Source organism: Halichoerus grypus, chromosome 1 (genome assembly GCF_964656455.1).
Source record: "Halichoerus grypus chromosome 1, mHalGry1.hap1.1, whole genome shotgun sequence".
Lineage (NCBI taxonomy): Eukaryota > Metazoa > Chordata > Mammalia > Carnivora > Phocidae > Halichoerus > Halichoerus grypus.
Genome location: NC_135712.1, coordinates 28,592,173 through 28,708,240, shown reverse-complemented (window position 1 = coordinate 28,708,240; position 116,068 = coordinate 28,592,173). Strand labels below are relative to the sequence as shown.

The following is a 116,068-nucleotide window of genomic DNA, read 5'->3' as shown; positions in this document are numbered from 1 at the left end:
GCTAGAAACTGATAATCAGTAATAAAGTATTGTTTTTCCAGGAGAAGGTCCTTGACCTTTTGATGCCAATGGCTAGCCACGTTTTCAAGTAAGAGTCTCACTGATGGATAGTTTCTTGATGACACACGCAATCGGACTAAAGTTAATTATTAACATACTGACACATTTAACATACTGAAACATTTCAAAATAATATGTAATAGGACTAATGTTAACAAGATGACCCAACCCTTGTTTACTCACAAAAACACTGATTTAACAATGATATATGGACCAATATATCTCTGTGAGAATTCTGAATTCAATTAAGAAGTCTCAAGTCCCAGGTGAGAATAAAGCTGAGGACAGCTGCTTTGAAACAGGTAAGAAGAGTAATTTCACTTTACCTGCATCAGCCTGTCTCCCAAGCCAATACTAGGAGAGAACACCTCAGCCTGTCTGTTCTGGCTTTTTGGAGAGCTGCCTGAGGAACTGGTTTCTGTCTCACCTCACTTGAAGAACTGACAAAACCAGTATACTTTGCATGCCTGGGGACTTCTGAAAACAAAGAAAAGTAGTGGGTGGCTTGTTGCAGCCAGCATAGGTCAGCACCATTGGCAGAAGCAGCATAAGCTGAAAATTCTCCCTTAGAAGGGAGGGAGAGGAATGGAACGTGTGTCTGGCATTCCAGTTCATTAAAAGACTGCCCAAAGGAGTGGTTTCTGTCTTACTTCATTTGGAGCACTGACAGAACCAACATAGTTTGTATGTCTGAGGATTGCTCAGAAGATAGGAAAAAGATAGGAGGCTTGCTATAGTTAGTACAATTCAGCATGATCAAGAGAAGGTACACAACTTGATGCTACTCCCTCAAGAGGGCAGGAAGAGAGTAGAGTGTCCAGAACTCTGGCTTTTCAGTGGGCTCCCTGGGGGACTGGTATCTAACACAGGTACTAACAGGGAGCTGGTATACTCTGGATGCCTAGTCATCAATGAGAACAAGGGAGAGCTGGGCAGCTTGCTTCTGTAGAACTAGAGAACTTCAGTTCCACAGACAGATATTAAAGGCAGCAAAAGATTACAGGCTCCTGAAATAGAAACCAGCAATTGAGAAACTACACATATAGGCCCAGAGAAGTTGTACTGTCTGCCAAAAAGGTTTCAGAGGCCTTTAGAATTTCTAGCAGGGCTGATTGGTGAAGGTCTTACATAGTACAAAGCCAGCCTTTAAAGACAGAGAGGTGGCTGCTTTTTCAAACACAAAAATCCCAATAAAAAGTTAAAAAACACATGAAGAAAGAAGGAAACATGGTCCAGTCAAAAGAACAAAAGCAATCTCCAGAAAACAAACCTATAGAAACAGAGTTAAATGAATTAACTGAATAGGAATTCAAAATAAGCATCATAAAGATGCTTGATGAGCTCAAGAAAACAATGAGTGAATGAATAAGAGTATCAACAAAGATAGAAAGTATTTTGAAAGAACCAAACAAAAATCTTAGAGCTGAAAAACTGAGTTACTGCACTGAAAAATTTACTAGAGGAGTTCAACATCAGATTTCATCAATCAGATGAAAGTATAAACAAACTTGAAGATTGGTCATTTGAAATTATCCAACCAAAGGAACAAAGGAAAAAAAGAATGAAAAATAAGAAGATCTATGAGATATATATAATGCTATCAAAGAGACCAATTATGCCCATTTTGGGAGTCCCAGAATAAGACAGAAATGGCAGAAAGCTATTTAAACAAATAATGGTTGAAAGCACTCTAAATCTAGAAGGGAAAAGGACATCAAGATCCAAAAAGCCCAAGAGATCCCAACTAGAAGGAATACAAAGAAATCCAACCAAAGGCGTATTTTTAATCAAACTGTCAATAGTCAAAGACTAAGAAAGAATTCTGAAAGCAGAAAAGAAAAAAAGAGACTCATCATGTACAAGAGAACCCCCACAAGACTTGTGATATTGTAATTAATAAGAAATATATATTTAGTCTTTGTCTCCATTTCTGGTGTAGCGCTCATAAAATTCTTGAAATTTCCTAACTGATGAAAATCCTAGAGGCATCTTTTGTTATGTTAATGATGTGAATTTGGATCCCTAAAGATGGGTTGGTTGCCAGTGGAGTCAATCATGTGATTAGAGGGCTGGATCTTTCAGTTCTACTCCCCAACTTCCAGGGAGAGGAGAGGAACTAGAGGTTGAGTCTATCAACAATGGCCAATGAGTTAATCAATCATGCTTTATAATGAAGCCTCCACAAAAAAATCCCAAAAATGGGGTTCAGAGAGCTTCCAGATTGTTGAACATATGGAGATTTGAGGAAAGTGGTACACCTAAAGAGGGTATGGAAACTCCATGCCCTTTCCCCATACTTTGTCTTATGTATCTCTTCCATCTGACTGATCCTGAGTTATATCCTTTTATAATAAACCAGTGATCTAACAAGTAAAATGTTTCTCTAAGTTCTGTGAGCTGCTCTAGCAAACTAATTGAACCTGAGGAAGAGGTTGGGGAACCTCTGGTTTATAGCCAGTCAGTCAGAAATACAAGTAACAATCTGGATTGCAACTGGTGTCTGAAACCCAAGAAGGGGTTCATTGGAACCTCCAAATCTATAGTTGGTTGGTCAAAAGCACAAGTAATAACCTGGGCTTGTGACTGGCATCTGAAGTTGGTGGGAGGGGAGGGTATAGTAGGACTGAACTTTTTTTTAAAGATTTTATTTATTTATTTGACAGAGAGAGACACAGTGAGAGAGGGAACACAAGCAGGGGGAGTGGGAGAGGGAGAAGCAGGCTTCCCGCGGAGCAGGGAGCCTGATGCGGGGCTCGATCCCAGGACCTTGGGATCATGACCTGAGCTGAACGCAGACACTTAATGACTGAGCCACCCAGGCGCCCCAAGGACTGAACTTTAACCTGTAGTACTGATGCCCTCTCCAGGTAGATAGTGTCAAAACTGAGTTGAATTCTTGGACACCTTGCTGGTGTCTGGAGAATTACTTGGTGTTGTGTATGCCACTGATTTCTATATGTTGATTTACATACGCACAATAGAATTGCAACCAGAACCAAAAGAAGACTATAAGTGAATTTCCCAGCAGAAACTTTGTAAGCTAGGGAGAAAATGGTATGAAATATACAAAGAGCTCAAAGAAAAAACAACCCATCAAGAATATTAAACCTGGCAAAGCTATCCTTTAGAAGCAAAGGAGAGATAAAGACATTCTCAGACAAACAAAATCTATGGAAGTTTATCACCACTACACTTGCCTTACAAGAAATGCTAAAGGGAGTCTTTCAAATTGAAACAAAAGGGCATTAAACAGCAATACAAAAGTAGAAAAACTGCTGGCAAGTGTAAATATATGGACAAATAGAGAATATTGTAATACTACAATGGTGGTGTGTACATCACTTTTAATTCTGACATACAGGTTAAATGACAAACTATTAAAAAAAAAAAACTATACCTGAAAAATTGAATATAGAAGGAACATACCTCAACATAATAAAGGCCATATACAACAAACCCAAAGCAAATATCATAAACAATGGTGAAAGATGGAAAGCTTTGCCTCTAAGATGAGGAACAAGGCAAGGGTGTCCACTCTCACCATATGGTACTAGAAGTCCTAGCTACAGAAATTAGGCAAGACAATAAAATAAAAGGCATCCAAATAAGAAATGAAGGAGTAAAATGGTTATTATTTATAGACATCATCTTATATAGAGAAAATTCTAAAGACTCAAGCAAAAAAACTGTTGGAACTAATCAAGAAATTCATTAAAATTGCAGGATAAAATCAACATATAGAAATCAGTGGCATTTCTCTACACCAACAATAAAACATCTGAAAAGAAATAAAGAAAACTATCCCATTCATAATAGCATCAAAAACAGTAAATACTTAGGAATAAATTTAACCAAGGAAATGAAAGGTCTCTACAATGAAAACTACAAGACTTTGTTTAAAGACACAAACAAATGGAAAGATACCCCATGTTCATGGATTGAAAGACTTAATGTTAGAATGCCCATACTATCCAAAATCCTCTATAGATTCAATGCAATCCTTATCAAAATTCCAATGGCATTTTCCACAGAAATAGAAAAAGAAATTCTAAAAATTTATGGAACTACAAAGACCTTGAATAGCTAAAGCAATCCTGAGGAAGAAGAAGAAAGCTGGAGGCATCACCCTTTTGATTTTAAACTATACTACAAAGCAATAGTAATTAAAATAGTATGCTACCAGCAAAAAATAGACAGACCAATGGAACTTTTACCTTACACTACACAAAAATCAACTCCAAATGTATTGAAGACTTAAACATAAACCTATATTGAAACAATATAACTCCTTAAAAAAATGTGAAGATTTTTCATGACATTGATCTTAGCAATGATTTTATGAATATGACACCCAAAGCACAGACAATAAAAACAAAAATAAATGGGACTACATCAAGCTAAAAAGCTTCTGCACAGCAAAGGAAACAATCAAGAGAGTGAAAAAGACAACCTTTAGAATGGAAGAATATATTTTCAGACCATATGTCTGATAAGGAGTTACTATCCAAAGCACATAAGGAATCCCTACAATTCAACAGAAAGCAATCAATCAATAAAATAATTTGAGCAGAGAACTTGAATAGACATTTCTCCAAAGGAGATACACACACACACACACACACACACACACACACACACACACTAACCAGTGTTGGTGAGGATATGGAGAAATTTGGACCCTTATGCATTATTTGTGGGAATATGTAAAATGGTAAGCTGCTATGGAAAACAGTATGGAGGTTCCTCAAAAAATTAAGAATAGAACTACCATATGATTCAATAATCCCACCTCTGGATATTTATCCAAAATAAGGAATCTGAAAAGATATTTGCACTCCTGTGTTTATTGCAACAGTATTCATAATAGCCAAGCAGTAAACACAACCTAAATATACATTGACAGATTAGTTTTTAAAACGTGGTACACATATAAAATGGAATATTATTGAGCCACAAGAACAGAAAGAAATCCTGTCATACGCAACAACGCGAATGAATCTTAAGGACATTATGCTAAGTGAAATAAGCCAGTCGCAGAAGGGCAAATAATACATGATTCCATGTATATGTAGTGGAGTCACTTATATATGACTATCTAAAATAGTCAAATTCACAGAAACAGAAAGTAGAATGGTGGCTGCCAGGTGTTGATGGCAAGGGAAAATGCTGTTCAATGGGTTTAGAGTTTTAGTCATGCCGGATGGAAAAGTTCTAGAGACCCACCATACCACATTGTGCTTATCACTAACAATACAATATGAACAGCACTGTATTGTACTTAAAACTCTGTAAAGAGGGTAGATCTCATGTTACGTGTTTTTTAACCACACTACTATTTAAAAATAGTAACTTGTAGCATTCATCAAAAATGGATTTCCTTACTTTATTTATAGATATAAAAGAATCTTTTAATCTATGTGTTTTTTATTTATATACACAGTTCAATGAGAAAAAGTAATCATTGTAAAATTAAATTATATTGGTAAGCATGGCTGTTTATAGTAGGAAATATTGATCATCACATACTAACTGTAAAATAAAGATTTCCTAATCTCAACTCATAACTCTCTAATAAAAATATAAAATTACAGATTCAAACTTTCAACTCTCATCTGAAGCATAAATTTCCAGAGCCATTCCATATTTGGGGGGTGGAAGTATGTGCTGAAAGATAAGATTAATATTGTATCTCCCTGCAGGACCTTTTGTCCTCAAAGAAAGAACCCACCACAATATAAATCATAATACAATGATAGTCAAAGGGATTTCCACAGATAATGACACTGTCTTAAACTCTGAATTGCCCCAGCCTAATGGGCAGCAGCCCAGAAGTGTATATGCACTGCAGATCATTGTACTTAAATAGTCAATTATGTTTCCTTCATATTTTAAAATGTTACTACTGGCCCACCAAACATAGGTTCCATTGTCCACTTCTCTCACAGTCTTTCACGCAACATGAAGCCTTTAATCTTGACATTAGTAGAATATCCCAACCAAATAAAATTGGGACTTGCTCACATCCCTGCTTCTCACATATGATCATGGCAAATGAGATATGAGTAAGTAACTGGTGAGCCCAATTCAACATGGACTCAATAAAATTGTGAAGAGGTAGGAGTCTGTGGTTCATGGGGAAAATTTGAGAAGAGCTCATGGTGAAGCTAATGAAAATATTCATATATTCATCTCCATGAGTTCAGGAAAACCATGTCAATCTGGTCTTCACTATGTCCCCAATGCTCTGTAAGTGTTTACTAAAAATTCCTTGAATGAATGAGTGAAGGAATGTCCAAGGTTATACAGATCCAGAATCTATAAGTGTAATTAATCAAAAGTATATGCCTTGATAGTATATTAAAATACTAACAGCTCTTTATTGCCATAGAAGTCTTCATGATGTTCAATATTATGAAATCTACATATTCAGAGCCAGTCTCAGTCTATAAAATTTAAGTATGCACATAGAATTGATTCATTTATGTTTTCTTCATAAAAGGCATTATTTAAGACTTGTTTGCTCAATCAGAGAATTAAGGATAATTTATTTTTTCTATAATTTTACCCAAATGATAAAGTGATCATTGCACAATGCTACAGCTACTAATATGATATTAAGACAGAACCTAAAAGTTCATAAAGACCACCATAGTGTCTGAGATTGTGTAATACACAACTTTGCTCTGGATGATCTGCAAACAAATTTATTTTCAGGTTTTAAGCTTAAAATCAAATCATATCAAGGATTAAATGTATCTAGTTGTCCAGTGGTTTATAGTCTATAAACATGTCCTTAAACAATCTCAAATGGATGGATTAATTCTCACAATTTGTGTGTTGTTAGGATTGTCCAGTATTTTCAACTCAAGTAAATAACCATATTTATTCATGCCAGTAGCTGTTACAAACCTCTACCATTCTACTTTAAATCACTCAACTGGACTCACCCACTCATGTTTTAACAGATGGCATAGCCTCCTACCTCACAGAGAAAATAGCAATCATCAGTCACAAACTCCACCTCCTATATTATCTGCATGTTCCCCAGACTTCCCTCCTTCCCTTCTGTCCCAGAGGATGCCTTGTCTTTCTTCCAAAGATAACACCTTTATTTGTATTCTTGATTTCATCTTCTCCTCCCTTCCCTTCTTCTTCTCTTCATGCATTCCTTCAATAAATGTTTTTTTGACAGCCTTCTAGTGCCAGGATAGTCTACGCCTGGGGATACAGTGTTAAACAAGACAAACAAAGCCCCTCTCCTCATGGATTTACTATTCTATTGTGTCCTCCAAGCCCTTTTGAACATCCACCTCCTTTTTTATCTTCAGTAAATCCCCTCTTGCTGGCCCTTCCTTTTCAGCTTACAAACCCGTTTAACTCATCCTCATATTTAAAATGCATCTGCTCAAGAAAGAAAAATTGAGAAAACAATCCCATTTACAATTAGACCAAAAATAATAAAATACCAAAGAATAAACATAACCAAAGTGGTAAAAGGCCTATATTCTGAAAACTATAAAATGTTGATAAACGAAATTGAAGAAAATACAAATAAATGGAAAGATATTTCATGCTCATGGATTGGAAGAACCAATATCGTTAAAATGCCCATACAACACAAAGCAATCTACAAATTTAATGCGATTCCTATCAAAATACCAACAGCATTTTTCACAGAACTGGAACAAACATTCCTAAAATTTGGATGGAACCACAAAAGACCCGAAATAGCTAAAGCAATCTTGAAAAAGAAGAACAAAGCCGAGGTATGACAATTCCAGATTTCAAGTTATATTACAAAACTGTAGTAATCAAAACAATATGGTGCTAACACAAAAATAGACACATATCAATAGAACAGAACAGAAAACCCAGAAACAAGCCCAAGATTATATGGTCAATCAATCTACAACAAAAGAGGCAAGAATATGCAAAGGGAAAAAAGATGGTCTCTTCAACAAATGGTGTTGAGTAAATTGGACAGCTACATGCCAAAAAATGACACTGGACCACTTTCTTACACCACACACAAAAATAAACTCAAAATGGAATAAGGACCTAAATGTGAGATATGAAACCATAAAATCCTAGAAGAGAGCACAAGCAGTAACTTCTCTGACATTGGCCATAGCAACATTTTTTCTAGATATGTCTCCTGAGACAAGGGAAACAAAACAAAAATAAACTATTGGGACTACATTGAAATAAAAGGCTTCTGTACAGCAAAGGAAATAATAAAACTAAAAGACAACCTACTGAATGGGAGAAGATATTTGGAAGTGATATATCCGATAAAGGATTAGTATCCAAAATATATGAAGAACTATTCAACTCAACACCCAAAACCCAAATAATCAGTTAAGAAATGGCCAAAAGGCATGAACAGATATTTCTCCAAAGAAGACATACAGATGGCCAATAGACACATGAAAAGATGCTCAACATCACTCATCATCAGGGAAATGTAAATCAAAACCACAATGAGATGTCACCTCACACCTGTCAGAATGGCTAAAATCAAAAACACAAGAAACAACAAGTGTTGGTGAGGACATGGAGAAAAGGGAATCCTTGTGCACTGTTGGTGGGAATGCAAACTGGTGCAGCCACTGTGGAAACAGTACGGAGGTTCCCCAAAAAATTAAAAATAGAACTACCATATGTTCCAGTAATTGCACTATTGATAATTTACCCAAAGAATACAAAAACACTAATTCGAAAAGTATATACTCCCCTATGTTTATTGCAGCATTACTTATAGTAGCAAAAATATGGAAGCCCATTTCCATCAATTGATGAATGGATAAAGAATATGTGGATAAAGAATAGACATAGCTAAAGATACACAATGGAATATTACTCAGCCATAAAAAGAATGAAATCTTGCCATTTGCAACATGGATGGAGCTAAGAGTATAATGCTAAGTGAAATAAGTCAGTCACAGAAAGACAAATGCCATATGATTTCACTCAAATGTAGAATTTAAGAAACAAGCAACGGAAAAAAAGAGAAGAGAGAGGGAGAGACAAACCAAGAAACAGACTCAACTATAGAGAATAAACTGATGGCTACCAGAGGAAAGGTGGGTGGGTGGGGGATGGATGAAATAGATGAAGGGGATTAAGAGTACTCTTACCATAACAAGCACTGAGTAATGTATAGAATTGCTGAATCACTGTATCGTACACCTGAAACTAATATAACACTATGTTAACTATACTGAAATTAAGATTTTAAAAATAAAAATTAAGAATATGTAATAATATATATTAAAAAAAGAATGAACTCATTTTGCTGACCTTAAAAGCATGTGTCTCCATCCCTTACTGCTACAATTCTAGAATCAGCTGCAATTTCTGTTTCTACTTTCACTACACTTTTTCACTCCTTACTGCACAGCAATTTTACTTTTGCTCTCTGTATTCTACTGAAATGTTGTTTATACTCAGCTTTTAACATAGTCTTCCTTCCTTTGAATTCTCATAAATTCTAGGAAAGAATATAGTTTACCACACTTCCTGCTGCCACTTTTCTCTGCCTATACCCTTACTGCTTTTCTCCTCAAGATTCATACCCTGGCCTTCCTTTCTCATTCTGCCCTTTCCCCTGAAATATCCTACCCCCGCCCATGATTTCAACTCCTACCTATGTGCTAATGACTGCAAAATTCTGTATATTCAGACCATCCTGAGTTTTTCATCTGCATTTTTGAAGTACCTCAAAGACATTCTCATTTAAACAGCTACCAGCATCAAGTACTAAAGGGATAGTACTTATTGCTACAGAGCAGCATAGAGAAAAGTATTACTAATTATGTGACAGAAAAGCTCCAAAATTTCAGTGGTTTAATGAAGAAATATTTTTCTTCTTCTCACATGGTTCAGTTGGCGGTGGTGGCGGCCGTGTGGTATGGGGGGAAAGGTGGTTCTAGGACCTAAATTCATGGAGACTCTACCTTTTTTATTATGTGGCTTCCAAGGTCATCTGGCAGGGTTTCATCCAACTAGCAGATGAGAAAAGAGTTTGCTGGATGGCGTGGAAGGGTTTTAGGCACCATTCTGGAAGTAGTATACTTCACTTTTACCCATATTCCATTGAACAGAATTCAGTCATACTGTCCCATGTAAATGCAAAGGAGTTGGGAAGGATAGCCCATGGTTGAGCAGCTACTTCACAGCAAACTTCTACACTATGAAAGGGCAATGCGGATTTTTAGTAGACAGCTAGCCTTCTCTGCAATAGAAGTCATGGGTGACCTTTGCAGAGACGAACTTGTTTCTAGTTAGGTGAATAGGATTGAGAAAGTATGAAAGTGGAAACTATCAGGGTGCTTCTCTTTCTGTAAGCACACTGGTGACATATAGGTGCTAATTTAATGTTCCCAGAACCAAAATTTGGCTGTTAAGGGAAAGTAAGAGCTTAGGAAGCAACTGGCCTCTCTGCCTCCTATCTCTTTTTCCTTTAATCCAAATTTTACAAAATTACCAAAACGTCATCTGTTTTTCTCTTTCATTCCTTATTTTTTCTCTTTAAATTTATAAATTTAGTTTTCTGATAATAGAAGTAACAGATTATTTTTTCTAAAATTCAGTTAATCATTTAATTCCCTGTTAAGACATTCACCAATTTCCCCCAATGATTCTAACATAAAGTACAAGCACATATTACATCATGCAAGTCTTATAGTAAGACTCCTGCCAACCTTACCTGTCTCTCACTGAACTTGCTTCTCTCCCATTAATTCATCATCACTCTATCCTCACTAAGGTCTGAAGAAGCTAAGAACAAAGATGATGCTGAGAATATCCTTCTCCTATGTGGTTCTGAGTTAGAATCTATTATTGATAGGTATCACACAAGAATTAGAAGGTAAAGAGAAAAAGAGAGCATTATTTCTGATATTGCAAGCAGATGCTGAGGTGATCATGAGATTTGAAGTGCCTTCTGAGTGGGCTCTTCAGAATCATTCCATACTAGGATAGTCTTTATCTCCCCAAGGCCTTCCAATGAGTTTAAGCGTCTAAGTCCCTGAATTAAACATTTGAAACCAGCAATATAAAGACTGTTGAGGTTTTCTTGAACAAACCTCGGCAGATAAACCCACTCAAGTGGACACACACACACACACACACACACACACCCTATGCTCCAGCCAAACCAAAATTCTTGCCATTACCAAATCTAATTCATTGTTTTTGATACATGCTGTCCTCTCTGAACAGCATGCCCTTTTCCTGACATTTCTGACTGAGAAAATTCTTGCTCATCTTTCAAATTCAAATGTCACCTAACTGAGGCCTTCCCCAATTCCCCCAGTTATTGACACACTTTCTTTGGGGAGACCATACCATCCCTGTTCCTATCTCTTACATAGTATTTATAACATCATTCACATGACCTTGCCTTGTCAAGAGGAATCATGCTCTATGATGATTTGTGGCCTCAGTTCCTAGTACACAGATTCTCATATGTTAGGCATTCGATAACATATGCTAAATACTCCATTCTGAAATAAAATGTCATTAATATAAATGAACATTATTTTTCACAGCACTCTTAAAATTTGAGAGTAAACCTGTATGTTAGAAGTGCATCTAAGGCTCACCGAAGCATCCCAAGAGCCCCTCTCTCCAGAACTATGTGAACATGCAGAGACAAATAAGTAAGGAATGGGAAGGAGCATATGTCTTCCAGCCTCGCCCTTGCCTTTCTCCTCTTAATCTTCTTATCACTCATAAATTTAGTGGCTCCATATACTGACATCGTAGGAAGCAGGTTTTATCCCAAACTCCTGACTCTCAGATCCTCACACGTTCCTCCTCCCAAAGACCTGCTGTAGAGGAAAAGGCTCCTACACATTTTCATAATAATGGTACCATGTGGCTGACCTTCCCGCAGGAGATGCCCTGGTTGCCCAAACAAGTGGCACCACCTGCTGTCGCAGCGGCAGCCTGGGTGCAGCGGAACGTGCTCCCACTACACTTGCAGGGCAGCGGCAGCACAACCAGGAGAGGAGCCCCAGCTGCGATGTCAGTTTTCCCTCATTAACACTGGGTCAAAATGACTCTGCTATTTAAAATGGCTCCTCTTTAATTAAATTGATGCTAGCTTCTCTGGGTTGCCCTATCCCAGGAATTTTCTGCCTGCTACTTAAGGTAAAGACAGAGGGGAAAAATTAATCTGATTAGCCCTTTGCTTGGGTTTTAATGCCCATGAGAAGCTTTATTCAGATCAAACGCTATTAAACAAAAATTAGTTACCACCATTCAGCTGATTCATTCAGCATGTACAACATTTGTTGCGCACTGACTTGGTCAGGATTGTCTGGGGTCTGGAGTGCCCTGACAAAATAAGATAAGCATGTTCTTTGCCCTCTTGAAGCTTATAGTCTGGGGTTTGTGGGGGTGGACAGAGGAGGAAAAAAATGTGTAACACAGTGTAAAAGTACGTGCTATGAAGAAAAACAGAGCCGAGTGAAAGGATACAGAGGCCAGTGGGGGCGGATATAACACACTCTTTTAGCTGGTGTGGTCAAAGAACTCCACTATGATAAGAAACCCTTTGTGTTTAGATCTGAATAAAATGAGGGAATAAGCCATGAAAGTATCTATGGGAAGAGCATGACAGGTAAAGAGAATAGGGAGGTCCTGGGGCAGTGGAGCCTGGAGTGTTCAAAGCAAGTGGGCCAGTGTGGCTCCATCTGAGAGGGAGGAGATGAACTGGAGAGGTGGGCAGGGCCCAGATCAGTTAGAGACTTACAACTGGAGTGGAGACTAAGTGTAGGTCTAAATTGCTGTGACACTTGTGACAGGACTTTCATTAGGACCATGCTCAATGCTCCTTACACCCCTGGGAAGTGAAAATAAATAAGCCGATCTAGGATGAGTAAAACCAAGAAAGTTATTACTCCTGCCAATTTTTCTGTTATTTGTTATGCTATTTTCTAAGAGAAAAAAAATAATAATACCTTGTTAATATGTCTCATTTATTTAGACCCAAAGGACTTTACATAAACTGAAGTTACATGAATGAGTGCTTTTACAAAGTTAGGGGAAATTACTTCTAGGCCTGAAAATGGTGGAGGAAATTTTGCCAATGCCCTTGTGAAATCCTTTTAATTTCCTGGGAATGCAATCATGTTTTTAGACCTTTCTGAACAAGCCTTAGAGATGATCTATTGTTTTACATTTGAGAACACTATGGCTCTTGCAAAAATCATCCAGGTCATTGGTCACTATTCCAATCAGATTTCAGCAGCACCTCAGTATGTAGAGTGTGTTTTGAAGCCAGATACACCCATATTTGCAATCCATTCACAATCCTTCTGCCACTCTGAGCTTCAGGTTCCCCAAACTGCTTGATATTAGAATCAAATGTAAACATCTAGCCTAGTACCTAGCACATCTTATGCACTTTAAATGTCTCCATTTACAGATTCAAGTTTTAACATTTACTCTTATATGGTAGTATACATTAAGAGAACCACTTTTATGGTAACCACTTCATCAATATTATCTTCATCAGAATTAGTGATAATTACCATTCATTGGAATTTTGTAATGTGAAAAAATAGCTGTCATCTGCAAAAAGTGGTATCCTAATTTGCTGTAGATTCTCCACCTTCACCATGAAACATCTTATGGTAATCCCTCCCCCATAAAACCTTTTTAGAATAAATATGACCCTACCCAAGGTGAACAACTATATCACTGACAAAAGAACTTTACTTTTGAGAGAATGTTTAACAAATATTTCCTTTGAGTATTTGGTTCAGTAGATGAGGAATGAAATTTAAATCAAGATTCAAAAAAATTTTCCTGGACACACTTCCTGTGGAAACATTTTTTTTTTTTTTTTTTGAAGATTTTATTTATTTGACAGACAGAGTGAGAGAGCACAAGCAGGGGGAGGAGCAGAGGGAGAAACAGGCTCCCTGCCAGGGAGCCCGATGCAAGGCTTGATCCCAGGACCCTGGGATCATGACCTGCGCCAAAGGCTGACGCTCAACCATCTGAGCCACCCAGGCACCCCTCCCATGGAAACATTTGAATGCTAACAATTCACTTTCTTCCTTAACTGTCCCTTGGTATCAGACCCTCTAACTGTTCTATGCTTGATATTTATAGGGCCATATTTAGATAAAGCAAGAAAATAAATAATGGATTAAAAACAAACTCATCATCACAGGACATATATAAAGAAAATGTCATTAAATATCATTAATGATCAGGTTCCCTTCTTTCCACGTTACATTTTTTTTCCTCAGGTCTCTACTGTATACACAGTATTTGATGGGGTAAGTATAAAATAATTACAGTAACATGTAAATTACAGGTATCCCCAAAGACATGAAGCACCAAATTTGTGATTTTCATAAGTAGGATAAATAGAAATAAAGCAAGCTAAAGAAGTGGTTCCAAAGTGTGGCCCCTAGACTGGTAGTAATAACATCATGAGGAATTTGTTAAAAATGGCTCCATCTTATAGATACTGAATCACAAACTCAGGAATGCAGCCCAGCAATCCATGCTTTAACAAGTTCTCCAGTTGATTCTGATATATCCTAAAGTTTGAGAACCACTGACATAAGGGTTTTTCTAATTAGGATTATTGTATTATCTTTACCTGTGTTCGTATCTGAAATTCTTTAAAGAGTGGTATTTCATGACCAAGCCCAAATTAATAGACTTGTTATGCAACTAGCCCAGAGATAACCATGAAGTTGTCTATCAGTATAAAAAAACTGAATTGGATCTGGATTTGTAAGATAGAGAAAAAAGTGAAGATTTTATTGTAAAAAATAAAAATGCAAAGACAAGTGCATCCCTGGAAGTCAAATGTCATTATTTAAATGTTGCCTATGTGTTTATAACTACTCCAAAATGAAATAAAAATTCACTTAGGTAAACTAAGAGGGTATCACTTAAGGATGTGTGATAGACAGAATTTTGGCCTCTGTAATAACTTGTTCATTATTCCCAGTAATACATTAGATTATACACATAATAGAGCACATATATTTTTGAAGACGTAATTAAGGTTACTAATCAGCTGACTTTAAAATGGGGAGATTATCCAGGTGGACTTAATTTAATCAGATGAGCTCTTAAAATCAGAGATCTTTTTTTCAGCTGGTCAACAGGATTTGAACCACTGTTGTTGGCTTAAAAATGAAGAAGGCCGTGTCAAGGAAACAGGGACCTCAGTCCTACACCTACAAGAACCTGGATTCTGAACACAACAGACAGCTTGAAAGAAGATTCTTTCCAGAGCCTTCAGGGAGGAACCCAGGCCAGCTGATACCTTGCCTTGATTTCAGTCTTTGTAAGATGCTGAGCTGAGACAACTTCACTGAGCCATGCTATGCCCAGATTCTACTTCGCAGACTAAGAGATAATGAATGAGCAGTGTTTTAAGCTGCAAAATTTGTGGTAATTTTTCATGGAAGCAACAGCAAACAAGTAGTGGGTGCTAACTTAAAATGCTGTTACAATCAACCCACATTTTGCAATGGACCTGCTGTTTTTGACAGCAGAAGAACCAGTTGGCAATTTTAACATTCAGCAGAAGAACCAGTTGGCAATTTTAACATTCAGAACATGAGGTCTTCACTAGTATATTTTGGCAAGGCACACTCACTTTCCTTGCTGGCTAGACAGCAGCATCTAATATTCATATATCAGTCTCTGAAAACCAGAAAGAAGGGTCTCTGTCTTTGCTTTGTTCTTCAGAGGGATCTTCCTAAGTAAACTTAGTTCACAAGGTTCAGAGAAGAGCCACAAAGTAGCTCCATTGCCATATCCTGATGGACTTTAATCTGACATATTGTCAGACCTCTGCACTTAAAGGAAACTTTAGAGCTTATTTTTATTTAAGGGAAGGACGAAGAGGATTTCTCATAAGTTTGTGACACTACCCACATAGAGTCCCCAAGCCCTTGAAGAATCACGCCAACAAGGAGACTTGGAGCAAACAGGTGATATATTCGTTTGCTAGGGCTAGTTTTACAAAGTACCACAGCTGGGTGGTTCAAACAACAGAAAATTATTTCCTCACAATTCTGGAGGCTAGAAGTCCAAGATCAGTAGGGCTGGTATCTTTTGAAGGCCTTACTCCTTGGCCTATAAATAGCTATCTTTTTTCAGTGTCTTCACAAGGTCTTCCCTCTGTGTGTGTCTGTGTCCTAATCTTCATTTCTTATGAGGATTTATCAGTCATATTGGATTAGAGCCCATCCCAATGAACTCGTTTAACCTTAATTACTTCTTTAAAGACCTTATCTCTAAATACAGTCATATTCTGTGGTACTGGAGGTGCGGTGGGACTTTAGTATATGAATTCTGGGGAGGCACAATTCAGTCCATAACAGGTGGCATCCAGTTACTCCTGGAATGTAGCCTCATCTATTCATGGCTACCAGTGGTCCCTCCAGACAAGGCATCAGAAACTTTGTCACTTTTGTTAAAAGGTTTTAGAAGAGGTTTATCTACCACGTATGGCCAAAGAGGATAATAGGCTTATGTGCAAAAATTAGGTAACAGGAAGTGATAGAGCCATAATAAAGCAAAGCTACTGATACAAAGCCCAGTGGCCTTTCTATTGCATTGTACCATTAGTACTGGTTTATAGAGGAAAGGTTCTCAAAAACCATATGCATTCTGGTTATATTAGAGTTACCAGGATGTTCCATTAAATTAGAAAACCATTAGCATTTGTCCATTTAACTGTTTATCTCTCTTGCATTCTCTCCATGCTTCCTGAAATACACATACAATGGATATAATTCAATGTTATTTAATTTCATGTATTTCCTTCACTGAACATTAAAGCTAATTAAAATAATGCTTGACATTTATTACCTTAATGTGGCATACACTGTATTCAGTGGTTTACATGTGTTATCTCACTAAACTCACAATAACCCTATGAGCTAACTACTATGGTTATCTCAATGTCAGAAAACGGAGCTGAGGTTTAAGAAATTCAATATCTTGCCAAAAGTCATACAACCAGTATGTGGCAGAGCTGGGTCTATCAGGGTCTGTCCAACTGTCTCTCTGATGGTGATTTGCTTCAAAATATAAGAGGCAAAACTTCTATCACAGAATGAAGGAAAGTGGCATCGTCACTCACGAGTCCCCATATGTAATGAAAAAATATATTGACAAGAGATAACTCACCAACTGTACTGCTATATAACATAAGCTCTGGCCATCAACCTGTCATTATAAAGTTTGGGTGGTTCTGCATGTGGAACATTTCATGGGCTTTTATGGGTGGGAAACTCCTTTCTCTTTCATAACAAATTATGAGATTCTCTGTAAACAAAGCATTATATCTAAAATGAAATTAACAATAGAATATAATCTTCAGACAAGTGACAAACTACTCTGGTACTCAGGTCAAAATCATTAATATAATGGCTATGACTACCTACTTCTGAGACAACATTAAAAGGAAATGGACATTTCCAAGAGGAAAAACCTGAACATCAAGCACTGCTTTGGAGAGGACAGAAAGACCTACATGAAAAGCAAACAAAGACCAGCTCTCCTCCAGGAATGAAAATTAGGCTATGACTCACACTAGTAAACTTCTTTCTAGAAAAAAAAATTCAATATTTGAATGATACTACAAATTCCTGCCGACCTATTTTAAGTAAACTATTACCACTTCCTAGTAATATTTTTATTTATCTAGTAGACTGTGGAGAACAGCTGTACTCTTTTCTTGTCAAGCCTTGAACTGAAACAATTCTCAGCTGATTTAGTGCCAAGATCAGGACTTCAGCTTCATTGAGAGCTTGGAGGTCCACTAAAGTGCCCCAGCGTCTATTCTCATCCCAAACTGCAGAGAGGCACAGTGCTCTCTGCTGGCTAAAACCCTGGGGCCACAGCATAAAAACCTTCCAAAGGTAAAATAAGATTCCAGATAAGCATGTGCTCTAAAAAATTTTCCAGGGCAGAAGGAAGGTTAAAGAAAACCTTTGGGAACAGGAAAATAATACCAGATGCAGACTTGAATCTACACAAAGGAAGGAACAGCACCAAAAATGGTAAGTATGAGTAAATATATAAGAAAAATGTCCTCATTTTTAAGTTATTTAAAAGATAATTTGTTCTTTGCTTCCCCCTATTCCACAAACAGTCATATGTTGTTGTGCAGTGTCAGTCACATCCCTAAGACATGATGGCTAAGGTCAGAGTAGACAAATTTGTCCATATTAAGGGCCTGGATGCCAGGGCTTCTTTTAACTTCAACAAATGGGAAATTATCATCATCAATGTCTCCTTTAGTACATAAACTACATGGTCTAACATGTCCCAGTATGATTTCACACATGGCAACTTCAGTGGCACAATGACTAGCATGGCTTTCTGTGTTCTCACCCCTAAGTCTGCTGGTTATGGATCAGACATACTCTCTGGAGAAAACTCCCAGGTATGAGGTCATCAAAAAAAAAAAAAAAAATGGTGAAGCAGGAGTTAGAGGGCCCCTTAAGAACCAGGGTGTCTCCTGTTACTTTAACAATGACATCTACTTGTTTACCTTTGATGCTGGGGCTCGCACTCCCCTCATGATCACTTTTTCAAACTCTTTTCCTGATATAATAATGAATTTGGCTACAGAAACAAGGTGGTATATCTTAGGATATACCTTCCAAGGAGAAAGACTCTCCTGGACCACCAGTCCCAGTAATAGCAAAACAGGAAGAGAGAGGTCTCCAACTGCTAGGGAGTCCCTGCCTCAACTCAGTGTAACACAGTAAGAATTTCTCTTCAACAATTTCCATCATAGATTCCCTAAAGAGAGTGGCTTTGAGAGCCCTATGTTGTCACATACCATCAATATAGTATACTGTACTCTATAATAAAGATAACTGTTTAAAGCAAAAAAATAAAAACAATATGATGGAATTTATAAATGTGTAATAGTTTATAATTATGTATGACACAAATAGTACAAAGAACAGGAGGAAGGAAAAGCAGTATATTGTCATAAAGTGGAGAAGAGATGTAAATAATAACTTATATAATAATATGACTTAAATATGCATGAATAAACCTTAAACACAAGGAAATCACTAAAAAATACAGAGGTGCAGGTAATAGGTTGAGTGGAGATAAAGTGATACCAAAAATAGCCCAAAAAATAAAAGGAAAAGAAGAAAACAACAACCAAAACAAACAAACAAAACCCCAAAACAAAAAAACCCTGAAACAAATAGAAAACATAAAGCAAGATCATAGATTAGCCGAATCACATTAATAGTTACAATAAAGGTAAGTGGGCAGATGGGGCTAAAGAAAACACACCAAAAAAGACCCAATAAGAATACACTTTAAATGTAAAAGCATAGATAGTTTCAAATAAAAGGATGGGGAGAACGATATGCAATCACTAAGTATAAGACAGTTGGAATAGCTATATTAATATCAGACATGGTAAACTTCAGAACAAGAAATATCAATAGGGGAAAAAAGGGACCCTTCATGATGAAACGGGGTCAATCATGAATAAGACATAACCCCAAATGGACATGCACCCATGCACAGAACTAAAAACAAAAACACAAACAAAAAAAAACACTAAGCAAAAATTAATAGAGTTGAAAGGAGAAACAGAAAAATCTGCAATTATAGTTGATTTCATTCCTCTCTCAGTAATTCATGCATAAAATCACTAAGGATACAGAAGATATGAACAACATGTTGTCCATAAACTGGATCTAATTAGTAGTTATCCAACACTCTAGCCAGCAACAGCAGCATATACACTGACATTAGAGAAGTTATCACAGACCAAGTGGACCTGAGATACAGAGCAAATCTCAACAATTTTCTTAATACACAATTTCAAAAACTATTATACTTAGTAATTACAGCTAACGTTTTTTATTGTAGTAAATATACATTACATAAAATTTACCATTTTAAACCATTTTCAAGTGTGCAACTCAGTGTACATTGTTCAAATTTTAGAATATTAAAATAAATCAAAATATGTTCTCTGACTACAATGGATTTAAATAAGACACCAATAACAAAAAGATATCTAGAAAGTCCCCCAAGATGAGAAAAGTAAATAAAACACTTCTAAATATGCCAAAGGTCAAAGAAAAGATCACAAGGGAATTTAGAAGATATCTGAACTAAAAAAAAAAAAAAAAAAAAAGAATTAAAGTATAAACTTAGTTGCAGCTAAGGCAGTGCTTAGAGGGAAATCTATAGCTACAAATGCTTAGACAAGAAAAGAAGAAAGCTCTAATATCCCTGATCAGAGCTTCTGTCTTAAGAAGCTAGTAAAGGAAAGTAAAGCCAAGGAGATAGAAAGAGGAAAGAATTAAAGAGTAAAGATCAGTAACACAGAAAATGAACCAACAATTGAGAAAATCAATAAAAGCAAATGCTGGATCTTGAAAAGATCAATTAAATTGATCCAGCTAGGCCAATTATCAAGAAAAATAGAGAAAAAATATAAATTACCAATTTTGTTAAAATCAAATGAATATCACTGCAGAAGCTACTGATGTTAAAAGGGAATTATGAGGGAATGTTATGAACAGTCTTATCCCAATAAATTTGACAACATAAATGAGAAAATTATTTGAAAGACACAAATTACCAAAACTGACTCAAAAAGAAGTAATAAATTGAGTATACTTATGTCATTTATAGAAACAGAGTTTATAACTTAAAATCTTCCCACAAAGAGAATTCCAGTCCCAAAGAAATCCTGGAGAAAATATAAGAAAATCAAATCAAGCAAATAAGAATAACCAAGGATAATTCATCCAAAAATGTAAGGTTGATTAAAACGAGAAAAAAACATTCAATCATCTGAACAGATGCAGAAAAAAGTATTTGACAAAATCCAATACACCTACATGATTTAAAAAAAAAAAAGCCTCTGAAAACTAGGAACAGCAAGGAATTTATTGAACCCAATAAATGGAATCTTTGAAAAACCTATAACAAACATCATACTTAATGGAAAAAACTAAATGCTTTCCCCATGAGACTAAAACAAGGCAAGAGTAAGAATGTCCCCTCTCACTATTTCAATTTGATGTTGTAGTTCTAGACGTCTATAGTTCTAGAAGGAACAATAACATAGGACATATAGGGGTCTATTTGCACATGACATAATCTCTATGCGGAAAGTTCTGAGGAATCACCTAAAAAGGTAATAAATGAATTTAATAAGAATTCAGGATACAAGGCGAACTTGCAATATTATATATATACTGCATTTCTGCAATGAACAGTTGGAAAATAAAAAAATATATATACCAGTATATCATCCAAAAATATAAAGTACTTAGGAAAAAAAATCTACCAAAAGATACATAAGACCTGTACACTGAAAACTATAAAACAGTTTTAAGGAAACCTAAATAAAGAGAGAATACAGGGAGATATAAGCTATGTTAGTTGAACAGAATGCTCAAGATTGTTAAATTGTCACTTCTGCCCAAACTGATCTATAAATTCAATAAATCCCAGTCAAAATCCCAGAAGGCTAATTTGTAGATATTGACAAGATAACCTGAAAATTGTTATGGAAATGGAAAGAAATTAGAATGGCCAAATAATTTTGGAAAACAAAGATGGAAGTTAGAAGATTAAATCTATAGTAATCAAGAAAGGGTAGTACGAGAGTAAAAAGAAATATACAGATCAATGGAATAGAACATAAAACTCAGATACAGACTCATATGTACATAGTCTTGATTTTCAATATAAATGACAAGTTAATAAATGCGGGAAAGAAACTCTTCAACAAATGGTGCTGAAAACAACTAAATATCCATATGGAAACAACTGAAACTCAACCATCACCTGATACCATACACAAATAATAATTCAAAATAGCTTATCAGGCTAACTGTGAAATTTCTGGGGAAAAAACAGGCAGAAATCTTTGAAACTTGGAAAAGGCAAAGATTTCATGACAAGACACAAGCATGAGCTACAATAAAATGTTGACATATGTGGATATATTGACTTCATAAAAATAAAAACTGCTCTTCAATAAAAGCTGTTAAGAAATTAAAGGACAAGTTATAGATTAGGTGATACATACATCTGACAAAGACCTTATATGTAGAACAAAGAGCTCTTAAACTAAAAATAAGAACACATACATACACCCACAATTTTAAATGCCCAAAAGGTTTGAACAGACACTTTACCAAAAAAAAAAAAAAGAGGTCAATAAGCACATGAAAAGATGCTCAATATTAAGTCAGGCTACACAGACTAACTAGAATAACTAAATTAAAAAGACAATACCAAGTAACGAAGAGGCTGTGCAGCAACTGGAATTCTTCCACATTGCTAGTAGGAACATAGTATGTACAACTTCTTTGGAAAATGGTTTGAGAGTTTCTTTAAAAAGTTAAAGATAGGGCGCCTGGGTGGCTCAGTCGGTTGGGCGGCTGCCTTCGGCTCAGGTCATGGTCCCAGGGTCCTGGGATCGAGCCCCGCATCGGGCTCCCTGCTCCGCAGGAAGCCTGCTTCTCCCTCTCCCACTCCACTTGCTTGTGTTCCCTCTCTCGCTGTGTCTCTCTCTGTCAAATAAATAAAATCTTTAAAAAAAAAAAAAGTTAAAGATATTCCTATCATGTGACCCAGAAATTCCACTCTTAGGTATTTATTTAACAGAACTGAAAACATATATCCTCTAAGACTTGTTCCTGAATGTTGATAGGCAGCTTTATTCTCACAGTTTCCCAAAACTGGAAACAACCAAAATGTCTAATTAGAGGTAAACAGACAGACTACGGTGTATCAATACAATGGACTATAAGCCTGAAGCAAAATAAAAAAACACACACAAAAAAACTATTGATGCAGCAACAACAGATGAATCTTAAAAATATGGTGAGCAAAAGACAAACACAAACGATTGCATGTATTATAATCTCATTTACATCAAAGTCTAAAAGAGGCAAAGCTATTTTACTGTGAATTATAAGTCAATTGGTTGCCTGGAGCCACAGGTAGGAGAAATTGACTGGAAGGGATATATGGTTACGTTGGGGGTGGTGGTGGTAATGGAAGTGTTCTAAGTCTTGATTTTGGTGGTATATAGGAGTTATACATTTCCTAAAACTCATCGTACTTTTATACTTAAAATGGATACATCTTACTATATGTAAATTATACTTTAATAAAATTTGAAGGGGGGAAAAACCACAGAGGCCTTTCTCCAACCTATGTGATAATCTAAGCCCCTCTTCTCAGTTCAGTTCCCAGAAAACTCCTACTTTTCCACACATGTCCTTGATATTTGTCCTTAGAACTTATTCTCTTGAGAAGCCATTACCTGCCTCCAACCTGGGATCTTCTTACTACCACCATTCCCACTGACCCCAGATCCTTTTGGAAAGTAGCATATAGACTTTTCAATTTTGCCCTCACTAACTCTTAAACAGACTCAGAGATACTTTTTGTTTTCCCATATTTGCTTTGTTTTCCCATTTTTACTAGACTTAACTACAGGAAAAGAAAAGTAAATAATGATAACCAAGAATGAAAGTTAGCAAATTCTTCCAGAAGACTAGAATATATTATCCATTCTAAGTTTTATCTTAAATGATTTAAGTAAGAAAGATGCTAAATTTTGCCTTTGGAATCAGTCTACAAAACTTAGAGTGCCCTAGATGTTAGAACAAATTACTAAGATCTTGGTCTTTCTATAATATATGGTATGTCCTGCTATGTCTGTTAAATTCCTGTTCCCTCCAATACCAGGAAATAGTAAAAGTTTTAAATTACTTTAGAGAGATACATACCTGAGGTTAAACATCAGTTCTATCACTTAGGTGTATGACCCATAGCAATTAGCTTCAAATGTAAAATGGCTGGGCTGCCTTAAAGGAAAGCAAAATTATCTTTCATGGCTACTAGAAGTTCAGATTATCCATTATGTCCTTCCTGTCATCACCTACTCTTAATTCACTGCAGGATTTCATGTCTTCATGCTGCAAGTCCAACCACAAATCTTGACATCATATTATAGAGAGGATTGCAACTAGGTGGTAGATTTAGAATTGATAAATAGGAAGTAAGGAATGTTTCTACACAGATAGGTAAATAATGATAGCAAAACTCAGATTACTTTGCCAGGGATCAGAAGTCTCCAAGAAGCATTCCATTCGATAAGGCTCCCAAGTAACAATTTTCATATTATGTTTTTTAGAAAAGGGGAAAGATAGAGGAAAAATGGATAGAAGGAGTCAAATATACTACTTATTACTGTTATATATATATATATATATATGCGAAATAACAATAGTCATTAAACCCCCTACTCGAGAATCTTTGTTGCTTCCCCATTTCCTAGAAATCAAAACCTGAATTCAAGTATTTGACATTCAAGACTTTTCATACTCTCATCTGGGCCTATTTTCTTCCATGTGCTTTATGCTGCATTAAAATTAAAATGCTAATTATTTCTCATAAACATCCCATATTTTTTCAACTCTGACATTATGCTCATAGATCTGATCTTAAATATCTTTTCCTCCAACAAACTTCATAATTGAAATCAGTCCTTTCATCCTTGCTTCCTCCCTTCCTCCCTTCAAGGTCCAATTAAAATGTCACTTCCTCCATGACTCTGACTTCCCACCACCTCCTAAAGCCAGAAATCTGTGTTCTTTCCTCAGAATTCCCACAATCCTTTGTACATTTCCTGCTCTAAAATCCATGAATCTGCCTCTTTCTGTTAATATCTTAGCTCTCATGGGAATAATAATTGATGGATGAAAAAATAAAGATCCCATAGTTCTTCTAAATAGGTACTTTGCTGAGAATTTTATAATGTCAAACCCTTATAGTAGATTAACATATACCACACTTCTCTTTTTGAACTTAAGCTGCTTACCACCAACTAGTCTGTTGAATCCTCTTTTATATAGAGATAGAAAACATGTACATTTATAAGTATTCTTCACAGTTAAAAATGCTGTTTTTTATTACTTTCAAATGTGTGAAATGATGGATGGTGCCAGCAGTCCTTTCTTTCTAGGAGACAGGCTGCTCTATGGTTGGCAGCCATGACATATCCACGTGGTCCATTACAGTACATGATCATTTCACAGTATATATGATGCATTAATCAGCTTTGGTTATGGGAAAAAACAACCCTAAAGTCTAAAAATAGTTTGCAACAATAAACATGCATTTCTCACTCACAGGTCTGAGAGTTGCTGCAACTCTGTTCAGTTCTGCTCCAGATTTTTCTCATTCTGGAATTCAGGCTGATGATGGAGGGCTATTTCTGCTATTACACAAATAAAGTCACATGGCCAAACTTAACAATGACATGGAAAGTATATTCTGCCTATCGGAAGGTACTAGCGGTCACATGGCAAAAGGAATGGATGTATACCTCTTGGAGAGGGAGCACATAGTTAGGAACAATAACAAAATCCACCACATGGGGTTAAATAAGCTGAAAGAGTAGCCCCATTCTTTAGAGGCAAGCTATGCTCTCTCCTGCCACTCTTCTCAAGCCATCTATAGCTTAAAGCAATAGAAAAAGCAATCATCATTCTCTTGATATATTTGCAAAGCACTTAAAATTCAACTCCAAAATGCAGGCTAAATACATATGGAAAGAAATAATAAGGCAGTTTCTTGAAAGAGACACTGGGGTTGTGGCTTGCTTGCCATTCATCAGATGCCCAGAATCAATTACACAGTAAGCACTGGAGCCTGGACAACAACAACAAAAAATCTGGTTGAATCAGGAGGAAAGCCTAAATACTCTTTCGTTCATCTGTTCTGAGTGAAAAATATACACAATTTAAATGAAACAAAATTCCTCCAGCCAGCAAAGTGTAATCACTTTGATAAGCCACTGATTGATATGTTAAACTTCTTATTTTCACCAAGTCTTCAAATCTTATTATACATGTCAACTGGTCATAGAGATAACCCAACTGTGACCTTCCTTAAACAGTCTATTGGAAATGATCCCAGTTTTAACCAATTCCTTTTTTGTTCACAAAAGAGAGCTAAAGGGCCCTAAATTGCGAAAGAACTGTTTTAAAGTCCAGCCTTGGATGCAGATGAATAGCTCTGTAAAGATGCACTCTAGAGGTGAAATGGCATAAAAGGAATTCTAATACCTTATATAAATATCCTCAATAAGGCCTCTTTCCAATTTGCTTTACAAAGAGATTCAGAACCTTGAAGGACTGGCCAAACAGATTAAATGCTCTATGGAAAAAACCATCAGAAAAAATAAGCAAATGTCTGCTCAGACCAGCACCTTCTGTCTTGTATACTAAGTAATCAGTAAGATAAGAATTTTAATGAGTTTACAGGCCAGTGTCACAGAAATCACCATCCAAAGCAGAGAATAGAGCCCCAAGAGCCTCAGAAATAAGGTAGGGTAGCAACTCTTTCTTTGTTAGTAAGTAAGAAGACCACTTTCCCTCTGTGGTAGCTAGTCTTTGAAATGGCTACCAATGATTTCTGGCTCCTGCTACTTACACCCCTGTGAAGTCCTTTCCCACTTCATACCAGAGTTGGTATGTATAACTAATAGGATACACTAGAAGTGATTTCCAAGATTAGGTTATAAAACCCTGTGGCTTCTGCCTAGGGCCCTGTGTCTCTCAGGTCACTCACCCTAGGGAAAGTCAGCTTCTATGTTGTGAGCTGCCCTATAGAGAGACAAGGAACTGAGAAAGGTCTCTGGCCAACAGCCACAAAGGAAATGAGGCCCTTAATGCAACATTCTATGAAGAACTGAGGCCTGCCAACAACCATGTGAATGAGATCAGAAGCAGACTTTTCCCCTAATCAAGCCTTCAGATTACACTGCAGCCCTAAACAACTGCTTGATGGCAACTACTAGAGACCTTAAAGCAGAACCACCCAGCTAAGCTACTCCCAGATTCTAACACAAAATCTGTAAAATAATAAATGTTCAGTGTTTTAAGCTGCTAAGTTGTAGAGGAATTTGTTATGTAGCTATAGATATTTAATATACCATCACTGTTCAAAGTTTTATCTATTAGATCTTATTCTTCAAAGGACAATACTTTGTTCCTTACTCATTTCTAATTTTTCATTAGTGTTAAATTAATGTCAATATCTTATAATATATACTTTATAATTTCTAAAAGCATTAGAAATCTTATATACATACACATATATATATAGGGTTTGTGTGCGTGTGTGTGTGTGTGTGTGTGTGTGTATATCAGGTCAGTATCAGGGTCAGTATCTATTAACGTAAATTTTTCCCTTTGTACAGTGATAGGTTAAAATTCTATTTCTGGTAATATATAATTTACGTTGCTGGCAAGGAGTAATATAATATAAAATGATAAAACTGAGTTCCCATTGCTTCTGTTAGACTAACACAATAGGCACCACACATTTCCAATTTTTTAACAATTATAACACAGAAAAAACTAATGTAATATTTATACCATTACCATATGTTACTTATTGACATTATTTCAATACCAGTCACATTGGTAACTTTTTAAAGCAAAAAGTTCTTATTAAAACATTTAATTTAGAGATTTTTTATATAAAAGAAAAAGTTAAAAGTAAAATGGAAAAGAAATGTCAAAATGAATATTTTTAGTTGTTACTAAGAAATCCTAGTATTTCAGTTACAGCCTTGGCAAAATCTAGCCTTGATGTTACTAAAATTTGAGAATTAAGCTTTATATATACAGTACAAGTTAGTTTAAATACATTTTTCTGGGGCACCTGGGTGGCTCAGTCATTAAGCATCTGCCTTCGGCTCAGGTCAGGATCCCAGGGTCCTGAGATCTAGCTCCACGTCAGGCTCCCTGCTCAGCGGGAAGCCTGCTTCTCCCTCTCCCACTCCCCCTGCATGTGTTCCCTCTCTCACTGTCTCTCTCTCTCTGTCAAATAAATAAGTAAAATCTTTAAAAAATATATATATTTTTCCTCTGGCTATACTGACTTCATTAGCCAATTGCTGATTTTGTCAAATTGTTTGGTTAGTAATAAAAGTTAACATATATTGCATATTGATAATACACCAAGTTCGTGCACTTGACACATTTAAGCATAGGTTTTATTATTATAAACTGGAGGAAGCTGAAGCTTTTAAAATTATAACTAAATTGTACATGGTTCTACTGTTAGTAAGTGACAGAGGATTTACACGCAAGTTGTCTTGCTCTAGAAGCCCTAGGTTTACCACTGCATTGTACTCTGTGGTCTTCCACAGTGTGGCTGAGAATCTGCTTATCCATTTCCTATTAATTATGCTTTTGTCTAAATTCCTACAGCATTAAATACAGTCTGTGCCAGATAGCACAGAACTTAAAATATTGCTGATAATAGCCTCAGATATTGAGTCCTTAACATGTTCTTACTATTTGCTTTGCAAATATTTATTCAGTTAATCCTCACAATAATTATGATAAAATGTTTAAGGCATGCTAATAATGCCATTTCACAGAAGGAGAAAATGAGACACAACCATATTTTATTGTGTAGAAAAAAAGAAAAGATTTAAAAACCTGTGATTGCACCCCCAATTCTACCATAAAATCCCATCATATCTATGAATTGCTAAAATAACATAAAATTTCCTTATTTATAAAGATGGTTGAACAAGATAATTTTTTCATTTTATTAGCTCATACAAATACATCTTCTCTAATTATAAGCATCCTGAAATCTAGAGTTGTATTTAATCTGTTTTCTCATTACCTACAAAAGTAGAAGCAGCTCAACAAATACTACAGAATGTATGAACTCTACCTTAAAAGGGAACAAAAAAATGTTAGCCTCCATATTAGAAGCTTTTATCAATCATAAGTCCCCTTTCCTGATGTTCTTGAACACGTGGATGTCTCCTATATCTCAATTCCTATGAACAATATTTCTTTCACCACAGTAATGCATCTTCTTCACTGACTTATTGCTATTATTATATAATATTAAGGTCCAAGAAATCTTTGTAATTTTCTATTAAAAGTCTATATGTTATTTAAATGCGATTTGGTTCCTAGGTACTTAATGATTTTCATATTTATTTCTCTAATTTTGTGTCAAATATGTTTTTTTAAAAAGCTGTCAAAGCCAAATTCTGGCTTCCCAAACAATCTATTTGACAGTTTATTAGCTAAATGATTAAGTGCTTTCCTGAACACCAAATAAACAATGTCATAAAATAAACTGCCAGTGTCAATCTGCAATATAATCTTATCATAACAGCTAAGGTTAATTAGGAAGAAGCCCATCCTTCTAAATCCAAATAGGTTTAACATAATAAAGAACAGATCAATTACTAGATATAGGACCAGAACATGAATCTATATAATAGTGATTGAATATTTGGCAATGATGTCAAAAAGTCAAGGTCACCAAACATGACAGATCAATTCTAAGTTTCAAATGTAAATCATAAATAACTGGAAAAGTATAAAATTATTTTTGTATGACTGTTCAAACATTATTGATCTAAGCCTTTCAAAGTCAATTTCAAAGCAGGTTTCTCTGTCTACTGCTATGACATGTATTACTGAGTAACAACCAGAATTGAAGAATGAAGATAAAAATGTCTATCTTTCTAGAGGGTCCACAAGAAATAATGATTAACCTGAAAAATATGACAACAAAAAATTAATAATTTTAAAAGTGAATATAACAATGGTTTTAAATATCTCTTTAAAAAGGTGAGATAGTCATTTTTTAAATGAATATATACAAGCTTATCATTTCCAGTTTAAAAAATATCAAATATTTCCTCCCAAATATGTGCAAAATAAACAATATTTTAGTATATACCATATGCCAAATATTTGGCATTTTACATGCATTATTTCACTTTACATGTACAGTAACCATATTAAGTACTATTATGTCCCCACCTAACACTTTTGACAACTTTCACATGCCGATTTTTACCAGTTTTCTAAAATTGTTCATATGTGTTAGCTATGCCTGAAATGTCTTTCCTCCATCAAAGCTCATAATGTAAATCCTTCCTTCCTTCAAGATCCAATTAAAATGACACTTCCTTCATGAATCTGACTTCCTAGCACCTCCTGAAACCAGAAGCCTGTACCCCCTCCTCAGACTTCCTATAACCCTTTGTACATTTCCTTCTCTAAAATCCATGAATCTGCCTCTTCTTGCTAATATCTTCCTAGTCCTCCTGAGAGTAATAATTGATAGAGGAATGACTGAATGAAGACCTCATGGCTCTTCTAAATAGGTACTTTGCTGAGAACTTTCTAATGTCAAACCCTTATAATAGGTTAACATACACCATATTTCTCTTTTTGAACTTGTTAGGTATTCATTAGAATTAAGAGAAACCATATGTGGAAAGTAGCTAATATAGTCCTGCAAAAAGAATTCCACTATAGAATTTTCCTAATAAAGCTTAAAATCAAGTCTCAAAATGATTAACCACATGCTCTAGAAAATTTACTGTCTATTTGAACACAACATTCTATTAACAGACCATAAAATCCAGACTCAACAATGTGAGCTCAATAATGTCCATCATCCAATAAGAAATTACTAGATATGTAAAAAAGAAAATACAAGAAAAATCAGTAAATAGGCATAGTTCCCAAAATAAAATAAAAACACAGATGGAATTACCAGACTGTAAAGCAGAGATTAAAAACAATAAAAATAAATTAAAAAAAAAATATATATATATATAGAAAGATTTAAAGTAAAACATACACACAATGAGGAAACAAATAGGAAATCTCAAGGAAGAAATGAAAACTATTCTATAGGATAGGTTTAGCAGATTAGACACTGATAGAGAAAATATCAGTAAACTTAAAAGTAGGGCACTAGAAACTAACCAAACAGAAGCACTGTAATTGCTGGTACTAACAGACAGGGAATTTTTTTTAAAACTATGATTAATATGTCAGAAGATCTAGTGCAAAAGGTGAAAAGCAGATTGGGAATTTTAGCAGAAAAATGGAAATTATATGAGAGCTGCAAGAAATGCTAGAAATAAAAGCCAGTGGTAATATGACTTTGAGAGACTCATTAGATTTGACATAATCAAGAAAAAAACCAATGAATCTGAAGATAGGTCAACTGAAACTACCCCAGCTAAAACACAAAGATAAGAAAGAGTGAAATAGAAAAAGAAAACATAAGAAAGCATTGAAAAGCAGTGAGAATATATCAACTAATCTAACATAAGCAAAACTGGACTCCCAGGAGAACAAAGAGAAAAGGAGCCAGGGGGAAAGAAAAAAACCTGCCCCTACGGCACATCATATTCAAATGGCTTAACATTAATGACAAAGAAAAAATACTGAACATGGTTGGGGGGGGAATCCAAATTATATACAAAGAAATAAAAGTAAGAATTAGAGCAGAAATTTTGACAAAAACAATGCAAGCAAGACTATGCAGGGACAGATAAAAAATAACTGTTAAGCCAGAAAAATATGTTCATCAAAAATAACTAAAAAATAAAGGATATTTTTTCAGGTTAAAAAAAACTGAGAGAATTCATTTCCAACAGAACTGAACTACAATATTAAAGAGAAGTTCTTCAGCAAGAAGGAATATGACACAAACAAAAACTTGGATCTCCTGGAAAAAAATGAAGATTGCTGAATATGGTTAAAATAAAGGTAGGGGCGCCTGGGTGGCTCAGTCATTAAGCGCCTGCCTTTGGCTCAGGTCATGATCCCAGGGTCCTGGGATCGAGCCCCACATCGGGCTCCCTGCTCGGCAGGAAGCCTGCTTCTCCCTCTCCCACTTCCCCTGCTTGTGTTCCCTCTCTCGTTGTGTCTCTCTCTGTCCTATAAATAAATAAATAAAATCTTTAAAAAAATAAAAAATAAAAAAATAAAGGTAAATATAAAAGATATTCTTTTCTTAATCACACTAAAAAGGATAACTGTCTAAAGCGGGAGTTGTCAAACTTTTTCTTTAGTCAGGTAGTAAATATCTTCAGCTTTGTGGGCCATAAGGTCTCTGTTGCAATTACTCAACTATGCCTTTGTAGCATGAGAAGTAGCCATAAATTATACATTATAAATAAATATGACTAGCTTTGTCCTAAGGGTTGCATTTTTCTAAGGCCTGAAAAATTTGTGGCAACAACATCAAAAAATTGAGAGGGATGAATTGGAAGTATACTATTGTAAGTTTCTGACATTATACATGAAGTGTTACAATGTTACTTAAAGGTAAACTGTGATTAATCAAAGGTGCATATTGTAAACCCAAGGGAAACCCTAAAAATAGTAAGAGGTATAAGTAATAAGCCAGTAAGTTAAAGTGGAATCATAGTAAATAATTTAAAAGTAGGCAGAAAAAAAAGTGGAAGAGAAAAACAAGTGAAAACACATAGAAAACAACTAGCAAGTTGGGCATCTTTCAATTAAACTATGTAAAATAGTTACATTAAAGGTAAATGATCAAAACATACTAATGAAAATACAGAGATGGTCAAATTGATAAAGCAGAATCCAAATACATGCTGTTTACAAGAAACCCACTTTACATATAAATAAAGATAGAAATAGGTTAAAAGAAAAAGGATGGGGAAAACACACTATGCAAACACAAATCAAAATAAAGCTGAAGTGGCTATATTAATATCAAAGTAGACTTCAGAAGAAGGAATATTATCTGGCATAAAGGGGAAAATTACATAATGATAAAGAATTAGATTCACCAAGAAGACATAAAATTCCTAAACATGTATACACTAACAACAGAGCTGAAGTACAAATTGATAGAACTAAAAGGAAAAATATAAAAATCTGTAATTATAGATGGAGATTCCAACACAACTCACTCAGTAATTGATAGAACAACAGAAAGAAAATCTCTAAGGATCTAGAAGACCTCAATATCAACTGATTCAACCTAACAACAGCAGGTTCAACATGTTTTTCAAGTGGACATGGAAAATTCAGCAAGATGGACCTTAATCTGTGCCACAAAACAAACCACAACCAAATGAAAGTAACTGATACCATGCCAAGTATCTTCTCCATTCATAACAAAATTAGTTATCAGTAACAGAAAGAGATCTATAAAACTCCCAAATATTTGGAGATTAAACAACATACTTCTAAATAGCCTATGTGTCACTGAGCAAGTTGAAAGGAAAATGAGAACATGTTTTGAACTTAATGAAAATAAAAACACAATGTATTAAAAGGTATGGGAAGGTGCTAAAGCAATGCTTGGAGGAAAATGTATAATGGAAAATGCTTGTATTAGGAAAAAACGAACAGTTTTAAATGATTATCTGAGAACAAATGCATATCTGAGAATAAGAATCCTAACACCTGTGCTCTCTTCCTTTCCATTGGAGTGAATTCTCTTAAGAAAGATACATATGCCCAACAGATAGATTTTCCAAACATATGCACGTGCATTTTGAAGCCAGACATTATAATTAATTAAGATGCATTCCTAAAACATCTGGTCACCAGCCAGGTATCTAATCTAGGAAGTATCACTTTAAACATTAAATGCAACTGCTTTCAATAACATTTTGCTGCCTTCTTCCTTTGAAAGCAAAAATGTCTGCTTCAAAAACTACAGTATTGTAATTCAAAGAAAAGTTGACTTTATTGTATACTATTTATTATTCTTACAGATGAAGATGAAAACAGAAAAAAACACAGTAGGAAAATATAATTAATATGTACAACATAAAATGATAAGGATATGGTCATAAATAATGTGTCTTCAACTTACAGTGACCAATCGTCATCAACTTCCCAAGACTAAAGGAATTCCAGAAACATGGGACTTCAGTGCTGAAACTGAGAAAGTCCTGAGGAAACCAAGACAAGTTGGTGATTCTGATTGAACTATACTCAAGGAATGTTTAAGACATCTAAAAGAATAAGTGAATTAGGCATACATCTTGAATGAACCAGGAATCTATTTTAACAATTTTAAAAGTAAAATGATCATATCCCTAAAAACAAAGTATTTCAATGTTTGTCTTAAGACGTGTTAAACTGATTTTCTATTTATTTTCATGGTACCTAGCTATGTGTGTGTTGATTAAATCCACAGGTTATGCTTCATGGCCTCAGTCCTGGGCCCATGGATTCTTCCTAGACCATATCTGTGCATCTCTGCCATCTTTCTGGCTTTTTTTCTCATTTTGTTTGTTTGTGTTTCATAGCTACCACCACTTTCTCTGCTTATTGGCATTACTATCCAAAATTGTTAGCTCAAATATACTTGAAATTCCCAGTTCTGCTTGCCTCCATGTTCCCAAATGTGTTTCAAAATAACCAAGGATAAGCCAGCTCCGGACTAGCCTTTCGTTTTTCCTCCTTTTTAGATGATGTAGTCAGTGCAGTAGTTCTTAACTGACATGTAAGTGCCTGCATAGTTGTGTGTAAAACTGTATGGGGGTGGGCTTTGAGGGGTACCAACACCAAAAGGGCTTCTACAAATGATACAGACTCCCATCCCCAAAGACTAGTTTGAATCCTGAAGAACTGGAATGCAAAGCAGCAGAGAATAATTTGAAAACAACTCACAGTTGTTTCTGATATATCTAACCCTAACTCCTCAAGCTCTGCCAACATACAAACGTACATGCACATGCATGCACACACACATACACACCTCTCCCTGGAATCCTAATATAAACCAATTAACTATTTCATTCCTGTTAGTAGGTTCTTCAAACTTCCTTCCTTCCCATCTTGCCTCTTTCCCACCAACAGCCCCCACCACCCCCACCCCATACCCATATTATGAAAGTGTTTCTCTTTGGGCAGAAAACAATAGTGAAATAGCAGGCAATTCAAATGATGTTTGGTTCATCTTAGCAGAACTCTACCATCCAAGTGCCCCCCTTGCAGTCTGACATAGCTCTGAAGAGAGATCATGCTATGCTAAGCCTATTATTAACTCACAATAATCCTAAGAGGTAATTACTGTTATCAGCATCACTTTATAGAGGGGAAAAGTGAGATACAAAGACAGAAAGTAGAATAGTGTTTGCCAAGGGCTGAGAAAAGGGGATAGAGGGAAGGTATTATTTAATGGGTACAGAGCTTCATTTTGGGATGAAGAAAAAGTTCTGCAGAAGGACAGTGCTGATAACTGCACCAACAGTATGAATGTATTAATGCTACTGAACCATATATTTAAAATAGTTAATATGGTAAAAATAATAATAGTAGTACTGAACGCAAACAATCATTTCAAATCTTAGTTTGGCTATTATATTTTTTAAAGCAGAACATATGCACTCTTAAGAAAGAGCCTCTAATTTAAAATCATTCTACAGTTCAATTTCATCCACCACAAACATTCGTTCCCAGGTAATCTGAAAAAGGTAATCTATATAATCGTCACCAGGACTGACTCAGTCAGACTACATGGACTGAATCCTCACAGTACCACCTCCCAGCTGTGAGGCTGGACAAACTGCCTGATTACTCAGTACCTCATTTTTCTATAAAGTGATGCTGGTCACAGTAATTACATCTTAGGATTACTGTGAGTTAATTATGTGTTAATACATATAAAGTGCTTTGAACAGTTCCTGGCACATAGAAAATATTCAATAAACATTGGACAATACGTTTGTAATGGTGTAACAAAAAAGTTAAGCTTTGTTACTATGTAAAACATTTATAAGCTGGTAAAGAATGGATATTTTTTAAGATAACATACAAGAAAAAATGTTGATAACCAACAAAGAGAATACGCTAAAGAATTTGCAAAAAAAATTTTTTTAAATAAAACTATTCCAGTTGTGTATGTTTCAAATTTTATAGATAATTTATTCTTTGATTGTACAATGATTTTACAACTCAGGAATAATGTTTATGTATGTGTGTCCTCTCAGCAGCAGACCATGTAGGATAACAAACAGCCTTTGCCATTTTTCACTTGTAGACTATTAATGGGCAACAACATTAATTGTTATTTATGTTTAAAATTTAATAAGGATGTGAATAATTTTAAATTTTTGCTATGTATATAAAAAAGGAATATTAAACTTGCAATGCTATCTAGCCATTCATTTTCTAGAAGTATATCAAATGGAATTTATCACAGAAAATTTTTATTAAAAATGTGAATGGACATGAATAATGAATATTAGGAGTAGCCATTACCTATTAAAACCACCACTTATCACAAAGAAGAAAATACTATACTGGAGTCACTATTTCTCCTTTCATAAACCTTATGCAGGGATCCAGCATTTCTATGAACTGACACTAATTGTTTACTGTCTACACCAAAATTTTCTCCAACTGTTGACAAACCAATCACAAGGGTACCCAGCAGGGGCTGGGACCATTTCTTCTACTAATCTTTTAGGCAATTCCTCCTACATATCTTGGCAGGAAGCCTGTAACAGTTTGAACAGAGTTGGGCACAATATGTGCAGTGCAGCCCAAACTCATTAAGTGCCTTTGTCTCATGCATCTTGTAAAACACAATATTGCACCCCTGATGAGCAATGCCTCCAAATGTTATGTTAACATTAAGATCACCAGAAACCATTAATTTACTAGTCAAATTACATCTCTCAGCAGCATTTAGACAATGTTCTAGGGAATGATCTGCCTATCACCAAATATAAATGAAATTTTAATGACTGTTTTCCAGGTCTTCAGACACCAGTTAAGAAAGTGTTCTAGAATATACTTAATGACTAATTTGTTACAGGATGAGACTTTAATTTAAACTTTAATTTAAATGTAACACATTCTGTACATTTTTTCCAGGTGTGAACAGGGTCTTCATAGCATTCTGGCTTCATTAAAACACCACTTCCTTCCGAAGAATTAAGGGAAGTCTTCAATTTTGAGTTCCACCTTCTATTTACTTATGTCTATTGCCAGGCCCACATTTTACCTTGCCTCCAGGTCTATCATTCCACATCTGTATCCTCCCATGTTAAAGTCCATTCCTAGAATGTCTTTATTATCCCAAATAAAGCCTACTAACAGCCATTTCCCTCTGTTTTCAACTCCTCTTGAAAATATACCCCATCGATGAATTATCTCTGACTAGCAATAAGGCAAAGTGACCTTCTCTAAACCCCTCTCAATCAATCTTTGATACCAAAAAATGCATTTATCTCTTTCCTGTTCCACATAGAAACATGTCCATTATTTAAATATCCATTATATTTAAAAATTATGCTTGTTTTTTCTGTCCTAGATTATAAACCAAAAGCTATCACGTTCTTTGCCTGATTTGGTATACAATCTAAATCATCAACGTATACGAAAAGGCATTTAATAAGTAATGTGCAACTCATTCATTATCTACAAAATTTGATAAACATCAGGAGCCAATCTGGTTAAACAAAATACTAAAAAATTATATTCCTCAACATCAGTGATTTCTTCAACTCAATGATCTGACTTCCTTATTGTCTATCTTTACCTGAGACATATCCCTGATTGATAGGTGGGTAAGTCTTTATCTTTCAATGACAAAAACAAATAAACTACATGACAACCTGAGCAATAAGGCAAAAATTGATCCTTAAAGCTGACAAGAAAAGACCAAATCAACAAAGAATAGATCAATTTAGTCATTAACTGTGGACAAGGCCATCACACGCAGGTCAAAATTCAACTGCATTTGATCTAACAATCAAGAGGTCATTTTTTTCTTTTCACCACTTTCTAAATTCTATCCATCCAGGTTCCCTTAACTCGGTTGTTTAAAATACTGTAAGGTGATGACAATGATAACATGGCATTTACTGATCTGGAAAATAATTCTGATTTAGAAAAAGTTATAACATGGCATGTTTTTATTGGCTTTGTTTATAATAGATAGTGGGCTAAGATATAAAAGCACATTTTACAAGTGTAAAATCCTCATATTTTGAGCAACACCACAAAAGGAAATACTGCCTCCTGATTTGCTGATAGACAGTATTAAAGGAGAAGGAAAAGAAAACGATTTGTACAAGCAGCTGAGCTCATCATTCAATAGGATCCGTAAGAATGATAGGTCACGTGCCACAATGGTTATTTTTGGAGAGCTGAACATGGCAATATTATAAGATCAGCCTTATTCATTTTGTGAATGATGATTCAGAAAAAGTTGACCCAGAAACAAATGAAGGCTTGGAACAACTCAAAAGTCAGGTGCTCTGGGAATTTTGTGGTAACTATAACTTTTTATTAATAAAAAAATATTTCCAAAGCCCCAATAAAGGATTAAAAAATAGGGAAGTTCAAATGAATGTTGGCCCACCCACAGTTATACAAAATAAAAAACATGGAGATAAGACATCATAACATGAAGCTAAAACATAAGGACTGAGGGTTGATTCTGAAGCCTGACTGCCTGGGGTCAAATTCTAGCTCTAGCACCTTCTACCTGGGTGATTAGGGGAAGTCTCATAACCAATCTTGCCTCCTTGTTCTCCTTGCCTCCTTTATCCCAAAAAAGAATAATAATAGCACCTACCTCAAAGGCTTCTTTTTAGGTTAATATGGGTAGGCTCTTAGAACAGTGCTGAGCACATAGGAAGTACTACATGTGATGCTGCTGCTGCTGCTGAGGGTGATGACAATGACAACGACCCATAAGCATTCATGTCATTAGTGCATTTGCTGAAAGTATCACCAGATTAGTTTGTGTTTCTTTCTTTCATTTAGGTTCTTTTGGCTTAAGCCAAAAGAGATAAGTGGCTGCTTGTTTTCCCATGTTCCTAATGGGATGAAACTGTTCCAGTGAAGCATTCATTTTAGGGGAGTAGTTGGAAATCCCCAACGTGATGAGTCCTCCAGGGGTGAATAATGATACTCACCTGAAAAGTGAAGTTAAAAAAATTTTCAAAATGTTAAAAGTGGTGGCGCCTGGGTGGCTCAGTCGTTAAGCGTCTACCTTCAGCTCAGGTCATGATCCCAGGGTCCTGGGATCGAGCCCTGCATCGGGCTCCCTGCTCCGCGGGAGGCCTGCTTCTCCCTCTGCTGCTCCCCTTGCTTGTGTTCCGTCTCTCCCTGCCTCTCTCTCTGTCAAATAAATAAATAAAATCTTTAAAAAAAAATACTAAAAGTACTAGGATGGTAACTTTGAAAATTAAAAATTAAAATAATTGCAAAAGATGAGGATGGCAATTTCTAATATGGCAATTACTATCTGATATGAACACCAATTCAAGGTCACAGGAACCTCACAAAGACTGTAAGTATTCTATTATACATTACTGCTTTGAGTAAATAGGGATTGCAGTATTTGTATGAGTATCGAGCAAAGAGAACATATTGCAAATACATTTCCATAGCTATCATACCCATTTTACTGCTGCATGTCTAATGAACAGGGGAGCTCCTGTCTTTATCACTAGACTGCAGAACTGGCATTTGCTTTACAAAGGAACTGTCAATAAAGCGAAGGGGAGATCCCAGCAGTCATCCACGCTACTAATCAACTCATTCACCACTGACACGTGGATTTAAAAGTTGCCCAACATGGAATGAGAAGCCTGTAATACGGTGTTTTAAACACTCTTAGGCATGGGATATAAAATGATCAACAAGTAGTGACCTGGCAACAAATGCATTTTGAACAAGAAAACATTTCAAAACCATTTTTGCTGTGTCCTAATGTTTCAAGCACTTTGCCCAAATACTCATACCCAATACCATGCAAGTACTCTCCCACCGGGGTGGACAGGTGGAGGATATTTTTAAAATAATCCTATCATTTTAAGGAATACATTCCTGTTGGTCCCTAATCTTACAAGCTTTGTTTTCAAAGATCTTTGACAACAGGTATTAATAGGGTAGTTATTATTACAATTGGCTACACTTTATGTATACTTAACAATAAATATTAGAGAATATACTGATGATATATAGAACATACTATTATCATTTTTAATTTTCAATTCTTTTCTGGAGGGTCTATTGCCATTAGGGAATATGAGTTGGCAAAAATCACAATTCTAGCACTACTTCTGCCATACCTTTCTAGAAATACCAAATGCTGCAAGCCTCCTGTGGATGAAAACTGTTTTGCAAACATGGAGGAGTACTTCATTTGGTAACTTTTCATTTAACAGTCCTCAAAAGAACCATTTATGGACTGATTATTTCTGGTATATTCTATTTTGAAGTGATTTCTCTAACCAAAATTTATATTGAAAAAAATCACAAAGACAAGGAAAGTGTTACCTGTTCTCATAATACACTATTTAATAGCATTTTGTCCAAGGGACAGGCCAATTATTTTTCCCTTGGAACTGTTTTTCCTACGGAACATTCTTCTTATGAAAAACTATTTTAGATATGTAGAGGTATTGTTTTACAAATGAATTATGACAGGATTTCTGTGAGGATGCTAAGTTACCCAAATGAGGAGCACTGTTTCAGATTTTGTAGGGATTCTGGAATCCGACTTTGAAGAGAAATTCAACAGAAGAGGACATTATGGCCAGGATCATTCTAGCTAAATGGAAAACTGAAGCAATTATCTCCTACAGATAGCCTTTAAATGAAACCACTTTTGTCAATTCTCCAGATAACTTATATAAAAATGATGTTTGGAGCCTGATTCAACCAGAAAACCCTCACCTTTCCTTCAGATATTTGATTATATACAGTCGATCTCAGATAACACAGAGGAAATACAGACTTCAGAGAAATGAAACCAAATTAACACAAGAATATCTAGTGTTTCCAATTGTAATGATTTCTTGGGTAACTAGATTTTACTTCACTTTCTCTGTTGATTAGAAAAATAATTATTAGTGATATATTAATAAAGTAACATTAAAATAATGTATCTGACAGTTTAAGGTAAAGTTTATGCTATGTAAGTTCAAATTTTACTGCCTTTTTAATAATTTGTAAATCATGTTGACACTTTTAAGAAAAATGTCCATATTATCTAAGTCCAAATTTTACTGCTTTCTTATTTCTATTATGTATTTTGGAAATGGAAATCTTTTGACCTTAAAATAACCAAGTAATAAAATAAAGTAGTAAAAGAAATTGAAAAGCTATGCATCTAACTCTTTATTTCAAACCATTAATGAAAGTCAGAAAAAAAAAATTGATGACTTCCACTCATAACCAACAGAAAAAGGAAGAAAATCCCTCTCTATCCTGAAAGCAAGATCAGTATGAATAAAAATGGATAAATTCTGTTGGTCAATATAACGGGTAGTTACTGTGGTACTCATAGAGCTTAGTAGTTTACACTTTATAGATATAGACTCTGTAAATACAGTTTAATAGCTTAATCTGATGGCACTACCTTTCTTTGTTGGTTTTATGTGAGAAATTAGTTGGCTACTTACTAAATTTATTTCCCAAAAGTTGCTTATTATTTTGGGAACACTACCTTACAAATACTGTAGCATAAAGAAAAATAGGAAAAGATAATGGCCTCCACCTCTGAAATCTCAGTAACATTTTAATGTTAACAATGATCTGCTTTCTCCTATGACTGGTAACACAAATACTGGAAAAATCCTGTTTGACAGAAATCAAACAAGAAGCTGAAGAAACATGCCAGAAATGTCTCAAAAACACTATTGGAAAGAAAACTACAGTAAAGAATGTGGAACCCTTTACACAATAAATTCCTAGGATTTTAAGAGAAGGCTTTGTTACTGACACTCCCACAATATTTCAACAATTATCATGCTGTCTGCTAATCATTACTTACTAACTAAAACTGCTAAGGACAAAAATGATGTCCATTCCTATAAATACATTCGGTTAAGGAGTTTAAAAATATAAGACCTTTATTCTTAATATTAGTTACTACATATTAAATCAAAAGAAATAGAATACTAATCCTAAGAAGTGACTACTTAAAATGTAAAAATACCACATCCAATACAATACCAAATCTGTTTCTGCTCTGTGCTTTTATTCCTCCAACATGGCTCCCTGTACAAGTCCAATCTATGTTCAAACTTATTTAAACATATCAAACTTTTCAGAGTTTAAATATGAAATAGTACTCTGACACTTATCCTGTTACTCAAGCTTTTCCTACCAACAAACCTGGTTTCAAGGAGACCCAAAGACAAGCCCTGTCAGAGGGGAATTCTCTAGGCCTCTTCTTTTTTTTTTTTACACATCAAAAATAGCATTGTATTAGTTTATTTTATTTTATTATGTTATGTTAATCACCCTACATTACATCATTAGTTTTTGATGTAGTGTTCCATGATTCATTGTTTGTGTATAACACCCAGTGCTCCATTCAGTACATGCCCTCTTTAATACCCATCACCAGGCTAACCCATCCCCCCACCCCCCTCCCCTCTAGAACCCTCAGTTTCTCAGAGTCCATAGTCTCTCATGGTTCGTCTCCCCCTCCAATTTCCCCCCCTTCATTTTTCCCTTCCTACTATCTTCTTTTTTTTTTTTAACATATAATGTATTATTTGTTTCAGAGGTACAGGTCTGTGATTCATCAGTCTTACACAATTCACAGTGCTCCCCATAGCACATACCCTCCCCAATGTCTATCACCCAGCCACCCCATCCCTCCCACCCCCACCACTCCAGCAACCCTGTTTGTTTCCTGAGATTAAGAATTCCTCATACCAGTGGGATCATATGATACATGTCTTTCTCTGATTGACTTATTTTGCTTAGAATAATACCCTCTAGTTCCATCCACGTCATTGCAAATGGCAAGATTTCATTTTTTGATGGCTGCATAATATTCCATTGTATATATATACCACATCTTCTTTATCCATTCATCTGTTGATGGACATCTTGGCTCTTTCCATAGTTTGGCTATTGTGGACATTGCTGCTATAAACATTGGGGTGCACGTACACCTTCAGATCACTACATTTGTATCTTTGGGGTAAATACCCAGTAGTGCAATTGCTGGGTCATATGGTAGCTCTATTTTCAACTTTTTGAGGAACCTCCATACTGTTTTCCAGAGTGGCTACACCAGCTTGCATTCTCACCAACAGTGTAGGAGGGTTCCCCTTTCTCCACATCCTCGCCAACATCTGTCGTTTCCTGACTTGTTAATTTTAGCCATTCTGACTGGTGTGAGGTGGTATCTCATTGAGGTTTTGATTTGGATTTCCCTGATTAGGGCTCTTCTCTTCTAAATCCATCTCACTGGAATGAATAAGCCCCCAGAAAAGGGCCCGCATCCCTGAAATATTGCTTAGCCCTTGTGTTGGACAATAGGTCATCATTAATATCTACTCAGAGTTCCAGTCCAGATATCCCCTGTATTGGCTTCTATTATTACACCTATTGCCTGCTGTTCTTTTGCAACATATGTTTATAAGGAAAAATCTGAAGCCCTCACCCATTCAGCAGACCAAACTCAAGCTCAATATATTTCTATCTTCTATGCATTTATGGTCAAAAACTGACCTTCAATTAAAGAGTAAAAGAATCAAATGAGGCCAAGTATCAAAAAATATATTACAGTTCAATTTAGGCTTTAGTTTAGAAGTCCAATGAGATTGTCACTTAAGAGAGAACTTCTGCCTCCCAACAGATCAAAGTGTGTTTTCTCTGACTTGTTCCTTAACTGAAATAAAGAAAGAATTTGGATTACTTCTTGAATATACCAAAGCGACTAGTAAATTGAGTCAATCAGCCATAAGGGGTCAAACAAACATTAAGGTAACTGTTATTAATCATATCCACTGCAACTATGTAAATGGGGCTTGGAATGATATGTGATATTTTTGTACGGTGCTGGTACTTTCAGAGAACATATGAATTTCTAAACTCACAGGCACGAAGAATGCCTGAGAGGTGTTGGCACGGCCATCCCCTAGATTCCTAGCTGACTTAGGTATTACAAAATAAAAGCCATTCTTGCCGCATCTCACAAATAAACCTGTGGTTGACTCCATCCTAGTCCTCTGGTTAAGCACAATTAGATGAACAAGCATAATTCATTCCTTATATTCCATGAACAGCTGATGAACTGAGGTTTTCTTCATGTGCATATAGGGGCACAGGAGGAAAGGAAGTACTGAACTGTCCTTCAGGATGAGTGGCCCTGGAATCTATTTTTGTAGATGAGCCCTTTGAGATGCCTTCTGGATAAGGACTCAAACTACTAAACCAAAATGCAATAGTTTATGGCCAATAGTTTGTGTGAATGAGACAAAACAAAAACCTCTGGGGATTAAGGGAATGCTTTAAAACTGGATAAGAAAATTGCATACCTGTCACATATTATAAAAATATAACTTCAGGGACATCCATCTCTGTTTTTGATTTTGCAATTTTAAGTTTTAGTCAAAAAGTATAGCTCAGGCATATCTTTCTCTTCCTATTGCAGAGATACAGCTCATATAACAAGATGAAGGCTGTTAAGGCAGCTGCTCAAAATAAAAGGTCTCTAACAAGCAATAGCTTCAGCTGTATCAAGTCTTCCCTGGGGAGCCATATTCGGACACATGAGCCAAACTCATATCGTGTATCTTCATCTTGTACAAATGAAAAGCAAAAATGCTGGAGGCAAAAAGACAGTAAAATCAACAACAGGCCTGTCAAGGTAACGTGATTACTTCAGCACGAATTACTGAATTTTATGCAATAGATTCGCCCCAGATTATGTATTCCTATAAAGTGATCAGCTTTGGTAACAAATATTGTTATTTAACTCATGGATTTTTCTTCCATTTAGGATCTATGGTTACTTAAAGTCACATGTTTTAGACAATAAATGGACTCCTCCACATAAATACAAAGCATCAAAAATAGAACCTGCTTGCTCTTATAATCAGAGGCAGCTCCACCATGAGGCGATCTAGGTAGCTACCAAAGACCATAAATGAAGATTCAAAAGATAGTCAATTTTATTCTCACCTTATAGAATTAAGAATAAAATTAGTTTTTCCAATGTCTGATAAAACCAGTATTTTGCTTCTTTCTATTAAGACTTTAAATCACAAGATAAACAAGTATATCACCCAAGCAGGAATATTATAAGGTCAAAAAGTGACTTTTGCTGGGAGTCCTACTCTGGAACCACCTTTATTTCAAAACAATAATATCTGAGAAAAATAATTAACCTCAAACCAAATGATGTAGTAAATCTAGGCATATTCACCAAGGTTATGAATTTCAGTTCAAAATTCTGTCATTTTATTTCACCCGCCAAATTATTTTTTCTGAATCCATTCCCTAATATCATATAAATGATGATAAATGGCTTAGAAAAACCAAAAGGCCCAAACCACTCATATTCTTTGACCCAATGATGCAGTTCCTGAGAATTTATCCTATAAAAATAGCATAACAACACCAAAAAACCATATGCACAAATGTACTCAATGCACAGCTATTTTAGAGGAAAAATGCTTTTACATGTTTGCTAAATTATTCTGCGGTCACTATATGGCATATTATGTAGCTATTAAAGTTATGGTAAGGTGTACTATACTACATGTAACAACCAAAAGACAATATTTGAAGTTGCTTACCTCTCACTGCTACCTGGTGTTCTCCCTCACTTTTTTTTTTTTGAGATTTTATTTATTTATTTGAGAGAGCACAAGAGGGGGGAGGGATAGAGAGAGAGGGACAGGGACAAGCAGACTCCCCCACTGAGCTAGGAGCTTGACTCGGGGCTCGATCCCAGGACCCTGAGATCATGACCTGAGCCAAAGTCAGATGCTTAACCAACTGAGCCACCTAGGTGCCCCTAATTCTGAGCCACTATCAAGCTGTTATTTTGGCTTACTTCAACAGGAAGCAAAATGAACATCACCTTCCCTGTCATCACCTTGCATTCCTCTACTCCCTACCACACATACTTTGCTCACATATCACATATACTTTGCTCCTCTTCTTGTATTCTCTAGTCAGAAATTTGGGGGTCTTCCCTTTCCTTGCAATATTATTTCCTAATAACTGTAGAAGTCCCCAGTTCCTCTCTCTCTCCTGTACCACGCTGCCTCAGTTCAGACCCTCATGATTTCTCCCTTAAACCACAGCAATTGCCTTCCTACTCCTTTTTCTGCTTCCAGTTCCTCCCCCAACCTAATTCATTCTCCACCTTCCCACCACGTGTTTTTTTTCAGAAACCTATTTCTCATCATGTTACTTTCTCTTCAAAATCACTGATTCCGGGGCGCCTGGGTGGCTCAGGCGTTGGGCGTCTGCCTTCGGCTCGGGTCATGATCCAGGGGTCCTGGGATCGAGCCCCGCATCGGGCTCCCTGCTCCACGGGAAGCCTGCTTCTCCCTCTCCCGCTCCCCCGCTTGTGTTCCTGTTCTCGCTGTCTCTCTCTCTCTGTCGAATAAATAAATAAAATCTTAAAAAAAAAAAATCATTGATTCCTTCAAAGTAAGATAAGCTCAAATAGCATGTACAGCATGCAAGAACTTTCTTCTATCCTTTTTCCAATAGCCTCATTTCTCACCGTTAGGGGCAATACCCTGTGCTCCCACTTACACTGAACTACTTGTAACTTTCCTGGATTCTGCACATACTGGAATCCCTGCCCACAATGTCTTTTCTCACCTCATTTGCCCCACTCACTCGCCTGTGTCCCTTTTTACAATTCTAGCACATTCTTCACGTACTTCTAGTTTTACTGCTTGCATGTGCCTCTCTTCCACTATATTATGACCTCCTCTGGCCAGGCATTGTGTCACATTCATTTTTGTATCCACAGCTATATTATAGCCCTTGGTATTTAGTAGAATCTTGAATATTTCTTGAATGAATGAACAAATAAATGAATAAACGAAGGACCTGCAACTATGTAAAATATGCATATATGTGGGCAAAGACTAGAAGTAAATGTGGAAATATGAAAACAGTTCAGATCTGATAACTGGATTAAAAGCCTTTTTTTTTTTCCTATTTTTAGCTAGTTTTACGAAAAAAATAAAATAAAAAGATCTTTAAAATCGATACTAAATGCCTACTATAGAAATTTCTATTAATGAGTAAATGCGGATTAGCAGTGCTGTCATTGCTTATAGTACTGGTACCTTCTGAATATAGAAATGCAAAATTACAATGAGTTTTTTTAAGAAAATTTTTAGGCCAAATATATTTCTTGTACAGACATAATTCAGAGATATTGTGGGTGGGGTTCCAGACCGCTGCAAGAAAGCCAAGATTGCAATAAAGCAAGTCAAATGAATTCTTTGGTTGCCCAGTGCATATAAAAGTTAGTTTACCCTATACTGTAGTCTCTTACATATACAACAGCATTATGTCTAAAAAAAAAGTACATATTTTAATTAAAAATACTTTATTGCTAAAAATGCTAACCATCATCTGAGCTTTCAGCTAGTTGTAATCACTGCCACAGATCATAACAAATATAATAATGAAAAAGTTTAAAATATTGTGAGAATTTCCAAATTTGACACAGAGACACAAAGTGAGCAAATGCTATTGGAAAAACGGTGCTGATAGACTTGCTCAGTGCAGGCTTGCCACAAACCTTCAATCTGTAAAAAACACAGTATCTATGAAGAGCAATTAGGTATGCCTGTCTAAAGAATGATTGGCCCAAAGTCACAATATTCAAAATCATTCAAGGTATGTAAGAATCTTGGGATTTTTTTCTTATTTAAAATGGACAGGCAATTTCCAAAAGGTTAGCTTAAGGTTTCCATCCTAAGTAGCAACCTCTGCAAGTTCATACACACAGTTCTGCCCATATGCAGAATATGAAATTGCAAATGGGAATGAAACGCTCATCAATCAAACATCAAATACTAACAGAATCCGGGAAACATTTTACATTTCCAATTATGCTATATCGCTTTACATATCCCAAGCTCTCTAGCAGATAAAACGACTTCTTGGGAGAATAAAATACCACACTTTCTTAAATTTTATATATACGTATAGATGGTATGTATATGTATATACGTGTATATATACAGACAAAGTAGAGAACAGCAAGAATGTGCTGAGATACCCTACTTTCAATCCCCCATGATTAATTATGTACCTCAACTGATACTCCTTTCCATAAGAATATCCTTTGCCCTTTATCATTAGCTAAAGTTATAGTCAAAAAAACCCACAAACTACTATCCTATTAAAAACATAAAATCATATAGGAGCAGGACCTAAAGACTTAAAATACTTTTTACTGCTTAGTAGAAAAACTATATGATAATTCCCTCTATGCTGGCTGAAATTCTCCCACGGTAGCCTGAGAAGCTCGGAACTATAACAGACTATAGAGGTTATCTGGTTCAGTGCTTCTAACCTTTTGCAAATCCTGTTCTGTAGAAAATGGTAGAATTTAGGCAGGATATCATGGGAGGTAGTTACTGCATGGTGAACAACTATAGGTCATCACTCTTAAAAATCTTAGGCATCAAAATCTCGAGGAGCTTACAAAAGAAGCCATACAAATTCAGTTAAGATAATTTCACAACTGTTGTAAAATTCTAAATGGTTGCAGGAAATAAAAAGGGCGGGGGGGGGGGACGTTCAAAATTTGAGGAAATTCTGTCCCAGTTACTTTATTTACAGGAATTATCAAATGAATAACAGCTTCCAGGCCATGCTATTTTAAATATCACATTTCATTTAAAAATATGAGGAACTGAGCGGGCCACAGCCTTGGTCTGTGGGATTGGAGAATGTTTGTGGCTGTGCCTCCTATCGCCTAAAATGCCTCTGAGCTTCGATCTCTGTCCCCATCTGGGCTCTCTTCCCCCTTTCCTCCTCCAGCCTTTGAGAACAGGCTGGGCTCACAACCTGGATTCTCCTTCCTCAGCCCGACTCCGCACACTGCTGCAAGCTGCCTCCGGCCTCAGAGCATCTGGGCTGGGGCTTCTGATTTGCGATAGACCCTAACTTCACCTGGGACGTTCTTCTCCATTTTAACAGGGCCTCCGGCTTCTGGCTGGCAGGAACGATGACTGTTCAGTCTGTCCCACTTCTGGCTGGCAGGAACGATGACTGTTCAGTCTGTCCCACTTCTGGCTGGCAGGAACGATGACTGTTCAGTCTGTCCCACTTCATCTTTAACTCACACAGCGGTCTTCTTTCTGGTTTTATTTCTCTTCTGTTTTCCTAATTTGTGCTGTTCGGAGAGTGTTTCGTCACTAGAGATTCCAGATGGACTCGATGAGGGGGTCTGAGCCCCAGAGCCCTTCTCCCAGAGCTCTCTGGTCGTGTCACCCACACCCTCTGAAGCCTGAGGGGGGCTGTTAATGGGATACGCGGTGGCCTCGAGGCCATTAAAATTGTCAACGGCCAATATTGTACTCTGCTGGTCTTCATAGCAGATAAAACTCAACTTTTAAACTTACCTTCCGGTCCCACGTGAGATTAATGTTAACAATCTCGCCGTACCGGGAGAACACAGAGAGGATATCTCCTTTGGTCAGTTAGTGAGGAAGCACTCCCAGGAAAATCCAGGCGCTGTCCTTGTACACGGAGTGCGAGGACGCCTTAAATGCCAGGGCACTGTCGGCCTCCCACTCATTCAGCTCTCTTACCTTGGTTAACAGGTACATCTCGCCGAGCTGCCGCGCCACTCAATGGCGCCCCCCGGGCTGCACAATGCCCACTTCCGGTGGACGCAGGAGGGCGCTGCTTCCGGTGGGCGCCTTCAGAGCAGATGCCCTATCCCTGACCCAACTTCTCCACTTGCTCTCAGCTGCCCTTAAAGTTTCAACTTTTCATGGCACCCCATCAGCAATGCAAAAGTGTGCTACAGCTCACTAGTTTGAAAGCTCTAATCTAGTTCAGTTTGAAAGGGATGACTAGGTTGAAGCAAAAGCTTCTGCTCTGAAATGATGTCTGATCATGGGAGTCGTAACTACTATTCCTTTTTTTTTTCCTTATATTAGATCCTTTTGATAGCCTACCATGTGCTAGTTTCACTTTGGTCAAGTTATAAAGAGTAAATATTTGGTAGGTTACAAGGCAGGAATTTAGACTGAGCTTTCCTTAATATGTACTCATTATATTAGGGGTCTCCAGAGAAACTGAACCAATAGGAGATAGATAGATAGATAGATAGATAGATAGGCAGATAGATAGATAGATAGATAGATAGATAAACAGACATGTATCTTATCTATGTATAGAGAAATTTATTATATAGAATTAGCTCATGTGATTACAGAAGTTGAGAAGTCCCAAGATCTGCAGTTGGCAAGCTGAAGACCTAGGACAGCTGATGGTATAGTTGATGCTTCAGTTCCAGCATGAAACCTGGCAGGCTCAAGACCCAAGAAGAGCCAATATTTTAGTTGAAGCTGAAAGCCAAAAAAAGACTGATGTCCCAGCACAAAACAGTCAGGTGGGTGGGAGGGTTAGCCTTTTTTTTCCAATTCAGGCTTTCAACTGATTGGATGAAGTCCCTCCACATTAAGGAGGGCAATCTACTCTACTCAGTCTATCGATTCAAATGTTACTCGCATTCAAAAGCACCCTCACAGACACGCCCAAAATAATATTTGAACAAATATCTGGGCAGCCTGTGGCCCAGTCAAGTTAACATATAAAATTAACCATCATAATTCATCATGTTTCCAGATTGAATAAGCCCCCAAGCCAATGATAATTCTGCTCCAACTTTTTATACTTATTTTATTATTGTAGAGGATGATCCTTTGTTCTCAAGGTGAATGCAATGTACTTCCGTGCATTCAGCCTAAAATGGCAGTGATTAAACAATACCTATTAACGTATACAATGGCTCCAGTGTATAGCTTTAGTGGCACTTTGCAGAACCTTACTTTGACTTGATTTCTCAAAATAAGCCACCCAATTTCTGTGACACTATTGTTACTTCTGTAACCCACAACTCTATAAGAGCTTGACTGTTTTCCTGGGTATTTCAAGATGTGCTTCCCTGGGTATTTCAAGTCACATGATGGTAGTCCCACTTGAAAAAGTCACTTAGGTGTAATGCTTATACTCAACCAAGTCATATGCCCAACCTATTAGATTTGAAACTCAGAAAATAATTGCCCACTTATCATCCTGTCTTTGTTATTTCATTTCTATCTTTATCGCTAGCGCAGATGAAAGAACTCGAAAGTGACACATAATAGTTAGAGAAGTTGAATAAGTTTTTTTTTGAAGTCCCTTCATGCCTCTAGCACAGAAAATACACCTCTACAGTTGTTCAATTTGACCCATAATTAAATGTCATCTTAAAGGCAAGATATATGTATTTCCTAGTGAATAAGTGGACTTCTTGATTTATTTTACTTATGAAAGATGGACTAATGGCATATGCTTCAGTGAATTGTTATCATGGATACAGCTAATAAAATATAACACTCTGTATTGGAGGAGGGATTTGAAAATACTCAGCTGTGTCCAAGAGCTTAAATAATTTACCCCAAGTCTTTCCCATTCATAAGCATCAAGATTGTTTTTCACCCTTGAGACCATATGGGAATCAGGAGTTGGAAGTTAAAAACTTTCGGTTATAAATCTGAAAAGCATTTACATAGAGGAACATACAAGGAAAATATCCTCTCCGGCATTAATATTGGTTGTATCATCATCAACAACACAAGTTAAAACTGTCTTGTTGAAAAAGTGATGAGAAAGGCTTTTAGGAAGCTAAAATAAGAATGTATAGCTATCCATACAGATTCTCTCTTTCTCTAAGAAGTCCACTTCATCAAAAAAGCAATATTAGGCACAGTAGGCCTAGTGTTTAGGGTGCACAACACTTCTTTTTTTTTGCATTTTTTTTATTATGTTATGTTAATCACCATACATTACATCATTAGTTTTTGATGTAGTGTTCCATGATTCATTGTTTGCGAATAACACCCAGTGCTCCATTCAGTATGTGCCCTCTTTAATACCCATCACCAGGCTAACCCATCCCCCCACTGCCCTTCCCCTCTAGAACCCTCAGTTTGTTTCTCAGAGTCCATAGTCTCTCACGGTTCGTCTCCCCCTCCAATTTCTCCCCCTTCATTTTTCCCTTCCTACTATCTTCTTTTTTTTTAATGTATTTTTATTTAATGTATAATGTATTATTTGTTTCAGAGGTACAGGTCTGTGATTCATCAGTCTTACACAATTCACAGCTTTCACCATAGTACATACCCTCCCCAATGTCTATCACCCAGCCACCCCATCCCTCCCACCCCCACCACTCCAGCAACCCTCAGTTTGTTTCCTGAGATTAAGAATGCCTCATATCAGTGAGATCATATGATACATGCCTTTCTCTGATTGACTTATTTCACTTAGCATAATGCCCTCTAGTTCCGTCCATGTCGTTGCAAATGGCAAGATCTCATTCCTTTTGATGGCTGCATAATATTCCATTGTATGTATATACACATCTTCTTTATCCATTCATCTGTCGATGGATATCTTGGCTCTTTCCATACTTTGGCTATTGTGGACATTGCTGCTATAAACATAGGGATGCACATACCCCTTTGGATCCCTACATTGGTATCTTTGGGGTAAATACCCAGTAGTGCAATTGCTGGGTCGTATGGTAGCTCTATTTTCAACTTTTTGAGGAACCTCCATACTGTTTTCCAGAGTGGCTGCACCAGCTTGATTTCCCACCAAAAGTGTAGGAGGGTTCCCCTTTTTCCACATCCCCGCCAACATCTGTCATTTTCTGACTTGTTAATTTTAGCCATTCTGACTGGTGTGACGTGGTATCTCATTGATTTGGATCTCCCTGATGCCGAGTGATGTTGAGCACTTTTTCATGTGTCTGTTGGCCATTTGGATGTTTTCTTTGGAAAAATGTCTGTTCATGTCTTCTGTAGGGCCCACAACACTTTTAGGGGACCATGAAAATGTCTTTATTCTTTAAAATCAAAAAGAAAAAAATTAGTTTCATGTCAAGGAAAATGTTTTAATAGATAATAATCTTTACATCAATATGATCATAAAACATAATTTTTAACAATTTTTTTTAGGGATGATAGGGCCCACGAAGACAAAAGTGACTAGACCCCAAAAGAATCATAATGTGGCACTGCTCCCAAAAGCCATGTTTACCCTACACAGCCCTGCCACCCTGGCTGTAGCAGATTGAAATAGTGATAGACACTTTACTCATGTCAGGCCTATCGGATTCTGTCTCCTCTGAGTTCAGAATTAAGATTTCAAATTATTAATAAGTTTTTGTTAATTTGTGGGGACCTACAGGTAGGTCCCCTTGTAGGCTTTGGTGCAGTCATGTGTGTGGAAAAGTGAAAAAAGAGAAAAATTAGAGATGATGTAGCCTGTGAGGCAGAGGGAATGAGATTCAGAGATACTGCCTGAGCTCCGGTACCCTACAGTCTCTGCACACCAAGGCTGGTTGTCAGACTTTCTTGGAGTCCACGAGATGTCCTAGTATCCTTCCTGAAAGTCTGTCTTTTGGCTAAGCTGTTCGAAAGGATTTTCTGCTACTTTGGATCTAAGAGTACTTCACCAGTTTGCTAGGGCTGCTATAACAAAGTACCACTGGGGGGGTGGCTTAAACAATGGAGATTTGTTGTCTCACAGTTCTGGGGAGTAGGAGTCTGAAACAACATAATCAGCAAGGTTGCTTCCTGCTGAGGGCTTTGTGGGAAAGCTGTGTTCCACATTTCTTTCTTTCTACTGTAAATAGCTATCTTCTCTCTAGATCTCTTTTTATCATCTTCCCTCAGTGTGTGTCTGTGTCCAAATTCCTTTTCTTAAAAGTACAGCAGTCATACTGGATTACGACCCACCCTACAGAGCTCACCTTAACTTGATTATCTCCGTAAAGACCTTATCTGCAAATAAGGTCACATTCTGAGGTCTTCATGGTCAGGCTTTCAACACACAAATTTGTGGTAGACACAATTTAACCTGTAACAAGTACTAAAACAAGGGTAAATGTAGATTAAATTGTAGAGTGCCCATATATTATTGTCATTGATTTTTAAAATATATTTCTTCCTTTTTTCTTAAATTTAAATTTAAATTTACTTATTTATTTTTAAAGATTTTATTTATTTATTTGAGAGAGAGCACACAAGCCAGAGGGAGGGCGGTGCATAGGGAGAGGAAGAAGCAGACTTGCCGCTGAGCAGGGAGCCTGATGTGGGGCCGATCGTGCAGCTCAATCGTGGGCCTCGATTGTGGGGCTTGATGGTGGGGCTTGATCTCAAGACCCTGAGATCATGACCTGAGCCGAAGGCAGATGCTTAACTCACTGAGCCACCCAGGTGCCCCTTAAATTTTAATTTTTAAAAGGCACTCCATGTTTCCTCCTGTTTCTTCCAAATTTGGCTCCCAACAAATTGAATTTCACCCGTTATTTACTGAAGGTCTTAAATGTCCAAGACATGATACAACATCCCATTACAGCAAAGAATATAGACTGTAGAATCAGACTGTCTGATTTCAAAGCCTGCCATGGCACTACAGTCCAGTGATAGGCAAGCTCCTCATTCTTTTTGTGTCTTACTTTCCACAACTATAAAGTAAAAATTAAAAGAATTCCTTACTTTTTTGAGGGGGGTGTTTGAAGATTAAACTGATATATGTAGAGTGCTTGGCATGGAGCGAGTGCCATCCAAGGTCTTACTATGCTTTTTGTAGAGCCTGGGCCCTCATTGCACACTGGCCTTCCTTCATGAGGTCTGCCCACTAAGATGGCCATAAGGCAAACCTCCGCTGCTGACTGCCTTCTCTGGGTAGGTCTTAGGAGCACAGACTCACCTTGAGGCCAGGTTGGTGTGGTTCTGATCTGCCACTTACTTCCTGGGACCACAGAGAATATTATTTCCTTTTCCTCACCTTTGAGATGAGATAACAATGGCACCTTACTTTAAGGAGTCTGTTGTCAAAATTGAATGAGTTACTTATATAAAGCATTCAGTACATACCAAGTGTATACTTATGTTAGCTGTCATCATTATCATGAGATGACTTAACCCACTGGCAATCCCTGACATAGCACTGACCCTGATGAAGCTCATGGCCAGACTACTGCTGGACCCTAAAGAGCCTTGTGACTCTTCAACTACGTTTTACTCTCTTGGAATTCATAGTCAAGGTAAAAGCCCTAATCTGAGTAGCTTTGGCCTGTGTTTAAACACCATTTACGTGGCGCCTGGGTGGCTCAGTCGTTAAGCATCTGCCTTCAGCTCAGGTCATGATCCCAGGGTCCTGGGATTGAGCCCTCGCGTCGGGCTCTCTGCTCAGCGGGAAGCCTGCTTCTCCCTCTCCCACTCCCCCTGCTTGTGTTCCCTCTCTTGCTGTCTCTCTCTCTCTGTGTCAAATAAATAAATAAAAAATCTTAAAAAAAAACAAAACACCATTTACTTTTCTATCTGGGTTTGATTCAAGATTAATTTTTAAAAAATATTACAAGAGCAATACTTGAGAAACATGAATCTTGAATTTGTCATTTTAATTGTAAGCTGAAGGACAGATATAACCTTCCATGGAGAATATCTATAACCACATGCCATGCATTAAATATTTCTGGACCACCGTTCCCAAAGAATGGGGGGAGATGATGTACAAAACATTTACTGATATTTACGCAATATATAAAAGTACTTGAGGGGCGCCTGGGTGGCTCAGTTGGTTAAGCGACTGCCTTCGGCTCGGGTCATGATCCTGGAGTCCCAGGATCGAGTCCCGCATCGGGCTCCCTGCTCGGCAGGGAGTCTGCTTCTCCCTCTGACCCTCCTCCCTCTCATGCTCTCTGTCTCTCATTCCCTCTCTCTCAAATAAATAAATAAAATCTTTAAAAAAAAAAAAAAAAAAAAAGTACTTGAAATTTGTTGGCCTCCCCTTGGGGAAAGGAATCTAATTTTCTTATTAGTTATAAGAAAACTAATTTCCCTAAAGTAGAGAAATCAATATAATTTATAGGTATTTGATAGCAATTTCATGACCACTTTCTTCAAAGTCTCTATATATATGACATAAAGAAAACAGCAATTAGATGGAAAATATGCAAAACGAGCTTCTATTTTATTTGCATTTCAGAGCACACAAATTGACAATCCAATATCACTTTGCTGATATTACAGTGCAAGCAAGAAATTTAGTCACACCTCTGATAAAAGACATCATTTTGGAATTCTATATTTGTATAATTGGGGAAGTCCAATACATAGAAGTAACAACATTTCCCATAATGGTGCTAATTACTGCACAGTATCCACAACCTTTTGAGCATTGAGCTTGATTCAAACAAAAATAACAGATGGTGTTTCAGGAAAACAAGCCTTTATATTGCTTTTTTTTTTTTTTTTCTTTTCATGTGCAACTGTTAGAGAAAGCCATGTTGGAAGTTTATTGAGGCTTAATTATATTTTGTTTTCTATACTGCATATTTCATTCCAGTAACAATATAGCTAAATTAATTTGAGCTTTAAAAAGGAAAGAATATTATATTAATTAAATATCATACTGGAAAACATTCTGTTTACGTTGGCAAAAGTTCTACTCATTTGATAAGATAGAAGAATAAGCTTTTCAAATATATATTGTATTTTAGATCCTGATTCATTATTTCATACTCTATGTTTGCTTTTGGAATTTGAGCACTCTGGGAGAATTCAAACTAGAGCAAATGGAAATAACTGGCTTAAGCTTGAAACAAGTGACATCTTCCTAAATCAATGTGTACCATTTAATGTAAACAAACAAAGTCTGGGTAAATCTACAATAATAATTGAGAGACTTACTGGCAGATATACATATAGAGGAGCTCTCAAGAGGGGGACATTGTGATTTATAACAATGTTGTTAGAATATTGAGTATAACAACTTTACCTACTGAGTTTTGAAAAACCAGCTGAGTCAACTTTGTGGCTTTTAGTCCTTTCCCACAGATGACAGAGTAGACAATTTTTCAACAGAAGACCATTTGAGTGGCTGTTGTCATCTGGGACAGTACTAAGCAGTCCCAATCCTGATTTAAATCTCAGCTCAACAACAACCAACATTATGCAGTCCTGTGCATCTATCTTTACATCTACTCTCTGGCTTCCATTTTTTCTTCTCTACTTCTATGAATATTTACTTACTCCAGCCAGAAGAATTGGAAATCGGTTTATTAGCGACTGAATTAAATAGCCAATCCTTAATTTTTGGAAAAATACTGAAGTCAAATTTTCCAGCATAATACATGACACCCAATATATAGCAGACCAGAGTAGGATGGCCTACACTCTGGAACTATTTGTATTAGCTACTACTACCACCTAATTTACCAACCAGAGAGATTTCCCATCCTCCCAAGAAAATAGCTAGATTCATTTTTAATCATCAATACCCTCAGGTACAAACTATGTGAACTAGTTGCCCTAATTTTGCTATTATATATCCAGTATTAGAGGATATATCCTAATTTAATTTACTACAACATGATCAATTAAAAAAAATTGATCAATGATAGTGCTTCTTTAAAACCCAATCCCCAAACTGGGCAAAATCTCTCCGAATTGATTCAGATTTGGTCTTGCTTGAAAATGACCTGCTTAACTGATAGTTTTCCAGATGAAGAACCACATAATGACTATCTTCTCTGGCAAAAGGTAAAGATATATACAGACAGTTTTAAAGAAGAACCCTGATTATAAGAGTGAAAAATAAAAAGGAAATTTGGGAAAAAAAAGAAATGACCTGTCTACATTCTCCCCTGACTTGCTATTCTACAAATCTCTGCTGAAAATAATGCATGATCATATATCCTATGGTCTGACCATCAGGACTGCATTATAAGTGAGTTGATATCTTTCTTAGTCATTTGGAAAAAGTGTAAAACAGTCTTGTATTAAGTGGGTTTTGTGCTATTAATGTCCTATTACACAAAAGTTCCAGTGGATAGCATAAGGCCTCATACAAATATACCAAGATCTCACCTTAGCTGTGACCACCCCTCCTTGATATTATTCCTAGAATCTCACAAATAAGCTCAGGAATTAGGTCATTCCTCATATCAGAATAAATGGGGCCAGAATTTGGCTCGTGTGATTAGACTGAAGATGAAATTTTCACTAAACCATGAACTCTACTTGGCAGTGGAAATGACATTTTTTCAAAATGAATCACATCATGAAAGCCATTGGTCCACTCACTCCACATCAGCATAAATCCTTGCTGAGTCTAGAGATTTATGTTTTCAGTTTGGCCTTCTTTTTCATTACTGGAGAGCTTTAATTTCTTTTCATTACTTGGGATTCTCTCATTTTCTTTCCTTACTTTCAATGCTCTGCATATATTATACACTTGTATTTGTCTTTGATAATGGAAAAAAAGACTCATCATTTTCAATGCTCACTCGACATACCTTCATTATCTTGGGACTATCTTCACCAAAATATATTAAAATGTCACTAGAGAAAAATGAATGCATATAGAATTATGAATATTGCTGGGCTAGATCTGTATCTCCTTCTCATTAGTCAGCATGCAGGCTCCTGGCTGGATGCCTACATTTCAAGTCCAGCAAAAAACAAACAACAAATAGATTTGAGAACATCAGGCACAAATAGAAAGGGCCTTTTTGCTGTGTTAATATTCTATCACTTACTTATCAATTGGTGTCTTTGCCTTAGTCATTTTTTTTGCATCAGAAGCAAATTCCATTTGTTCCTTCATTCCACAAATATTTATTGTGCACCTTCTATGTGCCAGGAGTCAACTGTAGGCACTAAGAACAAAGAATGAACAAAACCAGTGAAGTCCCTGCTCTCATAAAGGTTACAGTTTAGTGGAAGTTGAGAGGCAATAAACAAATACACAGAACGACAAATATGTGATAAGAGTTAAGGAGAAACAAATGTAATAAGACAGGGTGGGAGCTAGAATGTGCCCTGGAGACAGCAGGGATGCCAGTTTATCTAAGTGATATTTGTGTGAAGACTTAAAGGAAAATAAAGAATCAAGTCACGTGAGTATCTGGGAAAAGAACAATCCTGGCAGAAGATAGAATGTATAATAAAATCCTTCATAATATGAACTGATCAAGACTGGGTTGGAGGAGACATCTATCCCAAGTAATGAACAGGTCAGAATGATAAATCCTTTAAAATACTGTATACTATTTCATATTCTTAGAAATTTTGCAGAAGTCCTCCGAACATAGTGTGCGCTTAACCCTTACTTATACTTTCTAAACTCTTACAAGTTTGTATTACAAAATCAATGACTGTAAACTAAACTTCCGCTCCTCAAGATGGTTTTACATTTTTAAATCAATGGACAGTAAGTCAGCGAGCTTTTATTATACTGCGTAGTTGTTTGGTTACTTGCTAAGAAAAATTTCTTCATTTCCAGGCTTGTGGGAGTTCAGGAAGCAGGAGTATGGCCAGATATCCTTGTTCTTATTTAAAAGCTTAGATTTCAAGTGACACTTGTATATTTTTAGTATAGACTACTTCTTTTCATAACAGTATGAATGTTTTCTATAACAAGATGCTGTGATCTTTGAAACGGATTGCAAATCCCTATCCCCACAGGCAGTCTCCAAAGGCACTGATAAATGCATTTAGATGTTTGATCATAAACAGTGAAAGTAAGAAGAAAAGAGTACATACACCAAATGTAGTCGAATACCAAATGAATGGAGTGCAAGCTATTTATTTTATTCTTTCAGAGGATTGAAATGCCTCCTTTTTATTCTTTTTCTTTAGTATCAGTACCCATTAAATGATTCAATTAATGTTTGGCATTTAGACAATAAACATTGTACCCCTTTCCTCTTCGACCATAAGAACAGCTGGAAGATGAGGGAAAAAGCGAAGATTCTAGAGATTCACAGATACCTGAATTCAAACTGATAGAGAATGCGAATCAGACAGAGCACTTTTTTTTTTAAGATTTTATTTATTTATTTGATGGAAAGAGAGAAAGCACAAGCAGCAGGAGTGGCAGGCAAAGGGAGAGGGAGAAGCAGGCTCCCCACAGAGCAGGGAGCCTGATGCGGGGCTCGATCCCAGGACCCTGGGATCATGACCTGAGCCAAAGGCAGATGCTTAACGACTGAGCCACCCAGGCACTGGAGATACAGCACTTTCATTACTGGATTTAAACTGCCTTTTGGCCTGATAAAGTCTCAACTTCAAAATTGATTTTTTGCTAAAAATAAATAACTAATGTGAAGGAATAGCAGATGAATTTACACACTATAGAAATAATTTAGGATGCTGATTCCCTAAGGTTTGTTTCAAGACTAAGAAATATTGACCAAGAACAATAAAAAAATTTCCACCCAAAATAATGTGAGCAGTTTGAAATTTTATTTTTGTATTTTGCCTTTATTCTAAGCACCTCCTATAAAGAGCTTAGTAGTCATCCTTTGTTATTTATCTTCTCAATGTTTACCTGTATAAAATAGCTAAGGGAAAAACAATGATTTTTTAGTAACTGAACACAGAGGGTTTAGATAAAATTTTAAGGAGCTGAGTGGATTATTGAACCAATTAAACAGATAATTCCTGCAAAAATTCACAGATATGGTTGAGGTAAACATTGTTTTGTTAGACTTTATGCCTATACATTTCAGACAATCACCTTGATTCGCTCTTTACTCTTCATGGAAAGACACAGGCTAAGTAATTTGTGTAACATATATTATCTATATGCTGCTTTCAGTACCATTGTCTGTTTAATCAGCATTTATGCTTAGTTGACTTTTCTTAATTAAAAAAGGGAGATTAACTTAGTCATTAATTTATGATCTAAAAGTATAATCTTCCACCTTGCCAAACAAATAACTAGCACTTGCAAATGACTGTGTGATTCCACTTGACTGAGTTTTAGTGACAACATAGCATAATGACCTTAAAAGGGATAACGTGGTACTAATGCAGTGTAAACATATATCAAATAACGTTAAGTGAAAAAATTAGAATACACTATTATATCTCTGCTATAATTAAAACTATGTTAAAAGTAAACCAAGGCATGAATGGAAACAAAGACAAAACATAATGGATTATTTTGTTGCCATGAGGAGAAATTGTGTTCCACTAGATCTAGATTCAACTGAAATTGTATTGAATGCCTACTACCTATCAAGCACTGTGCCAAGTTCTTTCATCCTTCTTTATCTCATTATCTTTTATCAATCCTGTAAGAATGGTATTATTATCCTCACTTTACATAAGAAAAGAAAAAAACACATTTCAAGGAAGAAACTCCAGACTGAACAACTTTGTGAGAAATTGGAAAGTCAGGGTTTCTGATGTCTTTTATGTATTTCCTGCAGCACATAATGCTTTAAAAATAAATATATATAACTGAAAAATCTAGTTAGGTCAACTATCCAGTGGTTTAAAATATACACAGTACATGCTATATTTAATGCACTAGTCCTCACTGTCATTAGGTATGAGACTTTAGGGAATTATGTCTTGCATTATAGAATAGGGCAATCATGGGAGTCAAGGTGGGCAGTAGCTGTAATGGGATTGTGGTAGAAATCCAGAATATAGCACTGTGAAGAACCTTGTTCTGAACTCCTCTTATCTGCTTAACGGCAGAGCCTCCGGAAAGAATTTAACTATCATAAATCCTTTCTCCAGGGGAACTTTATGGCCATGAAGATGATGGGAAAAGACCACTTGCACCTGAATGAACAAACATTATTACAAGCTTTCTTACTTCCTGTTTGTTCTTCTAAGAACCATTTGTTTTTCCTAAGGAAACTCACCTGTTCATCCCAGAATCCTTTTCTCTCCTCTCCCTTTCACCTTTTAATTTAGATTATAAACCACCAACTTTAGCCATTTAGTGAGCCACTTTTTGTGTGTGCTCCCATGTCAATACAAATAAACTTTTTTTTTTTCTCTTGCCAATCTGTCTTTTGTCAGGTTAATTTGCAGGCACACAGTCCCTTAATCTAAGCAGGTAGCAGAGAAGTTTTTGCTCTCTGACAGTTTGGTGACGAGGATCAGATGATTGGAATTTATCAATCACTCTGGAAGCTGCAGCTGAGACCTTGGAATCTCTAAGTCTGAAAAGGTAAATTTCCTTAATAGTCAGACTCCTGGAACTCTCTGCTAAAGGTCCAGTTGGGCTAGGGCAATAAGAGCCTCTCCTTCTCTTTTCTTTCGAAGATTTAGATTAGCAAGAGAAAACACCTGAAGGAACTAGTACTTTGGGTATTTGGACTTTTAGTTTGATCTTTTCCTCCCAGATGTAGCTATTGTGTTCTCTGTATCTTATTTTGTGTCCCGATAGCTTGGCTTGGATCCATGAGAACATTCTCTCTGTGAGTTTCTGCATGCTGGGTCTACGCTCAAAGAGATTGGGAAGCCCTAAGAATTTAGAGTTGGCTGGACAGAAATGTGGGTAGCCTGGGCATTCCATTTGCAGTTGGTGCCCTAAAGAACATTACCAGCTCTCAAGTTCATCTAAGTCTCTTTCCTGTTCTTTGGTTATCTTTGGGGGTGACTTTGGATCATGGGGATTGCATCTCCTGCATCCTTTTGGGGGATGTGTTTTGTGTCCATGGTTAAGTATAAGTCTTATTGGTTTGAGTTACATTTTGGAAAGTTATACCTTTGGAGACCCTAAGTCATCAATACCCTTTAATTGGGAAAAACTTTTTTTCTAAAGATTTTATTTATTTATTTGGGGGCGCACAAGTAGGGGGAGCAGCAGAGGGAGAGGGAGAAGCAGACTTCCCACTGAGTAGGGAGCCCAATGTGGGGGCTCAATCTCAGGACCCTGAGATCATGACCTGAGCCGAAGGCAGCTGCCTCACCGACTGAAACACCCAGGTGCCCCAAAACTTTTATATTTAAAAGGATTTTTAAAGGGCAGAGAGTTCTCATCCTATACCAATGTCCTACTGGTACCTATGAGAAGATCAAATTGAAAGAAGGACAAAAGTACCATGGCTGGCCTAAAATACTCCCTTGACAAAATTAAAGAGCAGAAATCAGATTTAGAACAAAAATTTAAATCCAAACCCACCATAAACCCTCCCACCCACAGTTTTACTGTAGTTATGCAATAAGCCAGACAAAAACTCTCCTCACCTAGGTAACAAATAGACTCTCTTCCAGACCCTTCTGTAAATCAGTAGTTGACCTAGTTATAGGCAATATTCAGGGCTTGATAGGAACTATTTTACAAGTCTTCCCTCCAAATGTTAACTGGAGGAAAGTGGAACTATGTACTCAAAAGGAGAAAATATATTCTGAAGCCTTTCTTGAATGACATATACAAACATTCCAAATGCACACACCTCTAAATCCAGAAGCCCCAGAACACAGAAATCTTTAGATTTCTGTATTAGTTGGAAATCTTCCTGATATAAAAAAATATATAGTAATAATCAAAATAATGGTCAGCCCCTTTGTGTTATTGTTGAGAGTGCCAACCAATTCTTTGAAAATTGCTTGCAAGATAGCAATAAAAATGAGAAATTAAAATCAATAATCTTTACCATATAAATCAAGTCTTTGCAGAAACAGAAATATAACTCTAGGAGTAACAAAGCCCACTCATTTTTCTTACCAACAAGAAAGCCTTCCCCATTCATCTCAAGACACCTGTGGATAGTGTAAAAAGCTAGGACCTTGAAAAAAAACTACGTTGTACTTAAGAGAAAGGAAAATTTGAATAGTAAGTGCTAGGCCTCAGCCTTTCAATCAGACTACTCTGAGTCTTCTCAGCTAAGTCTCAGTCTTGGCCTATAAAAACTGCAGACTCCCAACACAAAAGATTTCTTCTCCCACTCCTTCCATGCCTACTTTAGAAAAAAAAAAGTGCTTATAAATTAAATATTCCTAAAACTCTCAAAAATATGGAAATTAACCCAAATGTTTATCAAGGTCACCTGACTTGGAAAAATTTTAAATAAGACTAGTTTGGTAATATTGACTTAATAAAAATTGCTTCCTTCAGAACTGTCAGCGTTACATATATGCAGAAATACAACTCTTATTCTACCTGGGCTTACCAGTCAAGTAAGCTTATGTTATATCTATTAGATGTTTAAGATTACAAAAGTTACAGATTTGATTTTAATCAAACTGAGTCAGTGTTCTCTCAGACTTTATTTCAACAATAATTGTGTTTTATAATATAGCTGCTTAGAAGTAGTTTCCAAAATCTTTTTGGTAAATTGGAAACTTAAAGTTATACTAAGTTAAGTTAAACTATTGATATTTATTGAATATCTACATTTCTTTTTTAAAAAAAAGATTTTATTTATTTGAGAAAGGAGAGAGAGAGCGAGCCAGAGCATGAGCTGGTGAAGGGACAAAGGGAGAGGGAGAAGCAGACTCCCTGCTGAGCAGGGAGCCTGATGCAGGGCTTGATCCTAGGACCTTGGGACCATGACCTGAGGGGAAGGCAGATGATTAGCCAACTGAGCCACCTGGGCACCCCAAATATCTACATTTCTAAATAAGATAAAATACTGAAACATTAATTATTAGATATAAGTTTAAATTTATCTACTTTGGGCTTCTTATTTTTACAGAGAGAATAGAGATATTTGGGTCTGTTAATAAACATGTTCTTTTTGCTACATTAAAAAATTTTTACTATAAAGAAATTCTGAAATGATGTATTCATAAATTTTCCAATCTACTGCAGACGGCTGATTTATGACAGATAGTTCATATTGTCTACTTCCTCTTTTTTTCCTACAAATTAAAGTTACTAAGGGATAAGAATTTTAATCAATATATGTAAATGAAACTACTAGGAATAATAAGATTGAAGGGAAAAAAAAACTATGCCAAGTATTCAAAGAAAGTAGAATGCTTTTATTAAAGAAAAAAGGAGGGTACTCTTGTCCTAAAGTCATTGTTTAGAGGTTTTTAAAAGGTTGTTCCAGAATGAAAAAGAGGAAAATGAAGGACAAAAACTTGAATGGATATAGAAAGTGATAAAGGGTTGGCAGAAAAGAAATAGGAGAGAAAAGAAAGCATGAGAGACTATCTCATGTTGTCAAACTGGCTAAGATTGAATGGATTTATTATAAGGTTTTAAAATGAGCTTTAATATTAATAGTGTGCCAATGCAAAACTAGAGTTTGGTTTCTTTTTTCTGTTAAAGGGACAAAGTTTTCTTGGGTTATTGGTCTGCTCTTAAGAAGAGATTGCAAAAGGTTTTTCTTTACCTTTTGAGTAATCTACCTAGGAAACAAAGGTTCTGTGTTTTGTTTAATAATTTCCTGGGCTTTATGTCATCTTTATCATCTTGTCCTCAACCAGATCTTTTTGACCTCTCTCAATGTTAAAAGAGCTATTTTTTTTTTTTTAATTATGTTATCTCCTATATTTACTTTTAAAATCTCTTATTATCACTTGGTTAAATAGATATCTAAGTATCATTTCATAGTGATCTGTGATCCTGTTTAGTCAAGTATTCAAACCTTTTGACATTTTGACAACTTCCTCAAATCAAATTTTAAATGAAGTCTTCTTGACCTTGAAATGAATTTGAGATTTCTCAGAGGGACCCTAAAAAAATCTCAAAGGATTTGTTCCCTTACCTTGTAAAAAGAAAGATGTCAAACTAATTGGGTTTAAATTTGATATGCTAAATTGCATAAGAAGCATTGTCAAATAAGTAGAGATTCTTAACCTTCTTAGGTTATATTTGTATGTGTACATCTCATTAATATAGGTATTTCAGAAATTATATATAAAGTTCCTAGAAGTTTGACAATGCCTTTGTTATCCATCATATGTCTTGGTATAATTTTATCAGTCATGATAAAATTCTTTAAATGTTGTATGTGACAGACAACAAAATTTCCTTTTCAATTGCATTATAATGAACTCTCATTAGATCTTAGATCCACAGCCATTTTAAGTCTTTTGTCATTACACATAGTTATTATTTTATTCTGATGCTTTTCTGAAAGCTCTTACAATCAGCTGCCAGTCAAAGTACTTCATCTTCGACAAAAAATACTGCCTCAGAGACTTATGGAAAGGACTATGACAGGACTATGATAGTTATTTGCCTAAGTTCAAAATAAGCTGGATGACTTAATACAAAGGATTTATCACCATAACAGTGTGGATCACCCAGAAACTTCATTGGAACACCTACATCTCCCATACTTTGCTCTAGGAAATATCCATGACTATGACACTGCCATGACCATCCTCACTTCAAATGGACTGAAAAACAAACAAACAAACAAAAACAGAAACAAAACAACCAACAACCTAAATAAGTAAAATCTTAAAAAAAAAGAACAACCCAAAACCTTGTTTGATAGTGTATGCTAACCTTTAATCTTCATTTTTCTTTTGTTTCCATAGAAGTATCACTCATGCCTAATTGTTTGCCCCTTATAGAGGCCTAACTTTGGTGGGTGCCCCATCACCACCTGCACCACTGCCTCTAGAAATGAAACATAACCATTTACCTAGAGTGGGCTATACCCAGGACTGGGAGACTAGGTTCAATGGGATATGGGGCAATCAAACAACACAGCTTCTTATTTGTGGAACTTATGGGATAGTTTCAGACAGTAGAAATTAAGGGATCCAGAATATGACAATGTGAAGAATCTTTTCCTGAATTCCCCTTATCTGCTTAAAGGCAGAGCCTCCCAAAATAATTAAGCTGTCATAAATCCCTTCTCTAGGGGAGTTTCATGGCCATGAAGAAGACAGAAAAAGATCACTCACACCTGTATAAACAAACATTATCACAACAAACTTTTTTATCTCCCATTTGTTTCTCTAAGAATCCATTTGTTTCCTAAAGAAACTCATTTGTTCTTCTCATAGAAGTATTTTCTCCCTCTCCCTTTCCCCTTTTAAGTTAGGTAGATGAGTCCTTAACTTTAGTCATTTACCTGAGTGAAGAGAGGGAGACTTCCTCCCCCCTCCCCCCCACCTCAGTGGCTAAACCTTTAGTTCAGGGCCAACAGATCCAAAGGTAGCAAATAAATGAGGATGCCTGCTGAAAGAGACAGAGGGACAAAGGAAGAAAGGAGAAATGAAGAAAAGGCAAAAGATCAATAGAAACAGAGCACTCTGGTTGATATTAAAACAAGATTATAGATTAACCATTATATAAATAAATATGGCAGGATAAGGCTCAGTAAACTAAAATAAATTATTTATCTTACACAGACCATTGGAATGAGTATTTATGTTAGCCCAAACACTATTAAGGAAATAGAATTCTCATCTGCTAAGTACATCATTTAATTAATTTGTATTTAATTCCTTTCAAAAGAGTAGAATGAGAAAGTTCAGAAGCGTTTGTTATTGTTCTTACATGATCAGAATAAAATTCCCCCATACAAATTAAAACCTTCTGATTTCATGTTCAAACTACATCTCATATGAAGATGACTATGACCTTTTGGGAAGAATTATCAACCTGGAGTAAGAAACCTTGGTCCTTATCTTTACAGTACAAGCATCATTCATCTTAGATGTCTGTTTTCTTTCTTTTTTTTTTTTTAAAGATTTTATTCATTTATTTGACAGAGAGAGACACAGCGAGAGAGGGAATACAAGCAGGGGGAGTGGGAGAGGGAGAAGCAGGCTTCCCGCAGAGCAGGGAGCCCAATGTGGGCTCCATCTCAGGACCCTGGGATCATGACCTGAGCCGAGGGCAGACGCTTAACTACTGAGCCACCCAGGCGCCCCTTAGATGTCTGTTTTCTAATGCACTTTGCCAGCATGGATGGCTTTCTAGAACCAACCTGAAAAGGCCAACACATTAGGCTTCCAAAGTTGATAAGTATAAATCCCTAAAGTAAAGGCAATTATTGTGACCTGAAGGCCCCAAAACACGAACATTCCACACAGTCCTCCACTGATACCACATCACGTGTACAAATAACACCGCGTGTGTTATTTCCTAAGGTCAGAAGCCAGGCCAGTCTACACACAGGCCAAGAAGCAACTTGAGATGGTTCATTTTGAAGAAATGCTAAGAACTTTTCCTCCAAAAGGTAATCCCCATATTTGCTTTCCAAACTCTCTATTAAACTTCTCTTTTGGATCAAAGATCTATCTTCAGAGTAAATGATGGTATAAATGTGAAAACCTCTATCCCAGTGCTGGTCACATAGAACATCCTCAGGAAATGTTTACTAAAAAAATGAGCCATACCTCCAAGTAAATGACCCAAACATTTGGAGGTATGGCTCATTTTTTGAAAAAATATTTCAGAGTCACCATTTTACGACCACCTCATAACCAATGTTGACTGTATAATCTCTTCCCCACACCCTTAGGCATATGGAGAAGTCCAGCATGTTGTCACTCCACTTATCCTGCTCCATTGCCTCATAAAATTTAATCCATCAATAATCCTATATTTATCTTGTATTTTCAATCAGTTGTTTTATACTGGCTTTTTCTCTCAGGCCATAAATTATGGTCAAGTCTCTCACATACTAAACTGGCCCACATTTGGCCCTATCTCATCTTATAATAACTATCCTATCTTCATCCTCCAGATCAGGGTATTCTTCAAAGAGGAGTTTGTATACAGAATCCTTCTCTGAAAAGACTCTATTCAAACATTTTAATTTGGCTTCACCTTTACAACTACAAAAAGAGAAAATGTGGTAACAAAGGCCATAGACAACTTCTTAATTGTTAATTTTGGAGGATGCTGTTCAAAATATTATGTTCTTTCTTTTTTATTTTTGTTTAATGACATCCACCTTCCTGAAACTCACTTAGCTTCAGTTACACAAAATCCTACAAGTTTTCTTCTCTTTCTGCTATTTTGTTTTCAGTCTTCTCTTCTAGCTCTGTTTTCTCCTTTCACCACCTATGTGTTGCTGTTCCTTGTGGTTCTTTGCTTGACTACTTTCCTTGATGATCTCAGCCATCTTTATAGTTTGATCTCATCTATGTTCCCCAATGTTTCTCTCCAGTACTAGCCATTCTCTTGACTACCTACTATTAAAATATTTACAACTGCTTCTTGACAGGAGCTCCATAGAAACTACAAACACATGTTTCATATGGAATATTAATCCAAATAATCTCCTCTGCCAGGAATTTGCATTATGTCCATTACCAAACAACTCCCAAGATTTGTCATTCTAAGTTATAAATATGTCTTCAATATGTCTCTTCCCTTCAATTTCCACCATTCTCCCATAACTCTCTTCTTGAACAATTATGATGCCCTAAAATTCATTCTTTCCCTCCTCAATTTATCTTCCTCCCAGACATGACTTTCTGTTACTCATAGGAAGAAATCTAAAATTCTTAGTTTAGCAAACTCACTCAGGCATCTTCTAGTCTCCTGCCATTGCCCACTATTAATTTATTCATTCACTCAAGTAATATTTGTTATAATTACTTAATATTTATTTTTAAAAATATAATGTTGAATAAAGTATAGTCAATGAACTTGTGAAATTTACAATCTAGTAGACAGGAAAGACAAATAAACAAACAGAAGTTTTAAAAAGTGGTAGGGACTATGTATTTGGGGTATCTATTCAGTACAGTGGGAGTGTGAGAGAAAGAGTAGGTGATTTTTCTGAGCCACATATATTAGGGAAAGATTCATAGACAGGTGATGCTACACCTGAACCTTGAAAGAGCAAGATGGTGAAGGAGGGAGTTTTGGAAAGTCCTATGCTCTAGACAAACCAAATTACTTGAGGTTTCTTGTATGTTCCCTGTTCTTTCATATTTGCTGTAACTACACATATTGCTCCTATGTCTATTCTCTCAGATGCCTAATTCATTTCTCCTAACCACCTCAAATGTAACCTACCATGTGAACCCTTTTATGAACTTCCCAAAGACTAAATTACTCTCTTTTCTCTGATACATAGCTTGCTCATACCCCTATTCTGCACTGTGGTTAATTGCTCCTTCTGTAGTTATTTGGAGGTAGGGGTTCTGGGGTTTTCATCTTTGCATCCCAATTTCTGGCAGATTATAACTACTGTTTCAACGACCTATTATCACCTGTTGAATGCCTATAATTTACCAAGTATTGATGCATATTATCTCTACTTTTCACGATAATCCTTAAGTGTAGACATTATTATCATAATTATAAATGGCAAAACTGAGGGTCAGAGGGGCCATATTTGCCCAAGTTGATATAATTGGTAAGTAGTGAAGCTGAAATAAAAACTTAAGTGTCAATCTGTCTCCAAAGCCTATATTCTTATAAATAAACTACAGTATCACCCTAGTGGATACTGAAGGAATGTTGAAAGGATAAATGGATGAATTAATTAATAAATTAATGATTGAATTAATAATCTTCTGGAGTTGAAGGGCACCTGGGTGGCTCATTTGGTTAAGCATCTGACTCTTGGTTTCGGCTCAGGTCATGATCTCAAGGTCATGGGATCAAGCCTCACATCAGGCTCTGCACTCAGCACGGAGTCTGCTTGAGATTCTCTCTCTCTCTCCCACTCCCTCTGCCCCTCCCCCCACTCATGCTCTCTCTCTCTTTCTCTCAAATAAATAAATAAATCTTCAAAAAATATAATAATAGTCTTCTGGAGCTGAAAAGATAAAAATTGAGGCAAGCTCCATACCCATTAGCTTCCTCTCTTACATGAGATAAGGTCTGAACCCATAAAATTTCAATTGCACTCTTGCTGCATGTACCCTAATCATATGTCTTGATCTGTCTGTGTCTTGAACATAACTACCCACACATGCAAAAAAAAAATAATAATAATAATGAGCCCTTCCATATCATAAGATTCTACCTAATAGAACATGAAATAATAATACAGCTGAAAGTAATTATACAGTGGGGAGCAAAGCATAAGATATCATGTGCAGAGTAAAAAGTCTTTTTGTCCAGATAGGAGAACAACCTAATAAACAAAATGTGGTGATTGCAATCATGAAATAGACTTTAGAACCATATTTTCATTATCATTTCAGATCATTTACATAATATCCTAAGTTATGTTATAATTCCTTCAGATATAGTTATATAATAAATAATGTGTAATATTAAAAACACAAATAGGAATAAAGTTTGTTTTTCTTTTATTTGGTGTTTATCTTTTCTGGCAACTCTAGAAGCCAGAAACCTAAAAGTGATACATAATTATCAGTGTTGTGCATTTTGTACCTATCTTTTATAAGCCAGTTCTGTAATTTGCAACCTCATAAATATAAAGAAAAATTGAGAGTAGTTGAATCCACTAAATAGCTAATTTAAGCATACTCATACTACAGTTAATACACAATAAAGTTCTGTTATTAAATTCTAGTGGCTTCTGTATTACTCAGCATACACTAAGCTATGCTGCAGTAACACATAAATCCCTTAATTCAAAGATATGGTAGGCTAAATGTCTCCAGTTATGTCCATATCCTAATCCCCAGAACCCATGCATATGTTGCTTTACATACAAACGGGACTTTGCAGATTAAGTTAAGGATTTTGAGATAGGAAAATTACACAGGATTATCTGGATGCACCAATGTAATCACAAGAATTTCTTATAATATGAAGGCATGGAGGGTCAGAGTCAAACAAGGAAATGTGAAGATGCAAGCAGAGAACAAAGGGAGAGAAAAAGAGAAAAGAAGAGACAGAGACCAGAGATTTGAAGATGCTATGCTGATAGCTTTGAAAATGGAGGAAGGGACCACAAGGTGAGGAGTGTAAGTGCCCTCTAGAACATGGAAAAGGCAAGCATATGGATTCTTGCCCAAATCAGCTGGTAAGAACACACCCTAACAAAACATTGATTTTAAGACTTCTGACCTCTAGAAGTATATGATAAAAAATTGCATTGCTTTAAGCCTCTTAGTTTGAGTAATCTGCTACAGCAACAATAGAACATTATAAGAAAAAAAGTTATCACTTTAGACATAGCACATGTCCATCACTGGACTGTGCAGGGGCTTTCCTTTACATGGTCAGTCAAGGACTTGCATTGACAGACACTCCACCATTTGAAAATCACTGGTTGCTGCAGCAGAAGGAAGAAAGTACATGAAGCTTTCAGACCCACTTTTCTATACTTTGGCTTAGAAAATGACACATATCACTTCAGATTTATGATCCTTCAGTCAGAAAGTCACATGATCCTGCGTAACAGAAAAACTTCTATAAATTCTAATTTTCCATGAGCTTGGAGGGAAAGAACTGGATATTGATGAGGATTAGTAATGTCTGCCTCCACATTATACTAGGGAGTTGATAAAAAAACCGTGATCAAATAAGGTGAAGAGAAATACTTCTGGCCTGGCCTGGTGTAGATTCTATTCTTTCATAATGTAGAGTCTGCTCTGCTCTTCCATGACGGTTTGTGTTGGGATGACCAGTTCCTTATTTTATCAGAACCTATACAGTTAACTACAGAGAATTCTCAATATCTGAAACTGTTCACATCTAAATGTCATATAAAAAAAAAATCTTTATTAACTCTTTCTATAGTTCTAGCTGTTGTGAAGCTATGTACAACTAAGAATTTAAGAAATTTGTTTCTCCGGGCGCCTGGGTGGCTCAGTTGGTTAAGCGACTGCCTTCGGCTCAGGTCATGATCCTGGAGTCCCTGGATCGAGTCCCGCATCGGGCTCCCTGCTCAGCAGGGAGCCTGCTTCTCCCTCTGACCCTCTCCCCTCTCATGTGCTCTCTCTCTCTCATTCTCTCTGTCTCAAATAAATAAATAAAATCTTTAAAAAAAAAAAAAAAAGAATTTTGTTTCTCCTATATTGTGTGAAATAGCAGCTACAAGTGCAAATCATGCTGGTCTTTAGCAGCTCTCTATTTTTCAGTATTGTTTTCTGTATTTTATTGGACCCACATTGGAGCAGAACAAAAAGATATAACCCACTCTTTCTTTTTATAGAAATGAACAGCTCACAGGTAAAATGAAACCTGAAATCAGTGCCCCAACACACTATTGAACACCCCACATTTTCACTAATGCTGCTAGAGTACTCTAGAACTGAATGCTTAAGCACTTCATGCAAATTTTATATAATTTTATGGTGTATATTACAATGATCTCATTTGTCTGTGATGTTACAGTATATGTAATCAAATGTAGGTAAGAAAAATTAAGTTTAAAGATGTATATATGAAAGGGAGACAACTTTAAGACAATTGGACTGTTATGTTAGGCAGACTTCTAAGAAGTTCCCCAATGATCCCTACCACCTATACAATCTCATGCTCTTGTGTGAACTCCTTGAATGTGGGCTGGACCTAGTGACCTGCTCTCATGAATAGTATAACAAAGGTGATGAGATGTCGCTTAAGTGATTCGGTTGCAGATTCTCTTCTCTCTTGCTGGCTTTGACAAAGTAAGCTCCCATGTTGAAGAGGTCTATGTGTCAAGGAACTGAGGCTGACCTCTGGCCAACAGTCAGTGAGGAAATGAAACCCTCTGCCCGAGAGCTTGCAAACAATAATTCTGCTAGCAACCACATGACTAAGCTTGAAAGTTGATCCTTCTGCAGTTGAGCCTCAAGATTAAACCACAGCCCCGGATGAACCATAATAGTAGCTTGTGGGATATGCTGGGCAGAAGACCCAGATAAGTTGCTCCTGATTATTGACCCACAGAAACTGAGATACTAAATTTGTATTGTTTAAAGCCATTAAGTTTTAGGTAATTTATTTTACATTTTGTACAAATTGTAATTTATTGTATTTATTAGATAACGAATACTCTAGGATTTGGGGTTTTTTTCCTATCTTTTATGTTAGAAGCACTCAATAACTTACTAAGAAGAATGTAATAATTATAGTGATATTAATATGGCCTCTTCTGAATTTTGGTGACAGAAAGCATTGGTCTTTAAACTTTTAGGCACATTTCTTCTTCATTGAACTTTTTTTTTTTTTTTTACATATTTTCCCTTTAAATTCTTTAAATATTATCACACACATAAAAAACTAACCTAAGCTAGCAGAGAGAAAGAGTAGAGAAAGCAACTTAATTTATATATTTAATATAAAGCATAAATACAGATTTGTTGTGTTACATTAATGACACTGCAATATTGGCACAAAGGCACGCACTCAATAAATAAATGAAAATCAGAGTGAATCAACTCCAGTGCTAAAAGTTTTAAAAACCTAGTCCTTAAAGGCATGGCAGTTATCAGAAGAAAGAAAAATTCATGAAAGGAGTTTTAATCATCTCCTACCTCCCAAACCAAAAAGAAGAAAAATTACATAATTAATAATACACTAGATCAAAATATTAAGAATTTTTAAGAAAATAAGGAATACATTTAATAAAAGGAAATCACATTCAAAAACATCAAACTATCAGAAGAGAAAACAATTCTGAATCTATACTTCTCAATCCAAATATATTGCAATAAGAGAAGTATACAGTAGAATGCTTCATAGTTTAGATCTGAAAGCTTGAGTTATAATTGAAAAGAACCATCCTAACTCATGTGCTATTACCTTTACAAATATTTCGGAGTAACATTTGTTCAGTACCAAAGTTTAGGAATTTAGTTCCAGTAGTTTTTGAGTCAAGAGTTAAAACAACGTAGTTGTTATATATGAAAGACAGCAATTTGAATTGCAACTTGAAATCAATTAGAAACCAGTCCAGTCTCTAGATGACAGCTGTAATGTTCTTCACAGGGTTAACCCCTTAAGCATCAAATGCAACTACAAATTCAGCACACTAACAAGCTTTTCCATTGCACAGAGAGTAACTCCACAGAAATCACAATTTCTGCAATGCAATACATTGCTTAGTTTTGACAAAATCTTTAACCTTACATATAATACTGACCAAAACAATTCTAGGCAACATCATTTACTATGTTATTAACTGGAATTATCTGGTAAGGATTGAATAGTTTATCAATAATTAGGTATTTGGGCTTTTACATAATGTGGGAATAGAGTTCACACCATCAACTCTAACACATGGGAGGTTTAATAGCTCTATAAAGCTGGAGAAAATGTAAACCCCAGCCTCAGTTTTCTCACCTCTACAATGGAAGTCTGAAACAAAACATCCTGTATGAATCAGCCAATGCTGCATACGAACTGCTCCAAACTTAATGGCTGAAGACAAAATCCACTTATTCCTTCTTTCAACTAATGGGTTGGCTGTTCTCAGCTAGGCCCACTAATGCAACTTTATCAGCTGACCAGTCAGTGTGGTTAGCCAATCTTGATGGCATCACTGGGAAAACTTGGCTCTCCTTCATTGGACTCCTCTTACATCTCTCCTGCAGGATAGCCAGGGCATATTCTCATGGCAGGGACAGGGGTCCACAATAGGAAGCAGAAATGCAGAAGTGTGTTTCATGCCCTGCTTGCATCAAGTAGGCTATAAGTCCATCGGTCAAAATAAGTCACCCAGCCAAGTTAGGATCAGAGTGGCAGGTTGCTTCCAAAAGGCATGAAATAATTTTCCACAAAAAATTGGAGTCACTAATACAATCTATTTATCATTAATCTCTAAGGCTCTTTTTCAGCATATAATTGATTGAGTATAGAGTTGTTTGTTTTTTAGGAGGCTTCCAGGACAAACTACTAACAAATATACCAAGGATGAAGAGGGAATATGGAAGGAAGAAAACCAGCTACCTCTTCGTTGACAATAAGGCTTTGTGTAACTGGATATGAATAGCCTACACCTGAAAAAAAGATTAGCCGTATTTTAATTAAAAGTTAGTGCCATGCAACTAACTGATCTTTCATTCATTTTCCTCTTATTATTTTCTGTCAAAGTTTTCCAAAACAATATAGTAACAAGGCAAGAAAAATTTGAGAGATAGCCATGTTCAATGAATGCATGATTACATACATTAACTTACACTCTTTATTCCCATTCACAGAAGAAAAAGAAATAAAAAGAGCAAAGAAAAAAAATAAAAAGAAGGGGAGAGTGATACAGCATTTTTTTAAAAGAAAGGGGATTTATTTTTGCATATTTCCTTCAATGCTCATCAGATGCTCCTTATAATATCAAAGGGCATCTTTTCCTTAGGATAGTTGTACTGATGGCTACTGAGGAGTAATTTGGATCAAATAAGTTGTATTGTGATATCATTCCCAGGAATTATTTTATAAACCATAACTAGATAACAGAATTCTTTTCTTATTTTAGGACCAGAGAAGGAAACTATTACATTTTAGGCTCAATTATGCCCATAGATAGTCTTAAAATTCAAGGTTATAAGTCATAATCTTGGACACTGGTTAAATCATCCAGTAATAAAAATACATCTCTTCCCTGTTTTGAAGGATAACCTGAGAAGTAAGGTCTGGTGGAAGACAAAGCTATGCAAGCACATATAAATCACAGTTATGTTCTCATTGTAGTTGTGATATCTCTGCTTCCAACCCCTCCCTCTTTTCCTCTCAGGTAGATCCCAAGACTGAACAAACACACTTATGGTGGTGTTCATACCTTCATCCACACAAACAGTTTAAGGCAATATTCAACTCTATAATCCTAATTTTATAAGAATTCCTCGATTGTGTTAAAAGCTGGGAGCAATTGTACTGATGCATGAAAAGATAACTGACATCAATCAACCACTATGCCAAGATGAGAAATCTGGTAGTTTGGCTTCCAAAGCATTTATCTAATTCATGTATCTAGGGTAGGGGTTGGGAGTGGGGGTTCAATCTATAGCAGGCCTTTGCATGTTCAAAATTTCTTGAGTTATTTTATCTTAGATAAATCATTTGCATTTTATACTCTCTTTCATAACATAGCCCTATTAAGGTAGCATGAAAGTATTTGAAAATTTTTTGCCAGCTAAATCACTCATCTTCTTTTATTCCAAATCCCCATGTAAATTGGCACAATGGGAAGCTGCAGGCTCTTCCTAAGGTTTCAGTAACCCCTGTCCCACTGCTATGTATCTTTTTGGGAAACATGACTCTAAATCAGTCTGTTGTGTGTTATCCTTACAGTCAAATTTCATTTTCTTTGACTTAAAACAAAACCCTAACATAATTTCATGTATTGGGTGTTGAACCAGGAATTACTGACTTCAAAGTTACTATAACTATCTTACTTACCTCCTCTGTTAGAACCCAATTCTTATTTGAAACATTACATGGGGTCAGTTTCAGTTTCTCTTGAGATTTCACTTGGATAACACATACGACACAATTTTACCTTCCAATTCACTACCTGGTGAATTGTTCTGTACTACTGTTAAATTCACTGAGCCTACATTTAGGAAATGGGCCCAAAGGAGGTAAAAAGGAGGTAAGGCTTCACACAAATCAAAAATGGGGAAGATGATTTGAAGCTATATTCCAAAACAGATCAGAATTTGCCTATTAGTTCTGGAGGCCTTTCACACACTCTCAAATTCCTGGGAAAACACAACACTATTAAAATCTCATATTACATGGCCATTCATTACCTTTTATACTACTATTGAAGCCCATCGTTTCTCAGAAAGTCCTTCCCAAATGGTTCAGGGTGATACCAGGTTTCTGTCACTACCATTTAAATCATCAGACCAGAATATGATCCTTTGCTCTTAATTTAATTTTAATTTATGTCTGGTGGGAAACCCATCATCCAAATCCTCCCTTGAGCAGTTTTCAAAGATAGAATTTTAATTGGTGGGGTCAGAGGCATCAGTGGCCAGGCATCTGGGATCACATGTTACAGGTCTTGGTGGTGGGGAAGGAAGGAGAAGAGAGGAGTAAACTAAAGAGAAGAAAAAGTTATTTTGTTTAGACTTTATATCTTATATATAAAACTAAGGAGTAAAATGTATTTGTGGCTTAGCTCTTAATTTAAAGGAAAAAAAGAAACCTAAAAGTAGCCCCCTGCTGGTCACTCTAATTTCTACCGTATTTGGGTTTGTTTCTGTTTTAATTTATGGAAGTATAGCTGACATACAATGTGACATTCGTTTCAGGTGTACAACACAGTGATTTGACAACTGTATACATGATGCTCTGCCCATCACACGTGTGGCTACCATCTGTCACCACACAACACTATTACAATACCACTGACTATTCCTTATGCTCTGCCTTTCATTCATGTGACCTATTTATTTCATAACTGAAAGCCTGTTTGCTTTCTATCCTTTTTGCTTCTTAAAAAAAAAAAGAAAAAGAAGAAGTAAGAAAAATCTCTTCCCTGGGGCGCCTGGGTGGCTTAGTCCGTTAAGTATCTGCCTCCTGCTCAGTGTCCTGGGATCGAGCCCGCATCGGGCTCCCAGCTCAGCACGGAGCCTGCTTCTTCCTCTCCCTCTGCTGCTCCCCCTGCTTGTGCTCTCTCTCCCTCACTCTCTCTCAAATAAATAAATAAAATTTTTTTTTAAAAAAAGAAAAATCTCTTTCCTTACCTATATTTAAGGCTTAAGTTAGCTCTCTATCATTATTTTTGATGTATTGTATCTCCCTTTAATTGGAATAAATGCACACATACCAACATAAATTCCTAAAGGCAATTTGGTGACATTGTTCTTTGTTCATAAGAAAAAAAATAGTCTTTTAAAAATATATATCTTGTTTTAAGGTTGCATTTAAAATTATATCACGAGTAGGGTGCCTGGGTGGCTCAGTTGTTAAGCGTCTGCCTTCGGCTCAGGTCATGAACCCAGGGTCCTGGGATCAAGCCCCGCATTGGGCTCCCTGCTCAGCAGGAAGCCTGCTTCTTCCTCTCCCACTCCCCCTGCTTATGTTCCCTCTCTCGCTGTGTCTCTCTCTGTCAAATAAATAAATAAATAAAATCTTAAAAAAATAAATAAAATAAAATTATATCACGAGTAGATTTGTTTTTGTTATTTGTATCTTATCAGAGCAAAAGGCTTTTGTTGGTTATTTCAAACTCATGGAGGTCTTTAAAAATAAAAAATCAGGGTTTTGGGGCGCCTGGGTGGCTCAGTCATTAAGCATCTGCCTTCCGCTCAGGTCATGATCCCAGGGTCCTGGGATCAAGCCCCGCATCAGGCTCCCTGCTCAGCAGGAAGCCTGCTTCTCCCTCTCCCACTCCTCCTGCTTGTGTTCCCTCTCTCGCTGTGTCTCTCTCTGTCAAATAAATCAATCTTAAAAAAAAAAAAAAATCAGGTTTTTATTCAAAATTATTTATAATAACTTTTTTTTGGTCTTGTTCTAGAAAATTAAGGGTGGTATGCATAGCAGAAGTCCTAAGGCTATATTTGTTTCACTCTGTAACTGGAATCTCTGATGAAGTCATTCCATAGTCTTATTCTTTAGAAAATAGAACTTCTTAGGGCAGCCTGACCCAAGTGGCACAAGAATGTAAATAAAAATGATTGACTATTTCTCTCTTAACATAAAACAAATATTTTACTACATTGCATACTATAATGACCTCTCTTACAACCAACACAGAAATATTAACATCTATCATATACAATTAAATACTCAAAGCCCGTTTGTAAGTGCAGCAGTAGAAATGACATCACTTACATTTAGTTACATTTTCAAAAGAAAGCATGATGAATGAAACAGAAGGATTCTCATAGAGAGCTTGGGCCCTGTGACAGTGACAGAAAGTGATTTCAGAACAAACTACCTATAACATTTAACTGCGTTTTGCTCCAGTCTCTGCTGAGTGAAACATTTGGGCAAGTAGGAAAAGTGCAGAGAGACTGACAGTTTCTTCGGTACTGACTTGGCCTTTGTGCAGACTTTCTGTTACATGACTGACCCCTTCCTCATCCCTCTCGTCACTGAGTCTCAGGAAGTGCCTACAGGGCCATTTGACATCCTGTCTGTTAGACCAGGGATGAGTCGGGTACTTGCAGGCCGGCTCATGAGTCAATTTTAAGAACATTACTATTCTCCATAATACCCTTGACCTCTCAGAGTTGGTGGTGTGTGATAAAGGTTGCCAGGACACGCTAAACTCTTCCTGAGACAGGGTCCAGTCAACAACTTTATGGCAGGCTTCTGGACTAAACTTTGCCTAACACCAACAAGCTAGCTGGTCACGAGACAGTCAGGGGACTGGGAATGTATCGCTTGACTAGATTCCCAGATTGATAACAAGACGGGTGAGCAGCTGTGTCATCCGGGAGGTTCAAAAGTCCAGGTTACATTCACGGGCAACTACTACAGCTCCCCTTCCTGGGTCCTCAAGTTCTTCCACCAACCAAAACCCAGTAGGGGGCACCTTTCCAAAGCTAACCCTAAGAAACCATAGCCCGCCCAGCTCAAAGCCCAGTGAAAGGCAAGGTTCTCTAAGAGTCATGAGACAGGTGGAAAAGTCCCTGCAGCTGGCTGGCGCTGTAACAGAAAGGGCCTCATGGCCGTGTGAAAAGGACGTCAAGAAAGAATGTGAGAGTCAAGCTAGAATCTGCAAGTCAAAGCCGAGAGGATAGATAGAGAATAATGATTTTTCTATGCTTTTGTTGTTTTGTTCATTTGTTTGTGAGAACAGCAGTTCTGTCTCTGGGCTGACTTCATCCCTGCTCTTTAAACGGCTGGATGGTTAAGTGAAACCTTCCATTGCAGAGATGCTCCTGTTGGGGGCAATATTGAACCTGGTCAGGGAAGGGCTTTCCTCCTGGCGGTGGCTTCCCTGTGCCCCACACCGTGGCCTTCAGAGAGATGACTTCACTGTCCTTACCAGGAAAAATGCCAGCACACTTGAGAGTTGGACTGAGCCAGTAAAGTAGCCCCTGAGACACACTGGGTATGTCTTTGGCAGTTCCTGTTTACTTTCCTGAGGAGAGATTACGAGAAGGAAATATCACATTTTTAAGTGTTTTCATGATGCATGTTATCACTGAAACGAAATACTACTCTAAATCAAACAACCTTAAAGTGAAGCACAATTTGAAGATGTTTAATTAATCAAAATATTCATTAATAAAAAATAAAACACATTCTATGAGTGTTTTAGAGGGTATATAGACAGCATAAACTCACAAATACTTAAATACAGGCACTATATTTGGCAGAGAAAATCTTAAACTTCTCAGAGGTCTTCATTATACTGGAAAGTTTTGGGGGAGAAATGGGATTTTAATAAAACAGCTTTACTTAATCATAGAAAAAGCAAATAAGATGATTTTCTAAACTCTGAAGGAAAAACAGCTATATTAGACTATAAACTGCAAATGCCTTCCTCATTTCAGACCTTCATCTTAGGACAATATTGCCTGCCTTAGTAACTGTGTAATATTAAGAGGAAATAGCATAAAACATGGGAAAATTTTATATTTCCACATATACATATACGTAAATCTATAGAGAGAGAATCTAATAAACCTATATCAAATCAGTGTTTTAATACTGATTGGAATAGCTTAGGAGTTTATATTAATAGAAAATAATCTTGATTTAGGGCGCCTGGGTGGCTCAGATGGTTAAGCGTCTGCCTTCGGCTCAGGTCATGATCTCAGGGTCCTGGGATCGAGTCCCGCATCGGGCTCCCTGCTCCTTGGGAGCCTGCTTCTCCCTCTGCCTCTCTCTCTCTCTCTCTCTCTGTCTCTCATGAATAAATAAATAAAATCTTTAAAAAAAAAAAAGAAAATAATCTTGATTTACTAAAATTTTAGTATTTATGTCTATATATAGACATATATATAGAGATGTGTTTCTCCCTATTTATGTGTATGTGAATATGTAGACATAAATACTAAATATATATATATATATATATATATACACACATATTCACATACACATAAGTAGGGAGAATGCCATGTGACGACGACGGCAGAAATTAGAATTTTACAGCTATAAGCAAGGAACCCCAAAGATCACCAGTGAAGCACCAGAAGCTAGAAAGATGCCAGGGAGGAATCTACTACAGGTTGCAGAGGGAGCATGGCCCTGCCAACACCTTTTCAGACTTCCAGGCTCCAGACCCCAGAGATAATACATTTTTGTTGTTTGAAGCCACCCATTTTCCAGTACTTTGTGTTGGCGGCCATAGGAAACTAATCGAGATGCTGTTGAGCAAACCTTTAGTCTTCACTCAACATTTTCTTCAAATGCTCTTGTCCATAGGTTTTCAACACCCCATATTATTCCAGGAGTCCTGCCACACACTTTTCAGGACTCTTCACCCTGTTTCTCACATTCTCATGTTCCTTGCTAGAGCCTCTCTAGTTCATGTCTACAACGTGAACCTCTCGAAAGCTCCATGGGCCAACCTACTGGCCATCTTTCCCTGCTGCACGCCAAACTCAATAATATTCAGAAGCCTCACCTACCCTTTCAGAGTTAACCATTCTTTCATCCATGTTCCTTAGGCTAATGTTCCCTGGGAGGGCTGCAATGAGGCTTCTTAGCTCCTCTTGTTTTTATGATATCCTTAAGAATAAGAAATACCTCTTTGTAAATCCCCATCCCAAAGATGAGTCGGAAAAGTCTGGAACACCCCATTTTGGCATGTTTCCCCTTCACTTCTTCCATTGCTGTCATTGGCTGGCAGTGAAGTCTGAACCTCCTACAGCCCAGGATTACTTCCAAAGGGGCCTCAATATGAGAATAAGCCTTTCTTCCTCTCTCTTTGGCCCCAGGTGAAGGGCAGGAAACCAGTCAGACGAAGATGTCCATGGGAAGGCTACAGATCAGACTAAGATGAGGAAACAGAACAAAGCAGGGAGTGTCTGCTGTGGAGGCCACCAGGAAGGGATCCACCTCTGTTCAGCATCCCAAATTCCTTTCTTTTGCAGCTTTAAACTGAATTTTATCCTGCTTTGGAACAACTTTAACAGTTTAATAAAGTTCTGAACTATCAAGAAAAAAATCTTATTGTATTTATTTATTTACAATTTTTCAAGTGAACCCTTTTTTCCATAAATGGAGGGAGGGAAATCAATGACCAATTTTGGATTTGGGCAGTGCCAACCATGACGATTTTTCAAAACTAGAACATTGGGATATAATCCAGCTCTCTATTATGAGGGTTTCCCAAACCAGCTAAAATTAAAAAAAAAAAAAAATTCTATGTTTTGGTATCCAGAAAATAACATTTTATGTAAAAACAGAAACGTTCTTTTTGAGGCATACACATCAGGAGAATTGGTAAGTTTAGGGTCTAAACAAAGACTTAACGTGAATTTTACAAAGGAAAAGAACGGATCATTAAACTACTGTTGAAATTTTTTTTAGTTACTGATACTTCTCATCATCACTAGAATACCAAAATGGTATGGCTTTAAAGTAATGAGACCCATCTTTATCCGTTTGTGATAAGTACCTGAGTATCACATATGTATACTATGCCTTCTGGTGTGGGCCCCCTTCCTGAGTCAGAGCTGGCTTGGTGTGTACTCACATGATGAGAAGGGATCTCTAGAGAGCTTCTTCATAAGGCACTATTCCCACTCATGACCTAAGCACCTCCCAAAGGCTCACTTCCTAATACTATCGACTTTGGGGGTTAGGATTTCAACATATGACTTTTGTGGGGGGACACAAACATTCAGACCATAGCAACCATAAAAGAAGCTATAAATAGATAAAAATACATGTTTTAGTGAAGCCACAGTGTTGAACAAATGTGATTTTTCCTCAAATTATTTTATAGATTAAATACAACTCCAGCAAAAATGTTTTAATTATTTTAATTTGACAAACTATTTTTTTTAATTATACAGGTGAGAACTGCCAAAATATTTTTGAATAAGAAGAGTAATGGGGAGAGGACATTTTTTCATAGTATCAGAAATACTTAAAGGATAGAGTAATTAAAACAGTATGCTGGAATAGATAGATAAATCAATGGGGAAAAAACAAGCTCAACAATAAATTCAAATATTTATAAAATGGCAGTAAATGGTAAAGTTGGAATTGTAAATTATTGGGGAAATGTTGGGTTGTTATTAAATAAATTGTGCTAGGAAAAATGGCTCAATATTTTGTGGTAAAGCTTATAGTAAGATACATTCCAGCTGAATCAAATAGATAGATGTAGAAAAATGAAAACATGAGAAAATAGAAGAAAATACACCTAGCTATTTATGTGACCTGACTGAGAGAAACTAAGTATTAATCCAAAGCGAGAACCTGGAAAGCAGGGCTTCACAGTGTGGTTTATTAACCACTTCATTTAGAATCAGCTGGGTTATATACAAACAACAGTTGCTAGGGCTACCCCAGAGAATTAATGAATAATACACCCCGACTAACAGGGCCCAGGAATCTATGTTTTAATGAACACACTGAGACATTCTGATGCACATTAAATTCGAGAACCACTTCCAGGCAGAATAAGATGGGTAGATTTACTACACAGATATGGATATTTCTATAAAATACACAAAATCAAGAGTCAAAAGAAAATGTGGCAAAAAAAATATTACAACATTACATAACAAAGGGTTGAAAAATAAGACATCAACAAAAAAAATTAGAAAAGAGAAACAGACTTTCTCAAAGGAAAAGCAGGTAAAGGATGGGAATAGGCAATTCACAAACAGAAGAAAAGGATGAATAAGCAGATACAAAAAAATAGTCAATTCTCACTTGCAAAATAAAACCAGATGCAGATTCCTTTACAAATTGAGAAAGATGTTTTTAAGTGTAATGGCTAGTGTTGGCAAATGAACTTGTCCTTCTCAAATATCATGTGAGAGTTTCATGTGATAGTTTTGCAGGAGAGCTATTCAGCAATATGAATCAAGTGTCTAACAATTATTAATATCTTCTGACCCAGTAATTTCTCTCTTTGAGAGTTATCCTGAGGAAATAAACAGACCTGTAACAAATACTTATGTACAAGGATGAATAAATAAAAGCAAGGATTAATGAACTCTTATGTACAACAATGAGAAGTGAAAGCAACGAAAATCCCTCAAAGAGAAGTTTTTCATATATTACTTGATTTGGAATATGCTCATGATATAATTTTAAATGGAAAAGATCAGGACACATAACATTTCTCACCAAATGATTCCAAGGTGTTTTTTGGTTTCATTTTGTTTGTTTGTTTTTATTTCTTTGTTTTTATTTTTTATTTTATTTTTTTAAGTAGGCTCCATGCCCAGTGTGGAGCCCAGCACGGGGCTTGAACTCACGACCCTGAAATCAAGACCTGAGATGAGATCAGTAATACAACACTCAACTGACTGAGCCACCCAGGTGCTTCTGATTCTATGTTTGTATTTTTTTTTTTTTTTTTGGAAAAGGTACTGGGAGGGGCACCTGGGTAGCTCAGTCAGTCAGGCAACCGACTCGATTTCAGCTCAGGTCATGATCTCAGGGTCCTGGGATTGAGTCCTGTGTCAGCCTCCACGCTCAGTGAGGAGTCTGCTTGAGAATTCTCTCTCTCCCTCTGCCCCTCCCCCAGCTTGCACACATGCTTGCTGTCTCTCTAAAATAAATAAATAAATCTTTAAAAAAAGAAAGAAAAGATACTGGAAAAATGTGATTCTCAGAGAACTTTAATAACATACAATTGTTTCAATCTTCTTCATTCTTTTCTTAATTTTCCCAGTTTTCTGCAAAGGAAATATATTACTTTGTTGACTAAAAAAAAAAAACAAGAAAGAAGTAGTTTAGCTATTTCTTCAAACAATGCTGGCATGACATAACATTTTTTTAAAGCTTTCATTTAGAAGTACATTCTGGACTGTTCAAGCCATAAGCACACATGCACAAAAATAGTCTTATTTTTTATAATTACTGCCTTTTGGGGAGTCAAAAATTCAGATAGTGCTATGGACTGAACTGTGTCCCTCAAAAAATGCATATATGAAATCCTAATCCCCAATATAACTGTATTTGGAGATAGGTCCTTTAGGAGGAAATTAAGGTTAAATGGGGTCATAAGAGTGGGGTCCTAATTCAATAGGACTGGTGGTCTTTAAAAAGAGGGAGTGAGAGTCCTCTCTGTCTGCTCACACACCAAGAGAAGGCCATGTGAACACACAGTGACCAGGTGGTCTCCTAGAAGCCAAAAGAAGAGGCCTCCGAATGAAACCTTTCTTGCCAGCACCTTGATCTTGGACTTCCCAGCTTCCAGATCTGTGAGAAATAAATGTCTCTTGTTTAAGCTACCCAGTCTATGCTATTTTATTGTGGCAGCCTGAGCTGACTAATACAGGAACTCTTGCAATCTTATCATCCTACTTGTTTTTTTTTTTTTTTAAAGATTTTATTCATTTGAGACACAGAGATACAGAGTGAGAGAAAGCATCAGCAGGGAGAGAGGCAGGGAGAGAGGCAGAGGGAGAGGGAGAAGCAGGCTCCCCGCTGAGCCAGGAGCCCGACGTGGGCCTCGATCCCAGGACTCTGGGATCATGACCTGAGCCGAAGGCAGACGCTTAACCATCTGAGCCACCCAGGCGCCCCCATCCTACTTGGTTTTAAACAAGTCTGTCAGTTTGCAAGATTCAAATCCACTTACCAAGAAGCACTTTTATGGACAATAATAGAAATGTGCTTTTTGAAAAAAAAAAAAAGCACTTCCAGGGGCGCCTGGGTGACTCAGTTGGTTAAGCAGCTGACTCTTGATTTCAGTCCAGCTCTTGATCTCAGGGTCATGAGTTCAAGCCCTGCACTGGGCTTGGAGCTGGGCTTGGAGCTGGGCATGGAGCCTACTTAAGAAAACAAAATAAAACAACAACAAAAAACACTTTCTTGAGAGAATCATCTTACAAAGAAAGAGACTACTCAGAAGGGAATGCCATCCATCATTTGGGTATATTCTATTTACTTATTAAACAATCTGATTCCATTTTTTTGGGAACAGATTAAAAAAGGTTCAGAGTTGCTGACTGCTGGCTTTTAAACCTTTCTTCAATGACTTCGCTGATTTGCCAATGGTGAAATCTTTGGATATTGATTATTAAATTTAGAATTGATCTCAAATAAATGTTAATAATCCTATATTTTAGTTTTCATCGGAGTAGGTAGAAAAACAAAGAAGCTTTCAAACAGGCAAGTGTTACATATAAGCTGTCTTATAAAATCATAAGCACCAAAAACAAACATCTTAATGTTTAAGACTTCTGTTTTTAACTTCTATTTTTATTTTATTTTACAAAAAAAAAAAGAGAGAGATTCTATTATTTCTAACATATTCTATTTCATGTGAGAATAAATAAACTTATTGGGTCTAGGTCCACTCCTTAGGAGAAACATCAAGCACTTTTTAAAAGCTGGGTGCCTAAACCCTCATCTCCTACCTCTCCAAACAATCACTTTTTTCTCCATGCTTTATTGACAATGAAGTCTAGATCCATAGTTAAACATATGCACACAGAGATACATCTCTGTATATATCAGCATGAATTCATGTTATATATGTGTGTGTGTGTATATAATATATATGATCTATGTGTGTGTGTGTGTGTAATTTTTATCTGCTTGGTTTAGGGCCCAAGTATCTATTCATTTTTCAGAAAATTTTAGGAAGTATTTATTTTTGGAAAGGCATGTAGAACAACACACCACAATCTGGGTTAGCCAAATTTTGAAGTAGCCAATAGCCCTATATGGAAAGTGGCTGCCCTATTAGCACACATTACATAAGCGTGTTTATTGTACTAACTTGCACTTTTCGGTAGGTTTTTAAATTCTTAAAGTAAGAAGTTGGAGGGAAAAGACATGTAGAAACATTTCCGATTACATGCCTTCTGCTTTAGTCTACTCTTTCTAATCCCAGCTGATACATGTTTCATACACATTTTTGCTTTTCAAGCAGTGGTATCCTCACAGGACCACGTTACGATCTTTCCATCCTTTGCATGGTTTCATGGCTCTCAAAAAATGATGTCACATAATAAGCAAACTAACCACTAGTGACACTAAAATGAGAAAAGCGTCCTTGGCATGGCTCAAAAAGCCATATGTATAATTTTTAAATCTGTGCTTTAATATCTGGTTCAGCGAGAGAGATGGCAACTTGTGTGATTGCTCCCCCAACAAGTACCTGTTGGTCTTATCATGAACGAGAATCACAGCCCTGCTCTCTGGTTCTCAGAGGCAGAGTCCTCTCCAACCTCATCTGTCTCCTCTGACAAGGTGACGGATTTTAGCTTGTCCAAGAAAAGATAACCCCCAATGCTCCTTGCTTAGAAAAACAAAACAAAACACAATACACATTCTCCTTCCAAGAAGATGTTGAAAGAAGACTGGAGTAAAATGAAGTATGTAAAGAGCTTTCATTTTCAGCTGGGTCTCCCTTTAGTTTTGATGCCGAGCACAAGCCTGGCTTGAGTGATGGTAGCAACAGGTTGGATGTCCCCATCCTGCTCACCTCACTTATTTTGACAACAGCTTCTTTTCAGTGATGAGAAATCAGTTCTACTCTCCTCCGTGTACTTAACAAAAATATGGGTTGTTTGTTGGTAGGGTGGTCACATTTTTTTGTGATCCAGAATGCTAAAGCTTAGGGGATAGGAAAAATGTGGAGAAACAGATTTTACCAGGGGGTGTGGGGGGTTGGGGGGGTGGTGGGGAGGAATCAGCAGTAATGCAGCTACCCTAATTTGAATAGAATAAAGCCAGTACTTGTACTTCTTGGTCCATTCAAATGCCTTTCTGGGATACCTGAGTTCTCGCAGTTTCTGAGAATCTAAATTAGAGACAAGAAAATTTTGTAATTGTTTTAGAACTTCAAAACTGCTGTGCAGGATTGAGTTGAAGTATCAGAGAGGTCCTTGTGGAAGAGGAAGGAAGTGAGGGATATTTTGTTAAGCCAGTTATCAGCTGCATAGCCAAATTTTCAGGATTAAATTTTAGCTCCTCAAATGAAAAAAGGAACAAAAGCACTTTCTCCTGATTCAGAAAAAGTTGTTTAAATGTAAGAAAAACTTTAACTTGTGAGTGGATAAGATATGCAGTTATTAAATCTTTACGATTGTATTAGTATTCTCCACTAAGAATATGTAAAATATATGCATACGTATATACATTTGGTTTCAATCTTAAAATCTAAAGGCAATCTTTGCACCCACTATTTATATCTTTTGTAAATTGAATACGACATATAATATTTATTCAGATTATTTTCTCTTATTCAATCTCCAGTGAAGAAAAATACAATTTTCTTCCTGAGGAAGCAGAGATTTCACAGTAGCTTTAATAAAATCAATCAGTTTCACCACTAGATATAGAATATTTCCCTTGGGGTCACCAAAAGCTGAAGTTGATTTGTCTTCATCAAAGCAGACAAGTTGTTAAATGAAAGAATCATTATAAGAATACTCCCCACTAACTGGACTAAGAGAGAGGACTGAATGAAAGGAACTTGACATACAAACCCACATGTATTCCTTTTCTCCTCCTCTCTCCCTTGCTCTGCTTTCCCCCCAGTACATCTGCAGAGGTGGCCATACCGAGAAGGCACCTCGAGTCTGTTGAGAGATACTGAAACTTGAAAGGAAAGGAAATTTAAAAGCACAAAAATAACACGTTGAACATCTTATTGCCTTAAGATTTCATGTTATTGCCTTAAGGTTCCTTTGTCTCCTTTCCCTGTGTCACATTCTCTGTCACTAGCTGTGGGCCTGGTTCTCTCTCACACATGCTCACCCAGAGGGGCACACACATTGATACCTTGTGGGGGTTTCTTATTTAAAGCCATTCCTTCTCCAAACTGATCAAGACCTGGATCTATGAAACGAGCACTTCCTGACATTTAAAATAAACAATCTGGGAGAGCAATTTAAACGAATATGAGGAATCTACCAAAACTTAATAACAAGGGGACACATAAGGAGGATGCAAAAGCAGGAAGCTTTCTTTTAGCACTTCCTCATGTCAGAAACAGAAGTGGCAAGTACGGCATACTCATGAAAAACTTTTAAAATGTAATAGTTTCAGTTTCAAACTTCGTCCCAAGAAATGTAGGCACAACAACATTAATACAGATCTTTATTCTGTATACCGAACATAAACACTCTACCAGAAGTCTTAAGATATTTCCTGAATAAAAAATATTTTTTCTCCCTTAAGGCTAAGCCCTATGGGTGAGTAGAAAACTTGTAAAACCGGTTCTACCAGCAAACTATAAAAACTTCATGCCCTATTTACCACATTAGAAGAAAGCAACGTTCTCCTTTTTTTCTCATTCTTGTTTTAGCCTGAACACATGGCTTTTTCTGAAGCTATGCCAGGTTCAGATCAGATACTATTAGGGCAGTGATGACTGTGGGTTATTGCACACACTCCCCCTCATGGCTTCTCCTTTGAGATCCCTTTAAAGTTTCTATCGGGTCCTGTGTTCGTGCGAATGTGTATGTGGGAGCACCTCTGGAGGATATTAAGTAGTTGTATCATCGATAAATGTCTCGGCGATGCTTATCTCTCTCTTTCTTTGGATTCTAGCATGCAAGACTTTTGAGATGACCTACTAAGATAAAGATTTAAGTGACAAGTGTTAAAGAGAAAAGACACAATTTGACTGGAAAAGATTTAAGAAGAAAACACAGAGGTTACTTTCTGCAGTGTCCAGGGTGAACATTCGGCAGTGCTTCTTTTAGAACCCTTGCTGGATTCTTTGTGTTTAATTCACTGTAATGATTAGCAAATCAAACACGAAGAACTGAGAATTCATTAGCTCGTGATATCCAGTGAGTTCTGCATACTCAATAAAGGTTTTGTGTAGTTAAAAAAAATGGGGGGGAGGGGGGATTTTTCTGGTTCTATTTTTTTGACATTTTTATTCCACTCTCATTTCTAAGCAGGTGTAAACATCTCTGTAGTACAACTCTTGCCTCCACAACTGCGTCCTCCAGCCTTGACCTACCTCTCTTTCATTCTTCTCTCCTGTTCTCCTAACCTCCCCCTCCCCATCAAATATCTGATGGAGAGAGGGAATAAAGTCAGGGCTTGATAATGTTCAGTCTCATCACCAACCCAGGCTTGAGCGCTCTTGAAGTTTTCCCTAGTAAAATCAAGTAGCCATCCATATCAACCAAGCAGGCTAACCTACTGAAGTAAATATCCTGAAAACATAATGGCTGAAATAAAATAGAAGTGGATTTCTCTCTCAAGGAATAATCTGAGTGAGGGGGCAGTGAAGGGGTTCTGCTCCATTCAGTCATTCAGGAACCAACCCAGAATGAGGGTGGTCCTTCCACGGTCAACCCATGGCTTCCAAGGTTTGTCTTATTATCACTATTTCAGCTGTGAGAAAGACAAATGAGCTATAGGAGTGAGCTCGCAAATTTTCAAGGCAAAGCTTGAATGGCATCTATCACGTTTGCTCATACTTCATTGGAGAGAGCTTAGTCTTATGGCCACAACGAGCTGCCAAGGGAGTGGGAAAATATAGTCCATGCCTGGGCAGCTTTGTCTTACTGTGGAAGCAGTGGAACACAGAGTTGGGTGGACAACTTGCAATCTCCACCCTAGCCTCTAAACCTTTTCATGTCTTAAGATCCATGAGGATACAATAAAGGTTCAAGGATCAATTGTCCTGGATCCTTTGGAGAACAAACTATTCCTATGGCTTACATTAGTCATCCGCAGTGGAAATGTATTTGCTTGATGAAATGTTAGGGTCCTTTTATGAATTATTATACACATATGTGTTATGAGAATAAAATGAGAGAATTTTAAAAACTGGAAAAGCTAAAGTATTATATACTACAGTGTTAGAAATTAAATTGAATTATTCTTTCATTGTTCAAATCTAAGAAACCAGTCAGCGCCCAACATTTCCATAATTAAATATAACGACTAGCCAGTATGAAGCTGACTTCAATCATCCAATGTCATAGCTCTAAGAACATCAAAACTGACTACCATTTTGGTAGTGTCACTGAGTTTGGAAGATCAATGAAGTTTGAAGGCAAAATATAGTGTGGAATCCTAGAGAATGTTAAGACCACCAGTGAATGAACCCTGGATACAGAACATTCAGAAGAAGACTTAAGTTTTGTCCAGGGAGTACAGACAAATCAAAGTAGGAGGATAAACAAGAAACAGAGCAACAGAGCAAGCCCCCTTCACTGGGACCACACAAAAATGCAGATCATAGTAGAATATAATATATTGGCTAGACCCAGTTTTTAAGAACACTATAATAAGGATACAGAACTCTATGACCAATCCCGCATAACAGCCCTGATCAATACTCTGATATGTCATGTAAAGAGAACAGCTAAGGTTAGGTAATGGAGGTCCCTTGACCCATTGACCTTGTTCCGTCATTAGAGAGTCAACATTTTGCCATTAAATGTCAGATCAATTCCCAATGATTTAAACATTCCCCAGAAGTCTCTGGCTTCCTGGAATCTTTCATTTTAAAAAAACCTCCAAACACTACCATTTTCAAGAGTCTAAGGAATTATTATTTACTACATGAACTTAATCCATCTTTTTAGCATTCTTGTCTTAATTGGTTGCCAGTATTTATAAAGCAGAGCCTCTGATTTAAAAAATACTATATTATTATTATTTTCAATGTATGTTTATACCTATTTTTTTATGTCCAAGGAATAATTTTTCTCTCTGGTAGTCTCATAAACAACTTACCACAGACTGATCATTTTCTCATACAGCCTTTTCCAGAATTATTCTTATATTACAATTATGTATGAAAAGGTTTTTCTCCTTTTGGATCAGGTATGCCCCATGTTTAATTTATCCTTTATCCCATATAATACCTTGCATTTGGTAGACGTTCAATACAACAATTAGTAAAATTTTGGCCCAACTGTATCTTCCTCAATTCAAGGTAGAAGGAGGTAAAAAGGAAGACTATCCGTATGGCTACCATAAAGTTATAGGGAACCTCTTAATTTTCCTCTCAGGAGTAAAGTGGATCGGTCTCTCTGGCCCTCGACAAGAAGAATCAAATCTAGTTTTTTCATACGCCACAAAATGTCGGAGCGTCTCTGGGAGCATGCCCTCTGCCCATGTCCTCGATAAACAGGCATTAAGCAGTGATCATTCCTAACTTGCTCTTTCCTATCTCAGAGATCACCAGAAGACCCCTGTGTCCAGAGATTGACATATCTTTTTGATGGCCGTGATACATGGCACTTGACTGACCGACTGAATAAATAAATGAGGCAACAATTGCCATCCCTAGATACCAACCCAATATCCCACTGGCATCTGCCTGCTTGATGGCGTTCCTTCCATTAGGTGCGACACTTCGTAATCTAAAATAGCACCTAATTTAGATGCTAGCTCACTTTCGGAGCTGCTGGCGAAAAGAAGGGAGAGGACTGCAGCCCCCTCGGTGCCCAGCCGCCCACTTCCGTGGTGCCCCGCTGTACAACGATTGCTGTCTCGCCTGACAAAGTTCCATTAAGGGCTCCGGAGCGCCTGGCGCTTGTGTGGATGGATACTCGACTAAATTTAATCACCACAAGGTGACTTATTCTTGCCAGCTGGGCACATCAAACCAAAGAAATAATAGCAGACAAAGAGAGGGGATCTATTTTACCTAACTGTATGGAGGAAGAAAACAAGAGGGCTTTTTCGCTGGTGTGATTCTCCAGTCTCTGCTTCAGTGTTAGTGCCAATTCAAATGTTCATGTCAAAAGAGGCAATATTGCCAGGGACGACAGACGACTGCAGAGAATCCATCAGCCTTTGGCTGCCTCTGGAGGCAAGGTTTTAGCTTTTCAGCTGAGTTGGGATTGTGGGGGTGTAGTTAGCATCGGCAAAGGCCACTTACCGCACACCGCTCTCGGTTAACCTACGGAGGGGCCGGGGCAGCTGGGAAATGGGGCGGAGCGGGGCGGGGGGAGGGCTTGGCTACCCTTGGAAGCGCTCAGACTCTCCGACCTGCAGGGGGGGTTAGTGGGCCTGGTTTAGGAGAGTCTTCACTGCAGACAACTCACATACTGAATTATTTATCACTGACTGTCTGAGTTGTGCTTAACCCTCTATTCTTCTCCCATCGCCTTAAGGTACAGACAATTTAAAAAAAAAAAAAAGGAAATTACTTTTAAAAAATAGAATTATCATCACTTCCCTGAATCGAGCCACCTAGAATTTGCTGTAGCCCATCATTGAGAATAGTGGCATAAACCTTTATTTATTTATTTATTTTTAAGTTTCACAAGCGCAATATATCTTATTTGCATTGTAATGTTTTCCATTGCAGGGGTAGCTGGTGGACAAGATCCAGTCCTTTATTTATTTCCTTTCTAGATGATGACGAAAGTAAGTGCCAATGAAGCAGTATTACTTATTTCATGATGACAGTCATGCTTTGCTTGGTGACCTGTGACCTCCTTCCTCAGGGGATCTTGAGGTTAACATGACTGTACTCGGGACATCTACCCAGGAAGGAATGCATTCAAGACTAGAAAATGTGGGAGAAATTTAGCGAATCAATAGGGCTTACTGAACAGAGAAAAAACTGGGTGATTTTGCCCACCAAAACCTGGGACTGATAGTTATTTGCAGCCCACAGGTCTGCAACTTTACTTATTTATTCTTTTTAAGATTTTATTTATTCATTTGAGAGAGAGAGAGAGCACACAAGCAGGGGGAGAGGCAGAGGGAGAGGGAGAAGCAGGTTAGGAGCCAGCCAGGAGCCTGATGTGGGGCTCCATCCCAGGACCCAGAGATCATGACCTGAGCTGAAGGCAGACGCCCAACCATCTGAGCCACCCAAGAGCCCCAGGTTTGCAACTTTAATCGCCTATTCAGGCATCCTCACATCAGTGCAGTCCCTTGCTCAAATATTAATCGCCAGGGGCCGGTGGAGGAGTAGAAGGACCAAAGGAGGTGGTAAAGGAGAAGTAAATTAGTTTAAAGCAGCTGAGAGTGGTTGAGGAGTTGGGTGGGTAAACATCTGTGATGGGATGGGAGTCAAATACAGCTGTTAGCGCTTGAACCAGACAGTGACCCTGGACCCTCTGCTTCCAGGCCAAGCACAGAGCCTCGGGCCATCACGCTCTCCCTCCCCTCCAGCTGGCTCCGTCAGAGGGTCTCAGGCAGGATCCTACAGTCACATCTCCCTTGCTTGTTGGGACCAGGAAGCAAGAAAATTGTGACTCACCCCCCTCCAAACTTGCCACATCCAGCTCAGTACCAACTCCTGTGCTGGGCAGCCACACTGGGAGGGTCTCTTCTGTACAGGAAAAGAAGGACAGAATGTTGGAAGGGAACTCTCCTGGACAGATGGCAATGAGAGTGCTGTGAGTAACTAACTGGAGGCAATAAAGGTGTTAGCAAACAGCAGGAGGGAAGAGTGGGCCCCGAGGAAGACTGGCTCTCCAGCAGGCTCCGTGTGTTTTTCAAGTGCCAGGGAGAACAGCCTCTCTAAGCTTGGGTATTAACAGCATGTGGCTCTGGCAGATTCACCACGTACTCATTGACTTTCTCTGTATCACAAGCATTGGCTGGGTCCCCTCCAACTGAGGGGGCTTGAGGGGCTACCGTCACTTTGTCACCTTCGTTTCTAATGCCTTCCCCCCACCACCCATCGCTCCTTTCTTTGTCCCGGTTCTTTTGTTCTCCTCCCTGTCCCTTATGCCTCTTTACATGATATTCCCCTTTTCCTTTGGGATTTCTGTCTATTCTTAAGGAGAGCCTCATCATCAGTGTCAAGCCCAGCATGATATGCCAATTACCCCCAAGTCACAGTCATCTAGAGCTATCCTCCATGTTAAGAAAACTCAGCTGTTGCTGAGAATTGTATGTCTATACAGTGCTTAAACATGCATCGTAGCAAGGATTCTTGAACCGAAAATGTTCTAACAGAACAGCCTTGGATGTTTATCACCTCCTCCCAACTACCTTCCATTTTACAACCACGCAAATTATGGCTGGAAAAGTTAAATGAGTTCCTAAGATTATACCATCAATAGAGTAAAGGGGTCACTAGGACCCAGGCCTCTTGACTCCCGATCCAGTGATTTTTTCCATTTTATGAATTTTAATGTAACAATCTCGACCCCTTTGCTACATATGGAAATAGTCCTTCCCCCCAGTCATGTTTGAATCCCTCCACCACTAAAACAAGTACAGCTAATGAATCAGGGATGCTCTTTTGTTCTCCTATTAATTGTCTGACCTTAAGGAAATCACTCACCTCCCTGGTTCTCACTATTCTCCTTCACAACTGAGCAGGCTAGAAAGATCGTTGAGGGTTGCTTCTCACTCCAAGATGCGATGACACTTCAGGCTTCACTTATTTCTCCCGAATACCTGTCATTTCTAGGTAAATAGAGTTCTCAATTCTTTCTGCTAAAAGAGGTTAAGTAAATAAAAAGGAAAGTTCGGGCCATGCTTTTGGCCTAAATTATAACTTTGTGACCAGAGATGAAGGAAGTTAATAGCAATAAGAAAGCTTCCAGGGTCTACCATTTACCATTTAAATACTTTACTTGGAAGGTTAAAAGTTCAAAGTTGAGTCATAGTCTGAGGTGGCTCTGCTCTTTCTTTTTAATTATCTGAGGTCAGGAAGTTAATAATACCAGAAATCCCCAGTGGAGACCTCTTGTGCACTGTGTGAACTTTAAACTTTTTTTTTTTTTTTTTTTTTTTAAGGGTAAAAAGTTCAGTAGAAACACAGTGGACTTTTCCTCTTAGCCTCCACCCATTCATCCCCCAAGGTCAAAAGTTGAACTGTAAAACAGAAACCCTTGTTCTCTGATCCACATTTAAACAGATCACTTATTAAAAAGTAAACATTCCAAATGCAAGCAAGATCCAAAGTGAATCTGGTCAATAAAAATGAAAATATTGTAATAAAATGAGTGTTTGATCTTTATCACTTGCCTTGGAACTGAACATCAGAATGTATTTTCTTATGTTTTGAATCTCAGAGAAAGCAGTCACAAAAGCTCTCTCCTCACCCACCTCTGCCCTGAGATTGGCATATCTGGAAAAGATAAACCTAAGACATTTTTACATAGTTGTGTTTACAGTCTTATCTTAAGGCATTTTCTGCAACTGATTCTACACCATTTATGTTTATTTATTTGTTGTGCTCAAACAGGAGTTCAAGAACCACAAAATGTGGCTTAAATCAGAGCAATTTAAAGGACTGTGGAGTTAAGAGATATTTGTGAAACATGGTGGGGGGATGTGGAGAGAATAAAGAAATGGATGAATGAACCCAATGAACCTCATGGAAATAAGGAATGGAATATATTTGAGATATTCAAAATGATAAAGCTCAAACATGAAGCCAGGAGGATGGCTATAGAGCTCTCTCTATATATTTAATAAAGGCAAGACTAGCTTTCTTGAAGTGATAGTGGCAAATTTAAGAAGTAAGAGTATTAACTGAATATTAACTCAATCCAGTCATCTTGCTTAGAACAACTCCCTGGACCACCATCAAATGAAGCTGTTATCACATGCAACCCTTAAGTGTCCTTTTCTAATAGAGTGAATGAGATATGTGTCCATTTTTTTCAACATGTATCTATTGGGAATGTTTCTACTTGCTTAAGAAAAAGTCCCACCAACATTTGTTCCAGAAAATTTTTAAGAAAGCACCTTTGTCACAATTTATCTATCCAAATGAGGGTAATACCATCTACTTTTTTCTACCTTAATAATTTTTGTAAAATTTAGTGAGAAAACTGCACAAAATGGTGAGAACCTTGAAATAAAGATATACAATAAGCACATTCATCATAAATACTTTTTACTGCTGTTAGTTTTGATGATGTCAGTTCTTGGACTTTCTGATTAATTTTAATACAAATAAAAGCTAGAAGATAGGGCTTTGGAGAGAGGTCGTGACCTAGACTCATTGTCACGGCATCCTTTGAGACTCCTGGATGCAGCTGGATGGCCCAGACTCAGGAATGACACAGCCACAGGAGGGAAGTGGGGACAGCATACAAGGCTACTTCCTCTTGTTAGGGCTGCCCTCTCAACAGCTGTAAGGAAGGGTGGAAATTCCTTATGAGTCAAAGTGTGACTTCAAAGTGAGGGATAAAATTTGAGAGATGTGATCATATTGATTAGGATGTTGACCAAAGGAAGTCACTTCATTTAGGAGAGTGTTCAGGGAAAATCAGGTATTAAGTCAGATTAGGAGGTGAAGAGGATTTAGACACCACTGAGACTTTTGGACTAATATTACTTTCATGAGAATAACTTCTGGTTTCAGTTCATCTTATGAATATATACCCATTAATATTTATGTTTCTGCCTCCTTGCCTCCCACATTCTGATCTCTCTTCCTAGAATAACCCTCTTGCCTTTGATCCCTGGAACCCTATACTCCACCTCAATACTGCTCTTCCTTCACACCTCACCTCCTTTTCCCTTTCTGAATGTAAGTGTCCCTTCCACAGCAGTCTGTGCAAGGAGTATCATCAGAGTAACTATCTTACCACATTATAATGTTTGGTTAATTTTTCTGCCTCCAACAATAAATTATCATCAACTTGAGGGAGAAAACTCCCATGTAATTCCCTGGGAGGCCCTTCTTCAGAAATATAGAACGAAAGTTGACAGGAACAGGATTCAGTAAATCCTTAATGGATGGCAAAGGTGAGCTGAAACTCAGCAGGGTATACAACAGAGTGAACTCAAACAGTCCTACCAGCTTTCTGGAATACTACTAGCTCAGCAGCTCTCAACTTTGGCTGTGCTTTGATATCACTTGGGAGCTTTAAATTATCCTTTTTTTTTTTTTTTTTTTTTTTAAAGATTTTATTTATTTATTTGAGAGAGAGAACACATGAGAGGGGATAGGGTCAGAGGACGAAGCAGACTCCCCTGCCGAGCAGGGAGCCCAATGCGGGACTCGATCCAGGGACTCCAGGATCATGACCTGAGCCGAAGGCAGTCGCTCAACCAACTGAGCCACCCAGGCGCCCTAAATTATCCTTGATGTCTGGGTCGCAGCCCTAGAAATTCTGATTTAATTGGACTGGGGTAGAGCTGGGCCATTAGGGTTTTTTAACGCTCTCAAGTGATAACTGTGATGATGAGAACTTAAGGATGAGGACCACTGCACAGTAAGATGCTGCTAAGGGGGAATCACTTCTGGAGGTCACCATTGGCACTGGGAGTTACAAATGGACTATCGGTTTAAGGACACCTTATTTTTCATAATTCTTTCGAGGAATAAGTTACTCTCCCATCTGAACTGATTTGGCAACTCTTTATTATCCTCATGATAAAATCAAACGTCTTGGCCAGCCAACATATTACTCCAGCCTTTCATTAGATGATCCCATCTTTTTCTTCTTCCTTCTTAATATCATGTGTGCAAAGTCATGCAGCACCATCATATAAAACTGCTTGCTATTGCTTGAGTGTGCCATATGAAACCCTTCTGTATCTTCCAAGGAATGTCTGTCTTCTTATTCCTACAGGTAATTCACACTTATACTTCAAGACCCAACTCAGGCTGGTCCTTCTCTGGATGCCTTTCCTAGTCCCATTGGTTTTATAAGAGGCTCCTAGTCCATAATGCGCACAGCTTGGTTCACCATTCAATTGTAGCAGTGAACACTTTGGCTGAAACTAGCTGTCTGTCTGTGACTTACATTGAATTGTCTTAGATTCCCAAGGGCAGCAAGCGTGCCTTTGTTTCTGGACCCATTTTTCCCAATACCCAGCGCAGTGTTTGACATATGGATGGTACTAACTGAGGAGCTATTGAATAAATGGATGGAAGGATACATACAGAGATGGACAAATAGAGAGATGATTATATAAATTAACTCCATCTATTTAACATCTAGGGGGACTCTTGAGGTACTCATCACTAAGAAAAGAGAATAATAACTTCCCATAATATTTATTTCATATTCATCTCCAGAAGTTGGAGACCCAGTAGCCTGAAACCAATGCAGGCATTAGAGACGCCAGGCTAGGGCAGGTGGCCCCAGGAAGAAGGGTTATAATCATGATTTCCTTGGTTATGTTAGAATTTTCTAGATAAAGAAATAGAAACAAAACATTCTAGTCATGTTATGTTTCAAAAATGCTAACTTTCTACACTTGATCTTAGCCAAAAGGCCTAGAAGCAATTAAAAATGCGAACTTTCTAGATGATTGCTTAGCCCTGAGCCACATCACTTTCCATTTTTCTTCCCACTGGCCTTGGGTTTTTCTTCATAGAATCATAATCAGTATAAAAGCATTTGCTCCTCCTCTCCCAATTTGGGGTCCAGCTGAAAATTAATTATGGGTTCATAGTTTGTTAGAGCCAAAAAGAATTTTAGGGATCATCTCATCCAATGCCTCCATTTTGCAGACCTAGAAGCACTTGGGAAAAGTTTGTGGAATGGATTGTCTTTGCCAGTTACCCTTATAACTAGATAGTTCTAAGCCTCATCAGCACAGGAGGACCAATGAGGGAACAGCAATCTTAACACCTAAATTATCTAGGAACACAAGTTCCCTTGTAAGGTCTTCTCTATTTCCAAAAAGTCCGGTGGGGAGCTCATGTATGCTCAGAAACAAGTCTTTGTCCCTGACCCCTTCCTCAATGCCTCACAGGTCCCTGCTCTGGGCCTCTCTCTAAGAAGAGTCCCTCCTGTGTACTTCCATTTTCTGTGGGAAAGCTCCAATGTTGCTGCACAAGAGTCTTCTCTGGGTGGGTGGGTGGGTGGGTAGAGGATTGAGGGAATGAGGGAAAGGGATGGGGGCGGGGAGGTGTTGAAAAACATAAGAATATACTCTCCATCAGCTTCTGAGCCATACTTTGTTATAGGTGGGCTGGAACACTAAGTTGGTGCCCTAGAATTTGGCTCTAAAATCACATCTGGGGACAACTGGTGGTTAAGCATCTGCCTTCAGCTCAGGTCATGATCCCAAGGTCCTGGATCGAGTCCCGCATCAGGCTTCTTGTTCAGTGGGGAGCTTGCTTCTCCCTCTGCCTGCCACTCCCCCTGCTTGTGCTCTCTCTCTCTCTCTGACAAATAAATAAATTAAAAAAAAAAAAAGAAACAAAGAAAGAAATGTCAAATACCTTTTAAAAAAATAAAAATAAAAATAAAATCACATCTGGATTCCAAACTTGTCCCTGCTGCTTACTATGTTTTTGTCTTTCAGCAAGATATGAAAAATTTCTGAACCTGAATTTCTTTTTTTTTAAAGATTTTATTTATTTATTTGACACAGAGAAAGAGAGAGAGATCATAAGTGGGGGGGGGGCAGAGGGAGAGGGAGAAGCAGGCTCCCCGCTGAGTAGGGAGCCCGATGCGGGGCTCGATCCCAGGACCCCGGGATCATGACCTGAGCCGAAGGCAGATGCTTCACCGACTGAGCCACCCAGGCACCTTCTATTTTTATCTTCTTTAATATGGTGGCGATAATAATAATTTCTTCCTCATAAGATTATTTGAGTATTAAATGGAATACTTTATCTATATATTAATCTATCAGGTGCTCAGTATAGTGCCAGAAGTTGGTAAGCACTGAGCAAATGGTAGAGATGTTATTATTTTTATCTTCATCATTCTTATCACTACCACCGTAGTTTTTCACTGAAATAGCTTCTTCTGCTTCTGCTCCTCACCCCTCTTTCTAAATCTTTTTTTTTTTTTAAGTAGGCTCCATGCCCAATGTGGAGCTTGAACTCACAACCCCGAGTTCAAGAGTCACATGCTCTACTGACTGAGGTAACCAGGCGCCCCTCTAATCTCTTTCTATTGGGCCTTAATGGCAGTTGCTGGGGCCAGCTGGGGGGACACGAAGGCTCTCTAGCCTCTTCATTCCCCCTTCACCCTCTTCTTGGCACCTGTACACAAAACTCCTTGTTTTCTCATTTTCCCCACGCCAGACAGTGTGGTTACCAATCTGTCCAAACAGTTCCTCACAAAACCAAATTTTAATCCTATTAGAGCATCAACTAGGACATCTCAGTTGTTTCACTAGCAAAGCCAATCTGTACTTCTGAAATAATGGAAGTTGCAGTTGCCAGTTTTCACTAGAGGGAAAAAAAAGTACACGTTTTGGTGCCAGATTTTCCCCAGAGCAGCACTCTCCTCTAGAGTCATAAAGCTCCAGCTAGACACATGGCTGCCTGGAGATAATATTTCACACATTCAACCATGCAGATGAGAACAACATCCTGGAAGCGAGCAGAGCAAGAAGATGGAAAGAACCCGAGGCCTTGAGTAACTCCCTGCCAATCCACCCAGTAACCCTGAGATGTCTGGACTGTTTGAGCCACTGTATTGAGACATTTCTGCTCTCCTTATAGTCTGACATACCGAGTAGGATAGTTTCTAAACATTGCATAAAGAAATGATGTTCAGACATTAATGCAAACCCCAAATACAACGTTTCATTAAAATATTAATATTGGTTATAGGCTCACAAAGGTGTTGGGGAAACAAACATCTTCCCATTCCCAATATAGGAGCTTAAAAGTTGGTATTGCCAAAGATTTCAAGATCTCCTACCCAGCCAAGCATTAAACATGTGTGGTCACCTTCTTATTATTAATTGAAGTACAAAAAAACGATGTCAAGGCAGGGAAATTATGTTCTTTATATAAACAACTTACGTGAACAATCATTCAAGTTACTTTTTAATTGCAAATAGGTACAGTTTAATTCACCCTTAAGCAAATTAGGGGTCCTTTGATTATCAGACAAGTAAGCTCTATACGAAAAGCATTAGGGAGATTGCCCAAGAGATTTTGGTCTCATAGTCCCAAGCACAGGGAAGAGAATTTATGTAATCAGCTCTGGGGCAAGACTGGGCAGCCCTAGCTTAGTTCAAACATCTAAACCAGTTGTGGGATTAGCCTAGACCAGTAGCCCAGACTGACAGCTTTGGTTTTTAATATTTTCATATTATATATTTTTACATTATAGACATTTAATTGTATATATTTGACTTGATTATATATAATTTATAAATCAGAGTCCATGGATTATTCTCATAATAACTGGCTCATCCAGAGAATGAGTTTTAGAACTCAAATACATCCATATGAGCAGCCACAGACTCTCAAAACCCTGTTCTCTCATGCTAATCATGCTGGACTAAAGATCGACCCTCAAGACCGAGGACACCAGACTCCATGTAACCAAAGATTCCATGCTAACAGAGAGTAGGTTAAAAATAGACACAGGTAGCTCCTTTCTATAAGCTTCTAGGCCTCCAAAGGGCAAAAGTCCTGATTTGATGCCAAATTATGTATTTTCCTTATCAGAAAGAACTACTAAGTCAAAGGACTTGCCCAGGAGTACATGGTCAGCATGGAGCAGAAGAGGACTGTCCTCATATCACCCAAATAATGATTTAAGCCTATCTTCTCACTCATGATGAGATCAAGATGTTATGAGATAAGCTGTCTTAGAATAACTTACTATCTACCAATACTGTAAATAAGGCCTTCCCATGCATTACTTTTGTTTTCATGTCTTCTAAGTTTAAAAACTTCTGTCAAATTTTCTTGACCATGTCCTGTGTTTGATAATGTTGTGAGGTATATCTGATTTCCTTTTCACATTTGTACCAAATGACTTTCTTTTCTCACCATGACATTGTTCTATCCTCTATTTAAGATGTCAGCTTTGTGACAGGCGGTATTTGATATTGTGGCTAATCTAACATCCACTGAATCAAGGGGAATAACACATTACTAACAGTTGTTACACATTTATAATGTGTCAGGCACCTTCTAGGCATGTTATGTTTATTAACTCCTAATGTACACAATACATTAATTATCGTAACAACCTTGAAGAATGGATAGTTTTATTACTCCCATTTTAGAAATAAGAAAACTTAAGCTAAACAATTCAGCCAGCAGCATACCACTAAAAAGTATCGGGGACAAAATCCAAAACCAGATGATCGAGCACTGTGATACAAAAACTACCGGTGGGGGCGCCTGGGTGGCTCAGTCGTTAAGCGTCTGCCTTCACCTCAGGTCATGATCCCAGGGTCCTGGGATCGAGTCCCGCAATGGGCTCCCTGCTCAGCGGGAAGCCTGCTTCTCCCTCTCCCACTCCCCCTGCTTGTGTTCTCTCTCTCACTGTCTCTCTCTCTCTGTCAGGTTAAAAAAAAAAAAATCTTTAAAAAAAACAAAAAACAAAAACTACCAGTGGTGTTATTCCCATTTAATGAAGACTATTTGGACAGAAGTAATAAAAGTATGTGAATTGTAAAGTTACAGAACTATAGAATCTGGGGCCAAAGGAAGCTCAAATGTCCTCTAGTTCTTCTTGCCTAAAATATCAATCCAAGAAATTAACTTGTCCATCAAAAGCCGACAACCAGGAGAAAAGAGACCTGAATATATCAGAGAAAATAGTCAAAAAGGTAAGCAGAAGACTGAACACAACCACTTCTAAAAGAAGAAAAAGTTAAAGCATTCATGAAGAAAAGGCAGTCTTCTAAAGTAGAAATCCAGCTTGGCCAGATAATAGACTCACTAACATATAAACCATTGGACGATGTTGTAGGTGGTCAGAAGGGAATAATAAGGTTAGAGGAACACAAGCCCAGAGAGGGTTTTTGTTTGGTTCTTTGGCAACACTCGACTCTAGGAAATGATGGGGAAATTCTAATTTCTGAGAATGCTTTTCACAAGAAAGACAGAGATTAGCGTTTCCAATGAAGAAGAGATGCTGCAATAGAAGAAAACAAAGTTCAATAAAGCACTCAGGCCAGATGGCATTTATCTGAGTGTTCTGAAGCAAATAAGGTGTGAAACAGCAGAGATGGATGAGGACAGATACTATGTTCCTAAAAATAGCAACTGTTGTTGAAGATTGTCCAGTTTCTAACATAGCAGCCATTTTTTTAAAAAAGGGAAACCAAAAGAAATATCAGGAATTCAGACAAGTGAACTTTGTCTTGGTGCTAGGATTAAATGTTTGGGGGAAAAAAATATATGAGGACAGTACCAAATGGCATCTGGGGATTGGGATCTCCCCTTGTCTCCGCAGTAACAGGAATTTTCGCTTTCTGACCTTAAAATTGATAATGATGACTCTGGAACAACATCATGCACATGGCTTTTCAAAAGATTTGAGATGAAGAAATAGATTTTTTTTTTTTTTTTTTGGTATCTAAAACTAGCTAAAGAAACTAGAATCGTTTATAGTGTATGCTTAGGTCAAAGAACAGAGATTGGCTACAATGTGCCTGGAAACTGGTGTTGGGATGAAATGAGATTTCAGATGCATTTTTAAAATAATTATGAGGTCTGTGTGAGCCCAGGCAACTGACTCCCATGTGACTGACGCTGTGTGCGGCAGCATCTACCAGGGCAAGCAGTAAAAAAAGAAATGGTAATCACATGATCATATGATCATCATCACTAACATTTACTGAGTGTTTATTACATGGCAAGCACACAGCTTAGCGTCTGACATCCATGATGTCAATTATTCTTAGTCTGTGAGTCCTGGGATAACCTATTCAGAAGCATCTGGTATTTCAGAAAGAAAAATGTCCTAAGGGGTAGGATGGTCTCAGCTGCAGTCAAAGTTCAGATGAGTTCCAAACAAAGCTCATCTAAAATATTCTGAATAAAACAGCGGTCTCCATTTAAAACTGAATGAGGCCAAGAGGGTTGTAAAGGAAGTCAAGGATAGACTCTGTTCTTGGCCCCTTGGTCTATGGGCCAGTAGCTCTTATCTTCTAAACCTCCAGATAGTCAGGCTGACTTGGGTTCCAGATTCCATCTGAATGACCAGCCCTGAGACTAGTGAGTTCTTACTGGGTTTTTTTGTTTGTATGTGTGTGTTTTTTTTTAATTTCCTGGTCCTTAAACCCATTTCCTTACCTAACTTCTGTCCCTTGCTATTTATAACTGTTTTGTGTTTGTTTCCTGATTCCGCTGGCTCAATCTCTTTTCCCATGGCTTTCATCTGTGTTGCCTGCCTGGGATTTTAGACCCATGTGGGTCTAAAGCCTTCCCTCAAGCTTTGTCTGAAATTCTCCTAGGCTTTGGTCTGCAACCTCCTGCCACCCAACCCAGTGCTAACAGACAGAATGATCTGGAGCCCATAAAGATTAGAACTATTCTATTAGTCAGTGACCCTTCCCAATTAAAATACTTCATTCAGGGTTCTCCACACAGTGCTTCAAGTACTTTCTGTTCAATAAAGGCTTGCTGACTGAATTTACAGTGCATGCAGTAACATGAACTGCCGACCAGAGTCCAAATTACAACACATGACCTCTATGGCAAGAAAGAGTAAAAAAAATAAAACAACCTTGGACAGATGCCAGGTGACACTGGACCCATGAAAGAAAAATGCACTAAACAGAAATAGTAGTGCACACACCACAGCCTTGCTCTCTGATCCTTTGTAAACTATGAGTGGTCTCCTTCACAAAATTAAAAGCCAATTGAGAACGGGGTACAGTGAAGTGTCAAGTGCAAGGTGCCTACCTTCCCCATCACTCCTCCTGCCACCAGGAACTTGCAGGAATTGAGCTCTCATGTTAGCCTTCCTCCCTGGCAAGACACTGACAATAGCCTTGAGTACTACAAAGCCACACTGGGGAAAGTAGGAAACGTTGCCATATCCACATCACACCTGGACAGATACTTACCTGAAAAAGAAGTGTTCTACATTTTGCATCTTATGTATAAATTATTCTATCCAGGGTGTCTTTTTCATCACCCAAGTCTGGTTCCTTCCCAGTATAAATCTGTCAAACAGAAAATATCCATCAGAGCCTGGTTCTTCTAAGACTCAAACTATGAATTCATACTGGTTTCCGGGTTTCATAAAAGACTCTTTTAATTTCACTTCTTACCTGCTAATCTACCAGATTCAATTAATCTTCCATTTTTTTTTATTCAATACAATTATTTTTCCTCGTTCCAAATCTTACTTATTATTTAGTTACATTTGTAATAACTCAGAATTTAATGCTCTCCCTACAATCTCTATTCTTTATTTTAAGCTCTCCCTGAACCCCAAAACTCAGTTTTGATCAATTAAACAATTGCTATCCATGAATCCCAAAGTTCAGTTTTAATCAATTAATAAATAAACACATATCCATTTACAGGAAAATCATAGACAAAGATGTTTTATAGAAGAATCTATATATGTACAGTAGGCTTGGGGCTAAATATTTTATACCCATCAAAAAGTAGACTTCTTGGGACGCCTGGGTGGCTCAGTCGGTTAAGCGGCTGCCTTCGGCTCAGGTCATGATCCCAGTGCCCTGGGATCGAGTCCCGCATCAGGCTCCTTGCTCAGCAGGGAGCCTGCTTCTCCCTCTGCCTGCAGCTCCCCCTGCTTGTACCCTTGCTCACTCTCTCTCGCCCACGCTCTAACAAATAAATAAATAAAATCTTAAAAAAAAAAAAAAGTAGACTTCTCATATCATTTATTATGATCGAAGACAGAAAAGGGCCTATTATTATGTATAAGCTGGTGTTAACTACAGCAGACACACATGGAGTTATCTGTCCAGCCCCCTCATTTGGGAAATGCCCGTTTTCCTCACCCCATTCATGAGGTTATCATAGATGTTGTTCTAGGGCAACAGTTTATTGGCTCAGGAGTAGACACTAAACTCAAAATGATAGACTTTATCATAGACTTTATCATAATCCTTACCCCAGACCTCATATTCTTAGCCAAAGCTTTCAAGTTTCAGTCAGGCACCTGACACAAATGGGAAAAATTGGAATCCATCCCTCAGAATATTTTATCCAGAAATGACAGTCATTCTTTGGGTGCCTGAAGTATGATGTGTAAAGATAGGAGACCAACGATCAGTAACCATATTTCCAGTCATGTGGAACAAAATAGGGGAGGAAATAAGAAAGAGAAAAAAAATAAAGCTCATACACCAGAAAGTCAAAGAAGCAAGAGCTACACAAAGTCCTAATGGTGCTCAGGTCTCCATTTCCAGTTCTGCCTCAAATCCAGCTGGATTTCTATCCTTGAGTCTTCTAAATTCTCTACTTTGCTCAAATTAGTTTTAGTTGGATTCTATCACATGTAAGCCAAAGGGTCCTGATGAATAAAATTCCCACCATCTGAACTTACCATATGGGATGCTGAGCCTCAAAGAGATTAGTGGACTTGTCAGGAACAAGTAGAAAGTAACTCATGAAAGAAAAATTCAAACCATGCTTATTCCTTTCTTATCAATGAGTCTGACTAATCTTCTATTTCTATGATATTGCCTGCAGTGATAGGAAACTTTAAACCCATCATTCCCATTAGGCTTTACACTGGGAACAACAATGAATCTTAAATAATTCTAAAACATGGAATCCTGGGTGGAATAAGGTGAAACATAATTATATTGAGTCCTCATTTTAAAAGATAAGTGAGACATATTTCTCCTACAACTCTTTGAAATGGAATGAACTCACCGTGAAACCCAAAAGTCAGTCAGTTACGTAAGCAAGCACAACATGATTTGTATTATCACAAGACAACTAGTGTTATTCTTTCATATGCTCAAAGCCATCATAGAGACACGGAGGAATTCTGCCAATCCAAGTTTCCATTTCTCAACTAAATATACTCTGTTTAAAAGAAACATAAATCCAGTAAATAAACAAATATATAAATTTTGAAAGGGTCTAATTCATCTGTTCCATTTTTAGCACCTATAAAAGGAGGACCAAAGAACCAAGTAGCTAGCACAATGGCCACAGATAAGTAAGGTTTACAAATACATTTCAGGTAGTGCAAAATAACTAAGGTTCCTAAGAAGGGACTGACAATACCTGGAGCTTCTTCATGTCTAGAGTGGTATAGCCTTGTGTTTAGGAGCTTGAGTTTTAGAGCCAGACTACTAGGTTTCCAATCTCTAATCTGCCATGTAATTTCTATGTGACCTTGGGCAAATCACTATCATCTTGGTGCCTCAGTTTCTTGATTTATAACACAGGAATAAAACAGGGTTCCCAAATTGGCAGTGGAGAATAACAAATGAGTTAGTAGATTTAACAGACTGGGAACAAAACCTGGCAGATAATAAGCACTCAATAGATGTTAGCTGTTACTATTAAGAGGTCATGAATCACTTGTTTGTGTAGCATCAAATAAAGCATGTGTGCGCACACACACACACACCTACCTGATAGTTATTTAAATAAGAAATAAAACATAAATCAACAGAGTACATTTTAATTAAATCAGCTAATGACATAGAGTTTACTTCACAAATTATTTCTAACATGGTTCCTCATGAAACAGTAGGACTTCATTAGATGTAGATGTCTAAAGCGAACATTAAAAACATATAATGTATAACCACACAGTTTGCTTAACAGCTCCTTTGAAAATTATTGGTATTTGAAGTAATTTTTAGTTTAAGGGAACTATTTGAATGATTTTCTGAAGGAAATCAATAACCCTGTCTGTTCAGTCCCTTGAGATCACTGGGTCATAGCAACTACCAGTGTTCAGACATTTGGGAACTGTGCAAAAAAAGGCAACAGGTTTGAAGTATCCTCAAATATGAGAAGGGCATGTAGAAACAATTCATCACAAATAAGTCGTTAAAATTAAAAGTGTATTATTAAATAATTTCTTGATTAGGAACAAATGCCTCATTAATCTGGAACATATTGACTTAAGAACACAAGTAAAGTCAAAGAGAATAATGACTGACATGACATGGAATGCAACATGCTGTGTGTTCCCATCTCAAAAGCTTTGGAAGAACAGACTCCACAAACGGTCAGTAGATACAGTGAATTGAACAGAAAACTTAGCATCACCCAATGATGCAAAGGTAAATTTTTAAAAATCTAGATAACAGAAAACATTGTGTACCAGCAGCCATGAAACTTTTTCCATCTATAGATTCTGAGTACATTTCATTTATTTCAGAATGAAAATAGACCTACATCCAAGATCAAAAAAATAAAATAAAATAAAATAAAAGCATACATAAAAGAAATAAGGTACCTAATTTTAAAGAAACTTAGTATCCTTCCCCCCAACCCCATCCCCATCTCCCAAGTTTTAGTTAAGTGTGTGAATATATATTAAAAACCAGCACAGATAGCTTTGAAGAAAATTCTAACAACATAATTGGATATAGATTTTCTTTGGACCATATGAAAGCTGCATTTCCTAAAGGAACACATAGTACTTGGTAAATAAAATATTAGATGTTCATCAATGTGAACTGTGCATAAAAAATCACGGACATACTTTAAAAAAAAAAAAAAAGATCAGGGGCACCTGGGTGGTTCAGTCGGTTAAGCATCTGCCTTCAGCTCAGGTCATGATCTCCGAGTCCCACATCAGGCTCCCTGCCGGTGGGGAGTCTGCTTCTCTGCCCCTCCCCTGGCTGGTGCTTTCTCTCTCAAATAAATAAATAAATAAATAAATAAATAAATAAATAAATAATAAATAAATAAAATCTTAAAAAAAAAGATCAGATGTTAAACATCCATGTGAGGATGACTATGCAATTTTTTAAAAACTGAGTCTTGTTTTGGACTAGCCATTAAAATATGTCATATGTTCTTCTGAAAAGCTTCAGAATTTCACCTTCTAGAAGATGAGTTCCATGAGGAAAAGAACTTTTTTCTGTCTCAGTCACTACTATATCCCCAGAACAGTGCTTAAGACAAAATAGATGCTCAATATGTATTTGATGAATAAACAACTTCAGCCATGGATGAAACCATAACTTGGATAATACTTGTGATTTGTAAATTTAACAGTTGGCCTCAGGACTTTACCCTCTGTAGTTGGCCCCCTCCCCATGCCATTCCATACCTCCTTTATACCCAGCCTAATGTCCACAGAGATGTCTCCTCATGATGAAGAGAAAGAAAATATCCATGAAGGACTGTAGTGGCTTTAGATAAATATTATGTGCAAAAAAACTTCCCAAATGCCATTTTCTATAGAATGGTACAAAAAATTATGATAATTTTTCTGAGATCAGAATAAATTCTTCCAAAGTCAAACAAAATTTGACATAATTTTTAAAGTCAAATTCAAGATAGAATACTATATTACCTTTACTAAAATAGTATTCTTCATTGCAGACTTCAAAACAGGGAAAGACAAAATTTTTCTAGAAAATTTTTCTAGAAAGGGAAGAGAAAAAAGAGAAAGTAGAGAGAGTTACTACTCTAAGGAACTGTAATGCGACTTTCTTTTCAGCAATATTTAAACCCTATTTTTCCGAAGGTTTTAATCTTGAAAGCAAGAGGGCAAAGAAGAAGATAGATAAAGAGCCAGTACAGTTTTCCTATTTATTAGATATACACTCAGCTTGTGTTAGAATACAAATTATGATAGCCCATGCCCATGAGAGATGAACAGTCCAGTTACAGGTGTAAGACTAGCAATCAGGAGTCAGAGGTATACTGCCTTATGTCTCTTAAGTACTAAATGGTGTAGAACCAATTCTAAATGGCCTAGAGATGAGAGGCAATTCACACGTAACACAATGTCCAGCACATATTAGACATGTAATAAATACTTGATAGGTAACTGAAAGCTGGAATGAATGGATGCATGGATGAATGGATGGATGGATGGATGGATGAATGAAAGGATGAATGAATGCTTTTAGAAGTTAATCCTGTTTAGGATCCTGGAGGATGATGTCCAGCATTTGGTTGGTGTCTCCCACAAATTTTCCAATTTTCATTTCCATCTTCTATCTACCTTTCCATCTTCACACACATGATAGAAGTTGTGTCAACCTTGTGTAGAAAGATGGAAAGGTAGAAAACACAGTTGTCCTCTTAATAATATTGGGTGGTCTTGGAGGCTCAAATTGCCATTTTTCACCTGGCCTGGCCAGTCAGATTCTCCTTAGGAATTAATTCTAGGACACTCAGAGGGTTGTGACCAATTGACCGATTAACTGTTTGCATTTGAGCCTGGGGCCATGCAAGATCAAAGCCTGCGCAGCGATCTGAGGCTCTGTTTTAAAAAAAAAAAAAAAAAAAAAAGCAGAAGAAGCCAGTTGGGATAAAGAGAGAACTTGAATAGAAGCAGATTAAGAAGCAACGTTCAGAAAAATATGGTCCTTGAAAGAGAGGCAACCTGAGAGAGAAAGAATCTGTTTGGAGAGAAGGGGCTGATTAATCAGTCCTGTTGCTTCAGGGTTCAGTTTTATCTGGATTCCAGGGAGACCTCTTTCTCTCACTTAAATGAAATGAATTTGGGCTAGTTTCTACTTCTTATGAGTAAAAAAGCCCAATTCAAACGCTTACCTTTCAGTAATTTTATTCCTTTACCCACTGTAATTTGTTAATATTGTTTCTACCTAGTATTACATGATATAAACATTGGCTTGGAAGTTAGTTCTTAAAGCCATTTTAATTATTTGGTTATGCTAAGATAGCTTATATTTTCATAGAATCTTACAGCCATTCTGAGAGAAAAGACTAAGGAATTGTTCCTGTGAGTTTCTATTCCACTCAAATTTTAAAAAGCAAATATTTTCAATTGTTATAAATCAAACTAAGTATGCAAAAATGCCATCTATAACTTTGAAGAGAATGTTTTGGGCTAGTCTTGGAAACATTTATTGGAACAAAATATTTCGTCAGTTTTATGGGACTTTTGTGTGAATTTAGCAAATTTAGCATTTATACAAGGTCCGAGCACCATTGGAAAAGTTCTAAAATGAATTAGTTATTTAGTTGTTCGTATCCATAATATAAGAAAAAGATGAAACAGAATTTTTCTCCACATAGACCAAACTTCCCAGTGATTTTTTTTTTTTAAGTGCTTTGCTAAAACAGCTTGGGGGTTCCCTGTTTAAAAGTTAAACTCCTGGTATGTGTTTGGCTGTTGTGTTTGGTTTTTTTGTTTTGTTTTGTTTTGCCCCTGGGTACAGTGTGTAATTTGTACATCTCCGTCATCTGAAAGATCTTGGTGATCTGAAACTATTTGCTGTGGAACAGCCAAACTTTCACCCCAAAGGTACTTGGAACTAGACCCAGCAGATACCCTGCTGCCAGGGGCTCACTGTTCTTCACTCCTGGAGGGCCTCCTTCTTCACTCCAGAGGGGCACCTGGGTGGCTCAGTTGGTTAAGCATCTGCTTTCAGCGCAGGTCATGATCCCAGGGTCCTGGGATCGAGTCCTACATTGGTCTCCCTGCTCGGCTGGGAGTCTGCTTCTCCCTCAGCCTCTGCCCCTCCCCATGCTCGTGCTCTCTCTTTCATTTGTTCTCTCTCTTTCTCAAATAAATAAAATATTTTTTAAAAAAAGAAGAAAAAGTATTGGATCTCGAAATTCAAATCTAACTGCAAACTGAGACTAATAGTTGTGACTCATGATTCTGGCTTCAAATCATAAGTCACAGGAAACAAAGAATGGAGATTTTAAAAAGTATGTTCTCTCGTCTTAAATATTTGCTTATTGACAGATTCCCAGGTTGTTCTCCCCCCACCCCAACGTAATAGTACCCGATATTCTCTTCCTCTTTCCTTATGAAAACTCAACATCCTCAGCCCTCAGTCTGCAGCTAAAATGAAGGCACATATCTGCACACTGAGTTACAGGCTTCTCTCTGCTGCCTACTTATAAGGAATCTTGGGCTCTAACGAGTTTTTCCTAGCACCCAAGAGATTCTGGCAGTTGCGTGTTTTGAGGGTTGAAAACCAGCTGGTTGTGCTGGTTCAGACTCTCCTGGCTTTTTGCCCTGGTCCATGGGGCAGCAGGGTGTTTACCTGTCTTAGGATCCTCGCAGAGACTGTGACCTTCTCCAGCCGGGTTCCTGGTGTCCCCAGCGCAGTGCAACACTGTGGCGCCATCCGGGCCCTGGCTTCCCTTCAGTCTACCCGGCTAGGCAGAAACGGGGAAAAGATTTCTAATTCCTGAATTCATGGGGCTCAAACCATTCCTTGCCACCCTGTCCAGGAATGAGATGCCCCATTGTCCTATGTATTTCCTTTGTTCTCAGCTTCCAAAGCCTTCCCGGGGCTTCAGACACAAAACTTCCTCCTCTCTCCTCTCTTCCTCCCTTCTCCAAATGCAAATCAGACCTACAAATATATGCCTGGGAGGACTGCTGAGTCCAAAAAGCTGTTCTCAGTTTCAGCTAAGAAAAGACCTCAATCTACATCTACATTTGCTCCTTTCAAACACCAGACGACAATAGTTAATAAAGATGAGATGCAGAGTCACCTTTATACTTTAGTCTTTTGGATTTGCAGTAGGATGAACATCATGGTTCTTCCTAGCTTGCCAACAAATGTGAATGGAAATGTGCTGAAGTAGCAGCAAAACTCGGTGCTGGCAAGGTCAAGTGACATGTGCTATTGTTCACAGGAAATAATGGCAAACAGAAAGATTTTCCATCGTGGCAAACAGATGGAATAGGCACAGATAGAAAGAAGAGAGAAAAACGGTAGAGTAAACACAAGTTGGGAGCTCCGCTGACTAAGTAATGGGTGTTAGACATGAAAAAGATGGCCTGAAGTGGTTTGTAACTGCATCAAGATATCACCTATCTCACCAGATAATTTTATGTCACCTGATACTGTGCATGGTTTATACAATACAAGGAGCTTGGAGGTGGAAAAAATTAGTTTCCAGTGGAAGGGCCTGAATTGATTCAGGTGTGCAACCAAATAGTGAGTTGACCCAGGAGGAGTGACCCAGCAGAGGACTTGAAAGGTGGGAGCTAGAACAGAGAAGAAGGGGACAGAGATGCCTGAAGGCAAAAAGGTCACAAGGGCCGGGCGCCTGGGTGGCTCAGTTGGTTAAGCGACTGCCTTCTGCTCAGGTCATGATCCTGGAGTCCCGGGATCGAGTCCCGCATCGGGCTCCCTGCTCGGCGGGGAGTCTGCTTCTCCCTCTGACCCTCCCCCTCTCATGTTCTCTCTCTCTCATTCTCTCTCTCTCAAATAAATAAATAAAATCTTTAAAAAAAAAAAAAAGGTCACAAGGGCCTAAAAGGAAGATTCTGTATTGAAAAACAACGACTTGCTTGCCAGAAAGAAAAACTTGACTTAGGACATAATATGTGTGCTCTGTAAATCCTCAATCATCTAGGCAAGAGGAAAGTTGTCTTGGAACTAGGTAATTAGAAAATAGTTAGATTATTACTTCCAAAATAGGGACAAATCTGTACTTTAAAGACAAAATCTTCTGTGCCCATTCTGTTTTTCATCCTTCTAGAGTTGTGAGCCTTACATAGTACTTTCAGATGCAAAGTTCTGCTCAATTGAGTAAAGAATGATATCTTAAACAAACTGCATCATCAGGTTGCGTTGCTTTCATAGAGTCTGAATCAGTGCCATCTCCTTTTCGGAGTGAATACCTAAGGATGTTTCCAAGGCATCACAATATTATGTTGAAAGTGTCCTTTCTAAATTCCGTGTGTGTGTGCGCACGCATGCAAGCATGCTCGCTGGTGGGGTAACAGGCAGCCTTCAGTCTAGAAACAGTCCCAAGAAAAGAAATGTATCACTAGCAAAGATTGTAAGGCACAAACTAGCATGACTTAAAAAAAAGATCAGAATTCACACATCCAAGTGTGTGCTGTTGCTTGCAAAGTATCCATTTAAGAGGCTGCTACTTACTCTAATAAAGTTCCCGCTGCTCTAAACACTTTTTAGAGTTCCTTTTTGAAGACAGCCTTCACTTTCTGTACCACATTTTTTTGAATGTCCTTATGGTAATATATCTTCATCTTTTGAGTGTAAATTTGATTTATAAATAACCAAAAGTAAGTCAGAAGTAAATCTTAAGAACAAGAAAGATAATTAAATTGGGCAATATCATAAGGAGGTAAGGTGAACTTTGGAAAAGCTTGTAGATGTATTTACCTTTTGTGAGCTATTAATTTTGTTACACCTCACACTTTCAAGTCTTTTTTGAGATAATTGTGTTGCCTTTGCTTTCGTGATTAGTAACATCCTAAATTCTGCTCCTGACAAATAGAATAGGTTACATGTGTATGTTTGTTTCATCACATAGTGAAAACAAAGAATCTACAGAATACATTTAGCAGGAAAAAAAAAATGTTGCTCCAGATACAGTTTAAATCCACCATTGATAACTAAGCAAAATACTTGCAACTAAGTCAAAAGATACATACTTCTCAAAAGATGCATCAGTGGGCTCCTGGGTGGCTCAGGCAGTTAACAGCATCTGCCTTCAGCTCAGGTCGTGATCCCAGGGTCCTGGGATTGAGTTCCAGTTTGGGCTCCTTGCTCACTAGGGAGTCTGCTCCTCCCTCTCCCTCTGCCCCTCCCCTGGCTTGTGCTCTCTCTTGCTCATTCTCTCTCTCAAGTAAATAAATAAAATCTTTTAAAAATAATAAAAATAAAAAGATAAAAAGATACATCAAAATATGAGATTACTTTTAGCTAATTCTTTCCATCTTCTGCTACTCTGCAAGAAGCTTTGACAGGAATTTTAATATGATTTATAGTATCATATTTTATTAAAGATTTTTCTCCTTTTGAAAAATTTTTTTTATAACCTTTCTTATGCTCCTCAGTTAGAACTATTA

General features: G+C 37.3%; 1 long non-coding RNA gene and 1 pseudogene across 2 annotated transcripts; both read right to left on the bottom strand.

Moving 5' to 3' along the window:
• Window positions 1-52,139: 52,139 nt before the first annotated feature.
• LOC144379412 (uncharacterized) lies at window positions 52,140-113,570 on the bottom strand. 2 transcript variants are annotated; one of them, XR_013442321.1, is made up of 8 exons: window positions 113,277-113,570; window positions 110,600-110,670; window positions 109,811-109,933; window positions 107,216-107,338; window positions 106,194-106,292; window positions 106,030-106,106; window positions 53,710-53,828; window positions 52,140-52,800 (listed from the first exon to the last, which is right to left on the bottom strand). It is a non-coding gene; the product is annotated as an uncharacterized LOC144379412 (long non-coding RNA). The 2 variants fall into 2 exon arrangements; XR_013442333.1 differs by lacking the exon at window positions 106,030-106,106.
• On the bottom strand, window positions 99,576-99,692 carry LOC118535996 (U2 spliceosomal RNA; annotated as a pseudogene).
• Window positions 113,571-116,068: the final 2,498 nt, after the last annotated feature.